This window comes from Nelusetta ayraudi, unplaced genomic scaffold (genome assembly GCF_046127955.1).
Source record: "Nelusetta ayraudi isolate G7.1 ecotype Tasmania unplaced genomic scaffold, CSIRO-AGI_Nayr_v1 ptg000042l, whole genome shotgun sequence".
Taxonomy (NCBI): Eukaryota; Metazoa; Chordata; class Actinopteri; order Tetraodontiformes; family Monacanthidae; genus Nelusetta; species Nelusetta ayraudi.
The window spans coordinates 10,446,318-10,553,625 of NW_027466092.1; the positions used below are offsets into that span (position 1 = coordinate 10,446,318).

Consider the following 107,308-nt stretch of genomic DNA (forward strand, 5'->3'; position numbering starts at 1 on the left):
CGTTAACACGTTTGTTGTCAAAACTCCTCCCTGACTCCAAAATCAGTGCAGCATTCTCTGCTTCCGACTTGCAGCTCATAGGAAACCATATTCTATTCAGGGATCAAGTGAATATTGACCCTGACCTATTTTTTTTTTCTCAGATAAAACAGACTGAAATAAGAGGAAGTGAAGGCTGCTCATAAACTTTGTCGTAAATGACCAAAATATAAGGCAAAGTATGGTGTTACATATTCTGTGCGATAGTGATCGTGATTTCAAGGGACCAAACAACAACACTGCAGAATGACCATACATGGGTCCTTGTCCTTTGAAAACGTTAATCTGAGCATTAAAGCTGAGCATTTTATCATTTGCCCAAAAAGCACACACCAAAACGCCTATGCTTTTATGTGCAAAGAACTGACAGGCTGCTGAACCTTAAAACAAATCAATGAATGTATTAAATCACTTCAACTGTGATAGCTACAATACAAACAAACAATCGATTTAATGGTGGGTGTTCTTATCACTTCTTTTCTTGGGGTCAGTCTGGGCTACTTTGCACCCCCCCCCCCCCCAACCCCCCAGGATGGTGGAGGTCTGTTCCATTTCCCCTCCTCGCCAAAATACAATGACATGCAACTCTGGCCAAATGAGTCTGATTACTGGAAGCTGGCAGAGCAGGAGGCACTGAAGACAAGGAAGACGAGCAGTAAAGTGGGCTAATAGTTGCTCTAAGTTTTCATCTGTCGGGCCACTTTGTTTATACGGCATTGTGTGTGGTCAGTGCAGGCAACCCAATACTATAATAGATGCCGAGAGCACGTCAGCGCAGTCGGACCAACTCTGCTGAGTGATACGACACGGTAATGATGCGCGAAATGACACGGCGCTCCCACCGGTCACATGCTTAAAGCCACTGCGGGACCGTGGTCTTCCGTTGGGTTACAACTGTGAAAATATTGTGATTCAGTAGTGAATCCTTCAGTCTTCCATCAACCAGCCGCCATTTTTGGGTTCAACGTTCAATTGACACAAATGACTAATCAGCCAATCACACTTCAGAAACGCAGTGCATTGAGGTATACGGGTGAAGACGACCTGCAGAAGTCCAAAGCCAGCATTAGAACTGGGGAGGTAAAATGTTTCAAAGTGACTTTGAATGTGGTGAACGTGGTTGTTGGTGCCAGATGGGCTGCTGGTGTTCCACAAACTGTTGCTGGTCCACTGGGACTTTGAGCACATCACAACCATCTCGGGGGTTCACAGAGAATGAGAAAATATTATCCAGTGTCCTTGTTGATGTTCGAGGGTCAGAGATCAGACTGAGCAGACTGTGAGGTGATGGAAATTTCTCTCTACTCTCAATGGCCACTTTATTAAGTACCCGATGACAGCAAGGTCTGTCTAATAAAGTGGTCAATGAGTGCAGAACTAAACTAAAAAAAAAAAAACATTTCAGTCTTAAAGTCGTCACATATTGGTAGCAACCTTGACTTTTCGTGACTAATACCATGGAAACAGAAATTCATCTTGATATAAAACTAAGTAGTACACATGCAGCCAAACCAGGTGACGCTCGGAAGTGTACTGGCAAATGATGTGAATCAAGCCGAGCGTGTTTAAGTTACGCAACATTACCCAAACTGGCTATTTTTGGCAGCGTACCGAGGAAGAGAAGCTCTGAGCGACGGACTCCTTCACTTGGCTCCCAGTCCAGTTAAACTGGATTTCCGTTGCCAACATCAACACATGTACTTCACTGCGCACATCAACAGAATGTGACCCAGAGCCGAGACACACGATCTGCCTGTGAGCGCTGAAAGCGGGAAAAACATTCCTCCTCCTCCTCCTCCTGCTGCTGCTGCTGCCACCGCTGCCGCTAACCTCCAGTGAGTCGTTAGCAAGGTTAGCTGTTTGATGTGGGGGGGGTTTGGTGGGTGGGGGTGGGGAAGGATGTGTGCTGGATTGACGTGCGCCCGGTGAAAGACGATAGCATCTGTAAAAGTCTGGCTGACCGGCTCAGTTTACCGCACGTCTCGGCGGAGAGATTTTCTGCTTTTGAGCAAATACGTTGCGCATTATTAGCAATCAGACTGCGTTCCAGACGTTTAAAACTCACTCGCTGAACAGCTTCCTTTGGCATCAATAAAACTGACATTTAAAGAAAAGAAAAGAAAACCATCTGTGAAGCTCATTTAGCACATAATGATGTTTTTGTTGCTGTTGTTTTGTTCTTGTCAGTCCGCACTGCACAGTCAACCCAGGCGTTTGACAACATTTCTGGGTCAGTTTTACAATACCGTGCTTATTGATTTTACAAAACACCTGTGGGATAAAGGGAGGACATGAAAACAAACCTCCCACTGGATTCGGCAGAAATGAGTGAGCCTTGCATTTCCCCAATTCCCCAAAAGTTCATACTCAACATGTTTTTTTTTCCCCTGTAGAGGATTTGACAGATTTTTTTTTCCCCACCTTACATTGCATTTGGACCAGATGTCACAACAACGTCTCAAATTTGATCAAATGTTGTTCGACCCATCTCTGCTCCGTGCCGCGTGTCAGTGAAGAGTGGAGTGAGCTTTTAAACAAACAACAAAAAAGAGGCAATACATCACAGCTGAAGCCGGCGAAAGCCCTCAAAAGAACCCCGGTCGATAATTACGATGATATACGAGCGACTGTAGCAAGTCGGCAGATGATGATTCTAACTAACGACGGTACACCTGTTTTCTTTGGTCATGGACAGGATGAAACACAAGCGCGTCTTTTGAAAGCAGCAATCTGGATGAGTAACGCAACGTGACTGATCGCCACTGTCAGAGGTCGACGTCTGACAGGCGGACGCAGGCGGAACAGGCTAACATTCCCTCGGGAAAACAAATAAGGTGCAAATTTAACGGGAGAATTCCAATTTGTCTCTTTCGCCGGCAAGCCGCGATTGCAGCGCCTCTTTTTCAACAGAGGGAAAAGTTCAGGTATTTGGTCTGAAGGAACATGAGTGCAGCTCATCTTGTTCTGAATTTAAAATGTTTTTGTCATTGTTATTTATTTGACATTTCAAAAATTGGGTAGAAATATTTGGTTGTCAATAATTTGTACAGTTTCCAATTAGATTGAAAATTGCTTCTTTTGCCTTTTGGACATTTTGACAAATGATCAGTTTATGTTTTTCTTTCTTTCTAATGGTACAGATCAGACACAGGACATGAGTTAAGCAGCGAAAAACACACAAAACAAAGTAGCCACACAACATTCCGTGGATACATGATATAATAGTTTGGAAAAAGGAAAATTCTACTTGACTGAAAACAAATTAAAATCCTTTCAGACTGGGCCTGTTTGTTCCAAATGAGGCACTCATATGGAGCATTTTCGCCGGTTTGAACATATAAAGTGATTCTAATGAGAATATTTGGCTTCATCTAAACCCAGCCACTCTGCGCGACTTTAAAATGCACTGGTGACACAATTTGATGAGCTAATTGCTGGTGCTAGTCGATACTTGCACAGTGCTGAGGAGCTATTGGGCTCTTCCTTCTGACACTTAGCTCAGACTTATTTCCTCCTTAGTTTGGAGACAAATCAGGTCTTCACCTGCAGGTTGTGTCAAAACAGAGGAGAGGTTTCACTGGAAAAGCAGATTTCAGATATGGGTCACTTCTTAAACAGATGTAACAAAAACAATGGGGGGGGGTTGATTTGGTGGGTAAAGACCTTATTCAGCCCTTGCTTCAACTCAGTGTTGCATTTATTTACACTCAGATGCCCAGGGGGGACCATAACCCATCGCTTTTACAAGCCGTCTGTCCATAAAAAATGAAGTGATGCGGTTTCGCCCACTGTGTTCTACCACTCCACTCCACTTTTGCCCCTCCCCTCTGCCCCCACCCAGCCTCTCCCCTCCTCCCCACCCCTCCCCTCCCCTCCCACCTGCCTGTGTTTGCTGGAACAGAGAGTCGGGCTCTGCCAGCGGCGCTCGCAATTAAGTGAAGGGTGATGAAATTATATCTCTGGCCAGGGCAAATAGCTGGATGATGGGGACGGAGAGGCTAAGTGGGAAGGAGGGAGAGTCCATTCTGCTTCCCTCTGGGACTCAGGCTAATTCTGTTAGGCCTGCGATGGAGACATTTTTCACCTCTTTCCACATCAGTCTGTTATACAACTGCCTGTCCTCCTCCTCCTCCTCCTCCTCCTCCTCCTCCTCCTTCTGTCTCCTCTTCAAAGATTATACAGCAAGAAGAAAGGGAGGAAGCACGGAAGATCTCCTCCCTCTGGAAAACTCTTCACTCTGAGCTCCTGTTTCTCGGGCTGCATCTTATCTGCCTCCCTAAGATTGCAGGTGCTTTTATTACGCCGCCATAAATACAGGGGAGAATATTGGACAGGAAATGACTGACTGGGGCCAGTCATGATAAAGTTGTGGCACTGTGCTTATTTTTCTAAAGAGTAATAAATCACACAATACTTTATGCAGCTTTTTTACGTGGCTCCGAAGAAACAAAAAAATCAGAATCTTTGGAAGCTATGGACACAACTGAAGGATGACCTTAAGAAAAAAGAAAAAAAACTCACAATACTGACACAATTTCACTATCCAACCAAATAACCTTTAACCTTTGAGCCCAAAGGCTGTTTGGCTGTTTCTCCCAACTTTTCTTAGAGTCACAAGCTTTGCTACCAAATGTACATGTTCAGTCTTCCAAACTGTCTCCTCTGACAGCAGTGACCAGAATTCTGGCCGTGATTCAATCAGTTTTTGTTATTGGCCCCATCAACCATGCTCACGACCCTGGTATGCAAAATAGGGGATTAGTGTGACATTGGAAAAAAAAAATCACACACACACACACACACACACACACACACACACACACACACACACACACACACACACACACACACACACACACACACACACACACAAAATCACATTCCCCTTCAGAAACACACAGCACCAACGACTTCAGCCTTTGCAAGGCAGCAACGTCTTTGCTGTAAAAATGTCTGTGGCTGCGAAGGCGGCGATTAAAGCTCCGAGAGCCACAGATTTATTGGCCGCAATTGTTCCGTTTTCAGTGAGAGTGAGGCTATTAGTGGCTTCAGCAGGAAGCGACAAAATAGGTAAGACCGACACAAATGGCCCTGCGTCTTGCCGAGGCGCTTAATTGCCGCGGAATTCCTTCCTGCGGGTTTTTGCGGCGAGCAACCATTTACCAGAAAACCATTTATTTGTTCGTCAGAAGGAGAATTCAAGGGGGAAAAGGCATTTGAATGCGACCTTTGCAGTTGGAAAAGAAGTGAAAGCATCAAACATGTCTATTTTGGTGTGCCGGCCTGTTTGCCAGGTGCCTGCTTTGTCGCCTTCACATCAGCTGCTCCAGCAGCGAGTGAGCAGCTCGTCATTCCTCTGCCGAGTGCAAACATTGTTCCTCATCGCTTTCGCAACAAGAGCTCACGAGAGTCGCGCCCTGTTTTTGAAAGAACGAATCCATCCGTCCATCACGACGAAGCCATGCCGGCGACCACCAGTCGGACTTACTTTTTTCTGTGCGTGTGTGAGTTTTGCTTGGTCGCACACTCATGTGAATATTTCAGGCATACTTCCTCTCTTCACTTCTTTTGTTCACTCGCTCCGACTGGTGAGTCACTGAACCAACATTTGAGTGTCGTAACCAAAAGAAAACTAAAGATCCGCTAGGAAACAACTGCAAGGAGATAACTGAAGCGCTCTGCAAGGCAGAATCTGCGCTTTAGATGAAACACAAAAACAACAAGAAGACTGTTTAAGTGACACTTGAGTAGTTCAGATACAGGTCAAAGAGGAAACCTGAAACCTTGTAGCACCGCTGAAGACGAAATTCAGCAAAAATCCTATTAGATCATCGAGAAGTATTTGTTGTGCAGTAACTTTCTATGCATTCAATCAGGACTTTTCTGTGTTTACTTAAAGGCTAGAATGTAGTAAAACCTAATCAAACCTCTTCAAATCTCCTTACGAGCTGAGCCTTCTTGCCTGTGCTCATTATTTGTGTTGAATGAAAACGCACATTGAGAGACAGAGTTGATTGACAGAGTTGGTTTGACTAAAAACATGCAGTCATTTGTTTTCCATTTCATGTTTATGGATCCCTTCAAATGCTTCACACAGCTGTCTGCCGTGTTTCTCTAATCATCTGTTTCCTTTGTACTTCATGCCTCACACTAATGCCCGATAGCCTCATCGCCCTTCTTTTATTTTTTATTTTTATTTATTTATTCATTTGGACACCTGCTGTTGCAGCTCAGTAAAAACACTGACCCGCTTCACTGGTTTCAAGAACAAATTAAAGCATCCTTTCTTGGAAGATCCCCTCAGAGGAATGAACAGTTTTGCTTGACTTTTATTCAAGCTAAATAAATGCTCTAATTCAGTTCCTCTCGCAAACTAAAAATCACTGAGTGCTGATATCAACCCAACGGTGCAGAGTGAACGGTAAACAACCCTGCATGGTGAAGGTTCTTCCAAACAGTCAAGGCGTAGCTCTGAATTTCTGCGGGTCCTGTAACATGAAGGCTTAAGTTTCACCGCCGATGACCGTCTCTGTGTTGAATGCAGCTACGAAGCAAAGAGCCTGATGCTACTTTGATACAGCGAGAAAAAAAAAAAAAAAAAGCAGTGATGTAATAGAAAACCGAGGCAGTGGAAGGAGACACTGGAACAAATCCACGTCTGCAGCATGTGATGGATCTCTGCAGTTCCTAGACATCCAAGACCAAACAGAGCCTGTGTCTCAGAGAACCCTTCACACCATGTTGGCCAGGAATTTCTACATTCCCAACAGTGTAAATAAAGAATTATCAAAAAAAATATATAAAAAAAAAACATGACAGAATGACACCATTCCTTTACAAAAGCTATTTGTTTCATTGTGAGGCTTAAAAATGTACACAGGGACATGTAACACTGAAGAATCAGCCTGATGTTGTGTAAATTTCTGTTCACCTTCAGTCTCTCCCCTCCAGTTGCGTTCAGGTTCGCGGTGCGGCTCCCGTTGAAAGGCAGAGGCCCGATCGGTGAACGTCAGTCTCAGCGCTCACCTGGGGCAGAATGTGCCGCAGCTTGTCTGGCTGTCATGTACACAGTCTTGCATGAGGGATCCAGCTGATAATGAGTGGGAGGCCTCCCCTCCCGGTGTTTCCGAGAAACGTTGAGTCGAAATCCAAACACAAACACCTCGGCGGCAGCGTGGTTCAGCTCTGAAACACACACCATGGTGTGTGAGTTGCCAGTTCGGGCCTGACAAAAGAAAGTCAACTAATAAATGAATAAAAAGAAAAGAACTGCAAATACCACAATGTCTGTGGAAGGCATGTTTAGATAGCCACTGTTTAAATGGTCTTGGATTACTGATGATTCTGTTAAATTCTGGCTATTAGCGAAACTTGACAGCTCATGTGCAGGCCCACATGTGTTGCACCTGTGAATGAGTGGCAATGAAAACAGGCGTGTGGTGCATTCAATGGCGTTGGAAGTGAAGGAAATAAACCACAGATTAGGTATATATTATTGCTGTTAGCGTTGTTAGCATTGTTAGCCCATGCTGACTGATTGTGCTTAAAAGCACATTGTCAATGCACTCGCATCAAGTGGCTAACAAACCGTGGAATGCACAGGTTCCCTCTGCTTTCAGATCTGAAATTCCAAGCTAAGACGACATTTTGGGAGACACAAAAAGGCATGATTTCAGAAAGTCTAATTTCCTAAATGTAATGGAACGCACCATTATTCAAAAAAACACAAGGAGGCAAAAAGAAAAGAAAAGGAAAAAAAGATCAACAGCAGTTGCTTCAGATTTTATTTTTAAAGTCCTGTGAATGTTTTGGCATACACTTTTATTTTGAAGTCTTTGAACAGTGTTTCTTTTTCGGTGCAATACACTTTTTTCACATTGAACAAACAAAACTTTCTCAAGACCATTTATTTAGCTTCGATCTGGAGTTTGTTTGGCACTAATTAGCATATTGACTCTTTGTAAGTATTGATTGACATCACCGTGCTACTAACTAAATGTGTTAATTCCAAAAAGGCTGATGTGAAAACACGTCCCACTTTAAACACAGGCAGTCAATAAAGCCCTGGTTAAATATGTTGGCAGCGAAAGCAGTTTAATAGTGATCTCATTAAAATTAATGCTATTGATCTTCCCGGCAGCACCAGCTCTTTCTTTTTGACTCAATTCATGTTCCATGCACAACGATCCTATAAAACCTTTGATTTTGTTTTGATAAACACAACATTGATTGAGGCTAAGAATTAACTGGGCCTCTTTTGGACAACATGTGCTGTCTTTACTGGGCCAAAGGTCCTCTATGTCTTACATGGGTTTATCAAACACAACATGTCATCGCGAAAGGAGCAAAAGCGGCTGAGAACTGAGGCGGTTCTTCAGAACGCAGCGCCGGCCAACTGACAGCAACTCGATGAACAGTGGTGAGGATGTGTGAGTTTATAGAAGGAGGTTCGATAAGAGGATCGGCTACAGCTGCTGGAGCTTCGCTCTGCTCTGCCAACAACACACCTGTCTCATTTGGCATAATCACACACCCACCCTGTCTCTCTGGCTGTGTCTCAATTCAGGAAATAGCACCCTATTTCCGGCTGCGATTAAATTGCGATCTGCATGATCTGATGAGTTGTCAAGATAAGGAAAAACACTTGTTAGTACAAGATGTGATTTGACATTCGTCTAACACTTTTTTAAGCAGCTGTGTGTTAACTTTTTAAGGAAGCCCGGTATTCAAGGAGGCCCATCTGACAGTGCGTTTCGTATCCAGGGCACTGTCAGGCGGGCTTCCTTAAAATATGGGCAACATGCCCATAAAACATGCGCAAGATGGCAGCCAACTAGGAGCAGGACCTTTGCTCTCTGTATATTGTTATAAATATGATAACCATTCTAAGGGTAGAAAAAACTAAATACTTTTATTCTACTGCAAGCATAGACTTTAATTCATCATTTATGGGCAGCATATTAAGATTTTACCACTATAAAAATCACAAATCAAGCCAAATTTTACACACTGGATCTTTAATATGCATCAAGAAGAGATTTGCATTAGATATTAAAAAAGCAAAGCAACTTTCTCTGAGTCTCTGTGTATGGCTGAGGTGATTTTAGCCTTTTTCGGATCAGAGTGTGCATTGTTGCATTTCCCAGGACGACCCAGCAGCTGGACTTCGAACTAATGATCATGTGCATCGATATGGGCAGGGGGAGAGCGTCCACTCCCCTCGGGCCGCCTCTCCTCTTCAGTTTGGGCGCCGACCTCTTGGTCTAAGTTTAACCATGGGGGTCATCAGCATCTGTCTGGCACACAAAACTCCAGCATTCAGACCCTCTTCTTTTCATTCCCATTCTGGGACGCAGATTTGTTTCGGAGTCAAGTGTCGGGTTCAGCTACAGTATCAGCTGTCGCGGACCAGAGTCAGATCAAAGTGGGATAGAGAAAAGAGCGAGATCCACACCTCGTCTCCTGACCGTACAAAGACGCAGTGAAGCGCCTCCACCAGCCCTCTCCCTGCCCCCCACCGTCCTTCGGGAGTTGTAATGGGACCGTCTGATTGCCCCAGTGGAGCTCCGCCATTCAGGCCAGCGTGAGGAAGCAGCATTAGTGGAGAATAGCCAATGATAGGGCCTCTCGCGGGGAGGCCGGTGAAAGAAGGCGTACTTAACCGTCCAGGTTTTCAAAATAATGCTTTTTAGTTCATACACTAGCCATCCTGTTGCTTATGAACTTCATTAAGTGCACCCCTATCTTACGGCAGCTGCACCTTCACTGCAGCTCGATGTTATCCTGTGTGCTGCATCATGATCGGCCATTCTCCCCTCGCCCCATCAGAACAAAAACAAGAGGAGATCGAGTTAGGACCGATCCGCTGCCCAATTTATCTCAAATCCTCCGCGATGCAGATCTAATTTCATCCTCTTAGTACCACAAACAGGAAGAAGGAGCCAGTCGATAAACAGCCCATGGTCATTGTTGAAGGGAGAGAAATGGTGATGGTGGTACGGGGGGCTGGGGAAGGAGGAGAGAAGGCGGGAAGGGGGGGCTGGGCGGGCTGGGCGGGGCCGAGGTCGAGTCGGGAGGAAATAAAGCACGGTGTGCGTTGACACAGTGGAAAAGGAAAGGAGGAGGTTTCGTTTGTCATCATCCTGGAGCCGGTCCATCACTCACTCCATCAACCTCTGACCGTCTAATTCCCAGAATGAAATCAAATTAGAGTGTGTAGGCAAATTAGCTAAAAGCTTTCCAAGTGCATTGGAAACACAAGAGTTGGAATTAGTCTGTCCAGTTGACATAAAGACAAAAGATTTAGTGGCGTGTATATGTCTATAAAAGTATTAGAGAAGTTAACAATTCTTCTTGCTGAAACATCCAGTTCTGAGCTGGACGCAGCAGTGCACGTGCAGCATGTGGGTCAATGTTGGCGACTGCACTTAAATTCTTCGAGTAATAGCAGTACATCCCAAACGCGTGTGTGTGTCTTTGCAAACAAGGCGAGGTGTGGTGAGCAAAGTCACCCAGTCAGAGGAGGAAAGAAAACATTATCAAGGCCTGAATTCAGACGTCAAGAGCTGAAATATTACCAAACAAGCCACTGCCGCCTGCACTTGTGGCTTTTAATGGCTGAAGGAAGTCATCCTCTGGTGAGGGCAGAGCCAGATGGCGAAAGGAAGCCCTCTGGTAACCCACTGATCTAATATTTCAAATGGAGGGCTGATGGAAACAGCATGTCGCAGACGACGTCATTAGAACAATAGTGATTAAGGAATCTTTACCACAACGGGCTCAATGGGATTAGGTGGTAAATAAGCATGACCGCATACAACAATATAGATATTACTCACATCAGAAACTGGCGGAGTGGGGGGAGGGGGGGGGTCTGATAGCCTTTTATTAGATTTTTTTGGTTTTATTTTGATTCTATTGGCTCCTAATTATGTTACAGCGTCATACATTAAGACTGTAAGTCACAAATTTAAAAACCGTGGTTGTCGCTTCTTGCAAAATGTATCTGGCAGAGCAGCCAATCGGCAAAGACCACAGTGGCAGAGGCCCCTGTGTTTATTTCACTTCACAAAGGGCCGATGGTTTGCTGAGTCAATTTCATGACTTCTAGGATTGCTGCTGCTGCTGCTGCTGCTGCTGCTGCTGCTGCTGCTGCTGCTCTCCACTGTTCTCAGGAGTATAAAATTCACCAGGGAAATCTAATTACTCTCGGGAGAAACAGTAGATGGCCGGATGTGTGTCTGCGTTCAAGGAAGCGCCTATCAAAACAAAAGGCCTTGTGAAGGTACAAGGCCTTTTGTACAGACTGGAAAGCGACAGGTGTGCCTAACTGCAGGTGACAGGAAATGAGCGCATTAGTCATCGTCCGGGTTCTTTTTAATCAAAGTCCTACTGTAAAAAAAAAAAAAAAAAAAAAAAAGGCCTGGGTGTGTTTAATTAGCCCTTAAACAAACAGGATTTTCTTAGATGTTTTAGCGAGCTGCTTCCATAGTTACATTTTTCATTATGATAATCACTTTGAGGATCTAGTAAATTTTTAAAGGTTTTAATCAGGGGGGGGAAACAGGCAGACACGCATGATAAACATACAAAACAGGTGCAAGTAGGATTTTTTTTCAATGAAATTTATCGTACACAACTAAGTGAGCGATCAGCTGCTGCGCTGCAAGTCACACAAGGGAGCTTCAAACCGGCCGAATGTTGGTGGGACTTCTTTGGTCACGGTTAGATGTGAACACCAGCCGTTCACACAGCCCTCCTTCCGCTGCTCTGCACAGACTCCAGCTCAGATGTAATCAGGCTGCGCTGCCTGGTGGTCAGCGGCGCCGACACAAAGGAAGTAGCAGAGGTCAAACGTCAGATGGGACCTTGCCTGACCCCGGCAGCACAGCACAGAGCACAGGGGACCTTCACAGCCAATCGGCTTCAGCCTATGAAAGCTCCGAGCATCTTGTAAGAGTCAATATGTCAACACTCATAATTCCACCCCCCATCTTCCACCACTTTCCGTTTTCTCTCATCACCTTCGTCATCTTCGTCTCAGTTCCCTCGTTTTAAACTTGCCTCTCCCTCAGGAAACAGGGTTCCCTCTAAAAACAGTGTGCGTCAGACTGTGGGGATGAGTTTTGATTGCTTGGAGGTGGATAAAAAAAAAAGAATGGATATCCCGGCAGGGACAGAGCGACCAACCATTAACTCGCTTCTCAACTAATCCTCCTGGGCTGCGTAACGATATCACTCCTCACATGAATAAAACTCAACCTCTAACCTGTAACATTTTCAACCGTTGAGCTGCTGTGTAATTCCAAAGACAACCACAGGCAGTGTGGTGGCGCGACAGCGTCGCATATGGACACTGTTAAGTCAGGCGGTGGCGGGTCAAAGCTGCGGCGAGGGGCCGACATTTGAAAGGTGCGTTCGGCTAATTCGATCAGATGCATGACAGATGAGTTTGTTTGAGGGGAAGACGGACAAATAGGAGTGGAAAGACAAGAGTGGCCTCGGCTAAAGGGCCGCGTGCTTTTCCAGAGGTTGGGTTACAGCTTTAATTTTCGGGGGCGTGACACCGACTGGGAGCAGGGTTTATGCAAAACTGGTTCTGCGTGGAGTTGTTTACCTGCCAGCAGTTTTTTTTTTTCCCCTTGTCAGGAATTTATGGCCTCCAAGAATTTTGTTTGTTTTTGGGGTTTTTTTTGCAAACAATGTTAACGTTAATTCCTGTGAATCCCTGCACTTCTATGGAATCACAGGAGTGCCAAAATTAAAAGTAAATAAATAAATGCAGAAATAGAAGTACAAGGGTTTAAGTAAACTAATTAAGATTTCTAGCACAAATCAAACAGGCAAGAGGTGGGTTTCTCCGATTTCTGCTCTTCAGCAGCAGGTTAAAAGGCGTCGGGGTTACTCTTGACAAACAAATGCCTAAAATGGACTACGTGGAGGAATTGAGGGGAGGTGTTCAGCAACGACTTTTAACAATAGCTCGGATGGTCAAAAACGCATGTAGCGTGTACTTAACGTCACTTTCCTTCAGCCAAGCTCGGAACGATCAGGTATTGACTACTAATCCTGGTCTGAAAACCCCGCCCAACGGAATTTGATTGACAACCCAGTCCATTCGGTAAAGGCAAAGGCAAAAGGAAAAGGACTTTGCTTTTGCCTTTGCCTTTTCCGTTTGCAAAAGGAAAAGGCAAAAGAAAAAGGCCAAAAGAAAAGGCAGAGGCATAAAATGTTGTCATTGTTTTTTCCATTTGTGTTTTGCGATGCCAAAAGGGAAAAAACAATGACAAAATAAACCTTTGTGCTTCTATTCTACATTTATTTATTTACTTTTAATTTTGGCACTCCTGTGATTCCATACACTTCCAGCTGAGCTCATGTCCTTCACTTGAAGCTGTGGTGTCAGTGCTGCTGCCTTACAGAGTCTCCCTACAAATGAATTTCTTCTCCAAGGGAAATATAATAGTTTATCATTGGCAGATAAAAATACACAGTATTTTTTCACTTTCAGTAACTAAAGCAACACATATGTGTTTTCTATTCCTTGTTTTTTGTATGTTGCACACATAGGACCTTTAAGTGTCATGATGACAACTTTACCAACATGTCACAGTTTAGCATTTCAAAAACCATGTCTTGACCCTAAAGTTCAAGGAACACTTGATTTACGCCTCTTTCTCTTCAAGTGCGGCACACTTGAAGAAAAGCCCCTCCAGGTAACATTTGGCTCGGCATCACTGAGGATTCTGCAGGATGACCTGCAGATATCAGTTCTGTCGTGAGCAAAAGAAAATCTGTTCCTGGGTTTTCCACAGCTTCCTCCTCTTCTCTGCGCTCCTGCACTGACTTTGAAAGCTCTTAAATGCTGCTTAAGACACAGGATTAACCTTCCAGTGACAAACCTTCAAAGGGCTCAGGTCTTTAGGTTCACTTTGGTAACACAGCGACATGAAGATAGAAAGAGTGTGAATGTGAGCTGGCACCTCAACATACCAACATACCTGAGGTAGTAAATTTAGAAAGTAGAAAATTCTATGATTCTGCTGAGACACATGTTCGATCTTTAGAATAATCTTTTCTTCATCTAAATGTGTCGCATGTTGATCCTGAACTAAACCTCTCCAGGCACCAATGCACACATTTGAAAAATAGTCTTTTCATGGAAACACTAATGGATGATGATGGATTTTCCCACCAAAGCGAAGACATAGTAGGCGCCTCTCATCAATTTGTCTTCAAGCTCAAAAGAGACCACGGAACAAAAAACAGAAAGCTGACCTTTTGCGGAACATCAGTTTCTGGTTAGTTTGTCTTTAAGTTCTGGATTTTAATTATTATTTTATGTGTTAAAATTTGCATTCAACAAACTACTCTACCAAACTACCAACAAACTACCTTCAAGTTTCGCAGAAGTTTTATTGATGCACATATCACAAATAAAAAAAAGAAGAGAAGAGTTGATGACCAACAGTAGACCACATGGACCACGAGGTCAAGGATATATTTGGTTGTGGGAGGAAAGAAATGATCAATGTTATTGGCTGATTACAGTTGATATTTTGTTTTTGGTGGCTGTCGTCAACGTAGGTCAACGCTCCATAACGTTCAAAAAAGGTTTCAAGTACGTACATATAAAAGCTAAATGCTGCCCTCTGCTGTTGTACAGACGGACCTTCAACAGCCTTGATTGAAGTACAGCGAGACAAAATGGATCTGGAAAACAATCACCACCACCACCAAGTCATTCAGCAGAAAATGAATGGATGACATCAGGGCTTGTGCAGCGTGCAAGTGCAGGCAACTGTTTGCCTTTGGTGTTGATGGACCATTATTTAAGGCACAACAGTACCGGTACCAGTTTAACGCAACAGTAAAATGCAAAACAGATCATTGTTAATATTTAACTTAAAATTTGAAGTATTGTAACGTTCCTGAAATGTGTTTCTGACTTGAGTGTCTTTTCACTGGTCTTTGTCTCTCTATCATCTTTTAACTGACACCTCCAACCAGAACCAGACAATGGGGAGCAGCTGGAGGCCAGACACCAGTTGATAGAATGGTTTGGCCAGGTACTGAAGAGTCCAAATTATTGTCCAATTGTCCAAATTGAAGAGTCCAATTGGGTGCGTGTGTGTGCGAGTGTGTTCTTCAAGGGGGGGTGCAAGCAGAGGCGGGAAAGTGGCCCGGGAATCATTGATTGACTGGCCCACTTCATGCGCGGTGTGGGATAAAAAAAAAAAAAAAACAGTATTTGATTGTTTTTTTGGTTGTTGTTTTTTTAGCTGTGTAGTGATTTTAATGCAAAAGGCCATTGATACAATAAAACTTGGCCGACCAATTTGCCAGGCTATGAGAACTCTATAACTAACTGTGTTATGTTGTCCTCTAGTGGTTGAGTAAACCACTAGAGGACAACATAACACACACACACACACACACACACACACACACACACACACACACACACACACACACACACACACACACCAAAGGATGCAAAATATGGAAATTTGAAAATTTGAAACCCATTACCTGAGGGAGCGGTGGGTAGCAGCGGTGCCCACCGGCCCACCAGGGAAATCCCCGGTATCCCACCCACACGCCCTGCTGACATGTGAAATAAGCAGCCAGCCATACATTCCATGACCACAAGATGGCAGCTGTTCTCCTTGTGTTGCATTCCTCACCTCGTGAGTGGAATCCCCAGAAGGGTTCGGGTGTGAGCAGGGGAGCGGGTGCCGAAACCAAACGGGGTGTTTAAAGTCTGGAGATGCGCCAAAGCCTCCCAGTGTTGGTGCAGAAGAGCGGAGGCTGCAGAGGGTTACTCGCTGGATGGGACTGGAACCGCCGGCACTACCTGAGCCCACGTGAGCTGGAGATGAAAGCAGCTGGTGCAAAGCAGGAATGGAGATGTTCACCGGGCACTGCTTCGTTTGGACTGTGGCGAAAGCAACATTTTATTTGGTAAGCTTATAAAACCAGAAAGTTCTAAATAGTAATAAGATGTACCAATGTCTGTATTTGTAACCTTGGTCGAAAATTTTGTTCTTTGCAATTTGATGCTTTTTGGATTTTGATACAGATTTAAATCAGAAATCGTTTCAAAAGGTCTCCAATGTTCAAGGTTTTTTTGTTTTGTTTTGTTTTGTTTTTAAATAAAAAATAAACATTTCACAACACACTTGTGTGACAAAGGAGCAATACATTTATATTTGTTATATTTGTGAGTCGATTCAAAAAAGGGAACAAGACAACTGAACATGCATCCTGAAACTCAATTTCTCATTTTCAAAATTTGAATTTATTAAAATTAGAATTTATGTCCCATCATTGTCCACAATTCAACATTTCTGTTTTTTGTTTGTTTGTTTGTTTTCTCTAGTTGATGCTCGGGCAACAGTATGGAAATTTCTCTCTTGGCAAGAGAGCATCCCCTGAGCCAAAGAAAGACCACGACCCCTCCACACAGAAGACCTGGATGCCTCAGACTCGGGGTTTGATCCAAAGCACCGACAATCCCATCAATGACTTGGTTCCTCTGCCAAAGCAGGGACGCCTGGAAATACTTGGAGGACACTTCAAGTCACACCCCAACCCAGCCCTGAACATAAAGCTCCATCCAACAACAATGGTTCGTGGGGCGTCCCAGTCCAGGACGTTGATCTGGGGAGACTTCTACTCCAACATCAAAACTGTCAAACTGAACTTGCTGATCATGGGAAAGATCGTGGATCACGGGAACGGCTCGCTGGGGGTCTACTTCCGTCACAACTCCACAGGCGTGGGCAACGTGTCCATCAGCCTGGTGCCTCCGGTCAAAGAGGTGGAGTTCGACCTGGAGCGCCAGAGCGTGGTCAACCCCAAAGAATCCAAGACGTTCAACTGCAGGGTGGACTACGAGAAGACGGAGCGCAACAAGAAGGTGATGCTGTGCAACTACGACCCTTCCAAGACCTGTGCCCAGGAGCAGACGCAGAGCCACGTCACCTGGATGTGCTCCAGGCCCTTCCAGGTGGTCTGCGTCTATGTGTCCTTCTACAGCACCGACTACAGGCTGGTTCAGAAGGTCTGTCCAGATCACGGCTACCAGCGTCCAGAGACGCTCCTGCCCGCAGGGTCAGCGGGTCTGGGCTCATCAAGCGGGCCCTTCCAGACACCCTTCCAGACACCTGGAAGGTCCAACAAAGTCTTGACAGGAAGGTAGAACCCAGCGTTTTCTGCCCCCATTCCCAATCCCACCACCACCCTTGTATTTCTATAGTCTATACACTGGAGATAGAGGGTTTATTTGATCATTCATTGTACAAGCAGTCTATGATTATCGATAATCTATTTTGTCATAAAGTTTACTCAACAATGTTAGTGTCAGCAGACTATCATGCGTGCTGTAGAATGTTGCCTTTTAAAAAAAAAATGACATGTTGATAGAACGATGAGCTTTAACTTTGAAACAAAACAAAAAACAATTACAATTCTAAGTTGTGAAAATCAGTTTACACAAGATATGTTAAGCGGAAAAATGACAGTGAGGTCTGTGAAGTTGAAGTCGTTTTGATTGTTTTGTCGAATAACCAAATGATTAGTACTGTAATGACATTGCTCACGCTTTTTAAAAGGGACATACTTTACCATGACATTTGTTTTGTTTTTTGTAAAACTTTACAATTCATCAGATTTGTGTGACGTGTCATGTTCTCATTTTAATGTATTTGTCTTTTTAATAAAGAACATCCCAGAGGCAGTGTTTGCTTTGATTGTGATGCTTGCTATGAGAAATGAGAGACCTTGTAGGTTCTTTGGGTGAAGACCGTCCCATCAAAAAAAAACAAAACAGAGAGAGATATTTTAAGATGAAAAAGTGATAACATCAATTAGGCAGACACAGCATTCAATACAAAATAGTTGTGGTTTATTCTTTTGGGAACAAAAAATGGCAACAACTAAGTGTCACTTCTCATAACCAGCAATATCTACAGGAAAGAAACAACAACAGTTCCTTCTATCAATTATCATTTTCCGACAGGTTGAAATGATAACTTCAAATACATTTCATGTGGTTTTGCCTTTGAGTTGAAGTTTTATTTTCTCCCCACATTCCACCTATTCCGAACATTAAAACGTGTTCATTTCTATTACATTTCCCCTTCAGTCAATGATGCCTGCAAAGAAAACGTTGGCCCACTCTGCCCCCCCTCCCCAACTCCAATTTCATGATTTGCCAATGCTTTTGTTAAAACAGCTTCAAGAACATTGGTGTCTGTACAAATTCCTATGAAAAAAATAGAAATGACATTTCTCAGGGGGGGAAAAAAAAAACAAGCAGAAAGAATCCTGTCGTAACGGAACCCCGACCTGCCTGATTGAATTCTTGTGTTTGACACATTATTTTCTCGTCCAATCGTAGCCTGCCTGGTTTGCCTGTAAACACGACGACAACAACGGCGACAGGACCTTTGCACAACCACCCCCCCCTTGTGACATCCAGTTGTGCACTGCTATTTTTCGGTATTCTCTCTAAGCCGCCCTCCCCTCCCCACCAAAAAAAAATAAAAATAATAGTAATAATAATAATAATAATAACATAATTACAAAATAAAAACAGAAGCGGACACAGATGAAAGAGTTCTCTATCCCGGAGCAGATGTACTGGGCTTGTTTGTCGCTTGCTGCTGCATCTTTTTAAAGGGTACTTGTTCTCAGTGGTCCGGCTGGGATCTCGACTCCGTCAAGCTCGCTTCAGAGTGTGCTTGCCTACAGTATTACTGCTGGTAAGGGTTGAGCCGTGGGTGACCAGTCACTTTAGTGCAATGTTTCCCCAACTTTCTGCTGGAGCAGGGGGGTGGGGGGAGGGGGGGGAGGGGCAGTCGTGGTGAGTTTGACCCAAATGCTGGCTAGCCCTTGGTTGCCTTTCTCTGGGGAGGGGGGCTCAACTAGTTTGCAGCAAGCCCTCTACTGCTGCTGCTGCTGCTGCTGCTACCACTACCACTACCACGACTACTGTCTTCAGTCCCGTACAGGCCTGTGAGTCCACTGGCTGCGTGTCGGTGCGGGAGGGGCTCCTCCAGCTCCTCTTCTCAAAAAAGCTTAAAAAGTGAAGCCTCGGGATAAAACAGTCACAAGTCTAAAGTCTCCTCCGTTACACCAGACAGCTTGGGAGGGCTTTTGTCTCTGATTGATCCTTTCACACCCAAGCAGGAATTAGCAGGACCTGGAAGGATTTACCTCCACGCGGGAAGGAGAGCAGAAGTCCGACCTCACAACGCTGGGGGATCAAAAAGGAGACGGGGGGGTGGGGGGGGTGGAGTTGTGGGTTTTCTTTGTAAACGACGAACATCCACTTCACGAGGCCGCCTGCCCCACTGTTGCACCTCCTCCTCTTCAAATGTGGGGCACCGAGTACAGCAGGTCTGGGTGGGACAGGAGGGGGAGGGGCCGGGGCAGGTTCTAGGTAGTAGTAGGTAACAGCAACAGGGGGGGAAAGTCGTCCCTGTATTTTTCCAGGGAGGGAGGGTTCTGTATCGCGCGTGCGTGCGTGTTTAATTGTGTGTGTCTTTTATTTGTGTATGCGTGAGTGGAGATTGATTCACGTGCTTCAGGGCTGTTAGGATTGCTTGAGGCGCTTGCGTGGGGGTCCCAGGAAGGGGCACTGGGCGGACGCCAGGGATCGGTAGGCTTCAGCCACCAGGTGAGGGTGAGACCCCACCATGGACTTCCAGCCGGCTGTCTCCATCACCTCTGCGGCGTGACTGCAGGACAGGACGCACACGAAGCACACGCACGTTAGGAAAAAAAGACAGCACAGCATCATTCTGCCAGTGGTCTGCAAATGAAGTCAAATCTGCCTGCCAACAAGTCTTTGAATGTAAAACAGAAATCTAATTTATTTTGGATGAATGAACGGATCCACTATTGAACCTGTTGCTATGAAGGATTCACAGGATTTGAATTGTTTTCTTTAAAGATGGTGTATATATTTTTTCTTCTTCTTCCCTTAGGACACAAAGGGAAAGATGAGCCATCACACTCATCCTAGTAGTAGTAAGGGACAGATCTATAGAGAATATATAATATCTAATTTTCTCCATAAAGGTACTGACTACTATCATATTTTTCTCCACAGAGGTATTTACTATTACCATATTGGGTCAAGCCTGCAGGCCCACTACTTACCTTCATTGTGTAGAGTTGTTTGCTCATTGTTGTGTGCGTTCTTGTATATTTCAGACCCTGATTAATGTACAGCGATGACGGAAATGTTTTGAAAAATTAAGTAATAATTGTTTAATCGTATTGATCTATGTGTTTTGTTACATATTTGTGGCATTACAATTACAGGTCATGTGACCATCAAGCGTTTAAGCACACCTGTGAATGCTCACAACCTCCTGAAACGCGTTGTTCAGGGAGAGTAAAGTAAACGCGGACCTGTCTGTGTGCGGAGGATCTGTTCTTTCACCTCTTTAAATGCGTTTCATCAAATGTTAAAATTTGTTTTGTCTGCACAAAAAAATGACAGCGCTGACGGAGGGAAACAGTGCGGAGGCAAAACCCCCGGAACACGAACATGTTGTTATTGTGTAGATGGCAAAATGGGCACCAGAGGGGGAGGGGGATGGTGGTGAGGAGTCAGGCTGCCCTGATCCCTCAGACGGACCACTCCACCGGGGGACATGTGAAATTGAATTCTAAAACCAGGAGATGAGGTGACAGGGTGGGACTGAGCGTGGCTTCCGTCTGTAATGATGCAGACGGAGGAGAAGAAGGTAACACAAAGCCCCCGGTGGCGGAGACAAAATGTTCGTGGGCCCCCGCGGAGTGGGACGAGGAGGAGGAGGAGGTGGAGGAGGAAGAGGAGGGATGCGGAGGTGCTGCAGACGAGTGATTATGCGAGCGCTCACTAGTTGATGAAGTCGACGGCCTGCGTTTTGAGCTGGTCGGCGCTGTGCAGATCGGCCAGGATGAGGATCTCGGCGGCGTTCTCCACCGACAGGCTGGTGCACAAGGCGTCCTCGCACATGACCTTCAGTCTCTCCAAAGCGTACTGGGCAAAAATAAACACAGAAAAAAAAAAACGAAGAAGGGTGAGGAGGGGAGGGGGGGCAGATGGGTCACAACTTCAGCCCCCACGAGTTTGTCAAGCGGCGAGTGTAAAATGTCACGTCGGTGCTGACGAAGACGCGTGCGTCTTCTGCTTAAAGGGATAGTCGGCACTAAAGTCAAATCATAGTGTTGTGGTCAGGACAGCAGCAACCCAGACCAAGACCTTATTAACACCAGAGAACATCCAGATCGAGACCAAGAAGTCCAAGACTGTTTTTACCAAAGAAAAATAAACAACAGAACAAATGACCAGTATCTTTTTTTAAGTTATTCAAGTTTGCTTCTATACACATGGAACAGCAACACCTGTTTTCAGCAAGGTATCTTTTAATAGTTTTAACATTTTGCTGCTCTGTTCAGCTATTTTGAACCATTTAAAAAAAAAAAAACTTGGAATAATTTAGCTGAAAATGATGGCATGGCAAACATGAACAAAAGGCGTAGAAGCCTTTACTGTCTGAGCTCAACACTACAAATACACTCATCTCACTCATGGCGGTGGAGAAAGACCTCAAAGTTCTGCATGGCTCTGGGGATGAGGAGGTTAAACAAGAGGGGGGGTGGGTCACAAACAGCGTAACAAGGCAGCAGATGGATTATTTGTTGTTATTATCTGTCATTGCAGTGTTGGCTGAGTCTAGATCAAAAATCCCGAGTCCGCTCAGTTTGACCCTTAAACAGTGGTAGAAGTGGTGGAACAGTTTAACATCCCAGATAAAGAAACAAACTCTTTCTACATATAGAAAAAATGGGTGAAATCTTGCTGTTTGGCTGAACTGTCCCTTTAAGATGCGACCGTGTCTCGCTCGACCTTGGGAAGAAAGGTGTTTGACAAACTTTCTCTCCCACTTTGTGTCATCGAGGAGTGAGATCAGCGTGAACTCGGCCAACTGTTCGGCGGCTCTGCCGACGGCTTACAGGACAAAGGTTTCAGCGGATGGCGGCGCGTGTACACGCTCCCTCAATCCCTGTTCCTAATGCGCCCGGCTCTCCTCACCCCTGGGAGCATCACGTTGCCGCCGCACTAACGCCATCCAAAACACAATGTCACTTTGAAATGTATTTATTTATTTATTTTTACCTTGTCAGCTGCTGCCAACAGGTCGTCAGCCATCTTGTCCAGGTTGGGAGCCTTGTCTGTGTAAATGAAGCACATCATTTCTTTAAACACTTCGGGCTCCACGTCGTTGATTTCCACACGATTCTGACAGGAGAGGAAGAAGAAAAAAGAAGAAGATTTAAATGGAGGAATTTCAGAAACACATTTGCCGTGTGATTTTTCCAAGTGGGTTCGGAACAATACGCCACTAAAACACAGAATCAAAAACTCTTGTCTAATTGAGGACAGACGTTGTGTGATTCTAAACGAGCCGCGCTTCATGTTTGGGGGAAGTTAGGCTTCCTCTGGGATGTCTGAGGCTGCTGAGAGAACTGCATCTGAGAGCAGGCTGCACAGCAGGTGTGAGAATGACAGCAAGCGACACATACAACACACGGTTTTGGACAGTCAGGCAACACGATGGATGCTTCTCCTCGGGATGAGGAAATCTGTCACTGCTCACATTTAAAGTCACTATAGGGGATCTTTTTTTTTTGTCTTTTTTTTTCCCCTTCCTCAGTAAGTGACTCAACCAGACATGACAACTGCTAAGATAAATAATAAGATAAGATTCATATTTTTTTTGTAAATAAAAGCTGTTGTTCAAAAAAAAATATTAACAGATTCACTATGAAGAAAAAAAAACACCCAGGTGAAGGAAAAACAAACATGTTTCTGCTGTTTTTTTCCCAGTAATGTCATTTCTTACAGTGATACGTGTTCAACTGAAAAAAAAAAAGCAATTTTGTGCTCCTGCAGCTTTGTCAGTGAAGGATGAATCTTGACCCACGAATACGGCAGGACAATTTCATTTCAGGTGCACTATCATTTAGTCTGAGCACAACGCTTGGCACTGATGGAACACACTCCTTCACTCACTTTAACCCCCTGAACACAGCGAGGGAGGGAGGAAAAAATGAGCAGCTGAGCCACAGAGGAACAAAACAAATTCATGCCTGGGAATAAAATGGGAGGGAGTGGGGGGGGGGGGAAACAACAAAAAAAAAAACAGCTGTGGGACCTTGAACTCACCTTTTTGCTTTCCTCCATCTCATGTTCAAACATGGCGCTGAATACAGGGGAACGGGCTGGGAAAAAAACATGTGAGAAAATTAAGAGCAAAGAATGTGTGATGGCTGCGATACACTCAGAGTTCTAATTACAGGAGTGCTGCAGGGAGCTTGGCACCCCTGAGACACACGGGGCCTGTTAAAAGCCTGCCGAGACGTTTAGGGGGAGCTCTTATAAACTGGCCACTTGGGTCTATAGGGCTATATTTCGCTTTAACTACCCTTTATGCACCTGAAATAAAACTGCACGTAGAACAATGTGTGTCTATTTGCCCGCTAGTTTTTATGAGCGAGTAAAAATGGGCAGCGTGGCTCCTGTGTTTACTGGATTCCTATTGACACTTGAGACACTTGACACTTGAAAACTGTTGCCGCCTGCCTGGTATTTGAATGGTGATAAACCTGTGCAGCTTATGAAGTTCATTTAAAAGAAAAAAAACGCCGGGTCTGAGGCGACTGGGATTTGTAAAGCACACGAAGACGACCAATACGAGAGATGACAGTAGCGCAGGTGCTGTCATAACACTAAGGTTGCAATGACAAACCGTTGGCTCAGTAATGCTCCACATCTCTGTTTCTCTGTTCCTGGAAAGGCTGGGTTTGCTTAAAGGATGTGCGTGCAGCAATGGAAAACAAACAAACAAACCAAACCAAACCAAACCAAACCAAACCAAACCAAACATGTCTTTACCAGCAAGGATGGCTTTGTGTGCCTGAAACTCCTGGCCGGCCACACACAGCGAGCAGTCGGTGAAGCGGGAGTTCTCCCACAGGCCCCCCAGCTCGTCCGCTAGCCGGCAGTCGGGCACCTTCACCATGTTCATGGTGTTCTGGCCGGATATGTTGACCGAGTCCTGCACCACGCTCACCTGAGGCAGAGGCAGTGACGTGAGATGCATCGCTCCAGTTGTGAAAAAACTGCAGCATGATTCAAAAAAAGAGAAAGAAAGAAGCAGCTGACCTCGCAGAAGAGCGTGAGCTTGTCGTCGGGTAGGAGGCCGTTGGCTTCATCCAGGAGGAAGTCTCTCCGGATGAACTTCTTAAAGCCCCAGTCTTTGCCTTGAACGAAGCGATAGGCCCGCTGGCTCTCTGCACACACAAGTCAGACATTTGGATCAAAGATCAGATTTTTTTTATTTTTTCTGAACACATCATCCTCTCTTGTTTCAGTGACGGAGCTCAGTCCCTGCACTCCACTCACCCATGGCTTTGGTCTCCTCTCCCTTGGCGTTGAGGATTGAGAACTTGAACTTGGCACGGACCTCAGCCTTTGGACAGCTGACCAGCAGCAGGTAGAGAGACAGGTAGTCTTTACTCTCCTCATCCAGACCCTTGGGATTCACCCGCAAACACCTGGCGGCAGAGGAGCAACAGAGCTCGGCTGGTGAGCTGCGGAAATCCTACAGCAATATTGCAACTGTAAGCAGAAGACACATCAGCCTACGCTCGCGCTCACACCCAGCGCAGTGGAATCCTAAGAAATCATAAGTGAATCGTATGATGTCTTAACAGAAATTGGACGAGCAGACACGTGATATTTGCTGTCCGTTGACTTTATGTGTATTCTTGTGCCTTTCGTCGTACTTTTGGTGTGAGAGGATCATCAGTAGCTGCGTTTCCATTACAGTTTTTTGCAAAATAAAAGCAGTATTTCTCAAATTTTGACAAAGTACAATGGCGATTTGCAAGTGTTTCCACTGAATGGTGTGAAGCGCATGAGCAGTAATTACGTTTGCTTTTGTTTATCAACGTTTCTTTGCCTTCAAGAATGGTTGTTATATTTTTCTCTTTGATTACTTGTAAAAAATATTCTGTCTCCTCCATCCAACCATAACGCGCCAGTTTCACTTGAAGTAAACTGGTCACGTGACCCCCGTATTACACACCTGGTGACGTGTTAAAGCAAAAAAAGTGTTTCCACGACACTTTTGCGATATACCTCTCTGTCTATTCATCTGAAAAACCGCCTCATGAGAGTGTAAAAAGCTTTTAGTGATATTTGAAAGGGTTTTCAAAGTATATTTAGGTTTTGCGTAATTCTAGGGGTAATAGGAACTCAGCTACTGAGAGGCTTTGGTTTTGATTTTGTGGTGGATCAGTGCAATTTAACGCAAAAGATAAAATATGTTTTATTCGTCAAATGTTTTCTGTGCAAGTGTTAACACAACTAATAGTATGAAAGTTTTCGTTTTGTGCTGGTTCTCAGTGTGTGGCCACCACATTAATGGGGCTGAATGCCCACACAATAACATTCATGCTGGAATTCAAAAAAAGTGAATGGAATTTTTTTTTTTTTTTTTTTTTTTTGCTCAGAGCCACAGAAGCAGAAATATTTTTTATTTATTTTTTTTTTTTAAAGAAAAAAAAAGAATGCAGGCTTGAGTTCACTCACCACTTCAGCTTGTCATTGGCCCCAGAAGAGAACGTGGAGCTCTTGATGACCTCGCCCATCTCCTCGCGACAGAAGCTGAAGTTGTTGATGGTCCACATGTATGAGAACTTTACCACTTTGATCTGACGGGGAAAAGAGCCATTGGGTTTAGTTCTCAGGCCCGCGAGCAGGAGCACAGCGCCCCTGCTGTGTAAACCTTGCACGTGTAATCACTTCACCTGTGTGTAACACCAGCTCTCGGCCACGGGCCCGCTGGACATTTCCGCAGGGGGAGGGGGACTCGGAACTCTTGACATTGCCAGCGTGACAGAGGGTGTCGAGGGCAACAGTTTGAAGAGAGAGTGGGGGGTGAGGAGGGGGGGTTCCGTCACTAACACTGCTCAGTGTATGGTCCAGACGTCCATCTGCATCGGTGGGGGCCACACGCAGGCAGTTTGCCCCTGGAAAACATGACACAGTGTTTAATCATCAGGAGAGCTTCGAAGCACTGAGTTGCAACCTTGCAGCGAATAAACGAGGAGCAACGAAAAAGAAACGCAGCTCGTTGTGATGCAACGGCCGGACGGCCGCCTGGCTAATTAATCCACTTCAGATTCAACACCATTCATTCAGCCACGCTGTTTGTGAGGGCGACGGTCTGTGCGGTCGAGGTGAGACGCACTGCCCCAGACAGCGAGGGATGAAAAGGGGGGGGAGCCAGGTCAGAAATCAATAGCTGCTACAAATGGCAATTAACTCTCCAAAAGGAAGTGTAAGTAAACAAGCAGCGTCCCAGGAGTGCGCTGGCAGCGGAAGGGACCGGCCAACAGACGTGTATAAAATGAAATCTTTACTTCCCCCTTTGGACTCCACAATACCAGTACAGACAGTGTTAAATGCAAGCACACTCAGTCAGGCATAGGAAGCAGCCAATAACTGATTGGAAGGGTCATTTGGTCATTTTTATGCAAAATGCACTCACAGATGCATTTCCTGTCAAACAAAGTCTTCCAAACACAACAAGGACAAAGGACTTGGAATCCACACTGGCCCTCATTACATGCAATGATCCAACAGGGTTTTAGTCTGTGAGGTGGATGATGACCAAACAAATAAGAAACACAAGCTATGACCTCATTATGTGATAGGTGTGTTCAGCAATCTGTTGTTGAAGATAAAGGGGAATTACCCAGCACTGGAGCACAGCGCCACACAATATCTGATTTTCTTCTTCTCTCATTGCTCCAAGGTCAGTCACCAGAAGACAATTACTTTTCTTTCTACCCGTCCTAGTCCGCCTCTTTCATTTTCTCATCTATTTTGTCTTGGGCTTTACTTTCTTATTGCCCGTTTCACTGTACTTCCAGTCCTTTATCTGTTCTCATTACTTGGCACATTACAGAACCTCCAGATCGTGCAAAGAAATATTACAGAGTATGATTTAATCAGTTTTCTTGGCAAGTTTGCTGCTTTGATATAAAAAAAAAAATGACTTTGGAGATGTACAGAAATAGCAATATAACGATCAAAAACAATTATTCACAAATTCCATAGGTACTTCACACAGGAAATTCTTCAAGCAAAGGACCCTCAACATATGGAATATGTGAGTCTAACACAAAAGAGGCTTTCTCAGAGATGTGCTGAAGCTCAGTTTCAAGACCGTCTGTGAAAGAAAAAAAATCCAGTGAATGAAGAAACAAGCAATCTTCTGATTCGACAGTGGGAACCCGCAAGATGGAGCGAGGCCAAGATTAAGGTGTGAGGGAGCATGGACAGTAAAGTGATGGAGAGGGCAAACTGCAAAACAGGTGGAGAATGAAGGATGGGTCACTGCGCGGGAAAACACTCAAAGAGATGAATTGCCACAAAAAATTGGATGGCAATGGATCAAAGAGAATCAAAGTGAGGTGTGAAAGTCTGGTGCAATGCAGCTTCTTTAAAGGCTCCACTGCCGAAGCATACAAGCAATTTTTTAAGTGTGGTTTTGCTCTGAGCGAGCCGTGGATGGCAATAAAAACTGCAATCGGCTTCGGACAGGTCTGTGCACGTCTCTGCCAAATTGATGAGCATTATCTGCACTGCCGAATCTTGTCACAAGGGGGAGCTAAAAACAGCTACGTTAACAAGAAACAAAGAAATAAACAACAACCATCACATAAAAAGTAAGAGCTCCATAAATAAAACCTCCATCAGAGGAGTGATTCTGCAACGGCTGGGAAGACAGTGTGTGGTGGGTTTGCACTTGCTAACATCCTTCAAGCATCAGTACATCCAGACGGGCACGTCTGTCCTTCACTAGAGTTAAAATTCTGCCCGGAATCATGAAGTTGGACAACTTCCTGTTTCGTAATGTAATGTCAACGGAAGACTCAGGAAATGCCATCAAATCACTGGTACTATATGGCCTGTTTGTACATAACTGTGACAGAATTTTACCTAAAAACTACAGAAATATATTGTGCACATGAAGAATTTGCTCAATTTGTGAAATAGTGTGGAGCAGTAATTTACCACACCAACTATATTTATTTAATACAAGAAGTTTGAAAACCCCAAAACAAATGAGTGCCAGTGGAGACGATGAATACAGACAAAGTATGACCAAAACAACATTTTTGGAAGGCATAAATTTTACCCTCCCGACCGAGCACAAATCAGTCTGTGTTCTAAAGTAAAGACTGCAGCAGCTATGTAGGAATTCCATACATACAGCAGTATCCATGGTTGGGTTGAAAAAATTGCACCCCTTGTTGAAGTGTCACTGAACACAATATCTGCTTCCAAGGCGGCCGTCTTTGTGGAGCGCAGCGAGCCACAGACAGAGCTTAAAAGTATAATTGGTACAGGGTGCGGGGATCGATAGCCCAGCGTACCTTCAGCTTTGGTGGGAGCCATTTCATATTCTGCCCTCGGTCACGCTGCTCCTCCTTTCCTAAAAACTCAATCTCTGAGAGGTATGAACTATTGATTTTGCTGCAGCGATCAGCTTTCCGTGCTCTCATCCCCGACTTTGTGCAGACCCACAATTACACTGAGGGGGGATTTGACAGGGCAAAAAAGAAAAAAAAAAAGCATTAGCGGCCAGGCTCTACCTCCTGCTTGTACTTCCACGCTGCTACCCCCCCAACCCCCCACCCCCCCACCACCACCACCACCTCCTCTGCTGGGCAAGGCAGGCAAGGTTAAAAGTGCGGAGGGAACGTAATGCATATCTAATGTCCTCCGTCACCAGTTTCATATCACTACCAACAGCTCCACTTGGTGCGCAGGCCGACTGGCCGAGAGCACACGTTGCTGCCTGGCTGCACAGTTCTGGTTCGTCCAGTCATTGGACATTAAGAAGACATAATCAGCGGGGTAGCAGGGCCAACACATTTGGTTTTGTGGCCATTTGATTTTAATCATTACAATTTTTATTCATGACCCCAAGCCTCTCACGGCAAGTCTTTTACAATCAGAAAAATTCAGACTTGCAACAATGCACTAATATAGTCATATGGTAATGATTAGATTAGACCAGACATGGGCAAACTACGGCCCACAGGCCATATGCAGCCCGTTAAGCTATTTAATCCGGCCCGCCGCACTTGAAGAAATAATATTAATAGGAAGTAAGTTATAAAACAGCCGTATTTCATCCATATTTTCAGTGTTTTCAGAGTCATTTCCATAAAGAGCTAAACACTGTGGAGCTTCAAAGACACATTTTATTGTAACTTTACTTTTGCTCATCTTCAATTGACATTAAAGCACATGTTTTCTACATATCCCATGATATATTTTTTTCCTCCTATGAGGTGGCTCACCAAAACACTGCATCCACCTGCTCCTGCTCCGCACCTCTGTCAAATTTTAAAACCCACTGTGGCCCACAAGTCAAAAGGTTTGCTCACCACTGGATTAGAGAATGAGAGGAACGCTTTCAAGGGTGCAATGGAAATTGCTTAAAGCAACAAACGTATAGTAGACTTTCACTGACATATAGCAGCATCGGCCCTTTCAGCTCAGTTTAAAAGGAACTAATGGGAGCGCACATCTTCCCATCCTCTGCAGAAGAATTTTCCAGTGGCAGTGGCATTACTATAATTATCCCTCAAACTAAGTACATAAACACTTTTGGTCATATGGTTTTCAACACATTTGAATGTAGCTTTTGCGATCAATAATTTTATTCATATCATATTGCAGGAGTTTTTAAAACAAAAAAAACAACCAAATACTTCTATCTAACTGTCTACAGACGATCTAAAATACAGAAGGAGAAACACACTGGTGTTGTGTAACATGATGATGGGATTAAGCCTCTGTTTCTGGCTCTGTTCAGAATGTGCAACAGGGCTATATTAATGTTTACATAACAAAGTGACCCAGCATATTAAATATTACATAACATTCTGCGGGATTCAACAAACTGTCATGATCAACCAAAACACCAGTTTAATGTGGCAGCTTTCTCGGGCAAACTGCAAATGACGGAACTAAAGTCAATATGAGAATGTAAGTGTTACTGTGGACAGTGATGACACCCTCCGTTTCCACATCCTTATTGATGCAACTGAAGTATACACGCAAAGACAAGCCATTATGATCCAATACAAGCTACACAACTGACTGAAGTGGGGGTGGACTAATCCCGATCTTCTGTGAGAAGGCCATTCATTACAATAAAACTGGAGATTACAGTAACATTTGTCTTGTGATATAGAAATTTGATTTCAGAAGTGTAGTGTTGAAAATCTCGTTGTAATTCTAGTGTTGTGCATCAAATACCAGACTGCATTTCTTTTGGTTAACACTGAAAAATTGAGACCACACTCAGGGCGAGCAGAACTAAATCAAGTTACTCGTACTCAGTGTCAAAAAAGAAAGATGAACACACTGTAAATTGGAGTGTGTGTGTCCGCGCGCGCGCGCGTGTGGTTAGGGGATTCGGGAGGGGCTGGTTTTCAAACCCTAAGCTTTGTTGTAAGACATTTTTGACGCGCACTGCATGTAGTACAGATAGCAGTGTTTAAAACAAGTTAATGGTATACATCGTTAACTGCCTTTGTAACACATGGTCAATTCAGTACTCTAAGCTACAGTGACCACCTACGGATTTTTGTGCAGTTCTAAAAGAATAATATCACTTCAAATGGCAACACAATTTGAAGCGTAAACCGTAAAATTGTTATGATTATTTTCTCTGAATTAAAAAAAAATGCTGTGTTCGATTAAAATGTATCATGACAATCTTGAATAGAGTTTTAAGGTTGTCGAAGCAGCCTCTAGTATTCCCACGGAACTGTATCCAACGAAAGGATAACATTTAAAGAATATAAATATATATGGCTCCCTCCCCCCCCCCCCTTTTTTTTTTTTAATCCCACGTTTCTTTTAGCTTTTCACATCCAAAATCAGTGTTGTGATGACACGGTCCGTTTAATAAAAGCGCAAATAAGCAAAACAATCTCACTATAATGCACTGGCTATCTTGATTAAGCTAGTTAGCTCTATTTACGTAGCGGCTACACAGAACCAAACAAAACGGTCAAGAAATTATCTAATAAACCACAATTTACATATGATAGGCCAGCAAAGAGCATGCTTCATTTACTAAAACACTTCCCTGATAGAATGCTTTGCGAATGACTTACCTTTGAGTAACGTTCAATTCCAACGTTAGTCCCCCGAGCTCCAGTTGTTGTTTGCTAGCAACTAGCAAGCGATTTTGACAGTGAGTCGCACCAGATTGTCAACGGCGCCGCCTACCGTCTTGGAGTAATTATGTCGGAACATTGCTTTGGGGCCGTTGCATTTTGGAAGCTTGGATTAAAACAGCTTTATTTTATTCAGCGTTTAATTTGTCAATGGTAAAAAGAAAAACCAACAACAATAATTTAACCTTTTGTCTTTAATGTTTTCCATCTTCAAGAGTAGAACAGCCATACACTACCTAACATAAGCATTCATTTTAAACAAACAAAAATACATTTCATGAATCAAGGCAGAATCAAATCTGAACATCCCACCTACCCTTCCTCTTTCTCTCTGAAGTTGGAAAGATGTCATCCCTAAAATCGCATGACTGTAATGCCAGAAGAGAGGAGTTATCCACATCCAACTCTACAACCCCACTCCTGCTACGCATCACCCACTTAGGTCAAAGGTTCCCTTTAAACTTTAATCTTCCATTTCTTTGATCTGTCGGGTGGTTTATGTAGACATTGTCTGTTATGGCTGTGTTGACACTGCTTTTCCCTGCTTTGACTCACGAAGATTTCAGTTTAAATTCGTAACCTGATCCGAGTGGAGCTATTTAAACTTAGTTTCAATGCATTTTTCTTTTATGTAGGCGTCATGAAAGTGACTTGCAACAAACAAAATAAGAAAAACAAGGAATACATTTATGGACAAGTTTATTTCAATTTACATTTTAGTCAAAGCCAGCATATCCTTATATACTTCAAAATGTTGGGAAGAATAATCTGTGCTCAAAAAGACAAAAGAAGAAGTTGACAAATGATCCTATTATCTTATCTACTTCTGTAAGGAAAAGAAAACACCACACATGCCTCATGATTGCAAATCCATCCACACAGGACGGACTTACAGGAAAAACAATGAAACACAAAAAAATGGTAGAGACAATTTAGCAAATAATTACACAGCGTAGCAGTTAATTAAAAATGAATCACCGCTTCTTCGGCATTACCACATTTCCACTGGTTGCAATAGGGATCAGGAGCCGGCGCTGGTCCATGCGCAGGTATTTTTCGATAAGCACCTCCACTGGCACCTTGTCATTCACATAACCCTGCCTGCAGAGCATAACACACCAGTTCAGTTAGAAGAAAACAAATTATTTTGGCTGCCAAAAGCAAACGCTGCTTGCGTTGATTGCCTTTGTCCGGCACACAGTGCCCTCTAGTGGTCTGTATGGGCCAACGGCGTTCTCGCTCTGCTACGGTATTCACCGGTCCAAAGTTAACTCATTATTTCGCTTCCTCAATCGATGTTTGATGTGTCAGCAGTTTTAACGGGCATTTGAGTGACACACTGTTGCACACGTGGTTTTTCCAGACTGATACAAGACCCACCAATTATTCTGGGTTTTACGAAGTAGGCTGTTTTAAAGCAAGCATTACTGACACTCAATACAACTGGTATATTTATGGGTTTAAACGATATAAATGACTAAAAGGGAATTTAACACAATTCATTCCAAAATTATGTTGTTGTTTTTTTATTATTATTATTTATTGTATATCTATCACTTTGTCACGCACCTGAGTTGCACTGGGTGTTTTTTCCTTTTATCATTGCACTGAACTTTTTATTCTATTTCTTAGCTGTGACTATGTGTGCGTGTGCCAGTGAGCAGCTGAATAAGTGAATTTCCCTTTGGGATGAATAAAGTAATTATCTATCGCTACAGTGTAGCATGTCAACTTGTTTTGCTTAGTGGCATCACCATTTATTCTATTTTTGATTAACATAGTTGTTTGCAGTGCTTTTTATTGTGTGTCACTATCCACCTTGCTGCTGTAATGATGGAAATTTCCCCACTGTGGGGCTAATAAAGGAAATCTTATCTTATTTATGGCCATTCTTATCAGCCATTTAACCAGCCAAAGACTAATAACTAGGCACCCGCTCGTCAAGAAGTAGAAGCGGTTAGAAGTTAGAAGTGGCTTGCAAAAAATTGTCAATTTAACACTTGAAGACATTCCTCCTAACCCCAGCCCATATCGCTAGCAGAAACATGCATATCTGAGTAATGCTTCTTCCATTCTGCTTGTGAATTTCAGTGGGCAAATAAAGATATCAGTATCAAATCACACATCAAAATAATGACTGCAACATCCTTTCTTTTTGACTCTTTAGTGTCTAAATGTGTTTCTCCAGCACTGAATGAGAATTTTGAATTCTATGTTTGAATGCACTGTATGTGCAATCATGCCACTATAGTGCTCTTTCTTTCTTTTTTAAACACAGCGTGCATGCATAAATAACTGGGGCACTTTGAACAGCTACCTTTTTAACAGAAGCACAGCATCTTCAAACTCAATGGTTTTTCTCTTTGCGTGAGCAGCATAGGTTTCCAAGTCTTCCGCCAGTCGCTGGAAATATTTATCCATTCTGTTGAATTAACGGAAAGTGAAAGAACATGAGAATGCATTCGCTGCATTGCAGAGCGAAAAACACCACAGGCCCGTCTTTCCTGATTAGAGCCTGGACAGTCGCGACACTCACATTTCCTTCAAGACTGGGTAAACGTCTGCAGAGACCTTTGTCTTGGCAAAGTGCTTGAACGCGTTCATGAGGTAGCTTTTAGGAAGTCCCTCTTCCCTCTTGCTCGTCCTCTTTCTCGCCTGCTTTGGTTTGGGTGCAGGGTCACTTGCGTTTGATGCACTAGTTTTCAAACAGAATGAGTCATCAGACACCCAACGTCAGTGACTTTGCTAAAGCACAGTCAGCTGAACTACATTATGCGTCAAAGAGATCCAGGTAAAGACAAGTTAAAAAAAAAATGTAAGGAGTTTTATTTTGACTCACCTGGGTTGAATAGTCTTAAGAACAGAAGGAGAAGCCAAAGGTTCAGGCTGGGAAAAAATTATTTTCTCTCTGACAAATGCTGGGAGCTCTGAAGGTTTTATTTAGAAAGAAAACGGCACATATTAGACCTACTAAATCACCCCCAAAAATTGAATATTGACTGACTAAAAGAGCAAGATTAACCTTCATCATCCTCGCTGTCGTCCTCCTCTTCCATCTCTTCAACAGACTCCTGAGCAGCAGCTTCTTCAGCGGGATCATTGCTCAGGAGCCGAATATCCTCATGCAACGGATGTGAGGAGTTCTCATTAGCTTCAGCTTCAGCTGGGGACAGGTGGGGCTGTTCGGGGGCCGACCATTCATCCTCATCCTCATCCTCATCAGGGACCCCAGAGGATGGCTGGCCACTTTCCGTGTCCCGGCCACTTTCAGAGTCAAAGGTGTTGTACTTGCCATCAGGCCATCCTACTACAAAACACAAACAAGTTGTGTCAACTCTTTCATGATCCCTTTTGAAAATGCAGCACAACGCTTTATCAGTCGGTGAATGCCATATTTGAGGTCATACAGTGGAGTCACATATATCTCTCAGTAAACATGCAGTGTAACTAGGGATGCAAATTATTGATTAATTCATTGATTGTTAGTTGATTGACCTTATTAATCGATTTTTCCTGAGAACCTAAATTTCACAATGAAAAATGTGTAAGAAACACATTTAACCCTTAAATAATGTTGAGGGTCCAATGCGACCCATTTTTACATTAGAGAATAGTAAAAAAAAAAACTAAAAAAAAAACACCCTCAACATTTATCCTGACTTTAAGTTGATTTCCAATCGGTCACATTTCAACTTCTTTTCATTTTTTTTTTTAGTTGTTTAAAAGTAACTTGTTCTAGGTATATTATGACCATCACAGCATATACTGTCACTACACTGTTATAATGATATTAACTACCCTTGTAAAAAATGTTAAATTACTTGCAAATAATTTAATTGAATCGATTAAATTCTTAATCGACAATTAATTGATAATGATTAATTGTTAAGATGCCTAACTGTAACCTAAACAAGTACAGAGATGCACTTTAGATTTTCACCTTTAAACATCACAGACACTCAAATACATTTAGATTTGGTGAAGTTTCTTAAATAAGGTATTTACAAAATATTGTTTTAAGGAAACACACATGGGAACAGTAAGCATGACCTATCTTCGCACTCCTTACCCATCTCAGAAACATCAGCAGACTCTCCTCCTGCATCTCCCACAGGCACGACTCCACCTTCAGAGCCATGAGCCCGCCGACTAATATGTTCTTTGGCACATTCAGATGTCTGCTCCTCATCTTCCTCCTCAGCTTGGGAATCAGGTGAAGGACCCTCTGGACTCTCTTGCTCTCGTTCAGGTTCTCTGTCATTCTCCTCCTGAGAGACAGCTCCTTCACTCTGAGAGCCCTGGGCTGGTTCCTCTTCAGACCAAGATGTGGCTTGTGCTTCCTCTTCAGGCTGCAATTCACCGTCATCTTCTTTAGTTTGAGAGCTTTCATCGTCCCCGGCACTAGTGAGGATGTCAAAAGTGCCTCCCATTTCCTCAGCTGCCTCAGCTTTAGATGCATGCAGAACATCTCTAGACATCAGCCCTGCCTCTTCAGGAGGAAACAGAGGCAAGTTTCCATCCTCTAACACTTTCTCACGATCAGGTTGCATCCACTCCTCGTGCTCTGCTTCTATCATCTGTTGCTGGAGCTGAGAGGCCATCACTGTGGGTTTTTCCTGAGTGGGAACCATTAAAAGGCTGGGGGCCAAGGCATCATTTTGGGCATAGAGGGCCGTGTTGCAGTTGACTACATCCGTTGTGATGTCGGGCTCAACGAATTTGCTCATTCCCAAAGTGAAGTCCTCGGGGAATGCCGTGTCGTTTACAGCCGGCACTAAAAAGCTTTCCACTTCAACAAGACAGGAAGAAAAATAGGAAAAAGGAAAATAAGAAAGGAGTGTTACACTTTAAATACATCATGACAAACCAGTAAGAAACAAAAAAAGCCAAGTTGAATTTTGAGAATAATTTCATTGTATTTTTTGGAAAACTAATATTAATGTTGAATTGGGATATTTTTGTTATAATTCCAAATTACAAAATGCGGAAATCCACTACAATAGCAGGACAAACTGGATGGATGTGTTTTTTTGTATTTATCATCGCATTTACTTCCTGTTTGCCTTTCCTTCACAGCCTGCCCAAATTCTTCTTCTGTGAGTTTTCGACGATTGCGGACTCTTCTTTGCAGGCCTCTCCTCTCAGTTTGAGCATCCACAAACGGTGTCTTTAAACTCAAAGAAGTAGAACTAAAAAAAAAAAAAAGCCAGATAGGACAGAGCACATTGTCATTTACTAGTTTTCGTTTTTAAAATGACAAATATATGTTTAAAAAAACACAAATATATAATTCTCGTAAACAAATATATTCACCTTGATATGGAGAGTGATGAATGTTCTTGTTCTGAATTATCAGTTTCCATGTTAGCATCTACAAACACACAAATTCTATTAGTTGCCAGCACTGCTGCTACCCAGCCTATGAAAGACACCTGCATTAAAAATCCTTGTCCACAACACAAATAACTTGCCATCTCCTTCTTGAAAACGCTTCTCAAAGAATGTGACATTGAGGGTCCGATGTGGCCTCTTTCTGCTCAGTCCCTTCACAGTGCTTGCAGCAACCCCAATAGTTAGATCAGGCAAGTCGAACGTAGACAGCTCAACGCTGAAAGATAAGCACAATCACTTTTTATGTATCAACAACACCTTGGGCAGAATAGTCATCCTTACTGATAACAATGACAGTGATTGCTGCCGGACCCTTTTTAAATCCTCTCACAGGAGAATTCCTTTCACTCACTGCTCACCTCGGACGCTTGCTGGCAATGCTGGAGTCGGCTGAAGGTGGCTGTGGCTCCTCTGCCTCAGCTTTCTGGTGATGCACAGGGGACCTCACAGGTTCTGAAACATCAGATAAATACAAATAAGAGCAAAAGAGGATAATACAGGCAAGAGTTCAGTAAGGTCAGAAGAGGTACCCGTCTGCAAGATGTTCCTGAGTATGTGCCTTGGTGTGTCTCCATCGTCGAGCAGCATTGAGGCTGGTGCAGGGGTGCTCTTGCGAGGTGCAAGTGAAGCGGTTCTTCTTGTGAAGGGCAGGGATTTCCTGGTTATGCTCTGTAAATAAGACATTTGAATCAGCTTAAGCCTAAATCTCGAATGCTTATTTCAGTGATCATTGCTCGGCTGTATTTCACTTCACCTCACGCAGTTTGTTCTTCATGCTGCGCCTCAGGATGCTCTGCGGGGTTTGAGCTTCAGCATCCTTGCCTACCAGTCTTCTACTGCGCCTGGGCGACCCTGCTTTCTCAATGGAGGCACTAAAGACAACAAGTTTAGACATCAGCTCCAAACGAATGCAAAAAGAAATAGTTAGCAGCTTGTGTTAAGAACTTAAAAGCGATTTGGGATTTGTTTATAGCGGGTGTAGTGTTTACTCAGTCATCATCATACTGTATACCAAACACAGTTATCGCAATTATAAACACATACATCAGGCAAAACGCAAAGAGAAATGCGGTAAAATACGTTTGATGGCAGTGATTGGAAATAATTAGTCTGAGGCAGAATGCGAGTGTTTGGTACCTCCGGGTGACTGGAGTCCTGGGTGGCTCGGTGCTGAGAATGTGTTTCAGCAGGATCCGAGCAGACAAGTCCTCGGTCGTATCCATTTGGACGTAAAAGCAAGCAAAAAAGGAAAACAGCGAACGGGAAGCTCGTCGCGAACGAGCTTTGGGTGAGACGGGGTTGTCAAGAGGCGTCAATTCACCGTTTTTGTTCGAAGCATATATGTATAAATACGTTAAATGTTGACCCTTTTTCTACTAAACGTGTTGTCCGAATGGCAGCGTCATAAACTAAAGAACTTCCATTGTCATACTTCCATTCTTCAGGACGTCGGTCCACTTCAGGTTGTTTGTTGCAACGACAGAGACGAAGGCGTCCCGCGTTATTTTAAAGTTGGAACTCGCGAGAACAGGCGTTCTTCTTCTCTTGGTTATGATGTGGTTTTCCGGGAAATGTACGATTGCGCCACCCACTGGAGATTGTGGGTGGCGCAACAATCTCCAGGGCAAGATGGATATGGTTAGCCCTTGAGAAATTACGCTGGGTTTAATCACCGACTCACCCATGCAAACACGAAGTCCCACATCCGTAAAAACAGATTGTCGTTTTCTTTACGTTTCAACTTTGCGCAATCACAGTTTTCTGACACTTTTTGCTGCCGATTGTTTAAGTGTTTCAAGTTCCTATCAGAATTGGCGTAACAGCGCCCCCTGCTGATAGAAATAGAAACAATGATAACGTAAAAAATAATACTTGGTTGGTAGAATGTACGCATGACTTTCAGAGCCACTTGAATGAATGGGAAATTATGCTTACCACAGGCTGTGCTCCCTTCAAAATCTCCCCCCCCCCCTCTCTCTCTCTCTCTCTCGCGCTAAAATGTTTATTTTAATCCTTTATCAAAATGCTTGGTTGTATGTCTAATCATAAAGTATGTAAAGTCTTTATATGTTGCCAATAATCAACATATTCGGTTCAATAGAACATGTGTAAATACACAATTGTCAAACAAATTAGTTACAAACCTAACAAGCAAGGGTGATTTCCATAACCTTTGTTTATGCATATGTCACAGCAGCTTTTATGACACAGTACCTCATAGTTTAAAAAGAAATAACAAAAGATAATAACAAACATTAATTTGATACTTACGTATCATTGTGTTTTATGTGTTTAAGAAAGAACAGACAGGAGTAGGTTGTTTAAATTGTTTTAATAATTTACAATACAGTCAAAAAGAAACTCATCAGTTGGTAAACAGATGGTTGCCCATTTTATTCATTGATCTAGCAAGGATCCCTCTACCCACACTGGAAAATAACAGACTGAATGAGAGCACCGCAGTGTGATTCATACTTCACTCAGCATTATAAGTTTGTATTTGGCAAAAAAGTGCAAAGGCTCCATACGCTGTGGAGTGATGACAAGTAGACTTAAAAATCAGGCCTGTCCTTCTTCAGCTTGGAGTAGTCCATGTTAACTGTAAAGAGCTGAAAACACACACAAAAGTACACAGTCAGTATGAGGCAGCAGTTGTGGACTTTGACGCAAGATAACAGAGGAGACATGTTGCATTCCTCAAACATATGCCTCTAGTTTGAAATGAACCAACAGACTTTGACTGATATTAGAAAACAGTTTTTGAATCCATCAGAACTGTAGATGATATGTGGACAAATAAAGAAGGAAAAGCTCTTACTTTGTACTGATGACTGGCCTCCAGGTTGTTCCAGGGCTCAGGGTTGTTCTTGCGATCCCATCTAGCAGTAACATAAATATGTTTAGTTTGTTTTGTGTTTTTTACACAGAGATCATAATTGCAATTAGGTGATGTTACTGAGACTTACGAGACATCAGGGTTCTTCAGAGCCAGGCGGCCGAGGTACAACATGCTCATGGCTGCACCACCACCAATGAAGATGAAGAGTGGAATAAGCTAGGTGAGGACACAAGAAACACAAATCATGAAATAGTCTGTTGTTACTGCATTCTTGACCAGCGTCTTCTGAGTCTGGTGGGTAATTTTGCCTCATTTCTAAATGTGGACAAGAATAATTAATAAAATATGCCATGTAAGGTGGTTTGACACCTGATACAATGGCCTTTTAATGGTGAAGGAACCGTCCTTTCATTTCGCTGGGCAATAACGTACGGTTCGTCTTACAAGCTACATTCAGTCGTGGCTCTTTAAGACAATATTCTGCACTGCTGTTGTGTTCTCAAGGCCTACACTGCAGTCATAAATTCCAGCACTCCATTAATATGGAGGCTGCCGTAAAGCGAACCGTTTCACCCCGGCGTCCTTGGATCAACACACGCTATATATGCATTGCTCCGGCCTTTGAGTCGTGACAGCATGGAGACCATAGGAGCCAGTCAGTATACGTGCAGCAGCGGTATGCAGACATGGCTGAAGATGACATTGGAGTTATTATAGGGAAGGTATATCCTCTTGAACAGGGTTTTATAGATAATCGCAATAGAAGCATTTATTAGGGCCTAATTTAAGCGCTGCGTGGACGGCTGCCCAAAAAAGAAAGAAAATGATTACTGGGATGACAGCTATTTAGAATACCGTATATTTACAATTACATAATAATAATCAATAGGCCTGGAATTGGAAACAGGGGGAGAAAATGTTAGAATAAAGATTAATTGACTGATGATTGATTCATTTCATAGCGTTGTAGATTCGCAATGAAGGTGGCCGCGAGTGAATCATACGCAAACGCGGACCTAATACACCGACTAAATGCGGCAGATGCTATTTAAACAAACAAACAAACAAACGAACAAAACAGAAGGACACGAGGGATAGCGACACACAATTATGTGTCAGATGATTAAGGTGAGATTTGGCTGTCGCGGTCGGGAGCGCGCTTCCTCCCCGCCGCCTCCAATGTCACCGCGTCGCCCCGGCGTCAAGGACTTACCGCCGGGTGGCTCTTCAGCTGCTTCCGCACGACCCCCAACATAGACGACATGGCGAGCGGTCCGACTGGGCGGCAAAGGGAAGAAAAACTCCTCACTGTAAATACGCGCGGGCGAGGATGCTCTTCGTCTGTGCGGATGAGCTTTTGTGGGTGATTTCCCCCCCTACGGTTCCGGACGCGTGCACGGTGAAGTGTTGACCACCTCCTCAGCTGTCAGCCAATCCCGTGATGCGACGGTAACAGCTGCACATGTGGCCCTGTTGGCTTGTGTGTGTGCCAATTCTTCAGACAGCAGCTCGTATCACAAACGGATTAAAACAATCGAAACGGTATGTATAGTACAGTACAGTTGGATTGTACTGTAATAGTAGTACAGTGTCTCTCTCTCTCTCTCTCTCTCTCTCTCTCTCTCTCTCTCTCTCACACACACACACACACACACACACACACACACACACACACACACACGTAATCTATATATAAATATATAGAATATGTACATTCTATTTTCTATCTTTTTTAATGCATTATTTCATTTTAACAGCAGGCTCATATAAATGTTAGGTATCTGATACAACTTCACTGCAAATGCAAATGCAAGAAATCCATCATGGTCATTGGCATGAGAAGAGCAAAGCAAACAGGAATCTGCTCACTTTATATGATAAGGGGATAATAGTTGGGCAGGGATAAGGGAACAAGTTCCTTCCTCTTTCACACTCAAGCCCACTGGAAATGTTCCTGTAGCATGTCACTCAGATGGCGTGTGACGGAAAGGGAAACCTGATCAGGCCTTTTTTTGGTGGGGGGCAATGGGCGTTGGTTTCTAGAGAGCCTCTTTTACGTTGTCCATGAGTGAATTTCAGAGGGTGGAGCCAACACCTGCCTGTTGTTGAGACTAAAGGGCACAAAACCTTGCAGAGGTATTAGTGGACTTTGTGATGGCATAAATGACTGATTTCCAGGACTGTACGTCTCAGCACACCCTTTCTAAGAAGGGGCACTAGCAAAAAAATAAAATAAAAAAAGTGAGGATGGACTCTCCTCATTTTGTGAGACACATCAGTGCAACAGTAGCAGACCTTCATGGGCCAGACTTGACCAAAAAGACTGAAGAAAACAGATTAATAAAACCAACCAGCAGTGATTTCAATCATATCTTTATGTGGACAGAAATAAAACCTGAGATAACAGCGCATCCACATCGATTCAGAAAACACTGAAGTTGAGGCTTCATTGGGGGTGTGGGGTGGGTGCAGTGACAGTGTTTCATGAGTACTTCACCAGGACACCAATTAAGTCCAACATAAGACTATTAACTTTCCATCCACGTACAAACGCAAACAAAACTCCTGGCGAGGAGAATAAACCCAGGACAAACGCAAGGGGGGAAAAGTCTTTCCCTCCATGCATGATCCTCTCCTGGAAGTGCATAAAGTAATCCACCCGATACAGTATGGCATTTAACACCTGCCTCTAATATACTGACCAAACAAAACTAAAAGGTTATGGGTGTTTTGTTTTGTTCTTTTTTTTCTTCTTTTTTTTTTAGCTTATTTTGCAGATATTAGAAAAAACGTATGATGTAGAAAATACATACTACTACTCTCAACGTACAAAAGTGAATACAAAAATAAGGAGATTCAAAAGTAGCAGTTTGAATTTGTGCAAACATGTCTAGCAGAAATAAAACTATCTGAACATCAACTTGTCAGCTTGGCAGTACAAACAAAAGGAGACCAAACGGAGGAACGTTAAGGATGACAAATCTAGACCACTAAAACTGGTTAGGTAGTCAAACTATCGGCTGTAAGAGCTCAAGACTAATAAACATGCCATTAAACATTTATCTAGAACATCAATGAATAACTGGTTCTTATCCATTAACATGTGCACAAGGTTTTTGCAAGTCAAAGTATGAAAATAACTATACATTTTCTTTCAAGAAGGAACGCATGAGCCGAGTGGTAAGAAAAAAAAAAAAAAACTTGAATATGCAATCAATTCATGACACTGTCCGTTTTCCTTTATACATCATATAAAGTAAAAGAAAACAGTACCCCACTGATTTGTCGCGCTTTCATACACCGGCAACAGGTGCCATGTCAACTTAGGCTTCTTACCCAACAGTTGCACATAAATATCTTTGAATATTTAAAAACCATTCAAACGGGGGGATTTTTTTCTTTGCACATTGTAGAGTTTAAAAGCAATTACCAATCAACAAATGTGTGGAAGTCATGGCCTCTTTGGGGGAAACAGGAAAATGTGCACCAGAACAGCTGCTATGTGGCCATCAGTCTGTCTCACTCGTCGGTGACCAAAATAGGATCTTTGGATTTCGGAATGACAAAAAACAAATATGATCTGTTCTTTTTAAGAAAAAATTTCACAAAGCCTATAAACTAAAAAAAAAAAAATTAACAAAGAAACAGCTGTTAAAGCTTCTCAATTTGATTGTGTACGAGTATGCTCTTTGTTTTCCCTCCCGCAAGACTTTTTTCTTTCGGTATCATATTATCTCAAACCAGTATGAAAAGGAAACGGTCATCGTCTAAAATAAAGCACGAAATGTGTTAGGAGAAAGCCAAGCCATCGCTCGAGTTCTCTGCCACCGGTGGGGTGGACACAGCGTCTGGAGGAGAGGGCCTGCCGGCAGCCGACGAGCCCTGGCAGGAGCCCGACCCCGGGCTGGAGCGTCCTCCCGTCGGAGAAACGCTGAGGCTTCGGAACAACATGTCCATGGAAGGGAGCAAGGGCTTCAGGAGGCTGACTGGGCAGAAGGCGGAGCCCCCATGGGGGGTAAAGTTTACCTTGTTGGGATCCGGGCAGGAGGAGATTAAAGCTGGTTTCAGTTTGAGCGGAGTGCTGGAGGAAGAGAAGAAGAAGAAGAAGAAGAAGAAGAAGAAGAAGAAGAGCTCAGAACAGGAACACAAACCAACAAACAATAAATAAACAAAGAAATTGTGACTTTTGTCTCAGGCATCTACAGCAGCATTTTCACACAACAAATATAAACAGTGTTAATAATCACAGTCATAAAGGAAGCGCATGGATTTTAGACCATAACTCAACAGCGAAGCACTGCATTGAACAACTGTGGTTTGTCGGCTTCAAGAAAAAAAAAGGTTAGGAGGCCAAACTGAGGATGAGGCGTCTCTAATGCCTCATTTAGACCAAGCTGGTTCCAGCACAGTCAATAAATGTCTAGACAAGTCCATACATAAAGTACGTATCAGGAGGTGTGGATATATTCTCGTTGTAGAAGCACGCAGTGGCCACCAGAGGGGGGCAAACACAATGACTCGTTCAAGTAGAGTACAGCACGTTTACAGCTAGCAAACATTTTGAAGACGGTTCAGGAAGCAGCGGTGTATCTTTAGACCACGCAAATAGCCCAGTCACATAAGTTAATAGTGGATAGCGCTACCTCTTAATCAACGTTAGATCAGCCTTTAATAGCTTCACCGCAGGACCTCACCCCTAAAAGCTTAGGGCTATTTTGCCATTCATATAGCACATTCACAATAGTAAAGCTAAAACTTTGACCAGGCTAATTCAAGCTAGAAATTCAAAGCTATTTTTTAAAATACTAATAATAATGCAATATAACTAAATGTAAAAAAAATAATAAATTCTCTCTCTCACACACACACACACACACACACACACACACACACACACACACACACACACACACACACACACACACACACACACACACACACACACACACACACACACACACACTTTTTGAAAAAGAACGAATAAAGATACCTGGTTTCTTCCCAGACTCGGACCTTCTCGCAGCCCTCGGGAGGTTCTCTCTGGAAGCAGCAGCTCTTATTGGGCCCTGGGGAGGATGACATCAGCACGGAGGTGTCGCTGTCACTTTGGGAAGAAAACGGGGCCTGGAGGCACGTTTCCCCGCTGCCAATGGATCCTGGAAAGAGAAACGATAAAGAAGTCGGTGATTAACCATTACTGAGAGCAGAAGAGCTGGTGAGAATTTAAAAGAGGCCCAAAAAGTTTCTGAAAGTTTTGATCAATTTTCCTGATTTACGTCTGCAATCAAAAGCTATTCCAGGTATATTAATAAATGTACAGCAAAATTCTGAAAAACAGTGAAGAACGTTATCATTCTTGAGTGTTTGTAAAGTTCTGATTTAGCATAATTATATAGTGACAGCTTCAGCAACAAAAGGAATCAGAAAAGTATCTGGTGGTTTCAAATGCTAACAAAAAACTGCAAAGACATTATTCCGGCAGCCAAATCATAATAAAGTCTTATTCAGTTTGGCATAAAAACTGCATTTAAATATATGCTAGCACAATAACAGACACAAAAATGACTAATGTTGACCTGAAGAGAAACAAAGCGGCTCAGGGACACTGGCCTCCTTCATCAACTTGGATGTAATTGATAAATTAATTTGTTTGTTTTTCTGAATTTGTAGTTTTCTGACTTTGTGTTGACTCTCTCAAACATTTAATGCTGTAAAGTTCAATTTGGCATTTAGCTCAGAAAAAAGGTCAATGACTGCCGCAAAACTTGAAAACAAACCTTGGTGCACATCAAGTGGAGCATCTTCAGAGGTGTGTGGGATGACAGATAGGTCGGATGGCGGGGGACTCGGCGAGAAGGAATAGGAAGACAGTGGTGTTGTGGCAGCGTCGCTCTGAGACCCACTGCTGCTGGTGCTGCTGCTGCTGGTGCTGCTGCTGGTGCTGGTGCTGCTGCTGCTGGTGCTGCTGGTCTGCAGCGGGACGGGAGCCCGGTGGCCGTCTGGGACATCATGGAGCTGAAAAAGAAAGAGGAAACCGACTTTTTAACTTGTGCAACTTATTTGCATGACAGGATGTCTTTTTTGTCAACTCTGTACGCTGAGCGGCGGTGACCGTTACCCTGTGCTGCGTGTGCGGTGGCTGGCAGATCAGCATGGCCTCCAGCTCCTGGTTGAGTCCCTCTACGCTGCAGCGCAGGCGAGGGACCAGCGTTGACAGCGGAGCGAGAGCTATGGGAATTGGCTGGGTCTGAAAACACAACAAGAAATTCAGGGGAGCCACCGGCGCGTTTTGTTGTTTCAAATTCGGAGCCAGCTGACGAGGCCGTTGGAAATACAGCCTTCAAATCAAAAACGACATGTCGGGAAAGAAAACCGTGGCAACCCTCTTGTCCATGCTGAGTAAAAAGCTTCAAATTACAGAGTGAAAGTGTTGCCGTATTAAAACATTACCACTTCTTTTTGGGTACAAACAAAACATATTTTTTTTGTGCCACCCCACTTTGGATCTAAAACCAAAATCTAAAACCAAGCCGAGCCTGGCACCACGCTAGGCAGTGCAGAACAGCTGTGGTGAAAAGGAGAACTATGCTTTTGCTCCCAAAAGCAGAAGCAACGCGATGCGGTGGTCTTCCTCTTGCTTTGGTGTTTTTATTCGTTCACTTCCTGCAACGTGCAGCAGCTTCAAGTGTCAAATAAAAGAAATGAGAAAGCAAGTCTGCGATCGACGCTGCAATCTGTTGTGTTTGTCACATCAACCGCAAAAGAGTGCACACAAACACACGCTTAAGCCGTTTGTTTGTGTGCGCCAAGCATGCCAAGTTACCTGGGTAGCTCCTAGGCTGCAGCTCCCCTGAGAATGGTCCCGCTGGCGGCCCCCGTCAGGTCCCCCTGAGACAGCAGGTTTACTTCTCTGTTGCTGCAGCTGTTGCTTTAGTTTAGAGATCTGCAGTGAACGAGGCTCATAGTCAGTTAACTTTGCACACAAAAGAATGCACAGGAAGTCACACACTTTGTAAAGTTTAAGAACACTTGAATTCAAAAAGTGCTTTGGAAGGCCCACGGCAGCTTCATGATGTTTCAGTGATCAGGTAAAGAATTCACTTGTAGTGGCTGAGGGCAGTTTTAATAAGCATGACATCATTTATACCCTGTTACTAAGTAATTTTGAAATAAATAAGTCTGATTGGTCTCATTGGAATATAAAGGGGGGGTAGGGTGGGGGGGAGAGGTGCCGATGAAAACAATGGGGCTTCAGATTCACCTCTCGCAGGTGCTCAGCGCTGCCCCACGATGCCGATCGCTTGTGACTGCTACTGCCCTTCCTGCTGTGGGAATCACCCGACCAGAAGTCTGGGGTCTGTGGAGAAATAATAACCCTATGAGCTTGAGTGAAAGACACAGCAGGTTAACACAATGGCAATAACAGCTTCCGGTGAAAATTTCAATTTCACTCCATTCCGACCTCGAGAAAGCCCTCAACATTATATTAAGAAACTGTTTGGGAAACCCATCAGTCACACATTACACAATGACTCCACACCTACGGCGACAAAAGTCGAACACTTCATGTTCAAAAAGGCTGAGCGACAGCCATCCACACCCACAGAACCTCTCTTCACACTACACACAGAAGAGCAGGGGAAACTGAAAAACAAGAGTGCTGAGAGAGGGAGGATGTGGGCAACTGATGAGCAGTGGCGAGGGCCTGCACGAACAGAGCAGAGAGGATGGGTGCAGCCAGAGCGACCTCATCAGCTGACAGTTCTCACGGCTGTGGTTCCAAAAGCTGTAATAGCTGTGCAAGAGCTGGACACTCCCTCCTTCCGACATCCTTGCAACTTCTTCATCTGCAAACTATTCTGCAAACCCCAAACGGCCCATTTAGGCCGCAGCAACTCCACGTAAGAGTTTTTATAATAGAAGCATGAGGGAAAATAAATTAATAATTGTAGTGTTACAAAAACAAAAAACAAAAAAACACTTTTAGACATTTTAGTACTTTTGTGGGGCAGCTGTTTTTGTGGAGCTGACCTGGGTGGACTTGTCCTGGTGGGATGGGTTGCTCTGGCTCTCATGCTCCTTGGGCCACTGTCCCTGCAGGTACGGCCCGATGATGGCTTCAAGAGACACAGTCCGCCTCATGCCAGAGCTCAACTGGTGCAGTCGGCCCTTTCCCGCTGTGAAATGCAGACATCTTTTATTTTTTAATTTTTTAAAGGCAACATTTGCAAATATCCTGTTTCTGTGTTCAGCGGTCAAATTTCTCAATAGTAAAAGTAAAAGTCGTGAAAAGCTTTGATTAATATTTCTCCTGTGAAAAGTTGAAGCAAATGTTGAAGTGATATGTGAATACGTTTCATGGTTTCATAATAACTCAAAAGTTACTTTATGCCACATCACTGTTGAATTATTAGAGAACGACAACGAAGAAAGCATTTTTGAAATCGGTCTTAAAAATGAAACTGTTTTGCTCCTTGCTACTCAGACAGAAACAATATTATTTTTTTTTGCGATTGTTGGTTTTATCATTTATCATAAGCCTAATTATAAACTTGTTCACATATTATACAAAATGAATCTAATTTACCAAATCTAATTTAAAAACTACAATCGTATTTTAAAGGGTTTCTTTTTGAAAACTGATTAGGAAGAAAGACCACACTGGGCTGCATTTTATGGATCTCATATTGCCCAGTATTGACTCGCACTGTGGTGGTTTCACGGAATATTCCTAATACATACGACACACAGGTGTCGGACTCAAGCCGGATGTCACATGCACAGCGAGTGCTCCATACCTGACTTTCCATCCCTGCGGCTGGATCGAGGCTTGATGGCCAGCTGATAAGGAACAGTAGCTTTGAGAGGCTGTGGACCCAGAGTAGCTCCCCGAATCTGTCCGGCTCCACTCCGGCCAGACATCCTTCTCCTGGCAGGTCTGGAACTACTTAGCAACTAATCAAGTTCTTCCCCCCTCCCCCGAAAAAAATACGTAGGGGGGGAAAAAAAGAAAAAGAAAAACAATGCAAGTTGTGCCTGGCAGAGTTCTGGGGGGCGCTGTGTGGACACACTGGTGCTGGCTGGCTGGCTAAAGTTACCAGCAACCCTTCCTCCACTTGTGATGACTAGTCACAAACCGTTACAAAATTCCGTCCCTGACTCATTTACAAACCGATTTCCGGGGCAAATTCGACTCGGACGGCTAACGGCTAACTCCACCAATGCGACTTTGCCACTGCTTGGAGGACAAGTCTTCAACGACGCTCATATTTGGCCCTTTACTTGTGTGCGAGTTAGCAGCCTAGCAAGCAAAGTTTCTTTGTGAGGATGCGGAGATGTTTCACTCCGTCGCAGAACAAGGAAGCTGCTCCGAATTGTGGAGGAAAAAAAAAGAGTCAAGTTTGGCTCAGTTCGTTCGTCTCCTAGGAAAACATGAAGGTATATTTCAGTATAAGTTGTCGTGTTGGAGCCTGTTTTTTCTGGTCCAGAAAGTTGCGAAGTGCTCACAGTTATTATCCCTTCAACGTCTCAACGCAAACTCTAAACACCACCTCCACCACGCTGGTGTGGATTTAATTATATGGGGGGCAGGGCCAGCGGTGAGACTCACTTATGATTGGCGGTGGAAGCCATTCACGAGAGCACCATTGGGCAACCTGCCGTCAATCTGTCAAATCTTGGCCAATGATTTTGCTGCCACCGCCCCCTATTCATATCGCCATTAAGAGTTTTTTGGCAAGCGAGTTCAACATGAAATGCCAAATTTACGCCCTCAAACGTTGTTCAAGTTCAGGTATTTTCGCATTAAAATGTGCGATGGTGTCGCAACGTGGCTGCGCTTCTGTATGTTAGAGTTTTATTTTATTTTAATTGTATTTATTTATATATTCATCAACTTCAACTCGTGCGCTCATTGTGTGTTTTCAGTAACTCTTTAAGAACTGGAACAGCACGATGATTCATCAGTTAAGTAATACATTTAATGGGTTCTTCAGAAGCACTAAATGGTACAAATATTTAAAAGAAATAGACATATGAGGTTTTTCAGGAGTAAGTAGTTTGTCATCATGAAAAAATAAATGTATAATCTTTTAAATGTTTTAAATGCACAATCCATGTTTCAACACTTCAAACTGTAATGCGACTTAACAGAAAACAAAGCAGACTTTATGTGTGCAATGATTGTTCACACACAGAAAGCTTGAAAGAGTAGGTCACGATATGCTAGAAAACACTAATGCGAACTCTCTTTGGTTCAGCTAAGATGGATCACATTTTCAAAAGCATGCTTTTCACGTTGGTTAGCCATGATGTAAGGCGCATGGGACCAAAATATCAGTGCTAAAATACACAGCAACCCAATGATGGCTTGTTCATAACCTTCATTCTTTCATCTGCAAGCTAATTTTTTCATCATCCTATTAAGTCACAGGCTGGGTGTGTGCACGCCATCTGGGTGGATTGTGAAGTGGTTTTGGGTGGTGTGTGTGTGTGTGCCTCTGTGACACAGTGTGCATTGTGGGAGATAAATGGCCTGACTCTGTGCAAAAGGGAGTGCCAGTGGTGGGACAAGACTAGTATTTAGAGATAACATGTCATGCACTTCTAAGGGCGAATCCTAGACCAGCGCTGGGACTTCAAGCATCCATTGCCCCCAAACCAATCTGGCCGCCTGCACCTATACAGCAGGCCTGAGACCACGCTAAGGATAACATGCTCATGAGTGTGGCAAGCCCACATGGGAGTAAGTGTAGTTTATCACACAGAAGGTATGGAGCTAAACCATGTGTCCAGCTGTCTGCCAATCTATTTAGCCCAGCTCCACCCAACAATTGATGTCACGTTCACAAAACAGCCAAAGACAAAGGCAGAAAGCTGGACCCAAACTTTTCACAACCTGACCAGGGACCATTTGTTTTACAGCCCAGTAGCTAATTAGACAGTATGTCGATCTGGAATGTAACTCCCACATAATGCATTTCCATCCTCTGTTGTGTGGCCTTAAAGCAGCTGTTTGTTCAGCTCAGTGTGTTTGTCTGCGTTGATGAACGAATGATTCTAACCTCTGACCTTTCGCAAGCTATTCCAAGCTCATCTGAAGAGAGTCGATGTCACGTTTCACAAAAGTTACAAAGGAGAGACAAGAAAAGAAAACGTGACCTCAACGTAGGGGGAACCAACAGCTGTTGGGTTTTCTGGAAATACAGTTGAAATTGCTGTTACACCAGGATAGCTATCTTGTGAAACGCTGGTATTTTTGTTGCCAAGAACAATATATGAATGAAATAGTTGCAGGAAAATAAAACATGCAAGAAAACAAACAAAATATTAAGACGCGTTCATAGCTATCAATTAATGTTTCAAAAAGGATGCTTTATTGCAATTTTAAATGACACAACATATCCCATTTCTCTACAACACGTGACAAAAAATTGTTGAAAGTCTTTTTAAATCAAAGCAAACAAACAGAGAAGTAGGAATAAAAAAAGACAGAAGGCATTAACACAACGACCACATATTTATGCACGTTTACTAGATCTCATCTCCTCACGCTACTCTAGCAAGCCAGGCTTGTTTTAGACAAAGACAATCAAACATTCATTCTGCATAGTCAGAATGGATTTTGCATTTGTATGCTTTAAATTTAATGTAGTGTTTTACGCCATGTCCACGTTGTTTTGTAATGGCTTTGCAAACCTTGGTGTCCTGACTGTTCTGTCCTGATACAACTTAAACTCTGCTTCTAACCTACTTAATGATTGAATAAGGCCTTAACTTTCATTCATTCAAACATACTCACGTTCCACCTGTTACTATTTCATAACTGTAAAACAGACCGGTCAGCATATTGTAAATATAATTTTTTTAAATCTCTCTGGTAATAGTTCAATATGATATGGCCAAACGCTGTATCTCTCCCCTAAGATTCTGCAAAGGCGGTGTCATCATGCGCCACCACTGACACACTGACTGACTGATTAGACACAGACTAACGGACAAGTGTGCAGAACAACCTTACAGTGAGTCTTAATGAGCGTGACAGGTATATGACCGTAAGTGTCTGAGGTCAAGTATCATGGCATGAAAGACGGTGAAACTGACGGAGGTCTTCAGGCAGTTCGGCAGCTGTTCCTGCATCTCAGTTCAACAGTCATTTTGCACTCGTGCTGTATGTCGAGATCGTGCTCAGAGCGTAAAGGTAAAGGGAGTTCCACTGAGGGCCATGACAGAGTGCATTAGCCCCCAAAATAAGTTTTTTTTTTTTGGGGGGGGGGGGGGGGGGTTCAGTGTCTGTCAAGTGGTTGCATGGCGACGTTTCTTTGGCGCCCTCTAGCTGGGAGAGAGGGCAGGACTGTTCTCTGCACTGATATTGACCAGGCACTCGCTGGACTTGAGGCTCGCCAGGGACTTGCAGCTCGGGATGGACGCCAAGGATCCACACAGGCCCATCATGGAGGGGGTGTAGTCCTTTGCTGCAGAGAACACGCGAGAGAGGAAGCGTCAACCGACGAGCGTGGGTGTGTTTGCTCACGGCGTGGTGGGACCCGCCGTGTGTACAGCCGTTTACTGGTAACGTCACCTGTGCACCAGGCCCCTCCGTTATGTTTCCCCTCCATCCTCTGGGAGTCCGAGTCGAGGCTAATCTCCACCGACAGCAGCTCTGTGCTGGGGAAACTCCTCCTGAGGGTAAGCGGAAGTCAGCAATATGTCACAGTGGCCCTCAAGGCAGAGGAAAATAAGGACAACTCGTAGTAAAACAAAAAAAAATGATGTTATAATAAATAGAATGTTTGATTTGTTTATTTCTGTCATGTTCAAATAATGTCATCGTTTTCAACATTCTAATGGCTAATTACTCACTGACAATTAACTTTAACTTGAAGATTTTCTCATTTAAGATTAATTGTATAATTTAACTAAAATTCACCTTGTACAGGGATGCTGGTAGTAGAGGCTTTGCAGCTGAACTTTCATTTTCTACTGTTTAATATTTGCGACATAATTCATTTGTTGCCTTTGTGATGCACAGAATGTTGTAAATGTCAATAAACGCAGCAACACGTGTTGCTTCAACAACTCTGTAGAACACTGTTGGAAACAGACTGTAGTCTCATGGGCTGTAGCGTTGCATTAAATTAAATAATGGTTTAGTAGACAGTTGCTAAAATCATCATGACATCATCTTGGACATCTTTCAGTATCTCCAGCTCTGGATGACTTCCCGCATTGATGCCATGACATGGCTAAACACTTATGGACACGCGGTCAAACCTTCTGAAGAGCTTGACATCCTGTTGGTTGTTGTAAGTCTCCAGCGCCGGCCACTGGTTGATCAGAGGGATCGGCAGATTCTTAGCCAAGTGGTTGGCGTCACACGGAATCAAGCTTGTCCTGACCGAGGTATTAAATGGGACACATTAAAAAAAAAAAAAAAAAAAAGCACAGCAGACGATGCATCGAAACCTGGTTCATTTTCTGTCTGCATCACTTACAGCTGCTCCTGGAGTTCCAGGACTATGGCCTCCAGCTCCCTTTTCTCTTCCAGGCTGCGGCTCTGCAGCTCCTCCAGTCGGGCCTTTAACTTCTTGTTCTCTGTCTCAGCGTTCTTCAGTTGGGACTCGCGTAGACGCACAAGCTCCTCCAGGTAACCCTAGAAATGCATATTGCAGGGAATGAAAGGAAAGCACTCTAACTTGGAAAGCCATTCTAGTTATTCTATCAAAAGAAGAAGTGAGCCTATTCTTTCAAATGTTTGTTTCTGAGTCATCTGGGGACTTTCTTGACAGGAAACTGTTAAATACCCGCCGCTGAAGAGGTGCTCTCCAGATTAGCGACGATACTTGCAAACAAAGGCCCAAAACATTTAGACTGCATTTGCAACTCCTTTACAAGTAACTCAGTTGGCGTGAAAGGTGGCTGCAGACCTTCTGTGCGTTGACAATCTTGAAGCGCTGTTCCATCTTGCGGCACTTTGTACTCCAGCTCTCCTCATCGGTGACCAACGGGATGTACGGGTGCTCGGGGACGCTGTCATCGCTGGCGCTGCTGTCCACACTCTGTCGATCGTCGTCGTCACTCATGTAATCATAACTGCCCCAAAGGACAACCAGCGTTCAAATTGGTATTAAGACATGACCAGTCTTGTTTTGTTATTCATGTTTTCTCTTCAACATCATGTTAAAATTACCTCTGAGTGAATTTTAAATAGGGTGTGTAGTCAATAACCGCAGAGGATTTACCATCCAGCGCCTCTCCTTTCAGGCAAAAGCTATGGAGGACAGGCAATTAAGAGGGGATAAATTCAAAAACAAATTCTTTGCAACCTTTGCAAATTGCAAAATCAAAATAACATGCCCTCATTTGAAAGCTGTTGTTGCCCACCTAAAATCAATGGCTCCAAGACCTATAAGCAGCCCTGTGAGGACCGAGGCTTCTTCTCTCAATACAATGGCTCCGTCAGCATAGAACTTTCTAGAAAACAGAGACAAATACAATGGGGCATAAGCAGAGATGGGAAATATGAGAGACAATGCAATAGAGAGGATCGCAGCAGGTCTGACTGATGTGGCTCACTGGATTTGTATAGTGTCTGCAGCTCCTGCCATTCATGTATGATGTGTGTCTGTGGCAACTCTAACCTGGTGGTTCTGCTGTCCCTCAAGGCAGTGGCAATGTACTCAGAGAGTCTCTTCTCCATCAGAGCTACTCTTATCCAGGCCCGCCCCTAAAGGAAACAGAAAAAAATTAAACACAGTTGGACTTGGGAGATAAATTATAAAGATGGCTTCAGAATTACTGTTGTTATCGTTTAAAGCTACGTATGTCAGAGAGGAAGAAAATACATTTTAAAATGCGGCACTTGAGCTTCGTTTCTTTCTCCAACGGCTCGAGGAACTTGCCTTTGCTCGCGAGCTGCTGATGTTCTCCATGCTCTCGATGCTGCTGATGCAACTGTTGGGAACTTTGGCACAAGCCAGACGTATGTAGTCCCAGAAGCTCCTCTGGCCATCGAACCAGCTGCCAGAACCTGCACCAGGAGCATTAGTGCACGTTAGCATTGCTGAGAAATTGTGTTGACCTCTTTCTCTCTGCCATTCAAGCTGTTCATAACTTTTATCAGGGCTCATAAGTGGAATATAAAACGTTTGATCAAGAACAAGAGACACACAATATAAGCAGCTGACAGCACCAACACACTTCTATGTAGTTATGATAGTTGTGTTTTATATACAATCAAATAAACCAAATAGGATTTAGAAACATTTAAAAGAAATTAAATATACATTACACAGAAAAACACATTAAGCATATCTTCTAACTGTGGGGCTAGAAGCTATTAATTAATTGTATCAAAGAACACCCTTTGTGACATCAGAGCTGGCTGATTTAAAGATGCTTTAGCAGACAAGCAAAAGAAGCAAATTATGAACTTTTCAATTTCACACACAGTCGTAAGTTTTGCACATCTGAAACTTTTTAAACATGTATTGCTTCTAAGAATACACTGAAACACCTATTTTCAACACTTTCAGCATCAATTCCCCTCTCTTTAAAATTGGGTTCTCTTACATTGTTTTTGCTTATAAAGAGCTCTTGGCCCATCATATGGCCTATCTCTGATGTGTTTCTCCTTTGTTACCTTTAAAACGGTGGCTGAGGATGTGTTCAAGAATGGCTGCAAAATTGATGAACTCCTCCGATGAATCATCTATTGGCTCGGCTGTGTATTTCTCTAGCAGTGTCTTTACGGAAAACCTAGATGCAGGGCCAGAGAGACAGACAAGCATTCTTGTCAGTGTAGTCAGCAAGGGAATAAACCGAATTGATAATAAATGGCTAATAATTAATGGATATATGATGTTTTTTTCAGTATAGTGTTTAAAGAACATTAAATATAAATATAAATATAAAATAACCTTAAACAAAGAAACATATCCTGCAAAAAACAATGTTCACTAAAACTAAGGGGCTGCATTGTAAAAAATAAAATGACATAAAATAAAATAATGAAATGTTGAATACCAACACCCTACCAGCCTGCTTGGGTATTAAGACACAGTTTCTTTATGAATCTCAACGCTCAAACACTGCACATTTGTCTGTTTGTCATACCGTCAAGTGGAGTCTGATACACTTGAGTCAGCACTTCACCAGGATTAGCACGTTAATAAGGAGCTTACTTCCTTCATTACTGGGCAGCTTGGAATTATGACTCCAGTCTGATGTAATAAAGTTGCCACATGATGCAATTTCCAGTAGCCTCTGAAAATCCAATATATCCAGACTTGTAAACCCCAAGAGGCAGAATTATGGTGTTTCCCTGATGCAGAACAGTTAAACTAAGTGCTTTCATCCAGAGACATGCATTTAGCATGTATACTGTGTGGGACATTTGCCCTGTTCAACATTTCAGCTTTGCAACGTAATGTAAACCTTGTTATTAGTTACTTTGCGTCAAATCTGCATTGCTGTGTTTTCAACAGAGACTCATTTTCACTCAAGGCTGAACTCAAAGGGCTGTAACTATTTGCCCAAAGGCCCCAGAGTGAAACCTTTAAACCCTATATTTTAAGTCAGATAAAATCATTAAAATAAAAAGCTATCATGTTGTCATTCTTGAAAAAAACAACAAAAAACTGTATATTGCACCATAATATACCCCATAATGTAGCTCAGCACAGGGTTCAGTCTTTTTCCCCAGACATCACAGATGATATATGAGAGAGAATGAGGGTGTGGAATAAAGTGGTACGTCATAAAACAAGAATTAACATGAACATTGAAACATGTCTCACCATCACTAAAACATAGCTGCTGGGCCTTCAAGCCCACACAACCCTGCTGTTAAAATTATCACTTTACTTTCCCCGAGACTAAATAATTAATCACTTCTATTTGCTGCAAGAACACCTGCCAATGCTATTTGTGATAGGGTGGGTCACAGGGGCTGAATAGATATCCTTGATGTTGTGAGTGATGGGTTTTAGAAGTGAAATCAGTTTAGTCTTCCGTGAAACAAATCAGTCTGTGTTCATTTCTGGGGCCTACAGTGCAATTGTTTTTCCAACCATGGAGAGAATTTTAACTCCCCATTGTTCCAGCAGCAACAATGTGTCATTGAGCTGCTCTGACTGTGGCCAGACAGCGGACAATAAATGGCTGACACTCCTCAGAAGGAGCTCGGCCGCTAGTGTCTTCACCGCGCTGTCGACTGCAGGGAGGTGGCGTGACCCAGATCTCACCACCTGCACAGACTGAGTTGTATTCAGTCAGTGTTCTTCATGATAGGAACGCAAAGTGTGACTCTATTATTATTATTTTTTAATTATTATTTAGATTCTTTAATTTAGAAGACATTTGTGCTTCTTTGATCTGGGCAGAAGAGGAAGTCAATGTTAGAAGCATTAAAACCAGCGGTGCTGTGATAAAAGGTAACACATTGGCTGAGTTTATTTAAGGTTAAAGCAACGATGGACGCTTCACACCCTCAACAATCGGCACATTGCTGTGGTACCGGAAATGATGTAATGCCATTAACGTGTTAGCAAACATGAACATCTGCTACAGCTAGCTAACAGCAATGGCAGTACATTTTAGTCTCACATTAATTGTTGTCAATAAAACATATACAGGCTATATTATGGCCATTTACAGCAATAGAAAAACAGTAAAACAAAACAAACTAAATAAATGTACATCAGTGCAAAGGTATAGGGATGCAGACTATGTTAATACTCAAGTCTGATAACAGGCATCATTATCATTTGTAGAGGATGCCATTATCATCACGCCAAATAAACTTAACAAACTTTATATTTACAATTTGTATTGTGTTTTTTTTTTCCCCCTCATTTAAAAAAAAAAAAAAAGCCAGCATCATGGCATGTCGCTGGACACTATGAAAGCACCCGCAGCAGCTGTGTTTAGTCCAGTTTGAATGTGATCTAATCACGACTTAATGCACTGGCTAGGCAGCCTGCTGCCTCCCTGACTGAGTCCCCAGGGTGCCAGCCAGTCCTTGCCCCGGGAAGGTTGTCGTCATAGCAACCACGCCATCAACGGAGAGAAAATTAAGGCAGTATGACACTGCTAAACTCGAATGGTGAGCCTGGCCTGTCTGACAATGGCATTTAAAAATGACATTTCCCCTCCCTAATGTTTGCTTTGTAAGCTCTTTAATATCGAGACTGCTCCGCGAGGGTAATGATGATGACGTAGGCTGTCATCTCAAAAAATCCATATCACAATAATAAAACAAACAAGAACCCCACCAGGACCAGTTAATTGTTGTTGTTGTTGTTATTGTTGTTGTTGTTGTTGTTGTTGTTTTTAAATACACAAAAGAATAGACCCGCAGATATGAGGCCAAAGAAACGAGCCTTTCTTAAACCAATTGAAGCAATAAAACAAACGGCCTGCATGTGCCGGGGGCTCGTCCCGAAACACGGAGGCCGACCCTCGGTTCCTCTTCCTGGCGAGGCGGACTGACCTGCAGACGGTGATGAGGTTCTTGCGCTCCACCGCCACGTTCCGAGCTGACGCTTTTTTCGACACATCCTCCGTGGCCATCGCTCGAGTCCACGAAGAAGTCAGCCCTGGAAATCAATGGACCCCTCCCTGCCGGACGCCGGCCCCCCTCGTCATTCAGCTGTGGGGGGGATGATGCTGCTGCTGCTGTGCCGAGGGCATCAGAGCCGCTGGCTGGAGCGGCGGCGGCGGCGGTCGTCCGCGTCACGTGCAGCAGCAGCAGCAGCAGCAGCAGCAGCAGCAACAAAGTGTGTGTTTATGTTGATTGCCAAATGCACATCAACGATCACATTACTGGTGCCAGGCAAACCAGGGCTGCTTCAATGTCCTCTTTCCCCCCCCGCCTTCTACTTTACATTTCATCGTGACGTCACGCCAAGATTCGCAGTGGGATGGCGATGACGAATGGCCCCAGTGCCCCGCCCCTCCCTTTTTTTCACCCCGGTCCACTGCCTTACGTCATGGCAATAGATAGATAGATAGATAGATAGATAGATAGATGGGTGTAATATTCCCACAATAAGCACCTGAAACATCTAAATGTTTTTAATATTAAAATAACACTCAAAGTATATGTGAGGAGCTCATATTATCATTTTCTTTCATGAGTCTCCCTTGTCTGTCTCTAAAGCAATCGTAAAGCGTGTGAGGGGTGATGTCAGCATCACGGCCATCATGTTGAATCACTCCTGTCTGCAATTTCCGATCAGTATCCATCTCATACTCATTCCTACCCCTTTGACGTATTTTATCGTGTGTAAAATATCGTGGATCTTAAACCTTGTTACAAATAAAACGTGGCATCAAATGGTGGAACTGCGGACCCCAACCCTTTCCCCCGTCTGCTCAGCTGACAGCTGGTGGCTTACATATGGGATTTGGGGGTGGTGTTACACAGGTGCAGTCATCCATGCTCTTCATGAGTGTGACATTTTTAAATGCAATATTCCAATTAAAGCATTGTGTGTGTGTGTGTGTGTGTGTGTGTGTGTGTGTGTGTGTGTGTGTGTGTGTGTGTGTGAACAACTATGATTATGTTGTGTAGAAATATAATACTGTACTATATATTAATAGGTAATTTTAAAAGGGCTGATAGTTGGAATTTTATTTTCAATTTAACAAACAAATATAACAGTATATAACAGTTTCCTGTTCTAATTTGTTGACTTGCTGAAACTTCGGGGGAACATTTGAACGATACTTCATTATTAAGAAATAGTGAGGTTGTTGTGCTATAGCAGAAATCTCTCAGCTATGCAATGCGATACTTTTACAGCAGGGGGCAGAGTCTCCTCAATTAAAGCTGCGTGGGAACCCTGGTGCTACAGTTTGAGCGTTGGTTAAGATTTTTGAACCTCGATTCAACAACAAACCAATAACAGTTTTAAGATGCAATGAGACAATAGCATTATTTTTTTACAGATTGATTTTAAGTTTTAGTTCATAATACTGTATTGTACTCAATAAAATCAAGCTCATCAATACTTTATTTTCAATACACAAAGAACATTCCTGCTTATCGGCAAGTGACATAAAATACCCAATGACTCATATATCATAATTGGAATGCTGGTGGCTTAGACTGCATGTTTGTCACTCATGTTGGGTGTCTACAAGCAGCTCATGTCTCTTGCTCTGAGGGCATTATGTGAAATTCCAGAGGGTGATGTGAGGACATTCAGGGAAGAGGTCGAATGGAGCAAAGGTCAGAGTGGATGGGAATAAAGGTTTGTGCATCAACCCTCCATCTGACCTATAAATAGGGCAGAGGGGAGACATGACTGAGATCTTGAAACACGTGCCGAGGATAAATGTCTGGACATGCTGTCTGGATACTAATAACTGCTTCAGGTGGGTATAGGGTTCCAGTGATTCCAGTAGAGATTTGCAAGTGTGTGCAATTTGATTTTTGAGGGCAAGGAGGGTCACTACAGCAGATTGGGCACGATCATATATGCCTGCACACATAATAGAAAATGATATCCAGGCGCTGAGCCACCACTTTGTTGCCACCGTGATGGTTTGCTTGCAAAAACAACACACAATAGTCTTTCAAAAGTTTGTCAGAGAAATTCCCCTTTTCTACTCTTAATTGTCTAACAAAAACATAATAAATCATAATCTGATGTCATTCGTAATTTATTTTTGCTGTGAGAAAACTGAAACAGATCCCAAAGACCCCCAAATGCACCAAGAACAAGTTTTTTTCCGCAACCCACAATAAAAAACGGCAAATACCCCGCTAAAGCTAACAACAGCAATGCGCAAAATGTGCATTTATTCCGTCACAATGAACATAAGCCTTGTTTTAAAATATAATTTAACAAAATTACATAAAATGTTCCCACAACCACAATGAGTTTTTTCTGTTTTTTTTTTTTTTTTAATCTACAAGATTTATCCCAAGAGGCTCAACATCATACCGCACGACCATTAACAGAAACGCTGAAGCAGAAGTGCCATTTACGAGATCGACCAGACATCAGAAAGACAGCAGATCTTTGAATTGTTTTGTCTGGTAAATCTACAGTCTCGTTAGACCCTCACAGCAGCCGGACCATCAGACCATGTATTTGCAAACACATATTGCCTTTGCAGTTTGTTTTTTCTTAATATACATTTAACTCCATACTGGGCATTCTCAGTGCGTAACAATACCGAGTTGCGAAACCGTCACAAAACAGTTTCTATCCCTGTGAGGGACGAGGAGCCGCCTGCCTCTTCTGCTTTGCTGGTCTGGGCAGGAGACGCTTCACGTCCTCTGGCATCATGGTCTCTTTTGGTGGCTTTGAGCGAACAGGCAAACGTGTCGCAATCGCTCCCCCTGGCCGGCTCCTGCTGGGGGTCGCTGGTCTCTGTGTCATCGGGCATGTACCCCAGCAGGTTGCTTGTTGGCTGGGTGGAGCCGCTGTGCGCCGGCCTCACCGTCAGGCCTCCGCCGCCTGCACCCCCGGTGAAGGAGGAGGACCTGGGGTGGATGGCGGACAAGCTGACGCTGTGGGTGGTGGTGTGTGACATCATGCCGCCGTAGTAGCAGCTGCCTCCGCTGCTGGTCATGCGAGCTTTCTGCTTGAAGTCCTGAGTCAAGCTCCAGCGCGACCAGGCCTTCTTCACCTCGGCCTGCACCTGAGAGACAAGCGGCTGTGACATGTGAAGTGCGAACAGCCCCAAAGAATGTACGTGAACGTGTCTGATTTGTAAACTTCCGTTAAAGCAATGGTGCTCGTACCTCGCTGTTGCAGAAACAGTAGAGAATGGACACAAAGAAACCCTGCAAGACGACATGAAGGTTTTTAATCCATAGGTATACTTAATTCTAAGTTTAGAGGGGATTTTTTTCTGCCCCCAATTTGTGACTTTTTTTTAAGTTCCCCCGTTTACGAGATGGAAAGCAGAAGAGAGTCACAAAAACAGCATAAGAAAGACATTCTATAGAAATAAGTGCTGGGAGTGCTTGTTTTTAAGTGTGCGTTCTCACCTGGGAGGAATTGAAGATCATCTCATAATGCATTTGGATCTGCCACAGCAGCGAACCAACCTCAGTGTAGGGCAGAGCCATAAACACTATGTAGTGGACGCCAAACAGAGGCATGAGAAGTAATGTCGATTTGAGTAGCTTCCTGGACAAAGAAAAAAACAGAAACATTGCTGTGATTTCTTTTTGTCTTTTTCTTTTTTAAATTTATATAAGAATTGGTTGTTGGAAGTCCGGTTTCGCCTGACGACAGCTGGGATAGGCTACGGCACCACCCCCTGGATGCCAGGATGGATTTTAACCAATTACCTGTACTGCTGCCGGGCGTTCAACTGTCCAGTGTTTGTCTCCCACAGTTTGGTGACTAGAACGTGTACGATGCTGACAAAGAGGAAGAAATTCACCTGCAGGGGTACAGGTCTGCTTTAGATGTCAGTGCCAAATGTCCATTCGTGGTTTTGGTGGAGACGCATTGTTGTGTGCAGTACATCCTTTAAATCTGTAGTTCATTTTTTTTTTTTTTTTGTCTAACTTTTAATGGTTGTGAGTGGCAGGTCTGACACTGGAACTGAAAAGGTTGCTTTCACACCAACAAGTCCAGAAGACTCCGAATGGTGGTGACGTTCTGAATAATGTATATAATAATATGTCATAATGTATTCCACCCACTGGCCTCTGGTGTCACTGCATCAAGAATTGGTAAAGGAGAAGATGAGGCAAAACAGTCAACAAGAAATTTGCTCACCAACTGGTTCACTCAGAGCAACTTGCGACAAGTTTAGGTTGTGATTACCCACAGTGCGCTGCGTTGTAGTTGGCTGCCAGTACGCAGCTCACTTAAAGCAGACCAAGGCCTTTGTTCTCAAACGGATTGGATCCGCATCAGAGATGGACTGCAGTCACTCCTCCGCAAACAGACTTTCTGAACAAACCGACTGGAATTGGATCTAACGTGGCCGTTGTGCGTTCACCCTAAAACTTTGCCTGCTCAGCACCTTAACACAAGAACCTGCATCACTCGGAGCAAAACCACCCAGACCTCTTGCCTGGTTGTAAAAAGCAGTGTAGCTCACTTGTACTGTATGATCTCCGTGGCAGATGCACTAGACAGAATAAAGAAGATAATGAGATAAAAGACGTTGTAGCTCAGCTGGGCTTGACAGATGTGTTCTCACAGGAGGATGCTGGGTAAACCTGTTGGTGTCAGTGTCGTGTGTGTTTTGACCCCATTGCAAGTTAATCAATTGTGAAAAAAATCTGAACATTTTTGGATAGAAAAACTACACGGCGTTGCTTCAAATTTGTTGAATGGTCTCACAACGATGGAAGCCAGTATGGGGACTTGGTAAATCCACTTCAGATTTCCTGCACTGATGTCCCAGCATCTTGAAGCAAGAGAAGAAGAGTTAGCTGCTGTAACGCCGGCGCATTACGGAGATCCCAGAGGCTGAACACACCGCACTTACTGTGTGTCTGCCAGCGTCGCTCGCACACTGACCCAAATGGACACAAACACTGCCGGAACACCTGGAGTCAAAAAGCATAAATTAAATTAATAATAATGAAAAAAATCTGCTGACCTGAAGTTTGAATACATCTGGACATTCTGCATTCGGCAGGCTGTTAGTTACCCCAGCCGATGATAGTCAGAGCCCACATGTAGTTCTTGTCAGAGATGAAGGCCATGAAGATGAGGCTGTGCAAGTAGAGCCCCTCCACCAGAATCCAGTAGTGATTTGTGGCCAGGAAATAAAGAAAGAAGATAATGGCGACTTTACAGCCAGCCTGAGAAAAGAAAACAGCTTTTGAAGGAGGCAATTAAGGCTGTTGAATAATTAGTTAAATATATATACTGTATGGAAAAACAGTGCCTGTGCTTCTCTGTCTTTTCTCTTCATTCATTCTTCATTGTAGCATTCATGCTAGCAGTAGATTGTCCTGTCAATCTCACACTTTTTGGCGGTCTTGGTCTCGACTGAAGTCTCAGTCTTGACTTAGTCAGTCTTGGTCTCAGTCTTGGTAGTGTCTTGGTCTCAGTTGGGGTGGCGTAGATCACATTACTAAAAATTGATAACATCAATGTAGCATCTCACCATGTGGGGCTTCAGTTCTGTAGACTCTGGGTCTGCTCCACTGCTGTATATGTTGTGGAGAACGGCGTCTTTCACAAAAATGCTGATGGCTCGACATATGTAGGAGGAAAACAGGCTGACGTGGATGTAGTTACGGGTGCAGTAGAGGCGTCTGAGGGGAGGAAGGGAAATAACATTTTCTCAGACCTCACTCATCTCATTTTTCTGCACTTCTCTCTGCTGAATGTTGCCTTGCAGCTTCCCCAACTCACTTGTAGTAGCAGAGGATGAAGACGGCCACCAGCAGCGACGCCAGGGATATGGAGTAGCCAACAGTGTAAATGACGTGGAGCCTCTTGAAAACGCCCTGAAACAGAATACAAGCACTCTGGGAAGGAGCGAAACTATGGACGACAGGTGACCGTATGAAGAGAGTAACACACAACAAGCAGACAAGACACAAACCCACGCACTTCCTGTTCGAGTCTCTGGTCAGAGGTCAAGTAACTGGTGCATTCGGAGTAGTTAGCCCAAGTGCGGTTGGCGCTGGGCACAAACTCCCACCGCCCCGATGTGTCGCAAAGGCGGTAGGCTCGTCCTGCAGATCAGAGCACAGTCGCAACCAAAAGATGCGCAGTTAGCTACAACGCTGTGAGTGCATGACACAGTACTGACAGGTGAAATGGCCAAGTGGGGGCCCCTGAAAATCAGGAAAATCACCGTAAAACCAAAACCCATCACCAAATTTCAGACGTTCTGTGAGACCACGGTACTGATGTACTTGCGTTGGTTGCTTTACATTTATTCTTAGTAAACTATGATGTGTGTAAATTAATAGTTTTGCATATGTAAAGAAATGCTGACATTCCCATTAAAAATCTAAATACACAGCTTAAATTGGAGCACACTGGAGAACAACTGACCATAGCTTACGTCAGACACAGCTTTTTTTTTTTACGTGTTCCAGCATATTTTTGTGAACATAGATTTAAGTTAAAGTAAAGGGAAAGCGGCTTTACTGTCATCATACAATGAATTGTCGAAGAATGGAGGGATGGTCTTGAACCACTGCACCTGTAAAAATGTTCAAAAACTGCTCAATATTTTAAAACAAAACAAAACAAAAAGACTATGCTTTGATCAATAATAATAATGAAGTAGATTTTAAGGGGAACCTACTGAACCCACTGACATTGTGCCAGAGCACCACAGTGTCTGGCTCTCTGCAGCCCAAATCCACCTCTAAATGACTTGATTCCATTGTGTGATGGAGTCGCCGCACACCTCTGTGGTTGAAGTCGTGGACATAGTCGGGACACTTCACTGAAACCAGCTGACCAGGTTGGCTGGGAGGCCAGCAGGTGATGCCATCCCACTCAGGGCTGCAGTAACCATCTAAAAAAAAATCAGAAAATTTATCTTTAGTTGTTTGAACGTGTTGCTTTTAAACTTTTCACCAGCACTTTGAGTTTGGGCTTTACATCTCGGTGTAAATAACATAACGTATTTGATGTTTTTAATCACTTTCTACATTATGTTTTTCAGTTAGTTATTTCTGCTAAAAGTACAAATATGTAAAAAAAAAAACGCTCTGAATTTTTTTTGTCTGGTTTTCCCTGCCTTAAATAATTTATAATATTATAGTAATTACAAAGCTTAAGAACGCATTCATGTAAAGATTAGATCATACGTCATAATGAATGAGGTCATGGTCATATGACCTAATTCATAGGTCACCATTGCCGAGCTCAATCCAATCCAATTTTATTTTTATAAAGCACATTTAAAACAACTACAACAACTTTCCCTATAGTAGAAAAAAAAGAGCATCATGTCCATTGATAATTTCCAACAGTACGTGAAAGCTAATACATCACAATGTCTCAGTTAACAGACATTATTGCTTCTCCTTGTCCCTCTCGTTGTGAACGATGGTTGACCGGCTTATGAATTTCTTCTATAAATAGACCATTGAGGCAACTTGCTGCACGCTTTTGCGTCACAGTCCTGAATGAAAATCGTTCCACGATTGTTTTGCATTCAAATTGAGACACTGATAGTGGTCAGCAGGATATTGGCTGGCTGCCGTATCTGATCCCAAACAAATAATTGATGTAATAGATACTGTTTCTGTCACTGGGTGTGCGCCCGGTGCTGGCCTTGCTTTATTTTATCACGAATAAGGCCCATCACCTCTAGAAAAAGCTCTTGTTTTAGATAAGTCTGAAATGAAAAGAAATATGTTTAATATGTTTCTGAACACCATGTTGTCAAACAAGACTACACAGGGCAGCGCACAAAGCGCACAAACCTTTGAGAAGGGAAAGTTGCGCCTTGATGCTGATGTCACACTTGGCATGAGCCCCGCTAATAATGTAGACCTGCTCCTCCAGCGTGATGACATCATCGGTGTCAATCTGTTGAGCAAAGATTAAGAGAGCAATGGCAATATGTGCAAAACTGACAACATATTAAATATAAAGATGTATGCATGAAGCCGTAAATATGAACTTTGTCAAGTAGGAAGAATGAAAAGAGTCAGATGATTCAATTGCTGTGATTTTTGTTTTTGAAGAAAAATAGACAATGTAATCAAATTGTTGTCATTTGCATCCTGGTATCAGTTCAACTAAACTTTTATGTTTATGATGGGTAAACTTAATGTTATGTCATGATGTTATGTTTATTGACTGATTTGACTGATTGCTTGATTGACAGGCCAGCTGTCTTCTATGGGCGTGTCTAATAAAAGGCCTTGCACCCGCACCCGCAGCTGTGTTCAGTTGTGTGTAGGTGACTTGGAGAAACTGCAGAGCGTCTCCTGTCCATGTTTTATTTCGGTGTTTATCCTTCTCCTCTCTTTGGATTCACAATGCAAAGCCGCTGTATAGCTGCACTCTGCTAACAATGAATAATAATAAATCAAGCAAAACTTGTTAGTATAGTATTGGCTGTTTATCTGCCGTGTGTGTGGACGGATTTTTGTACGTTTCCAGACATCGCTTTCATCCAAACTGAGCCGTCCATTCACTCCTGTGGATCTGATGAGCTTCCACCAGGTGTTGCGAAATATTTGTGTGAAGGTGGGGAATGTGATTATCGCTCTACAGCCCTCTCCTTTCCAGCCGACGGCCACTTGGGGCAATTTTCGCGTCGGCCAAGTCCTCGCTGGTCTTGGGCGGGCGGCACAAGAGGCCGTGTGTTCTGTGGTGCATTTCACAACACTTCTACAAAACTAGCAACCAGATAACTCACATGAGGACTGTTTGCCAGGCCGACGTGTGAGAATACGTGATTAGACGGAAAGGGATGAAGAGTGATTGAGAGAAAACATTGACATTAGTTCTGTTGTGGGGGATTTTGAAAGACTACCCAGTGAAACACATTCAGCCTTATTTAAGTACATTTAGAGAATCATCAGTTTATATTTTAGTCATTAATTGATTCATTTATTGCAATTTGTTTTTTTTTTTGCTTTTTAAAATTATAACCTCAAGTCATTATTACAGGATCCCCTCCCACATGGATATCGATAGCTTAATAGCATTGAATCAATTTAAATAATTAATGTAAGAGGAGAAACTTGTGCGGTCCTTCAACAGCAGACACAGCACAGCTGCACTGCTGTATTTGCTGCAAAGTTCAAGGGTACGTTACACAATACAAAAGTAATAGTAGTAGTAACAATCAGCAATCAGCTCAAGGCTGGACTATTGAAATGCACTTTATTTTGGCATTTCCCAGTCTTCCCTTAGTCGCCTCCAACTTGTGCAAAATGCTGCAGCCTGGCTTTTAATCACTCCAGTTCTTCACTCCCTTCATTGGCTCTATGTCTTTTATAGAATACATTTTAAACTTTCAATGTTTGTTTTTAAAGCTCTAAATGGCCTTACCCCATCTTATCTCACGGAACTTTTAGTTGTTCGCGACCATGCTCGAGCCTTGAGGTCAACTAACCAACTGTTGCTGGATGTGCCACGGTCAAAACAAAAGCGCTGGGGTGACCGAGCTTTATCTGTTTCCGCGCCCAGGCATTGGAACAAGCTCCCGGCTGAACTGCGCCTTCTTACTGACCTGGGCCTCTTCAAATCCAGGCTAAAGACGAATCTTTTCAGGGAGGCTTTTAATATCCAGTAGCACGTTGGCACTTTGTATCCTTTTATCTTAACTTACTCTGCTCTATGTTATTTGTTTCTGTAGTTCTGTTTTTAGATTGTTTTATTTGTGTTGTTTTATTTTATTCTTTTTATCTATTTTTTTTTTTTTTTTACCTGTTGTAAAGCACTTCGGTTCTCCAAAAGGACGTTGTAAAGGGCTATATAAATAAATTACATTACATTACATTACATTACATAGCAGCAGTAGTAGTAGTAGTTGCCCCAAAGAGAAAAGTTTTTTTTTCTTCGTTGAATTCTCGTCAATAACTTTTTAAAGCATATTTCTTTATGGCTAAAATGACTTTTTTTTTCTTTTTACAAAAATATACATCATTCATTTACATATTTATCAAAGACATTCGGATCTTGAGGTGGGACAGTGAACCTCTTCCACATCTTCAGCCAGTATCTGAGTGTCTGACTCTTTCTACCATCATTCTTTCTGATGCTGATGTCTTTTGCTGAAGAGGCTTGAGTCCTAGCTGAGCTCTCCATGTCGATGGCTATCCAACAGCTAACATTCTTGATTATTATCTGCGAACACACTCAGCTGCAGATACGACTTGCTTCTGTGCTGTTGACTACACACTGTGTCTTGTTTGTTTCCTCCAGCTTAATCTTTTATTGATTGCCAACATTTTTCCCAGGCAAAATGTCCCAACAAAACAGCCTTTCATAGGAAAAGGTTACTTACGTTTTGCATAATTTCATCAACATGCATGCTGTAGGTAATCCACTTTTGCCCTTTTGAATGAGAGATTCATTCTAGCTGGAGGAAAAGGAAAACAAAGAGGGGAATTCCAGCAAAAACACTGAGCTCCTCACCTTTGTGTCATCATAGAATTCACTCTTTACGTCTTCCCCATGTTAAGTGATTTTCTGGCTGAGTGAGCACAAGGCTTGAAGGCCGCCTGTCTCATGCTGACAACCGCGATTGCCCCAGGAGAAGCTAAAGAGACGGTTCCTTCAAACAACAAACAACTGTCGTGTGCAGTCCAGACTGGCCCACACACTTGATGAGGTGAAAGGTCAAAAGGGGCTACAGCTTCTGGGGACATGTGACACAAGGCAGAACACAGGTGACACGTACGATGATGGAGATAAAATTCTCCAGCTGTGTTTTTTGGGTGAGGCTCTTCTTGTTTCTGCAAGGGGAATTCTTGCCTGCGTCTGGAGTTCATTAGATTCATCCAGTCATACATCTATTTTCTATTACTGCTTCTCCTGCACTCAGGGACGCAGTGGGGGGAGCTGGAGCCCATCCTCGCCGTCATTGAGCAAAGGTGGCCAACACGCAATAGAACCTCATACAAGCCTTTACACTCGCGTCTTCGGCCAATTCATAGCATGCTTTTGGGCTGTGGGAGGAAGTCGGAGACCCCACACAGGAAGGCCCCGGCCCGGGCATTCAACTCACAACCTCAGCTTGCTATCAGACAACAGTTCAAACCATTGCAGCGCCGTGTGGTCAATGTATAATTCATTCCTTTGTAAAGTATTCCACTTAGTCTAAGAAGAAAAACAAGTCCTTCAGCAAAATGTAGTTTTTCACTTGCAGTCAATTCAAGACTGAGCACTTCAGAGAGCATTCTCAATAACATAGAGTCTTTGCTGGTGAATGGCTGGCACGTTTCCCACACAGAGAGATAAATCTGTGTCCCATCGCCAAGCTATCAAAGAGAGTCGCAGGTACATGCAATTTTTCTGAACCAAAATGCATCAGTGTGGGGGCCGCGTCTCATTTCTGACCCAGTGTCGTATTATAGTGTCAGATATGATGCTGCCGTGTGAAATGTTTAAATTTAGACTGAGTTAAAGGTCATCTGAATTTACTGCTGTCTGCATTGTATCTGAGTTGGTCATTTTTTCTTGATTAGATGATGCAGTTCTGAACTCATATCTTCTGAAATATTTAACAAAGCAATTTTAAAAGACACTGAAGGTGTGTATAAAACACTGAAAATCGGGATACAAAATAATGAAAAATCGAAAGTATCAAGAACCAATTTGATTAATTCAAAACAAATTGCAGTCCCTCTCAAAAAAAGTTAAATATTAGAGATACACTCACCAGAGCAGTCACTACTAAGATGCTGTAAAAAAGAACCACGGCAACCTTTGGTTGTGCAGGGCACATGATGGTCCACTCTTAATTCACATGGGATGATATAAGATCATGTTGTTCTCGTCAGATTCCGCTGAAGGAACTTGCATCAGTGTGCTGCTGCTCTTCTCCAGCGGCCAATCACCTGTCACTTTTTTCAATGCATTCTAATCATACCAAAAAAAGTTAGGTGGCATTTTGAAGATTTTCCTCAGTCTTGGAAATCACCATTAAACTGTGTAGTTTCTGCCTATCTATTTCTTCCAGCACATGTGGACGTCAGCTGCCATGTGTTGGGAAGTGTGTTGTGGTCAGCCAGGGGTGTGAGATGCCTTCTTATGGGAGAAAGGGTGAGGGAAAGAAATCTCCTCCTCCCAAGGCCCTTTAGAGCGTTGTCTGAGAAGATGCTGGGTTTTGATTGGCAGTTGACTCTTGCTCACTTAACTCTTTGTGACCCACTAACGTGGTCATCTGTCACAGACATCCTCAATCCCCCCCTTCATCGTATAAAACACAGAATGAAAAAATACTCACACCAGTGTTTGTACCAGTTAGATGGATTAAAAAAAATTATATATATACAGGTCTCAAAAAGTTGCAAAATATGAATCGTAAACAAATTAGAAATTGGGAAATACGGGAATGTGTTGCTGTTTTGAGACAACTGAGGGACAACTGTTATAGTGCAACAATGAGGGGGTTCAGTTTATATATAAAGTGATTTTTAATAAAACTTTTGTTGAATTATGCGTGGAAATTGTATGCTTTTATTTTTTAATCAAATAAATAATATTAATTAGAAAACAACAAGAAAACAACCCTCATTCAGGTTAAAACTTCATCTACTTAGTTCGACTGGTCTTATTTTGAAGAGTCGATTCGTGACGTCAGCCTAACCAGGAAGTGCCAGTTTTCACAACAAGGACACTTGCAGCTACGCGTTGCCTTTCACATGTGAAAACTGTAAGTTGCCAAAACTTCACGTCTTTTTCACGTAACTGTCCGTTATTTTTTTAAAACTCTTTTTCATCTTCTTCTCTGACGTTTAACTCCTGCCGCGGCAAAACCGATAGCCTGCTGTTAGCTTCCTCTCGCTAACTCGCACATGCCGTCGCTTTCGGTGCCGAGTAACAGCTGGTGACGACTGTGTGTGTGTGTGTGTGTGTGTGTGTGTGTGTGTGTGTGTGTGTGTGTGTGTGTGTGTGTGTGTGTGTGTGTGTGTTCGCGCGTGAAGGGCATGGCGGGGACGGCCGTGCTGAGGACCCTCCGCGGCCTGCGCACCGGGACTCTGGCCGCCGTCACCCCCTGTAGACGCCCCGTCCAGGCGGCTTCATGCGCCTTGTCCCCGAAGTGGAGGAGCTGCCCTGTCAGGGCGCTGCAGCTCTGCTCCGCCCTCTGCGCCGGACACAACAAGTGGTCCAAGGTGAGGCACATTAAAGGACCCAAAGACGAGGCGAGGGGGAGGATGTTCATGAAGTTTGGCATGATGATAAAAATAGCCGTAAAAGGTAAGGATGGACATGAGAGGGAGGCGAGTGTTTTCGTTGTTAGGTCGTCGCCAGTGAGTTTTGATTTTCCACGTCTCTTCAACCTGCAGAGGGCGGACCCAACCCTGACATGAACATAAGCTTATCCCAGGTGCTGCAGCAGTGCAGGAGCAAGAACATGCCCAAAGCAGCCATAGAAGCTGCAATCAAGAGTGCGGTGGGTCAAATATGCAACCACCAGCACAGTGTGCGGCACTGCAGTGCACGTAAAACGCATCTTATATTTCCTGAACTCCAATGTCTTTCCACCACAGGCGAAGCCACTTTCCCAGAACATGTTTGAAGCTCGGGGCCCCGGTGGGTGCCTGCTGCTCATAGATGTGCTGACGGACAACAACTCCCGCAGTCATCAGGAAATTAAACGCCTCCTTGTCAAGAAAGGGTCAGGATGAGTTTGCGTCAATCTTAGAGATAACTGTCTATACTAGAGATGCAAATTATCGATTAATTTATTAATCGTTAGTTGATTGACCTTATCAATGGATTAACAATTAATTAATAAGCACTGATTTTTCCTGAGAACCTAAATTTCACAATGAAAAACGTGTAATGAACACATTATTTAACCCTTAAATGATGTTGAGTGTCCAATGTGACCCATTTTTACATTATATTTCTCTTTAGAGTGCAAACAAAGCACTTTGAAACACAACCGTGTCCGTGTATTTCATATATCTGAGGTGTGTTTCTGAACCTGTCCACAGAGGGGCGTTGTCCGATGGAGCGCGCCACAGCTTTGACAGGAAGGGGATGGTGGTGGTCTCGGGCCAGAGCATCTCCACAGAGCGAGCTCTGGAACTTGCCATCGAGGCAGGAGCCGAAGATGTCAGGGAGACTGAGGATGAGGAGGAGCAGCGCCTCCTGCAGGTCAGTTGTAAAGAGGCTTCTCGAACGGTGCGCTATGTATTCTTGCTTAAATACACCCGAGCGCTCAACTGCGGGAGATTTTTGTCAGTCCTTTCCTGCAAGGAGTCACTTTCATTATAAATTACTTTAAAATGGCATCATATTAAAGTGCAACTCACATTATGAAAGCCTTAAACCTGGTTTTGTGACTGTTAACTTTAGTTACATGTTATTTTTACATTAATTTAATACATGACGATCTAAAAAATGAAAAAAACGATTCATGCCTTATCTGTGAAGATCAACGATGATGATCGATGATCAACCTGTCTGTCACTCCTCAGTTCACCTGCGAGATGACGGACTTGAGGACGGTGCAGGCATCGCTGCAGGCGCTGGGAACGGCTGTCGTTTCTGCCGGGATGGAGTTTGTGCCTCGCACACAAATAGCTCTTGACGAGGACCAACTAGACGCTGCTTCGACGCTCGTGGAAGCCCTCAATGAATACCCAGATGTAGTTCGAGTGTGGGATAACATCCAGGCAGACAGCTGAAACACACCTCCTGGATATTCTGTGGACTTTTTTTCCAATAGGATATTTTATTTTATTCCTCCTCATTTTTACCATCAGATCACCTGCACTGCTTTTCATGACTAATGTGAAAGTTGGTGTGACCAGATGTAATTTTGTAAATGACTGCACTGATGTCTACATAAATGATGGTCAGCCTGCCCCTGTTGTTTATGACTGTTGCTATGAATAAAGATGCAGGAGATACAAGAGAAGCTAAGTTGAGCTGAGGAGAAGACCTGGCAAAAGAAGCTGCTCCAAATTGGTGGCTGCATTGTGATAGCGTGATGGTTGATTTTCACACTTAGAATTGCAATAAAGTGCAGTGAATGATTTACTCACTGGACATCATGTTTACACTTCACTCCAAGATGACCGGAGTTCTGCTCCCCGCCCCTTCTCTGCAGCCAGTCAAGAGGCGACTACAAGCTAGCTAAACTAGCGTCAACATATCTGAGACAGACTCAAGACTAAAATGCTGATGGGTTGATAAACAGTAGATTGCTTCTGCAAATACTGGTGTCTTACAAGAAAACATAAAGAAGCCTCAAAGGGTGGGAAAAACACCCGCCTAGGGATGTTGTCTGCAAGCATCCCTGTGTGACGTCACAAGGCATTGATTTCTAAAGCTTTTTGAGGAAGTAAAGCAAAAGAAAGAAGTAAACTTTTCACTGACAGTATAGACATGGAGATTGTAGTTAGAAAACAATGGTAAAATATATACATGCATATTTTTGCATTTGTTCTACGAGTACCAAGTTTCTGCAGTGATCAAATAAATATAGGAAAGAGACATCTGTCTGCGTGTGCGCTGACTGACTGAAGAAAATGCACCATGCAGAGCAAAGAATAAATTGAAATATGCGCCTTAGACTGAAGGTTACGGTTGAAGGGCAGCTTAAGCCAAAGTCATCACGGGTCATTAGGCCCTCACATTACTGTCGTGCCAACACTGCAGTCGATATGATCCCACATTAACAGTATGTATGTAACAAATCGAGCGGCTCCTATACAGCGGCCCAGCCGACATAGTTTTATGAACATATGTGTGTCGCGGGTTGAGCTCCGCTCTAGATCCATGCCACCAAAATAAACCTCCATGGCGGAATGTCGAGGCACTTATATGATGTCGACGAGGAAGTCCGGGGTAAATGGGCTTCGAGCCATTTACCCCGTCCGTCAATGCCCACCATTGATTCTGTTGTCACTTCCTCTCAACTATATCATGGCATTGATCGCTTCCCATTGCCGGGCGATGCTAAGCAGCAACATGCGAGCTGCAGAACAGACCTCTGTGCCCCCCTGCCAGTGTGGAGAGTTCAACACTGATGTGGGAAAGAAAGAAGATTTGCCTTATATGAACAGTGGGAGAGAAGAGTGAATTGCTAAAAACGAAAAAGAAAAGTTTAAGAAAAAAAGGATGGACCTTGGAGTTGTGGTTGTGTAGAGGCTGGGAAGGATCTGACATTCTGGTTTCAAATCAGGTATGTTGCATATCTTTTCACTTGACCAGTCAGAACTGGGGGGCTCATTCTGTGCTTCGTGCTCTCCCGATGCAGCAAGAAAGACACTCAGTGAATGACTCTCCAGTGTTTGATTGTAATTTTGGGAGGGGCACTGCGAGATTTGCATTCTGGGAAACGTGTAGGGGTGGGGGGTGAAGAACGGCAGACGACGATGGGAAGTTACATTTTTATGTTTTTGCTGGGTCTATTTAGAAAGACAACTTTTGAATGTCCAATTCAATGCAAATGTTTTCTAACCACAATGACGTCTCTCTAACCTGAGAAATCCATTCTTCATTTTTTCCCCCATTCAGAAGTGGGGTTTTTTGGACTATTATTCTTGCAAGGCTTTTTCATTTCAGTCTGGGATGAAAAATACACAATTTAGAATATTGGGCCTTAGATAAGTAAATCAATTTAAAAAAAAAAAAAAAAGTTTTTACATTCCAGTCAATTGGAATGGAGAAACTTCTGCGCTGTTTCAGTTCCGAGATTTAACAGAAAGAAAAATGGATAAAACCCAGCTCCATCTGGCCAACCGAGGATTGAAGGCCAGCAAAGCAGGATTCTGTACACAGTATTGGATCAACCGTTTCAGTTGAACACCCAAAGTTGTCCAGTGAATGTCAGGGAATAATAATAAAAAAGAATCTCATTATTAAATATTATTGTGATTAAATATTCAAATAAAACATTATTTTCTCTACATCTGACAGCCAACAGAGCTCCATGTCTGACCCAGAGCCCATCAGGAATGTGGGAGCTCCCAGCAGGGGCCCTGAATGCTGTTCACCTGCCACTCCCAGGATGGAGCTGCTCAGCCCCTCCAATGTAAAAGACCGCTCTCAGAACGTCACAGAGAAGGTCACACAGGTACGGGAGGTGGGGCTCACTCTCCCTTGCAAAATGAATAAAATGTTTCAACTAATAAAAAAGTAAAATGACTAATAATTTTACTTTTTATCCTCTCAGATATTTAAATTGCTGATGCTTAAATGAGGATTTGCTGTCTAAAAGTAGGAAAAAGTTTGATAAATGTAAATGCAGCATTGCTAGATGAAAGTTTAGATGGAAGGTAGCATTTTTTTTAAGAGAGGGTTGAGGAGGTTCAAACGTCAACCTTGCACAATCATTTCCCGACAAAACCCTGGGGAAAACATCATTTTAAACCCACTGGTAAACAAACTTCTGTCGATACAGGACCATCGCCACCAATGGGATTTTACTCACTGAAAAGGATCGAAAACAGATGACGCTTGTTGACACGCTTTGCCAAAACCTCACGTCTGGATCTTTGAAAAGATCACTTTGGAAGCAGCTTCGAGAAGCACCGCTCGCTGCTAATTAACCCTACGAGTGGAAAAATCACTGGTTGGTTTGGTGGCTTGGTCTTTTTTTTCCTTCTGGGTGTTAAAAGCAGAAGCTACATTGAACCGCGGTTCAATCAGAAACTACTGCTGTCAGTGCTGGAGCCCCGGGGCTCAGCGTTCTGCATCACTGCCTCTGTGGAATAATGCGCGCTGGTTACGAAAGAAGTACGAGGGATGTGTTTTTGTGACGACCTTTGACCCTGCTGACACTTGGTCACTTTCCATCTTGGCGATGAGTGTGTTTCTTCATCAATTTATCTAAACGTCGGCGAACACAGCATTTTAAAACTGGACTGCAGAGACCACAAGGCGGGTGAGTGTGTGTGTGTGTATGTGTTGGGGGTGTGTGTGTGGTGCTGCTGGAACAGCAGCTCCGACTTCCAACACATCGCTGCTGCTCTTCGCCCCGCAAGCATCCTAAACTCTGGTTTTTTTTTGTTGTTGTACGACAACAGCCGGCTCTCCCCGTGAGTTCTTGTTTTTTTTCCCCCTCTGGCTTTTTGGAAATTCTACGTCCTTGCCACTGTTGGCCCCTTGGTGACAAGATGGTCAAGGGGCTGGCACACCCGCAAGGTTGCAAAACCAGACTTCACAAAGAACAGAGTCAACGCAGAGCTTCTTCTGTCAAGGTCTGTTGGGTCCCCCTCGGGAAGAATGGGTTTTTCAAAAGTTGCTCTTATGCATTTTGGGAATCATACCGCTTTTTGTTTTATAGTGTATGTATAGTGTTACATGTTTGCCAGACTAGTTTCACACGCATCCCGGTGTATTCTCTACGCCCAGGTACTCTCCTTGGAGTCCGATGTGCTGCCTGAGTATAAACTGGAGGTGCCCGACACCACATGGTGGATCCTGCTCCACTATAGCCCCTTCAAGGCGTTCTGGGACTGGATTATCCTCATCCTGGTTCTCTACACGGCCGTGTTCACTCCCTACTCCGCCACCTTCCTGCTGGACGAGCACGGCGACCTGCGGCAGAGGAGCTGCGGCTACACGTGCAACCCCCTCAACGTGGCCGATCTGATGGTGGACGTGCTCTTCATCGTGGACATAGTCATCAACCTGCGCACGACGTACGTGGACCAAAACGACGAGGTGGTGACACAACCCGGCCGGATTGCCAAGCACTACGTCAAAGGCTGGTTCCCCATCGATCTGTTCGCAGCCATCCCGTTTGACCTGCTCATTTTCAGGTCGGGCTCAGACGAGGTAGGAACTCTGCCGATGAAATGTGCCCCCCATGCCTCTGCTTTTTTCTAGATCAGGTCAATAGCCACTGAGTGAGTTTGACGAGCTGTTTTCCTTGTTCCCGCCCCGGCACACCCAAGATGGCGACCCTGACCAGCCTGCTGAAAACAGCTCGGCTGCTGCGGTTGGTCCGCGTGGCCAGGAAGCTGGACCGCTACTCAGAGTACGGAGCCGCCGTCCTCTTCCTGCTCATGTGCACATTTGTGCTGATTGCTCATTGGCTGGCGTGCATATGGTACGCCATCGGCTTCGTGGAGAGGCCGTACACTGAGACGGGTTGGCTGGACAACCTGGCCGAGCAGCTGGGCAAGTCGTATAACGACAGCGACTCCAGGTCGGGCCCGTCGGTCAAGGACAAGTACGTCACCGCCCTTTACTTCACCTTGAGCAGCCTGACGAGCGTGGGGTTCGGGAACGTCTCTCCAAACACCAACTCGGAGAAGATCTTCTCCATCTGCGTTATGGTCATCGGCTGTGAGTGTGATAGCATTAAAGGAACTGTATGATAACAATGATGGGTTAAGAAGGTGGAATAATATATTGTATTGTTTTAATACTTTTTTTTTTTAAAGTAATTACTTGTTTATGGAAATACTGCTAAACAGAATCCCAAAAAGTGAAACTGCAGAATCAAAGCAATTCATTATTATGAAATAAAAGTCAGCTTTCTTCCATTAGCTTCCTATTTGTGTCCCAAATTACATTCAGGTGCTGACTCATTTCAACACAGGACTGTTGTGTGTCGTGTGGCACCAGATTCTGCACAGACCATTTATTTATTGATTTCATTTCACTTAATTTGTTTAATTCAATGATATTGAAAACAATTTTGTAACCATAACTACTTCCCCATCTCCTGAAGAAAGTGAGACAGCAACAACAAATTGTCACACATATATGGAAACTTTCCAAATATCAGTGAAGATGATCACCACGTGGAATAATGCAAATTAAACCAATATAACGTCGTAGATGTTTAACCCCGGTTTTGAAATGACGATAACTGGCTCATTTCAAACCAGTTTTGGCTAAGTTGTTTTGTTCAAAGCATAGAAAACCAGATGCCCTACTGATCCCATGTTGGAACTGACTCTGATTTGAATGAACTCAATTGAAATTCAAGATGAATGTGTGTCCACACAGTGTAGCCGTAGTTTGCTGGAAACTATTGCGTTAGTCACATTGTGTTCTCTTGGCGCCACTTCCTCTACATCACCAATATTTCATCAATTCAATATTTGTCCATTCTTCTACACACGAACACTTTTCGGATTATTGTCAGGGTACAAATAGTTCACTGTTGTTGTTTTTTTTGTTGTTTTTTTAATCAGGTCTCAGGGTGAAGGCAAACTTATCCACTCTAAATACTCTAAACACTCCAACATTTGCTGCAGATGAATGTGGTTTGGGACACACCTTTTTTGATGCACAGCAGCCTGACAATTTTCAGAAAGTCCGCTGTTGTACCTCAAATTAATTTACGATCGATACACGTTGAAATCAAGCAATCTGGTTTCTCCTCTGTGTCCCTCCCAGCTCTCATGTACGCCAGCATATTTGGCAACGTGTCAGCCATCATCCAGCGATTGTACTCTGGAACGACGCGCTACCACACACAGATGCTGCGAGTCAAGGAGTTCATCCGCTTCCACCAGATCCCGGGGAACCTGAGGCAGAGGCTGGAGGAGTACTTCCAGCACGCCTGGTCCTACACCAACGGCATCGACATGAACGCCGTAAGCCAAAGTTGTCACGAGTCTCTGCGGGGCCATCCCCAGTGGGAAATGTCTGACGCGCCGATGGTCTTGTCTTCCCAAATACAGGTGTTGAAAGGATTCCCAGAGTCGCTGCAGGCAGACATCTGTTTGCACCTGAACAGATCCCTGCTGCAGAACTGCAGCGCTTTCCACGGAGGGAGCCAGGCCTGCCTGCGTGCCTTGGGTATGAGGTTCAAGACGGTCCACGCTCCTCCCGGGGATATTCTGATCCACTACGGGGACATCCTGGACTCTCTCTTCTTCATCTCGCGAGGTTCCATTCAGGTCATCAGGGATGACGTGGTTGTTGCCATACTAGGTGACGCATCCGGGAAATGCACCCGTCCTCCCCCGTCTTAACCTCCCACCCCCCAAAAATTTTTAAAAAATAAACAAAAAAATAGAAAAATTATAATCGTAGATAACTTCTCTCGCAGAAAACAACGACATATTCGGGGAACTCATCAACCTGTATGACGAGCCGGGAAAATCGAATTCAGACGTGCACACCATCACCTACTGTGACCTGCACCGCATCCAAAGGGACGACCTGCTGGAGGTCCTGGATATGTACCCCAGTTTTGCAGACAACTTCTGGAGGAACCTGGAGATAACGTATGACCTGAGAGATGTACGTTGAGTGTGGGTGATTTGCATTCTGTTTTTTGTTTTTTTTCCCACATAGAACAGATTTTGCTGTTTAACGGGTGCCGTTTGAATGGAGGAACTGAGAGAATTTCTCAAGTACAGTATATAAAAGTTTGGCAGATAAGCCTGCGCAATAAGAACACAAAATGCTCTGACAATAACAGTTTTCCTTGTTTTTTTATGATTAAATCAGGCTGATCAAATGCCACCCATAGTAACAACTGATGATTCTGGGGACGACTGCGGTTATCGACACAAGCCAAAACACAGAATTCACACTCTGGACTGCAGGATCAGGCCAGGTGAGAAATCTGGTATCTGAAACATAGAAAGCTGAAATCTGTCTGTTTTTTTGTACATTAGCTGTTTGCAGGAGTAGTTTCTTAAGAAAATTCTAAACTCTGCATTCTGAGCTGAGCTGTTTTCTCAACAGAATAACTTATACCGCCAAGTGTCTGCCAGAGAAATTGATTTAAATAACTGAGTTTTTTATTTATTCATTTATTTTTTAAAAAGACCCAATAAACTTTTATGTTTTAACAAAATCATGTCACTGATTGTTACGACCCTGGATCAAATTAAAGCAACTTCTGCTTTAGAATAACAAGGACCCCACAAAATGCTTTAAAAGAGCTAAACACACCTAACGCACCACATTTCACTCAAAATATAACAAAGTAAAGTAAGGGGTATGTCTGTACATCACGCTTTACAGTAAAATGGGGACAGTGAAGGTGAAAAGATCTACCCTTACAATCTCCTGAGGCTACATGGCTACAGGCGGCTTTAAACACTAAACTCAAAGCCCACACAGCAAACCAAGGCTGTGCTTTACTGCTGAAGTATGCCCCCACCAGGAATACCCTCCAATATAAAAAAGGCACAAAAAAAACAACAAAAAAAACAAAAGAGTGGACCGTTGGAAGCATGAGTGTCCATCTGGAATGCTCACCTGCCTCACCAGGGAGCTCATGCAAAATTACAACTGAGTAAACATGGACATGCATGCCTCCCATTGTAAAACCACAAGGTCAGACAGCTGAAGCGCCAAGTGTGACAAAAATGAACCTGGAAACTCTCACTAAACTCTCCTAGACGAGCCCCAATTATGTCACGGGTGTGGTTAAAATTGAAGCAACACAACCAGTCACACACAAACGAGCTGAAGTTTTGGCAGATTTATTGGAATCCATCTTAAAACTAAAAAAAGGGGGGGGTCTCAGCCACAGCAGCTCCTTCTGACCTGGACCTGCAGCAGAACGGAGAGAGAGAGCTGCACGCACACACACAGATGTGGCCATTGCTTTAAAGGTATGCACCTGGATGTAATCACAGGAAACCAAGTACAGCCAAGAGAGTCAAAGCTTTAACCCAAAATACAGGCCCACCAAATAGTAGACAGTCAAGGAGGTTAGATCAAAGCGCAGGTAAACAAGGGACAGGTGCAACACGAGAGTCTTATCAGTGGGGGAGGAAATACACACTGTGTCCGCTGTGTGTGTATGTGCGTGCGTGCGCGCGCGCGCACACACACACACACATACATACATACATACATGTGGTAACTTATTTGTCTGAACAAAAGAAAATAAGAGAAAAAATATTTAACAGTTAAGAGTTATATAACAATTCTATATTATCAAGTAATAAAAATACCTTCAATTAATTAAATGATTTCCACCACCCATTCACTTGTCTCGCACACAAATACAACTCTTGTGATGCAGCAACCTACTGCATACTGGGATATGTCACCCTGGTCAGTCACCATGGCTCCTCCACTACTTTTCACAACACGCTGTGGGATACATTGAGTGGACTATTTTGTGAATACCGATGTCCATTCAGATTTTGGGCACCATTACAAAATAGCGTCTCCACTATATGTGGTGCCCTACATAGTGCCTAGTGAGTGATTTCAGTCACAGCCACAGAGTGCACAGACAGAACTTTCAGAATAAGTTGGGAAGTGTAGAGTATAAACTGCTGACAATTCACATGGAGTGCAGAGAGAGAGTTACAATTCACAATGTTGAGGGTTTTTTTATGTTTACGTTTTGCTCCCTACTACACTCCTGTGATCCAGACGGAATTGACCACGAGGACTCGTACCCGCTCCAGTCCTTACGCCATCATCACTCCCCTGCTAAGAGCCAGTGGGACGACGGCTGTAGCTGCGGCTCTTCCAGCTCCCAGTCCAGTGATGACCTGCCCAACACTCTGTCCCACCGCACCAAAGTCGAGCTCTGCCCCCCCAAGGATCCCAGACGTGACTACCCCCCCGCTGTCCTGCAGCTGATACCCAAGAGTGGCACCTCAGTGGGAAGGGAAGCGATGCTGGACGTCGGCCATCAAGGTAGATGGATCTCCAGATCTCCAGTTTGTAGCCTCCCTCAAACAAGTCAGTTTAATCTGAAACTGCAACAACAAAACAAGGTGGTCTCAGGGGGCTGAGCCAACACCTGGTTGGGAGTGCTGTTATCAGAGAGGTGTCTCTGACACAGGTCTGATACCAAAAAGGGCACTGTGCTAATGTTTTTTTTTTTGTTGCACAAATTGGGAACGAGTGTAGCAAATAAGAGATGTTGCTTTAAAACACTGATGCAGTGTTTACAGGTGCCTGTTACATCACACCAGACAGAGTTCCTTCTGCTGCTAAACTTCTTATTCTCTTCGTCTATTTCCCCTCAGCAGCGTCGGTAAATGTGCCTGGAATGTACCGTTACTGGCCGGACCAGCAAACACAACAGTCCTCCAGCCGATCTTGCCAATCTTCCTCCGTCCGCAACTCGCACCACCCACCGCCATTCACAGAAGAGCGCCCCAGAGAGCTCGAGTCTCGCCTCGAGGTTTTACACTCACAGCTCAACAGGTGAGTTTTAATGGCGCTGCTCGCTGCTTGCAAGGCACAAACAGCATCTCACAGTCTGACAAATGTCATAAAAAAAACATGATAGCTATACTTGGAATTTGGTGCATCATATGGAACAGTTTTGCAGCACACCTTACTGTTGACTGAGACTAAATCTGTTGTCATTTTCATCTGCCAGATTGGAAACTCGCATGACTGCAGACATCAACGTTATCCTGCAGCTCCTGCAGAGACAGATTGCTCCCGTGCCTCCAGCTTACAGCACCGTCTCCTCAGGGACCCTCCCCACCGACTCTCCCAGCCTGTATGGAACTGGGACACCAGTGCTGCACAGCATGTACCCCATTTCCCCCAGACAGGTGGACAGCCGGACACCCACGCAGGTAAAGACTTGAAGAAAAAAAAAGACAAGAAAAGGAGAAGGATGAAGTCTCCACTGATGGAGTCCTTCCACTTACTGTACCTCCAGCAATGACCTATACCATATAGAACAAGAATATCCTGATCAGTCTAGCAGTCGTATGTATATATTTATACTCATATATACATGTACAACTCATTTAGTTAGCTACATAATATAAATACATGCTGTTACAGCTACAAGGCTAGCCTAGCACTGCAGCTAAGGGTCTTTCCCTACGTGTCGCAGTTTACGTGGCAAAGAGCCTAATCTTACCTGGGTGTATGCCACTTACCTAAGCTATTGGGGGCAAACGGAATTTGGTGGCTTACCCAGCCAGGCTAAAGTGACAGCGACGTACACTGGTAATTGCCGTCTCGTCTTGGCCGCGTCTCTTGGCGTCTGGCCTGGGGAATCCATGTATCCCTCGGCTGGTCCACTCTTGAGGTCCAGTTAGTTGTCCAGTTTTGTTTTTTTTTGTTTTTAAAAAGGTGTATTTACAATGTCTCTTCGGTGTGGATTACAACCATGTGTCACGGTGGGAAAACCCAATGTCTTCGTTGTCTTCCTCCTCTTGCACTACCTCCACCTCGAGACTCTTTCCAAAACAGCGCTAATCAAGCCAGCTGGGCTCATCAACCAATAACCGCACCCCCCGCCCCCCCACCACCACCACCACCACCACCACCACCTTGTGTGAAGATCAGTCTAAACTTAACCACGCCCCCTCCTAGACACAGTATCTTAACAATACATGCCCACACATGTTCATTTAGATAGCTATGCAATATAAATACTTAATCAGTTTTGTGAGAAATGGCCAATATTCTGACATAATGTGCATGAAAGTGAAAGTGTTGGTATTTTTCTCCCTCTAGAGCTCCGCCCAGACTGATGTTAAGTTCACCAGAAAGCCCCAGGAGTCGCTTTCCAGTGGGATCAATGTCATCAATGCGTCAGATGACAGCACCTTCCCGAACAGCACGCCAGACACCGACAACCCGGCAGGCTTGACGCCACAGCCGCTCCAACCGTCCGCCGGGTTGTGCGGAAGCGTCCGCTACCCCTCCCTGCCAGGGAACCTGGACTTGACCTCAGGGTTGTCTGAGATCCAGAAGCACCTCTCGGATCCTGTGCTACCTGTCGCCTGATCACCGGCCATCATTTTGAGTGACTTTCAAGGAGGAGCGACACACAGACAGAGAGGAGGTAGTCCTAGGTGCAACTATCATCACACCGCAGCCTGACTGCCAGATTTTTTTAAGCTGTAGCTGATAGTAGAGTTTGATAGCAATTATAATGTCACTGCACATTTTTGCTTTGGTTTTCTTTCTATGGGTTATTATTGTAGCAATATCATTTGCAAATGTGTATCTCGATCTGTGTGTGTATTCAGATCTGTGTGTGTGTATGCAGATTCGTGCGTGTGTAAAAAAAAAAAAAAAAGAAAAAATCTGTAGATCTGTGTTCAGATTTGAAAGTGAAAATAAATCTGCAAACGCGCACACAGATCTGTAAATGTACAGACACCTGTAAATGTGTAAACCGATCTGTAAATGTGTACATAGATCAGAAAATGTGGGTCCAACCTCCTGTGGGCTCATCACCCGCAGAGGGAGCTGTAGGGGTCGGGTGCAATGTGGTTCAACACATACAAATCTGATTACACACACACAGAGATCTGAATACGTGCACACGGATCTGAATACACATTTGCAAATAATACTGCTGCAGTAGTACTCCCATATCTTTCATAAAGGTCAGAGAACTATCAGCATTTTAGTTACTCTGCTCACTATGCAGACAGAAAAAAAAATAATGACTAGATATATAAATAAAAATAAACTCCATCTACCTCATGAAGCCACAACAGAATTCATCATGAGTATCTGCTGGGTGCTGACAGATGAATCAATGTGGCCAACTATGGTAATTAGCTACTCTTAAAGGAGCAATTTACAAAAAAAGATCATCATTTCACCACTAGACCAGGGGGACAAACAGACAGGGGCGCTGTGACGCCACTGCTCTGGATACATTGATGTTGCTTGCTCTGTACGAAGGAACATTAACTGAATTTTGTGAATAAATCTTGAAATGCTTGAGGAAAAAAAAAAAGAATAGTTTGATTAAATTAGATAAAAGGTGCCATAATATTTATGACAAAAGTAAATCTGAGGTGAATGATTATGCGTTTTCATGCATTTGCATTAACTGCATTCTTGTGGCTGAGGGGATACATATTTATTCAAACATCTTCATGTTCATAGGTTGTTAAGTTCATTATGTTTTAATTTGAATCTTTATGGTCCTTTACAGAGACAAAATCATCTCAGGATGTGCATCACCACAAACAATCTTTGCAAGTTAGGCACCTGTTGCAATCCTTGCCCCTGTGTCCACTACACAGGCAGCCAAAACACTTTTCCCTCTTTTCCTTTAGGAAGTCAATTTTGTCCCAATGCTTCATTCCTTGTAGCCTTTGACAATCTTCTAGTCTGTGAAACTGTGAAGAGCAGACACATGCAACCTATGTTTTTTTTTTCTATTGAATCCTTGAGCTTTTGCAGGGCTCAACAAGGACCTTCAGTAACTGTAGTGGCGAAGCTGCTACCATTGACCTTGCTGATCCTTGAGTGAGGATTGGTCCAACTACGACCTGGCGAACCCCTTGCCATGTCTTGTATGTCCCCAAACAGTGGATCAGTACTTATTTTAACATGGCGTTTGACGAATAAAACCAGATCATTAAAACCTGCTCTACGATTGTAACACGTGCCGTTGCCCTCTTTTGCCCTCTGTATTTGAAAGGAGACTGTCAGAATGGCTCTTGTGTTGGTTGGCATGAGAAGTTTTTCTATTAAGTTGTCGCAACCTCAAACAAATACAGAAAAAGCTTGAAGGGCCTTCACATCCTCTGCCTCCACCAGCAGCCAAGCAAGGACCTTGTCAGTAAGCTGCAGCAATTCAGTATTCATTTCCAAATTGCTCCTGACAAAGCTCTTTAGCCACTTGGTAGCTTCTTTCAGAGGGAATGTGCTGGCAACTACTCACCATCTTTGGGAGGGACCTTTCATGAATTGCTCCAAAATAAATGAATAAATAAATAAATAAAGACAGTCAGTTTTGTTAGCTTTGGATTCCACGCTAAGCACAAAACCTCAGATGAAGTTCTTATACTGCAGTGGATCCACGTCGAATACTGGAATATGTGGAAATGGTAAGGACATTAAGCTTTGTTGTTCACAAAGAGCTGCTTGTTTATCATTCTTCTACATTGCACATAGATCTACTTGCACTGGTACAGAATGTATGCGTTGTTGTTCCACTGTTGCGGTATGTGTGGATGATGCATTATTTCACCTGAGCATCGAGTCAGTGCAGTTGAGTCCTTAGGAGGTATTGAGAAGTTGCTTTGTGCTGGCAACATTTGATTTGCTGTCATCAGGTTGAACATCACTGTCCTCATCATCGTTTTATAACCACTAGTCGACAACAGCAGTAAAACCATCTTTGTTGTTTGCAGCAAACTATAAGTGGCATGTTTTTCACACTCTTCAGGCATTAAAGAGACCAAACATTCATGGCCACCTTAAGCTTACACACAAATTAACATTTTTATTTTCCAGTGTACACTTGACCTCTTTTGCATTGCCACTCTTTTCTTACATTTCTTTTTTAGTTGCCTTTCCACATTTTCAGCAGTAGCTTTGTATGATAGTTTAATTGGCCGTTTAGGTTGTACAGATTGAAACTCATCAGCATTCTCCCTTTCAAGGTGCGGGAACAATCCATGTTTTACTAGTTGAAGATCTTTGTTCTCCCTCGTGGCGTTCATGTTCAAAACGGAAGTGTCAAGAATTGTTCAGTTTGTGCACGATCATCCGCATTATTTATTTAGCTTGCAAAGTAGTGCGCACATCTTTTCAGATATGACCATAACGTCGGTAGCACTGCTCATATCTTTTCGCTGATATAGGCGCCATAGTAATTCAAATCCGATGAATGAATCAGTTTATCGGTGTTTCCTGCAAGGCGATGGTCGGCGACGCGTCCTCTGGCCTCTAAGGACCAAAGCACGGGCATTCCACCGCTGGGTCCGAAGTAGGTGCGTCAACTACTGTGACAACCGGGAAGAGCGGAGGCAGACCACACTCTATTCTTTCGTTTTCTTTTCTTTTTTTCTCTCAATTAGTTCAGAAAAATTACAACAGATATTTTTCCAGTCTTTTACATGCTAAGTATTGGACTTTTGATTCTGGGTTGGAGATTATTGCTCCTGATTAATCTCAGGGGTAAAATGGATGATTTGTTGTTTTTTGTTTTGTTTTTTTCATGTCCTCAATTTGCAAATCACATCTGGTGGTACCATATTTTGGTTGACATTTTCATAAGAACTCACAGAGCTGCTCATACGGCCATTTTACACTGACATCAAGGTAGCAAGGTGCGAGGGAACTTCTGGAAAACATCCAACCCTCTTTCAAGGTAAAGTCAATTTCAGATAATCTGGTCTAAATCATGAATGAACAGGAGAATTGATTTTATGTTCTTTATAATTTTTGTCACTTCCTGAAAGTTTTTTTCTTCATGTTTCTATCACTCCTCCTTCAAAGTAGGTGGTTTAAACACTCCACATCAAAAATGCTATTTGAGCTACATCTGCGCGCCAACCTGTCTGATGAGGATGCAACATCTGCAGTACCGTGGAACATTTATTTTTATTTTGAAGTATGCAACGATTTAATCACAGCAAAAGTGTTTTGGATTGTCAGCAACATACTGTGCTTCGCCACTGGTTTCCCTGCGTGTGTCCTCATCCTCAGAAAGATGTTCAAGCCACGCCAGAGTGGGACTCCACTCACACCAAACAGCCTCTTCATCCTTCACCTGACCATCATGGACACCATCTTCTTGACCACCATCCCATTTGGAATTCTCAATTACATGATTTTTAAGCTTTTGATGGTTGAATCGGTTTGGAACATTTTCTATGCCTTAAATATGTGTGGAAGACCCCTGATGATGACATGTATGTGCCTGGACTGTTACGTCGCTGTGGTTCATCCCATCATCTACCATCAGAAGAAGAGTATGACCCCCAGAATTGTGATGATTTGCTTTGTTTGGGCCTGCTCATTTGTCTGTAGCATTATTTTTTACCTATTTGCTAACGACTTTGGCCTGATTAGCTTAGGGCCATTTACGTTAACCATTGTTGTTGTCGGAATCTGTGATTCCTTTATCCTCCATGCACTCCTTAAGTCTGACGCTGGCAAGAAAAACATCCATCTGCAGAAGAAGAGAGCAGTTCAGACCCTCATCAACAGCCTGGTGATGACAATGTTCTTTTATTCCCCCCCCATTCTCATGGAAATCATTGTAAAAACAACGATGAGCAGCAATGCCTCATACTGTGTCATTGCATTCCTAGCAAGTACTATATCCTCTTTTGGATCAGCTGTCATGCCAATGTTATATTTAGTTAATAGAAAGAAACCTGGCTGTCGCAGGTTTGGGTGCTCTCTGCCTGACATCTGGTGCTGTAGAAAAAGAGGGAATTTTGATCTGGGAAAGTCACCTTCCGGCTAGCAGCGACATGTCCGGAGAAAGTGTTGTGACAATTTCTTCATTTCCTATCTTCTCTGCATTGTTCATAAGTCTAATGTAACGTTCATGAGATGTTCACCCACTCGATCTTTTTCCTTTTTAAAAAAATAAAATAAATATAAAATAATATGTTTTGCAACTGTATGTGTTTTTGATGACCCGTTGTATGTATGTATGTATGTATGTATGTATGTATGTATGTATGTATGTACGTATCTATCTATGTATCTATGTGCATTAAATTATGAGTGTGTGATAGATAGATAGATAGATAGATAGATAGATAGATAGATAGATAGATAGATCTGAGAGAAGTTAATCAACTAATAAAAAACTCCATCTGTCATCAAGCCGTTACGCAACAATACAGGAGCGTCTGCTGTGTGCTACCAGATGAATTGTGGCGGCAAACAATGCTAATTATCCTATCTTATAGGAGTCATTTACAAGAAGATCATTATTTCACCACTAGATGTCCTACTTGGCTGGCAGGACCAGGGGGACACACTCAGAGGGGTGCTGTGATGTCTCTACTCTGGAACTATGTTGCTTGCGCTGTAGAGAGGAACATCAACTTAATTTTGTAAGTAAATCTTGAAATGCTTGAAAAAAAAAACAAACAAAAAAACAGCTACAATTTGATTGAATTCAATATGTGTCCCATAATATTTTATGACAGTTGTAAATCTGAGTTGTGTGATTGTGCCTGAGCTGATACATATTTATAAACATCTGTATGGTAATTTACAGAGACGAAATCACCTCAGAATGTGCATCACCACTATAATTCCAGTGGAAAATGAACCATTCTACAGAAAACGTTGTCATTTCTGTTTCCTGACCACTTTTACATGCAGTATTTGGATGTTCAGAACAGTGTTAATTTCGTTGACAAAGACTATGACGAAAAATATTTGTCAACGAAACTTTTTCACGGACGAAAACTAAATAAAAACTAGATTAAAAGAAGTCAGATAGACGACGAAGACTTTGACGAAATATAACTGACACTTTAGTCAACAAATAAAAACGTTGTGCGGGTGTTGGGCGGGATGAAAGGAAAAGAGATCCAATCAGGACTACTCTTTTGTGGGACAAGTTGGGAAGAAATCCAATCAGAGCGAATCTCATTTTGTGGGTAGGTTGATTTATGCGGAAGCAGCAGAGCCAATTAAAAAACGCACCGGAGCTCACAAAGACAGAGCGCATAAAGACAAGAGAACATACAGACGAGAGCGCGAGCGCGCCGTGCTCAGAAACATTATTTGATTGACTTGTTCTGTGTTCACCCTTTTCTTGTGATATAGAAATGATCAGTATTTCTCCATTTCCTTCGTTGACCGCCAGATCGACTGCCTTTAACTTAAAAGCTGCATCATATGCAATTCTTCGTGTGTTTTCCATAATGAGGGTTTGTGCATGAAAACTTCCTTTGCGCAAACTGTCTTGCTCTCGTTCTGTATTTGGTTCCACTTTTGCTTTCGTTGTTCGCGCGAACTGCCTGTCTCACTCTTTCCCGAGCCCACCCAAAAATCCATAGTTGAGAAGGTCCCCTAGTGGCCGTTAGCTGTACTAAAAAAAAATAAAAACAGATTAGCCGCACCGTTGTATAAACCGCAGGGTTCAAAGCATGGGGGGAAAAGTAGCGGTTTATAGTCCGGAAATTACGGTAGACTAAGACTAGAACTCTTATGATATTTAGTCGACTAAAACTCGACTAAGACTAAAAGATTTCAGATGATTAAAATATGACTAAAACTAAATGGTATGCTATCCAAAAGACTAAGAGTAAATTAGAATTTGCTGTCAAAATTAACACTGGTTCAGAATGATGACGAGGCTTCAAAATGATACTGAACTGCAGTTTGCGCATTTCTGACCTCCTGACGTTTCAAAGAATCAGTTGATAGTCAGCTGGACTTTTTCAACCTTGTTATTCTGCTGGTGTCCTTCAACAGATTGTTTTTGACTCTGACAGCTCATGCGTGATAAATCATATCTGTTGATTGATTTGTTGGGTTTACCTGCCGACAGCTAAAACAACATTTGCAAATGCAGACACTATTTGCATGCAGTTTTGGGATAATGAGTCCATTCAAATGTAAAAAAATATATATATTTTGGCACAATTTCCCACTCATTTATGTGCATATGTGAAATTTTAGCCATAGATTATTGCAGTTTGATATAGTCTCATTCAGGTTCATGCCACTGATCTGTGAACATTGCACATGTAATAAATGTTCCCCAAGGCCCAATCTCTCTGCTTTCAGTGTGTCAGAATCTTTTTCTCAAATTACAGCTCAATGACATTGAACAATCAGAACATCACGTGACTAACTTTGTATTATTATTTTTTTAATCAGTTCAGCAAAATTACGACAGATATTTTTCCAGTCTTCTGTGGTCACTGACAGAAAATAATATATGAGCTCAGTATTGAACTTTTATTCTGAGTTGGAGATTATTCTTCTAATTAATCTCAGGTGTGAAGTATTTGTGTGTGGTTGTGTGTGTGTGTGTGTGTGTGTGTGTGTGTGTGTGTGTGTGTGTGTGTGTGTGTGTAAATTATTGTTTTTTTACGTGTCCTCAATTTGCAAATCCCCTTTGGTATTTTGGTTGACATTTTCATAATCACCCACAGAGCTGCTCATACGGCCATTTTACACTGACATCAAGGTAGCGAGGTGCGAGGGAACTTCTGGAAAACATCCAAACCTCTTTCAGGGTAAAGTCAATTTCAGCTAATCTGGTGTAAATCATGAATGAACAGGAGAATTGATTTTATGTTCTTTATCATTTTTGTCACTTCCTGAAAGTTTTTTTCTTCATGTTTCTGTCACTCCTCCTTCAAAGTAGGTGGTTTAAACACAAAAATGCTATTTGAGCTACATCTGCGCGCCAACCTGTCTGACGAGGATGCAACATCTGCAGTACCGTGGAACATTTATTTTTATTTTGAGGTATGCAACAATTTAATCACAGAAAAAGTGTTTTGGATTGTCAGCAGCATACTGTGCTTCGCCACTGGTTTCCCTGCGTGTGTCCTCATCCTCAGGAAGATGTTCAAGCCACGCCAGAGTGGGACTCCACTCACACCAAACAGCCTCTTCATCCTTCACCTGACCATCATGGACACCATCTTCTTGACCACCATCCCATTTGGAATTCTCAATCACATGATTTTTAAGTTGTGGGTGGTTGAATCGGTTTGGAACAGTTTCTATGCCTTAAATGTCTGTGGAAGACCCCTGATGATGACTTGTATGTGCCTGGACTGTTACGTCGCTGTAGTTCATCCCATCATCTACCATCAGAAGAAGAGTATGACCCCCAGAATTGTGATGATTTGCTTTGTTTGGGCCTGCTCATTTGCCTTTGGCATTATATTTTACCTATTTGCTAAAGTCTTTCTCCTTATTTCCATTGGGCCATTTTTAATAACCATTGTTATTGTGGGAATCTGTGATTCCTTTATCCTCCATGCACTCCTTAAGTCTGACGCTGGCAAGAAAAACATCCACCTGCAGAAGAAGAGAGCAGTTCAGACCCTCATCAACAGCCTGGTGATGACAATGCTCTTTTATTTCCCCCCCATTCTCATGGAAATTGTTGTAAAAACAACGATGAGCAGCAATGCCTCATACTGTGTTGTGACATTCCTAGCAAGTACTATATCCACTCTTGGATCAGCTGTCATGCCAATTTTATATTTAGTTAATAGAAAGAAACCTGGCTGTCGCAGGTTTGGGTGCTCTCTGCCTGACATCTGGTGTTGTAGAAAAAGAGGGAATTTTGATCTGGGAAAGTCACCTTCCGGCTAGCAGCGACATGTCCGGAGAAAGTGTTGTGACAATTTCTTAATTTCCTATCTTCTCTGCATTGTTCATAAGTCTAATATAACGTTCATGAGATGTTCACCCACTTGATCTTTTTCCTTAAAAAAATAAAATAAATATAAAATAATATGTTTTGCAACTGCATGTGTTTTTGATGACCCGTTGTATGTATATATATTTGTATGTATGTACGTATCTATCTATGTATCTATGTGCATTAAATTATGAGTGTGTGATAGATAGATAGATAGATAGATAGATAGATAGATAGATAGATAGATAGATCTGAGAGAAGTTAATCAACTAATAAAAAACTCCATCTGTCATCAAGCCATTACACAACAATACAGGAGCGTCTGCTGCGTGCTACCAGATGAATTGTGGCGGCAACCAATCTAATTATCCTATCTTATAGGAGTCATTTACAAGAAGATCATTATTTCACCACTAGATGTCCTACTTGGCTGGCAGGACCAGGGGGACACACTCAGAGGGGTGCTGTGATGTCTCTACTCTGGAACTATGTTGCTTGCGCTGTAGAGAGGAACATCAACTTAATTTTGTAAGTAAATCTTGAAATGCTTGAAAAAAAAAAACAACAACAGCTACAATTTGATTAAATTCAATATGTGTCCCATAATATTTTATGACAGTTGTAAATCTGAGTTGTGTGATTGTGCCTGAGCTGATACATATTTATAAACATCTGTATGGTAATTTACAGCGACAAAATCACCTCAGAATGTGCATCACCACTATAATTCCAGTGGAAAATAAACCATTCTACAGAAAACCTTGTCATTTCTGTTTCCTGACCACTTTTACAAGCAGTATTTGGATGTTCAGAATGATGACGAGGCTTCAAAATGACACTGAACTGCAGTTTGCGCATTTCTGACCTCCTGACGTTTCAAATAATCAGTTGATAGTCAGCTGGACTTTTTCAACCTTGTTATTCTGCTGGTGTCCTTCAATAGATTGTTTTTGACTCTGACAGCTCATGTGTGATAAATCATATCTGTTGATTGATTTGTTGGGTTTACCTGCCTATACAGCTAAAACAACATTTGCAAATGCAGACACTATTTGCATGCAGTTTTGGGATAATGAGTCCATTCAAATGCAACATTTTTTTTTTATTTTGGCACAATTTTCCACTCATTTATGTGCATATGTGAAATTTTATCCATAGATTATTGCAGTTTGATATAGTCTCATTCAGGTTCATGCCACTGATCTGTGAACATTGCACATGTAATAAATGTTCCCCAAGGTCCAATCTCTCTGCTTTCAGTGTCTCTCTGATTTCTGGTGCAGTTCTCTCAGTGGGGCTGGAGGTAGCAGGGATTAAAATGTTGAGTTTGTGTTTGGGAGTGACCACGATGGACTGGATCAGGAATGAAGACATCGGAGGGATGTTTAGGGGACAAAGCCAGGCGAGGGAATATTTTTCTGTGGTCAGCAACTAAATGTTTAATAAGCATACAAGCATATAAATGCAGAATCTTTTTCTCAAGTTACAGCTCAATGACATTGAACAATCAGAACATCACGTGACTAACTTTGTATTATTTTTTTAATCAGTTCAGCAAAATTACGACAGATATTTTTCCAGTCTTCTGTGGTCACTGACAGAAAATAATATATGAGCTCAGTATTGAACTTTTATTTTCTAATCTCAGGGGTGAAGTATTTGTGTGTGTGTGTGTGTGTGTGTGTGTGTGTGTGTGTGCGTGTGTGTGTGTGTGTGTAAATTTATTATTTTTTTGACGTGTCCTCAATTTGCAAATCACCATTGGTACCATATTTTGATTGACATTTTCATAAGAACTCACAGAGCTGCTCATACGGCCATTTTACACTGACATCAAGGTAGCAAGGTGTGAGGGAACTTCTGGAAAACATCCAAACCTCTTTCAAGGTAAAGTCAATTTCAGCTAATCTGGTGTAAATCATGAATGAACAGGAGAATTGATTTTATGTTCTTTATCATTTTTGTCACTTCCTGAAAGTTTTTTTCTTCATGTTTCTGTCACTCCTCCTTCAAAGTAGGTGGTTTAAACACAAAAATGCTATTTGAGCTACATCTGCGCGCCAACCTGTCTGATGAGGATGCAACATCTGCAGTACCGTGGAACATTTATTTTTATTTTGAAGTATGCGACAATTTAATCACAGAAAAAGTGTTTTGGATTGTCAGCAGCATACTGTGCTTCGCCACTGGTTTCCCTGCGTGTGTCCTCATCCTCAGGAAGATGTTCAAGCAACGCCAGAGTGGGACTCCACTCACACCAAACAGCCTCTTCATCCTTCACCTGACCATCATGGACACCATTTTCTTGATCACCATCCCATTTGGAATTCTCAATCACATGATTTTTAAGTTGTCGGTGGTTGATTTGGTTTGGAACAGTTTCTTTGCCTTAAATGTCTGTGGAAGACCCCTGATGATGACTTTTATGTGCCTGGACTGTTACGTCGCTGTGGTTCATCCCATCATCTACCATCAGAAGAAGAGTATGACCCCCAGAATTGTGGTGGTTTGCTTTGTTTGGGCCTGCTCATTTGTCTGTAGCATTATTTTTTACCTATTTCCCAAACACTATGGCCTGATTTCCATTGGGTTATTTGTAATAACCATTGTTGTTGTGGGAATCTGCGATACCTTTATCCTCCATGGACTCCTTAAGTCTGACGCTGGCAAGAAAAGCATCCACCTGCAGAAGAAGAGAGCAGTTCAGACCCTCATCAACAGCCTGGTGATGATGATGTTTGTTTATTTCCCCCCCATTCTCATGGAAATAACTATAAAGACAATGATTAACAGCGATGCCTTCTTCTTCTGTATCAGCTTATATTTTGCAAGTACTATATCCTCTTTTGGATCAGCTGTCATGCCAATGTTATATTTAGTTAATAGAAAGAAACCTGGCTGTCGCAGGTTTGGGTGCTCTCTGCCTGACATCTGGTGTTGTAGAAAAAGAGGGAATTTTGATCTGGGAAAGTCACCTTCCGGCTAGCAGCGACGTATCTGGAAGAAGTGTTGAGACAAATTATTTGTTTGCTATCTTCTCCGCATTGTTCATAACTCTAATGTAACGTTCATGAGATGTTCACACACTTTCAAAAATGATACTAGAATAAGTCTGGCAAATGCATGTGTTCGTTATGACACTGTTATATGTATGTCTGTATGTATATATGTATGTATGTATGTATGTATGTATGTATGTATATATGTATGTATGTATGTATGTATGTATGTATGTATGTATGTGTGGATGTAAGTATGTATGTATGTATGTATGTATGTATGTATGTATGTATATATGTATGTATGTATGTATGTATGTATGTATGTATGTATGTATGTATGTATGTGTGGATGTAAGTATGTATGTATGTAAGGTAGACGGTAAAAGGCAAAACCCATTTTTCGTCATAAATGTGAACCAGCAAAAGGACATGTTGTAGTTCATTTCATACTCACTAGATGGCAGACACGGTGAGTAATGCTGACGATGCTAATTTCAAGAAAACACATATGCAGAACACAATCTATTTGTATGTATGTTTGTGTGATTATTTCAGCTTAATTGACACACATAATGAAACTCCATAATTTTTTTTTCTCAGAATAATATGCATGTAACATGTATTTCCTCGCCACTTCGCTATTTATACAAGTATTGACACTAATTATTCAAATCAGTTACCAAAAGGAATTGTTTTGTAATTACGTTTCAAACAACACATATACCAATTAGGACAAACTGACCACCTGTGCTGAAGGGTTATGGTCACACAAAAAATGCTAATTAGCCACTTTGAAGGGAACCATTTACAAGAAGATCACCATTACACCATTAGATGTCGTACTTGGCTGGCAGGACGAGAAGGATTCACTCAGACGGGCGTTATGACGTCACTATCTACTGCGAAACTCTGTTGCTCCCTCTGTATGGAGGAACGTCATCGAAATTTAGTTTGGGGGGGGGGAATCTTAAAATGCCTGAGAAAAAGCAATCAATCATTTGTTTTGATTTAACAAGTGTGCGATAATATTTCTCATAAAAAAAATCTGAGGTAAATTATCACGCATTTTCATCCATTTGTATTAACTGTCACACTGTGGTGAGGTTTTGTCTCGTCATTTCCTGTTTTATTTTGACAACTTCCTCTCGTTTCAGATCACAACCTCTCCTCATGTTCCACCTGTTCGTCTGACCCAATTACCCATTGTTTCCAGCTGTGCCTTGCTACCTTGTGTGTTCAAATAGTCTGCTTCCCCTTGTCTTGTGGCAGGGTGTCTTCGTCCATCACGTCTAGCCACAAGAGTCCACAGTAAGACAGGTGTTCCTCGAGGTCGAGTGATTTTCTGTTAATGCTAAGTTTTGTTATTAGAATAGGATTTTGTTTACTAGTTAGTTATTTTCCTCCTTGTGAGTGTTTTTTTTTTTGTCATTAGAGTAGACCTTTTGTTAATTCGTCAGTCTTTTTCCTCTTGAGTGATTTATTTTGTTAAAACCTAGATTTGTTATTAGAGTATACTTTTGTTAGTTAGACAGTCCTTTTTCCTCCATGCGAGTAATTCTGATTTTGTTGTCCGCTCAGTGAGAATAGGATTCTTATAGCCTGTTTATTTGATCTCTCTGATCTGCGGACAATTGCTTGTGAAATAAATTTACTTGTTTTCTGTTTGCGTCTGAGTCCTGCCTCAAGTCCCGGCCTGACATTAACTGCATGCTTGTGCCTGAGCTATGCTACCTCAGAATGTGCATCACCACTATAATTCCAGTGGAAAATAAACCATTCTACAGAAAACATTGTCATTTCCGTTTCCTGACCACTTTTACAAGCAGTATTTGGATGTTCAGAATGATGACGAGGCTTCAAAATGACACTGAACTGCAGTTTGTGCATTTCTGACCTCCTGATGTTTCAAAGAATCAGTTGATAGTCAGCTGGACTTTTTCAACCTTGTTATTCTGCTGGTGTCCTTCAACAGATTGTTTTTGACTCTGACAGCTCATGCGTGATAAATCATATCTGTTGATTGATTTGTGGGGTTTACCTGCCTACAGCTAAAACAACATTTGCAAATGCAGACACTATTTGCATCTTGTTTGGGCATAAAAGCTCAATTCCAATTTATAGGAATATTTTGGCACAATTTACCCACTCATTTATGTGCATGTTTTCAATGTTAACCAAAGATTTTTACAAGTTGATTTTGCCTCTTTTCAGGTTCATGCCACTGATCTGTGAATATTGCACATGTAATAAATGTTCCCCAAGGTCATTTACTACACATGCAGTTCCCTCAGTGGAGCTGGAGGTAGCAGAGATTAAAATGTTGAGTTTGTATTTGGGAGAGACCAGGATGGACTGGATCAGGAACTGAGACATCAGAGGGATGTTGAGAGGACAAAGCAAGGCGAGAGACAGTGAATGTGGTCCCTGACATTAAAGCATTTTTGTGCTAAATATTGGACTTTTATTCTGGGTCGGAGATTATTGTTCCTAGTTGATCGCAGGGATGAAATGGGTGAGTCCCCCCTCCCCACACCACCCCCCACCTTTTTTTTTTTTGCATGTCTACAATTTGCAAACCACCTTTGACACCATGTTATGATTGCTAAATTTCATAAGAACCCACAGAGCTGCTCATACAACCTTTTTCCATTGACATCAAGGTAGCAAGGTGTGAGGGCACGTCCGGAAAACATCCCTTTTTAAACCTCTTTCAACGTAAAGTCAAGTTCAACGAATTTGGGCTGAATCGTAAATGAATGGGAAAATTAAAAAGGAACTAGTTTCTGTCACTACCTGAGAGTATTTTTTTGTACCACCACACCCTTCAACAGTACGTGGTTTTAACACTCCACATCAAAAATGCTATTCGAGCCGCATCTACGCTCCAACTTGTCTGACCAGGATGCACTGTCTGAAGTACCGTGGAACATTTTTTATTTTGAGAGGTGTGACAACTTCAGTGCCGGCAGAGTGACTTGGGTTGTCAGCAGCATACTGTGCTTCGCCACTGGTTTCCCTACGTGTGTCCTCATCCTCAGGAAGATGTTCAAGCCACGCCAGAGTGGGACTCCACTCACACCAAACAGCCTCTTCATCCTTCACCTGACCATCATGGACACCATCTTCTTGACCACCATCCCGTTTGGAATTCTCAATCACATGATTTTTAAGGTTTTGATGGTTGAATCGGTTTGGAACATTTTCTATGCCTTAAATATGTGTGGAAGACCCCTGATGATGACTTTTATGTGCCTGGACTGTTACGTCGCTGTGGTTCATCCCATCATCTACCATCAGAAGAAGAGTATGACCCCCAGAATTGTGGTGGTTTGCTTTGTTTGGGCCTGCCTGTTTGCCTTTAGCGTTATTGTTTACCTATTTGCTAACGACTTTGGCCTGATTAGCTTAGGGCCATTTACGTTAACCATTGTTGTTGTGGGAATCTGTGATTCCTTTATCCTCCATGCACTCCTTAAGTCTGACGCTGGCAAGAAAAACATCCACCTGCAGAAGAAGAGAGCAGTTCAGACCCTCATCAACAGCCTGGTGATGACAATGTTCTTTTATTTCCCCCCCATCCTCACAGAAATAACTATAAAGACAATGATTAACAGCGATGCCTTAAACTGTTTCAGCTCATATTTTGCAAGTACTATATCCACTCTTGGATCAGCTGCCATGCCAATGTTATATTTAGTTAATAGAAAGAAACCAGGCTGTCGCAGGTTTGGGTGCTCTCTGCCTGACATCTGGTGTTGTAGAAAAAGAGGGAATTTTGATCTGGGAAAGTCACCTTCCGGCTAGCAGCGACGTATCTGGAAGAAGTGTTGAGACAAATTATTTGTTTGCTATCTTCTCCGCATTGTTCATAACTCTAATGTAACGTTCATGAGATGTTCACACACTTTCAAAAATGATACTAGAATAAGTCTGGCAACTGCATGTGTTCATTATGACACTGTTGTATGTATGTATGTATGTTTTCATGTATGTAAAGTAGACGTTAAAAGGCAAAGCCCATTTTTCGTCATAAATGTGAACCAGCAAAAGGACATGTTGTAGTTCATTTCATGTTCACTAGGTGGCAGACACGGTGAGTAATGCTGACGATGCTAATTTCAAGAAAACACATATGGAGAACACAATCTATTTGTATGTATGTTTGTGTGATTATTTCAGCTTAATTGACACACATAATGAAACTCCATAAAAAATTACATTTTTTTCTCACTTTAAAGAAACATCTCATGGATGCACTTGGACAGCATCATCAGTGATGTGATTCCTGGGCTCATCGGGTATTTCGGGTCTTGCAACATCAGATACCCTCCCACCAGGCGACCCAGCCGGGGTGATCAAGTCCCGACTTGCGTCCCAGTAGCAGTCCACGGATCTGCCCTTTTCAGCCACGACCACCTTGTGGCTTTCTCTGCAGCTTCGCTTGCGGACTGGATGGCTCTCTTCTTGGCCGGCCCTGTAACACCCAAACGGCTGAGCGCTTTACAGAGAGAGTGTCCTGCAAAGCCTCTGCAGCCAATCTCTATGGGCTCATAGAATGTCCTCCAGCCCCTGCCCCGGCACTCCTCCACTAGTTCCTGGTTCTTAGATTGTTTCCTCTCGTTGGCTTCTTCGATCCTTTCTTCCCAGGGAACTGTAAGCTCCAGCATGATCAGGTGTTTCGAAGCCTCAGAGGAAATGATCATGTCTGGCCAGAGCGATGTTGCAGCTATGTGCTGGGGGAACCTCAGCTGTTTTCCCAGGTCGACGAGCAGGTGCCAATCAGAAGCTGTGTGAAGGAGGCCAGTTGTTTTTGGTGGGCCTGCCCGGGGTCTCTCTCCTGCTTTGATGAAGGGGATTGCCTTATTCGGAGCGCGATGTTGTTTGCAGCTGCTGATTGCTCGGGCTATTGTCTCAGCCACTGCCTTGAGCACCTGATCATGACCCCAACGGTACCGACCATCGGCCAGGGCCTTTGGGCAGCTGCTGAGGAGATGTTCTAAGGAGCCTCTTCCAGAGCAAAGAAGGCATGAAGGTGTCTCACTCTTTCCCCACACATGGAGGTTTGCTGGACTGGGGAGGGCATCGTACACGGCCTGCAGCAGGAACCGGACGCGGTGGAAGTCTGCGTGCATGATGTTAGACCAGGTGACTTTACGCTGCAACGTGCCCTCCCACCTAGTCCATGCTCCCTGCTGCCGGAGTCCCACTGCTCTGCCCACTCGCTCTTCTTCCAGGCCTGCTCGGACCTCTTCCTTGAGTAGCTGGTGTCTGCCTCTGCCCCCTGGGCCTGGCTGACTTGGGTCTTTGGAAAGTATCCCAAACCTGCTCTTCCGATCGCCACAACCCCCACCAGTGCCTTTTGCCTTAGGCGGGCCTCTGCCACCTCCACTGCCTTGGCGGCCTTCCACTTCCTTCCTGTTCTCACTTCAATCCCAGCTGATGAGACCTTGCAGTCTTTGGAATCCCTGTACTGTAGGGCTTCTCTTGTGCGTGCCACCTTAAATTCTTCAGTAAGCCCACTGAACGGTAGCCGCAAGGTGTTGCTTGACACCAGAATAATATGCATGTAACATGTATTTCCTCGCCACCTCGCTATTTATACAAGTATTGACACTAATTATTCAAATCAGTTACCAAAAGGAATTGTTTTGTAATTACGTTTCAAACAACACATATACCAATTAGGACAAACTGACCACCTGTGCTGAAGGGTTATGGTCACACAAAAAATGCTAATTAGCCACTTTGAAGGGAACCATTTACAAGAAGATCACCATTACACCATTAGATGTCGTACTTGGCTGGCAGGACGAGAAGGATTCACTCAGACGGGCGTTATGACGTCACTATCTACTGCGAAACTCTGTTGCTCCCTCTGTATGGAGGAACTTCAACGAAATTTAGTTTTGGGGAAAAAAAAATCTTAAAATGCCTGAGAAAAAGCAATCAATCATTTGTTTGGGTTTAACAAGTGTGCGATAATATTTCTCATAAAAGTAAATCTGAGGTAAATTATTACGCATTTTCATCCATTTGTATTAACTGCATGCTTGTGCCTGAGCTATGCTACCTCAGAATGTGCATCACCACTATAATTCCAGTGGAAAATAAACCATTCTACAGAAAACATTGTTATTCTGCTGGTGTCCTTCAACAGATTGTTTTTGACTCTGACAGCTCATGCGTGATAAATCATATCTGTTGATTGATTTGTGGGGTTTACCTGCCTACAGCTAAAACAACATTTGCAAATGCAGACACTATTTGCATCTTGTTTGGGCATAAAAGCTCAATTCCAATTTATAGGAATATTTTGGCACAATTTACCCACTCATTTATGTGCATGTTTTCAATGTTAACCAAAGATTTTTACAAGTTGATTTTGCCTCTTTTCAGGTTCATGCCAATGATCTGTGAATATTGCACATGTAATAAATGTTCCCCAAGGTCATTTACTACACATGCAGTTCCCTCAGTGGAGCTGGAGGTAGCAGAGATTAAAATGTTGAGTTTGTATTTGGGAGAGACCAGGATGGACTGGATCAGGAACTGAGACATCAGAGGGATGTTGAGAGGACAAAGCAAGGCGAGAGACAGTGAATGTGGTCCCTGACATTAAAGCATTTTTGTGCTAAATATTGGACTTTTATTCTGGGTCGGAGATTATTGTTCCTAGTTGATCGCAGGGATGAAATGGGTGAGTCCCCCCTACCCCCCCTCCTCCCCATACCACCCCCCACCTTTTTTTTTTGCATGTCTACAATTTGCAAACCACCTTTGACACCATGTTATGATTGCTAAATTTCATAAAAACCCACAGAGCTGCTCATACAACCTTTTTCCATTGACATCAAGGTAGCAAGGTGTGAGGGCACGTCCGGAAAACATCCCTTTTTAAACCTCTTTCAACGTAAAGTCAAGTTCAACGAATTTGGGCTGAATCGTAAATGAATGGGAAAATTAAAAAGGAACTAGTTTCTGTCACTACCTGAGAGTATTTTTTTGTACCACCACACCCTTCAACAGTACGTGGTTTTAACACTCCACATCAAAAATGCTATTCGAGCCGCATCTACGCTCCAACTTGTCTGACCAGGATGCACTGTCTGAAGTACCGTGGAACATTTTTTATTTTGAGAGGTGTGACAACTTCAGTGCCGGCAGAGTGACTTGGGTTGTCAGCAGCATACTGTGCTTCACCACTGGTTTCCCTACGTGTGTCCTCATCCTCAGGAAGATGTTCAAGCCACGCCAGAGTGGGACTCCACTCACACCAAACAGCCTCTTCATCCTTCACCTGACCATCATGGACACCATCTTCTTGACCACCATCCCGTTTGGAATTCTCAATCACATGATTTTTAAGGTTTTGATGGTTGAATCGGTTTGGAACATTTTCTATGCCTTAAATATGTGTGGAAGACCCCTGATGATGACTTTTATGTGCCTGGACTGTTACGTCGCTGTGGTTCATCCCATCATCTACCATCAGAAGAAGAGTATGACCCCCAGAATTGTGGTGGTTTGCTTTGTTTGGGCCTGCCTGTTTGCCTTTAGCGTTATTGTTTACCTATTTGCTAACGACTTTGGCCTGATTAGCTTAGGGCCATTTACGTTAACCATTGTTGTTGTGGGAATCTGTGATTCCTTTATCCTCCATGCACTCCTTAAGTCTGACGCTGGCAAGAAAAACATCCACCTGCAGAAGAAGAGAGCAGTTCAGACCCTCATCAACAGCCTGGTGATGACAATGTTCTTTTATTTCCCCCCCATCCTCACAGAAATAACTATAAAGACAATGATTAACAGCGATGCCTTAAACTGTTTCAGCTCATATTTTGCAAGTACTATATCCACTCTTGGATCAGCTGCCATGCCAATGTTATATTTAGTTAATAGAAAGAAACCAGGCTGTCGCAGGTTTGGGTGCTCTCTGCCTGACATCTGGTGTTGTAGAAAAAGAGGGAATTTTGATCTGGGAAAGTCACCTTCCGGCTAGCAGCGACGTATCTGGAAGAAGTGTTGAGACAAATATTCGTTTGCTATCTTCTCCGCATTGTTCATAACTCTAATGTAACGTTCATGAGATGTTCACACACTTTCAAAAATGATACTAGAATAAGTCTGGCAACTGCATGTGTTCATTATGACACTGTTGTATGTATGTATGTATATTTTCATGTATGTAAAGTAGACGTTAAAAGGCAAAGCCCATTTTTCGTCATAAATGTGAACCAGCAAAAGGACATGTTGTAGTTCATTTCATGTTCACTAGGTGGCAGACACGGTGAGTAATGCTGACGATGCTAATTTCAAGAAAACACATATGGAGAACACAATCTATTTGTATGTATGTTTGTGTGATTATTTCAGCTTAATTGACACACATAATGAAACTCCATAAAAAATTACATTTTTTTCTCACTTTAAAGAAACATCTCATGGATGCACTGGGACAGCATCATCAGTGATGTGATTCCTGGGCTCATCGGGTATTTCGGGTCTTGCAACATCAGATACCCTCCCACCAGGCGACCCAGCCGGGGTGATCAAGTCCCGACTTGCGTCCCAGTAGCAGTCCACGGATCTGCCCTTTTCAGCCACGACCACCTTGTGGCTTTCTCTGCAGCTTCGCTTGCGGACTGGATGGCTCTCTTCTTGGCCGGCCCTGTAACACCCAAACGGCTGAGCGCTTTACAGAGAGAGTGTCCTGCAAAGCCTCTGCAGCCAATCTCTATGGGCTCATAGAATGTCCTCCAGCCCCTGCCCCGGCACTCCTCCACTAGTTCCTGGTACTTAGATTGTTTCCTCTCGTTGGCTTCTTCGATCCTTTCTTCCCAGGGAACTGTAAGCTCCAGCATGATCAGGTGTTTCGAAGCCTCAGAGGAAATGATCATGTCTGGCCAGAGCGATGTTGCAGCTATGTGCTGGGGGAACCTCAGCTGTTTTCCCAGGTCGACGAGCAGGTTCCAATCAGAAGCTGTGTGAAGGAGGCCAGTTGTTTTTGGTGGGCCTGCCCGGGGTCTCTCTCCTGCTTTGATGAAGGGGATTGCCTTATTCGGAGCGCGATGTTGTTTGCAGCTGCTGATTGCTCGGGCTATTGTCTCAGCCACTGCCTTGAGCACCTGATCATGACCCCAACGGTACCGACCATCGGCCAGGGCCTTTGGGCAGCTGCTGAGGAGATGTTCTAAGGAGCCTCTTCCAGAGCAAAGAAGGCATGAAGGTGTCTCACTCTTTCCCCACACATGGAGGTTTGCTGGACTGGGGAGGGCATCGTACACGGCCTGCAGCAGGAACCGGACGCGGTGGAAGTCTGCGTGCATGATGTTAGACCAGGTGACTTTACGCTGCAACGTGCCCTCCCACCTAGTCCATGCTCCCTGCTGCCGGAGTCCCACTGCTCTGCCCACTCGCTCTTCTTCCAGGCCTGCTCGGACCTCTTCCTTGAGTAGCTGGTGTCTGCCTCTGCCCCCTGGGCCTGGCTGACTTGGGTCTTTGGAAAGTATCCCAAACCTGCTCTTCCGATCGCCACAACCCCCACCAGTGCCTTTTGCCTTAGGCGGGCCTCTGCCACCTCCACTGCCTTGGCGGCCTTCCACTTCCTTCCTGTTCTCACTTCAATCCCAGCTGATGAGACCTTGCAGTCTTTGGAATCCCTGTACTGTAGGGCTTCTCTTGTGCGTGCCACCTTAAATTCTTCAGTAAGCCCACTGAACGGTAGCCGCAAGGTGTTGCTTGACACCAGAATAATATGCATGTAACATGTATTTCCTCGCCACCTCGCTATTTATACAAGTATTGACACTAATTATTCAAATCAGTTACCAAAAGGAATTGTTTTGTAATTACGTTTCAAACAACACATATACCAATTAGGACAAACTGACCACCTGTGCTGAAGGGTTATGGTCACACAAAAAATGCTAATTAGCCACTTTGAAGGGAACCATTTACAAGAAGATCACCATTACACCATTAGATGTCGTACTTGGCTGGCAGGACGAGAAGGATTCACTCAGACGGGCGTTATGACGTCACTATCTACTGCGAAACTCTGTTGCTCCCTCTGTATGGAGGAACTTCAACGAAATTTAGTTTTGGGGAAAAAAAAATCTTAAAATGCCTGAGAAAAAGCAATCAATCATTTGTTTGGGTTTAACAAGTGTGCGATAATATTTCTCATAAAAGTAAATCTGAGGTAAATTATTACGCATTTTCATCCATTTGTATTAACTGCATGCTTGTGCCTGAGCTACGCTACCTCAGAATGTGCATCACCACTATAATTCCAGTGGAAAATAAACCATTCTACAGAAAACATTGTTATTCTGCTGGTGTCCTTCAACAGATTGTTTTTGACTCTGACAGCTCATGCGTGATAAATCATATCTGTTGATTGATTTGTGGGGTTTACCTGCCTACAGCTAAAACAACATTTGCAAATGCAGACACTATTTGCATCTTGTTTGGGCATAAAAGCTCAATTCCAATTTATAGGAATATTTTGGCACAATTTACCCACTCATTTATGTGCATGTTTTCAATGTTAACCAAAGATTTTTACAAGTTGATTTTGCCTCTTTTCAGGTTCATGCCACTGATCTGTGAATATTGCACATGTAATAAATGTTCCCCAAGGTCATTTACTACACATGCAGTTCCCTCAGTGGAGCTGGAGGTAGCAGAGATTAAAATGTTGAGTTTGTATTTGGGAGAGACCAGGATGGACTGGATCAGGAACTGAGACATCAGAGGGATGTTGAGAGGACAAAGCAAGGCGAGAGACAGTGAATGTGGTCCCTGACATTAAAGCATTTTTGTGCTAAATATTGGACTTTTATTCTGGGTCGGAGATTATTGTTCCTAGTTGATCGCAGGGATGAAATGGGTGAGTCCCCCCTCCCCACACCACCCCCCACCTTTTTTTTTTTTGCATGTCTACAATTTGCAAACCACCTTTGACACCATGTTATGATTGCTAAATTTCATAAGAACCCACAGAGCTGCTCATACAACCTTTTTCCATTGACATCAAGGTAGCAAGGTGTGAGGGCACGTCCGGAAAACATCCCTTTTTAAACCTCTTTCAACGTAAAGTCAAGTTCAACGAATTTGGGCTGAATCGTAAATGAATGGGAAAATTAAAAAGGAACTAGTTTCTGTCACTACCTGAGAGTATTTTTTTGTACCACCACACCCTTCAACAGTACGTGGTTTTAACACTCCACATCAAAAATGCTATTCGAGCCGCATCTACGCTCCAACTTGTCTGACCAGGATGCACTGTCTGAAGTACCGTGGAACATTTTTTATTTTGAGAGGTGTGACAACTTCAGTGCCGGCAGAGTGACTTGGGTTGTCAGCAGCATACTGTGCTTCGCCACTGGTTTCCCTACGTGTGTCCTCATCCTCAGGAAGATGTTCAAGCCACGCCAGAGTGGGACTCCACTCACACCAAACAGCCTCTTCATCCTTCACCTGACCATCATGGACACCATCTTCTTGACCACCATCCCGTTTGGAATTCTCAATCACATGATTTTTAAGGTTTTGATGGTTGAATCGGTTTGGAACATTTTCTATGCCTTAAATATGTGTGGAAGACCCCTGATGATGACTTTTATGTGCCTGGACTGTTACGTCGCTGTGGTTCATCCCATCATCTACCATCAGAAGAAGAGTATGACCCCCAGAATTGTGATGATTTGCTTTGTTTGGGCCTGCCTGTTTGCCTTTGGTGTTATTGGTTTCCTATTTTCCAAACACTATGGCCTGATTAGCTTAGGGCCATTTACGTTAACCATTGTTGTTGTGGGATTCTGTGATTCCTTTATCCTCCATGCACTCCTTAAGTCTGACGCTGGCAAGAAAAACATCCACCTGCAGAAGCTGAGAGCAGTTCAGACCCTCATCAACAGCCTGGTGATGATGATGTTTGTTTATTTCCCCCCCATTGTCATGGTCATCATTGGAAAGACAACGATGAGCAGTGATGCCTTCTTCTGCAACATCGAACTGCCGGGCTATGCTATATCCGCTTTTGGATCAGCTGTCATGCCAATTTTACATTTCGTTAATAGAAAGAAACCTGGCTGTCGCAGGTTTGGGT

General features: G+C 43.2%; 9 protein-coding genes across 14 annotated transcripts; 3 read left to right on the forward strand and 6 right to left on the reverse strand.

Moving 5' to 3' along the window:
- The first annotated feature begins 15,733 nt into the window (after nucleotides 1-15,733).
- On the forward strand, nucleotides 15,734-17,653 carry LOC142893557 (neurexophilin-2-like). The gene is made up of 2 exons (XM_076034228.1): nucleotides 15,734-16,002; nucleotides 16,421-17,653. Exons 1-2 carry the CDS (start codon nucleotides 15,943-15,945, stop codon nucleotides 17,240-17,242), a joined length of 882 nt encoding a protein of 293 aa, XP_075890343.1. The 5' UTR covers nucleotides 15,734-15,942; the 3' UTR covers nucleotides 17,243-17,653.
- A 272-nt stretch (nucleotides 17,654-17,925) lies between these two features.
- Nucleotides 17,926-31,435, reverse strand: spop (speckle type BTB/POZ protein). The gene is made up of 10 exons (XM_076034227.1): nucleotides 31,318-31,435; nucleotides 25,918-26,139; nucleotides 25,700-25,821; nucleotides 24,509-24,660; nucleotides 24,269-24,396; nucleotides 23,999-24,176; nucleotides 23,270-23,325; nucleotides 22,220-22,342; nucleotides 20,937-21,079; nucleotides 17,926-19,784 (listed from the first exon to the last, which is right to left on the reverse strand). The coding sequence occupies exons 2-10, from the start codon at nucleotides 25,993-25,995 to the stop codon at nucleotides 19,640-19,642; spliced, it is 1,125 nt and encodes a 374-aa protein (XP_075890342.1). The 5' UTR covers nucleotides 25,996-26,139; nucleotides 31,318-31,435; the 3' UTR covers nucleotides 17,926-19,639.
- A 627-nt stretch (nucleotides 31,436-32,062) lies between these two features.
- Nucleotides 32,063-38,281, reverse strand: cenpt (centromere protein T). Its single transcript, XM_076034226.1, has 13 exons — nucleotides 37,909-38,281; nucleotides 37,526-37,643; nucleotides 37,302-37,440; nucleotides 37,131-37,224; nucleotides 36,852-36,988; nucleotides 36,694-36,751; nucleotides 36,433-36,569; nucleotides 35,450-36,169; nucleotides 34,403-34,687; nucleotides 34,220-34,307; nucleotides 33,917-34,075; nucleotides 33,698-33,802; nucleotides 32,063-32,481 (listed from the first exon to the last, which is right to left on the reverse strand). The coding sequence occupies exons 1-13, from the start codon at nucleotides 37,992-37,994 to the stop codon at nucleotides 32,355-32,357; spliced, it is 2,253 nt and encodes a 750-aa protein (XP_075890341.1). The 5' UTR covers nucleotides 37,995-38,281; the 3' UTR covers nucleotides 32,063-32,354.
- An 803-nt stretch (nucleotides 38,282-39,084) lies between these two features.
- Nucleotides 39,085-41,162, reverse strand: ndufa4b (NDUFA4 mitochondrial complex associated b). The gene is made up of 4 exons (XM_076034230.1): nucleotides 40,824-41,162; nucleotides 39,738-39,826; nucleotides 39,590-39,650; nucleotides 39,085-39,380 (listed from the first exon to the last, which is right to left on the reverse strand). The coding sequence occupies exons 1-4, from the start codon at nucleotides 40,872-40,874 to the stop codon at nucleotides 39,324-39,326; spliced, it is 258 nt and encodes an 85-aa protein (XP_075890345.1). The 5' UTR covers nucleotides 40,875-41,162; the 3' UTR covers nucleotides 39,085-39,323.
- Nucleotides 41,163-41,967: 805 nt separating this feature from the next.
- On the reverse strand, nucleotides 41,968-49,170 carry LOC142893558 (protein FAM117A-like). The gene is made up of 8 exons (XM_076034229.1): nucleotides 48,409-49,170; nucleotides 47,642-47,787; nucleotides 46,872-46,967; nucleotides 46,434-46,553; nucleotides 45,729-45,857; nucleotides 45,388-45,625; nucleotides 44,601-44,766; nucleotides 41,968-43,691 (listed from the first exon to the last, which is right to left on the reverse strand). The coding sequence occupies exons 1-8, from the start codon at nucleotides 48,530-48,532 to the stop codon at nucleotides 43,400-43,402; spliced, it is 1,311 nt and encodes a 436-aa protein (XP_075890344.1). The 5' UTR covers nucleotides 48,533-49,170; the 3' UTR covers nucleotides 41,968-43,399.
- Nucleotides 49,171-51,894: 2,724 nt separating this feature from the next.
- On the reverse strand, nucleotides 51,895-58,363 carry rundc3ab (RUN domain containing 3Ab). Its single transcript, XM_076034231.1, has 11 exons — nucleotides 58,101-58,363; nucleotides 55,251-55,366; nucleotides 54,511-54,638; nucleotides 54,250-54,335; nucleotides 53,993-54,082; nucleotides 53,799-53,879; nucleotides 53,536-53,701; nucleotides 53,104-53,261; nucleotides 52,883-53,002; nucleotides 52,191-52,291; nucleotides 51,895-52,083 (listed from the first exon to the last, which is right to left on the reverse strand). Exons 1-11 carry the CDS (start codon nucleotides 58,178-58,180, stop codon nucleotides 51,941-51,943), a joined length of 1,269 nt encoding a protein of 422 aa, XP_075890346.1. The 5' UTR covers nucleotides 58,181-58,363; the 3' UTR covers nucleotides 51,895-51,940.
- Nucleotides 58,364-60,497: 2,134 nt separating this feature from the next.
- pth3r (parathyroid hormone 3 receptor) lies at nucleotides 60,498-70,303 on the reverse strand. Its single transcript, XM_076034232.1, has 13 exons — nucleotides 69,914-70,303; nucleotides 65,997-66,102; nucleotides 64,970-65,080; nucleotides 64,159-64,283; nucleotides 63,958-64,052; nucleotides 63,707-63,857; nucleotides 63,245-63,398; nucleotides 63,080-63,140; nucleotides 62,932-62,998; nucleotides 61,923-62,017; nucleotides 61,617-61,758; nucleotides 61,368-61,409; nucleotides 60,498-61,264 (listed from the first exon to the last, which is right to left on the reverse strand). Exons 1-13 carry the CDS (start codon nucleotides 69,977-69,979, stop codon nucleotides 60,812-60,814), a joined length of 1,668 nt encoding a protein of 555 aa, XP_075890347.1. The 5' UTR covers nucleotides 69,980-70,303; the 3' UTR covers nucleotides 60,498-60,811.
- A 511-nt stretch (nucleotides 70,304-70,814) lies between these two features.
- On the forward strand, nucleotides 70,815-73,073 carry taco1 (translational activator of mitochondrially encoded cytochrome c oxidase I). Of its 6 annotated transcripts, XM_076034238.1 has the most exons (7): nucleotides 70,824-70,909; nucleotides 71,020-71,138; nucleotides 71,181-71,454; nucleotides 71,544-71,650; nucleotides 71,748-71,875; nucleotides 72,198-72,360; nucleotides 72,684-73,073. In XM_076034238.1, exons 3-7 carry the CDS (start codon nucleotides 71,184-71,186, stop codon nucleotides 72,891-72,893), a joined length of 879 nt encoding a protein of 292 aa, XP_075890353.1. In that variant the 5' UTR covers nucleotides 70,824-70,909; nucleotides 71,020-71,138; nucleotides 71,181-71,183; the 3' UTR covers nucleotides 72,894-73,073. The 6 variants fall into 6 exon arrangements, with proteins under 6 accessions (XP_075890355.1, XP_075890353.1, XP_075890352.1 ...); XM_076034240.1 differs by lacking the exon at nucleotides 71,020-71,138 and having other exon boundaries at nucleotides 70,815-70,909; XM_076034237.1 differs by having other exon boundaries at nucleotides 71,020-71,454.
- A 2,150-nt stretch (nucleotides 73,074-75,223) lies between these two features.
- Nucleotides 75,224-84,208, forward strand: kcnh6b (potassium voltage-gated channel, subfamily H (eag-related), member 6b). Its single transcript, XM_076034234.1, is given in 11 exon segments — nucleotides 75,224-75,289; nucleotides 76,570-76,995; nucleotides 77,115-77,508; nucleotides 78,571-78,770; nucleotides 78,858-79,110; nucleotides 79,229-79,437; nucleotides 79,633-79,741; nucleotides 81,526-81,795; nucleotides 82,131-82,311; nucleotides 82,490-82,694; nucleotides 83,590-84,208. Coding segments are annotated over 11 exon segments (2,586 nt in total). The 3' UTR covers nucleotides 83,863-84,208.
- Nucleotides 84,209-107,308: the final 23,100 nt, after the last annotated feature.

Coding starts and splice junctions, on each gene's coding strand:
- LOC142893557 (XM_076034228.1), top strand. CDS start 15,943: ATGGAGATGTTCACCGGGCACTGCTTCGTTTGGACTGTGGCGAAAGCA. Junction 16,003..16,420: donor CGAAAGCAACATTTTATTTG/GTAAGCTTATAA, acceptor TGTTTTCTCTAG/TTGATGCTCGGGCAACAGTA.
- spop (XM_076034227.1), bottom strand. CDS start 25,995: ATGTCAAGAGTTCCGAGTCCCCCTCCCCCTGCGGAAATGTCCAGCGGG. Junction 25,822..25,917: donor AGAGCTGGTGTTACACACAG/GTGAAGTGATTA, acceptor TTTCCCCGTCAG/ATCAAAGTGGTAAAGTTCTC. Junction 21,080..22,219: donor TGTTGGCAGCAGCTGACAAG/GTAAAAATAAAT, acceptor ATTTTTGCCCAG/TACGCTTTGGAGAGACTGAA.
- cenpt (XM_076034226.1), bottom strand. CDS start 37,994: ATGGATACGACCGAGGACTTGTCTGCTCGGATCCTGCTGAAACACATT. Junction 36,989..37,130: donor ATTGCCAGCAAGCGTCCGAG/GTGAGCAGTGAG, acceptor CTTATCTTTCAG/CGTTGAGCTGTCTACGTTCG. Junction 32,482..33,697: donor GCTGTGCTTCTGTTAAAAAG/GTAGCTGTTCAA, acceptor TATGCTCTGCAG/GCAGGGTTATGTGAATGACA.
- ndufa4b (XM_076034230.1), bottom strand. CDS start 40,874: ATGTCGTCTATGTTGGGGGTCGTGCGGAAGCAGCTGAAGAGCCACCCG. Junction 39,827..40,823: donor AGCTGAAGAGCCACCCGGCG/GTAAGTCCTTGA, acceptor GTCCTCACCTAG/CTTATTCCACTCTTCATCTT. Junction 39,381..39,589: donor AGGCCAGTCATCAGTACAAA/GTAAGAGCTTTT, acceptor GTGTGTTTTCAG/CTCTTTACAGTTAACATGGA.
- LOC142893558 (XM_076034229.1), bottom strand. CDS start 48,532: ATGTCTGGCCGGAGTGGAGCCGGACAGATTCGGGGAGCTACTCTGGGT. Junction 45,858..46,433: donor GCAGCCTAGGAGCTACCCAG/GTAACTTGGCAT, acceptor TTGTGTTTTCAG/ACCCAGCCAATTCCCATAGC. Junction 44,767..45,387: donor TCCACTTGATGTGCACCAAG/GTTTGTTTTCAA, acceptor TTCTCTTTCCAG/GATCCATTGGCAGCGGGGAA.
- rundc3ab (XM_076034231.1), bottom strand. CDS start 58,180: ATGGCCACGGAGGATGTGTCGAAAAAAGCGTCAGCTCGGAACGTGGCG. Junction 53,262..53,535: donor AGATTGTCAACGCACAGAAG/GTCTGCAGCCAC, acceptor ATGCATTTCTAG/GGTTACCTGGAGGAGCTTGT. Junction 52,084..52,190: donor CGGAGGGGCCTGGTGCACAG/GTGACGTTACCA, acceptor TGTTCTCTGCAG/CAAAGGACTACACCCCCTCC.
- pth3r (XM_076034232.1), bottom strand. CDS start 69,979: ATGTGCCCTGCACAACCAAAGGTTGCCGTGGTTCTTTTTTACAGCATC. Junction 63,858..63,957: donor TTCATCCTCTGCTACTACAA/GTGAGTTGGGGA, acceptor TCCTCCCCTCAG/ACGCCTCTACTGCACCCGTA. Junction 61,265..61,367: donor ACTGTTTCTGCAACAGCGAG/GTACGAGCACCA, acceptor CTTGTCTCTCAG/GTGCAGGCCGAGGTGAAGAA.
- taco1 (XM_076034240.1), top strand. CDS start 71,184: ATGGCGGGGACGGCCGTGCTGAGGACCCTCCGCGGCCTGCGCACCGGG. Junction 71,651..71,747: donor AAGCTGCAATCAAGAGTGCG/GTGGGTCAAATA, acceptor TTTCCACCACAG/GCGAAGCCACTTTCCCAGAA. Junction 71,876..72,197: donor CGCCTCCTTGTCAAGAAAGG/GTCAGGATGAGT, acceptor ACCTGTCCACAG/AGGGGCGTTGTCCGATGGAG.